At 43.1% G+C, this 101145-nt stretch overlaps 2 protein-coding genes across 9 annotated transcripts; one reads left to right on the forward strand and one right to left on the reverse strand.

Moving 5' to 3' along the window:
• Positions 1-1268: 1268 nt before the first annotated feature.
• BEND7 (BEN domain containing 7) lies at positions 1269-65712 on the reverse strand. Of its 3 annotated transcripts, none has more exons than XM_083399950.1 (9): positions 65397-65712; positions 58657-58740; positions 46842-47141; positions 34119-34241; positions 33272-33537; positions 18104-18329; positions 11349-11468; positions 8793-8843; positions 1269-3832 (listed from the first exon to the last, which is right to left on the reverse strand). In XM_083399950.1, the coding sequence occupies exons 1-9, from the start codon at positions 65455-65457 to the stop codon at positions 3789-3791; spliced, it is 1275 nt and encodes a 424-aa protein (XP_083256076.1). In that variant the 5' UTR covers positions 65458-65712; the 3' UTR covers positions 1269-3788. The 3 variants fall into 3 exon arrangements, with proteins under 3 accessions (XP_083256076.1, XP_083256078.1, XP_083256077.1); XM_083399952.1 differs by lacking the exon at positions 65397-65712 and adding an exon at positions 59183-59205; XM_083399951.1 differs by lacking the exon at positions 58657-58740 and having other exon boundaries at positions 65397-65682.
• Positions 65705-100292, forward strand: PRPF18 (pre-mRNA processing factor 18). 6 transcript variants are annotated; one of them, XM_083400004.1, is made up of 13 exons: positions 65705-65717; positions 79155-79235; positions 79949-80026; positions 80518-80544; positions 83790-83897; positions 85262-85375; positions 90663-90809; positions 93600-93647; positions 94518-94586; positions 94916-95056; positions 97734-97805; positions 98898-99053; positions 99230-100292. In XM_083400004.1, exons 2-13 carry the CDS (start codon positions 79170-79172, stop codon positions 99308-99310), a joined length of 1107 nt encoding a protein of 368 aa, XP_083256130.1. In that variant the 5' UTR covers positions 65705-65717; positions 79155-79169; the 3' UTR covers positions 99311-100292. The 6 variants fall into 6 exon arrangements, with proteins under 6 accessions (XP_083256130.1, XP_083256133.1, XP_083256131.1 ...); XM_083400003.1 differs by lacking the exon at positions 65705-65717 and adding an exon at positions 79097-79108; XM_083400002.1 differs by lacking the exon at positions 65705-65717 and having other exon boundaries at positions 79089-79235.
• Positions 100293-101145: the final 853 nt, after the last annotated feature.

Here is a 101145-nt window from a genome sequence, read left to right on the forward strand (position 1 = left end):
ACTCACAAGTAAGACCTGCTGATTTCAACAGGCCTTGCTTACAAGCAAGTGACAGGATTGAGGCCTCAATCAGTGCAATAGATAGAGGTAATGCAGAGGCTGATGTACTGAAATATACCGTATTTTTCGCTCTATAAGACGCACCAGATCACAAGACGCACCTAGTTTTCGGAGGAGGAAAACAAGAAAAAAAATATTCTGAATCTCAGAAGCCAGAACAGCAAGAGGGATCGCTGCGCAGTGAAAGCAGCAATCCCTCTTGCTGTTCTGGCTTCTGGGATAGCTGCGCAGCCTGCATTTGCTCCATAAGACGCACACACATTTCCCCTTACTTTTTAGGAGGGAAAAAGTGAGTCTTATAGAGCAAAAAATACGGTAGTTGCTTTTCTGCAATGACAATGAAGGCCATTGCAAAGTTTTGTCCAGGAACAGAAATTCAAATGTTCCTTTTGCAGTATGGTCATCAACAGTGATGTAAATAGTCAGAAATATCTTGTCACCCTGCCCCTCTTCTTAGAATCTCACCTATTTATTATTCCCCACTATCCAAAGGTAGTCCAAATTACTATATTTTTATAGTACAGTGGTACTTCTGGTTAAGTACTTAATTTGTTCCGGAGGTCTGTTCTTAACCTGAAACTGTTCTTAACCTGAGGTACCACTTTAGCTAATGGGGCCTCCCACTGCCGCCGCGCGATTTCTGTTCTCATCCTGAAGCAAAGTTCTTAACCCGAGGCACTATTTCTGGGTTAGCGGAGTCTGTAACCTGAAGCCTATGTAACCCGAGGTACCACTGTATGGTGTATGCTGCTACTATACAGCACACAAAAATATTCAGAAACTTTTCGAATGTTTGTCAACGCTGCTCCTGTATAGTTGATGGAAGGCTGAGGAAGAAGAGGACTAAAGCAACCAGAGTCTGTAGCAAGCAAGAGCTGTTTTCCTACTTGCTCTGACCAATAAGTCTGACTCAGATTTTTTAAAACAGAAGTCAAGGGTATCACTTGCAGCCTCAAGTCCTTGTGCTTCTGGAGATACTCTTGCAATCTCCTCTATTCCTACTGACTACAGTTAAATGTAATGGGCTGGGCCACAACTTTCTCCACGGGTTACCACTGGAAGGAAACAGAACTGTCATGGTTTGGTGGCTGCTAGAGTATTGCTCAAATGTAGTTCAGGCTTTTCGGACAAATAAGTTTGTACTGCAATCTTTTCTGAACTACGGTATGTCTGAAAAGCACATGTGGATACACACACACCAGAGACACTTGTTGAATCAGAGTAATTTATTGTGTGTTTTTTTCTGAACTTGACAGATTCCCAGAGATTGATAACACAACACAATCTTATGCACCAATTCACAACTAGTCCCTTGTTGGTTTTATTAAGAACATAGTAATTTAAAAAATAGCTAAATATGTACATATTAATAAAACTTATATACATAAGATTGAGATACTTTTTTTTACCTAAATATGGAATGATTTCCTAATAAAACCTATAAAAAGACTTCTGAAAAAAATCTGAACAGTAGTCACAGTAAGTAGACATGAATACTATTATTTTTAAGATTTATTAAAAGAATGCTGATTGTTGGTTAACTGTTACTGTATGTATGACTTCTTTGTAGATTTACTGGGGAGACTGAGTAGTTCTGTTCAAGAGGGAACAGTCTCTAAATCCTTTCCATCTCTAAGGAGAAAATGTACTTTTTAAAGACTGCAGTGCAAGTCAGGTTTATCTTGTCATCAAGAGAACACAGCCACATTTCAATAATTATATGTGTAATAATGATTACACATTATGTGTAAAATTCCATAAAAGTGTTAAACTGCAGTAGAAGTAGTTATTCAGCCTGAGTTGAACAAACACAAAAGATTCTGTATAAATATCTACAGCAGTGTCTTCTGGTGTGCTTAAGATGACTATGAAATTTCCATTATATAACATTCATTAATCCTTCATTGGAAGTATGACTAGTACCTTTTCACACACAGACTAGGACAGAAGCCTGATTCTTCAAATGGTAACAAGAATACATAAACCATAACTTCAGATATTATTTGTGGGCTTTTGTGGTTAATAACCTTAAAGACCAGTGTATAAATTTATGAACACCCATGTCAAAGTTTCCTTTCAAAAGCAGAAATATAAAATAAGCCAAAAATATTTGACAGGGGGCAGAACACTTGCTTTAGTTTTAACTCTGAGGAATGAGATAAGGAGATCAGTACACAATGGTGATAAATATATACGTTTTGGAAGGAATTTAATATAAATATTAGTTAACTGGCAAGTGATAAGGTGGGATTATATATATATTAATATAATTTAGGGTTCAGATTTTGTACACTGGCCTCTCTTTCCCAGCACCACCCATGATCCAGGGGATAACAAATATTCCTATATCTGATGACAATGGAGTGTGTGGAGCTTGACCCACAGGATGTTTGGTCATCTATCTGAAATTTCAAAGAACAAATCTTTCGTGGAAATTAAGGGGGGCGGTAATTTGCAGATTCTGGGCTAATTTCCTTCATCCTTGGCCTACAATGGGTATGCTCTTTACATATAAGTAATTGTGTGAGCATTTTCACTTCACAAATAGGGCTGAAGATGTGGAGACCCAATATAAGCTATCATTTCCTCTCACTGAAGGGATGAAGATTTATGGAAATCAAGCCTATGGGTAACTATGGAACACCTAGTTTCCATAGTGTAAGTGCAAGAAGATTATATACACTCACGACAGAATTATCCTTAGTTGAGGAAATGTGTGAACTCCTCGTGGCCAGGAGGAAGGTGTGATACTATGCTCCTTTGAGTTGAACAAAGGAAACCAGGATACATGTTCCTATATGCACTTCCTTATCACTCATTTCCCCCACTGCTGGACAGATCCTTGAAGAGGCAGGAGGAAAGGCATGAGCATTTGTGAAAATCAACACACCCCAAATGTAATGGTATTTCCCCTACATCTCATGCAAATATGACAGAAAAGCCAGAGTGTTGGGGAGGCTATTGGCAGCAATAATTATTGAAATAACTTCTTGGGAACTACAAGATGGTGCTGGCACTCAAAAGCCAGGGAGAGAGAGAGAGATGAGGGGGGTTGTTATACCAAATGGTCTGCAAAATAAAATGTCTGAGTAATCTCAATATTAAGAACAGTTCATTCCACGTTCATCAATACTTGTTCTGGACAAAACACCAGCATCAATATTACCATCAATTATTGGGACTCTTATGGTCAAATACCATATTGCAACTTATTCAGAGAAGAATACTTGGCAATTTACTATCTTTACCCAAGAAGGAAAATCAAAAGCTAAGGAGAGAGAGAGGGAGAAAGGGTCTTCAGAACAGATGACTAATGATTCATTAACTTTGAGGTTTTTTGGTCCTTTGATTTCTGCACAAGAATCCAATATGAAATGGGGTCCTTCAGAACACCTTTCTAAGGGAGGCCCTTAACTTTGTTAATGTTTCGATGTTTATTCAAAGATGGAACAAACAGCCAGCCAACATGCATATACTTATGTGGGGAAATGCAATCATAAAGACAAAATTTGTTCTATTTCAGTGGTTATCAGATTAATTGCACTATATCCTTGCTGAACAAGTCTATTCTGATTAAAATAAGAAACAAGTAATTTTGTGGCTTTGTTACCCAATGTTACAAAAGCATGAACAAACTTAAGATTGAGGCCATGATAGAGAACACAGATATTGAAGTAGTCTGAAAATAGCGCTGGTGTCCTGCTCAAAAGTAAAGACGTCTGGATCTGCTAGTGAAACACTGGTGCAGAATGTGTGGTTTCAAAGAGGTTACCTGAAAAAGAAGAGCTGGGCTTAGGATCTGAAAGGTTGGCTGTATAAAACTGACACACAAGTATTGAAAGTAACCTATGGATTTCAACATTAAGGTAATAAAAGGTGTTGTCTGCAATAGAATTAGAACACTAACAGGCTCTCCATAATTTATTTCTTGGTATGTATCTTTATTACAACCCCTGGGAATCACTTATGGAAAGGTATTAATTACTGTGAGAGAAATCTAGTACATAGCATTGGAGAATACTAGGATACTCAAGCATACTAGGACTCAATTTCTTGACTTTAAGAAAGCCGACTTCATAAAACTTAGGGAAGTGCTGGGTGAGATCCCATGGACAGTAATACTAAAAGGAAAGGGAGTTCATGATGGCTGGGAGTTTGTTAAGAGGGAGATAGTAAAAGCACAACTTCAGGCAATACCAGTGAGACGGAAACATGGAAGGTGCCTAAAGAAGCCAGGGTGGCTATCTAAAGAACTTTTAACTGAGTTAAGATTAAAAAAGGATGTGTACAAAAAATGGAAAAGGGGGGAAACCACCAAAGAGGAATTCAAACAAATAGCCAGCACGTGTAGACACAAAGTCAGAAAAGCTAAAGCACAGAATGAACTCAGGCTTGCTAGAGAGGTTAAAAGCAACAAAAAAGGCTTCTATGGGTATGTTCGTAGCAAAAGGAAGAACAAAGAAACAGTGGGGTCACTCAGAGGAGAAGATGGTGAAATGCAAACAGGGGACACAGAAAGGGCTGAACTCCTCAATGCCTTCTTTGCCTCAGTCTTCTCCGATAAAGAAAACAATGCCCGACCTGAAGAATTTGGAGGAAATGATTCAGCAGAGGAAACACAGCCCAGAATAACTAAGGAGATAGTTCAAGAATACTTGGCTAGTTTAGATGTATTCAAGTCTCCAGGGCCAGATGAACTGCATCCAAGAGTATTAAAAGAACTGGCAGATGTGATCTCAGAACCACTGGCAGTCATCTTTGAGAATTCCTGGAGAACAGGCGAAGTCCCGGCAGACTGGAGGAGGGCAAATGTTGTCCCTATTTTCAAAAAGGGGAAAAGAGAGGACCCAAATAATTACCGCCCAGTCAGTCTAACATCAATACCAGGGAAGATTCTGGAGCAGATCATTAAGCAAACAATCTGTGAGCACCTAGAAAGGAATGCTGTGATCACCAATAGTCAGCATGGATTTCTGAAAAATAAATCATGTCAGACTAACCTGATCTCATTTTTTGACAGAATTACAAGCCTGGTAGATGAAGGGAACGCAGTGGATGTAGTCTACCTTGATTTCAGCAAGGCATTTGACAAGGTGCCCCATGATATTCTTGTAAAGAAGCTGGTAAAATGCGGTCTTGACTATGCTACCACCCAGTGGATTTGTAACTGGCTGACTGACCGGACCCAAAGGGTGCTCATCAATGGTTCCTCTTCATCCTGGAGAAGAGTGACTAGTGGGGTGCCACAGGGTTCTGTCTTGGGCCCGGTCTTATTCAACATCTTTATCAACGACTTGGATGATGGACTCAAGGGCATCCTGATCAAATTTGCAGATGACACCAAACTGGGAGGGGTGGCTAACACCCCAGAAGACAGGATCACACTTCAAAACGACCTTGACAGATTAGAGAACTGGGCCAAAACAAACAAGATGAATTTTAACAGGGAGAAATGTAAAGTATTGCACTTGGGCAAAAAAAATGAGAGGCACAAATACAAGATGGGTGACACCTGGCTTGAGAGCAGTACATGTGAAAAGGATCTAGGAGTCTTGGTTGACCACAAACTTAACATGAGCCAACAGTGTGACGCGGCAGCTAAAAAAGCCAATGCAATTCTGGGCTGCATCAATAGGAGTATAGCATCTAGATCAAGGGAAGTTATAGTGCCACTGTATTCTGCTCTGGTCAGACCTCACCTGGAGTACTGTGTCCAGTACTGGGCACCACAGTTCAAGAAGGACACTGACAAACTAGAACGTGTCCAGAGGAGGGCAACCAAAATGGTCAAAGGCCTGGAAACAATGCCTTATGAGGATCGGCTAAGGGAGCTGGGCATGTTTAGCCTGGAGAAGAGGAGGTTAAGGGGTGATATGATAGCCATGTTCAAATATATAAAAGGATGTCACATAGAGGAGGGAGAAAGGTTGTTTTCTGCTGCTCCAGAGAAGCGGACACGGAGCAATGGATCCAAACTACAAGAAAGAAGATTCCACCTAAACATTAGGAAGAACTTCCTGACAGTAAGAGCTGTTCGACAGTGGAATTTGCTGCCAAGGAGTGTGGTGGAGTCTCCTTCTTTGGAGGTCTTTAAGCAGAGGCTTGACAACCATATGTCAGGAGTGCTCTGATGGTGTTTCCTGCTTGGCAGGGGGTTGGACTCGATGACCCTTGTGGTCTCTTCCAACTCTATGATTCTATGATTCTATGAAGAATAAGGGAGAGAACACACGCAAAGGTGTGTATTAAGAGCAACAAGGAATTCATCTAAAAATATTACACACATGGATGGAGAACAAAGCACTTACATAACAATGCAAGGGAGGGTCTATCAAATATCTGAAATTAATCTGCAAAGTGGAAAGAACAGCACCGCTCTATTGAGGGGGTTTTTCAAAACAATACAGAAAGCACGTAAACAGAACTCTCCCACCCCACCCTCCCTACAAATATATATAATTACAATGATCTCCCCTCCCCTGATTGCTCACTTTTATTTAGGGTCACTTAATAATAATGTTATTATTTATATCCCACCCATCTGGCTGGGTTTCCCTAGCCACTCTTTGCGGCTTACAGGATATAGCACAAATGATAAACACCCCCCCCCCCATCCTGGAGAGTCATGTCCAGATAACAATATTGGGAGATTGCATGGCACAATGTTGTCCCCAATGCTCTTCAACTCTGAAATGAAGCCACTGAGTGTGGCCATTCGGCGTTTGGGGGCAGTGTGTCGTCTGTGCGCTGGGAGTGGTAGTCAATGTTGCTGAAGCCAGAACTGGGATTCAAGATGACTAAGAGATTGAGGAACAGGGTCAAATGAACAAAACAAATTTCAGTAGGGACAAATAGGTTGAGAGAACTGGGTCAGTTTAGTTTGGAAAAGGGGAGACTGAGAGGAGATATGATAGCCATCTTCAAATGTCTCGAGGGCTGTCACATACATGGAAGAGGGAACAAGCTTGTTTTCTCCTGTTCTGGAGGGTAAGGACTCAAACCAATGGCTTCAGGTTACAAGGTAGGAGATTCCAACTCAACATTCAGAAAAACTATCTGACAGTAAGAGCTTTTTGGCAGTGGAACAAGTCCCACAAGAGGTGGTGGACTCTCCTTCCTTAGGGGTTTTAAAGCAGAAGTTGGATGGTCATCTGTCATGGATGCTTTAGCTGAGATTCCTGCATTGCAGAAGGTTGGACTAGATGCCCCTTAGGGACCCTTCCAATTCTGCCATTCTATGATTGCCATAACATCTGAGTCAGAAGAGGCTATGTATAATCCTAATCACTGTCCTAGTGATGGACTGGAGGAGGGCTAATAACCCAATGTTGAACCCTGGGAAGATGGCAGGTAAGTGGATTGGTCAGTTGCATGTTCTGGATGGGGCTGCACTCCTTCTGAAAGAGCAGGCTCTAGTTTGCGAGTGCTTCTGGATTCATCTTTTTCACTGAAGGCTCAGGAAGAGGGCCCGTGTCCAGCTACAGACATCATGTCAACTATGACTGTTCTTTGACAGGCAAAGCCTGGCCATGGTAATTCCATTATGAACTTCCAGACTCAGTTATTGCAGTGTGCTCCATGTAGGGCTTCCCTGGCCTAGACGCTCCAGCTGGTGTAAATGCTATGGCTACACTGTTGGTAGGAACAGACAGCCACCAGCACAAAGTTTCAGTGCTTAAAAGCTTGCACTGGCTACTCATAGGCTAACAAGCCAAGTTCAAGGTTCTTGTGTTAACTCACAAGATCCTTAACAACTTGGGTTTAGGATACCTAAAGAACCACTGAGGTCTCTAGGGGAGTTGCTGTTAGTAGTCCCCCATGGCTCTGATGTACAGCCCGTATACACCAGAACCCATGCATTTGGTGTTGGGGCCCCTGTTCTGTGGAACACCTTCTTGGAGGTGATCAAACAGGCCCCCTCCCCACTGAACATCAGGTGTGTGGTTTAGATTTAATTTTAGCAGGCATTTTAAGTAAGCTTCTATGTTTTTATGGCTAATATTAACTGATTTTTCTCCTTATGCACATTTTGCAGAAAGGAGACCAAAGAAATAAGATTTCTACTAATGTGACTGCCTCTTTGTGTCTCACTTATGAACTTTTGATAGTAGAAAAATTAGCAGCACTAAGAAATTGCATGAGATGAAATGGGCACCAGTAAAATTACTAAATAAAATTACTAGAGCAATTAAAAGCTGACATATAAAGACTTCGTTAAAGAAATTGATTATCATGTCTTCTTACATAAATTGCCTTGATTGCTTGATTGGGTGTGGGGAGCAAGAGTGAAGAGATCTTTATAATCTCTGTGATCTGAGGACAGATTCATATATTCAGTAGTTACTGAGTACGAAAGCTTTCCCTAGACTTCTGGCTGTTATAAGGTCACATTTTAAATGCTTCTCTGTAATGAAGGACTCCTTGGGCACAGGCACAATGATGTCAGGGAGAAGGGTGTTGTCTGGCCTTCCTGAATTGTAATGTTTTATGTTCAGTTCCCCGCCTCCAGTGGAGGAGCACTTCAACATGGAATAACCTCCACTCCTAGCACTACGGAACAGGCAGTGGAGACAGAGAGTAAGAAAATGTGAGGCATATCTAGTGACAAAGGAAAATGTAAGTTTAGGTAAGAGATGTTATATTGTGCAAGGTTATTCCAGACAGCCCAATTCTAATGAGACTATAAGCAAACAAATGGCCAATTTGTTTTTATTAACCAACAGCTTTTTTACCTGTTTGTAGTAGAGAAAGGTCCAGTTTCTCATCACAGTCGGTTGTCTCTACTAAATAAAGATAATACATAAAATATATTATTTCTCCATAATACATACAATTAGAATTAAGTAAAACAGTAGAAATAAAATTAAATGGGAAAAGTGGTATGGAAAACAGGCAAGTGTACTACACGAACGCATCAAAACCCCTACAAACTGGAAGCATTTTAAGAGCTTAGGGAATTCAAGGGAAGAGCTGCTCCATAAGACAATAACCAGTTCTCTTCAGAAGGTGACTGATGAATATCCAGTTCTCTGAAAAGAAGGTATAAATAATGCCAAATGTGATAGTTTGCTCCAAAGCTCTCACAGGGCCAACTCCATATACTACATGAATAGCTTTGCAAGTCTCATGGTTGATAGTCATATTGCTTCATACACATATAAAGATTTTTGCTGTATTGTCTGCCTTATGCAGGTACGAGTTTCATGATCTAAGCTCTATACCCACAAGGATGAAATTCTGTCTCCACCTAAGCAGCATTTAAACACATCTTGCATTTTTTACATTGGAAGCAATCACATCTTTTTAGGCCGACAGCAATTGTGCCAGAGTTTCACTGAACTTCCCATCAAGCAAAATGAGTGCTCCCAACACTAAACTGACTGAAGGATTACACTCAAGGGCAGAGCCTTGCATGCAGAAGTTCAATCCCTGGTCCCTGGAGTTAAATTGGTTCTGGGGAGCAGACGTTAGAAAGATCTCTCTGCCTGAGCCCTGGGACAGCCACTTTCAGTCACAGAAAACAATACTGGGCTACACAGCCTAATGAACTTACTTTGTATCAGACAATTTCATATGCTCAAAAAGCAGTGTACATTAATGTCCACTTTAGGTTGGGAAAGGGACCATAAATCAATGTTGCTTTATTTTTATGGTTTTAAGTTGTTTCATGGAGAAGTAATATTGGGCAGTGATTTTTATTACATTATTGTACTTAATATAATAATAAAAAAATATTATTTATACCCGGCCCATCTGTTATTGGTACTTTTTAAATATTGTGTGCCTCTTTGGGCATTTTTAAGAATGAAAGCAAAACTTTAAAAAAATTAAAAACCTATACAGTGGTGCCCCGCAAGACGAATGCCTCGCAAGACGGAAAACCCGCTAGACGAAAGGGTTTTCCGTTTTGGAGGTGCTTCGCAGGACGAATTTGCTATGGGCTTGCTTTGCAAGACGAAAATGTCTTGCGATTCCTGGGGTGTTTTTTTCGCTCCTCACCCCCTTTTTCTAAGGCACTAAGCTGCTAATAGCCTTTTAGCAGCTAATCCGCTAATCCCTTAAGGCTTTAATAGCCGCTAAACCGCTAATAGCGCTAATCCGCTAATGGGCTTGCTTTGCAAGACGAAAAAACCGCTAGACGAAGAGACTCACAGAACGGATTCTTTTCGTCTTGCGAGGCACCACTGTATTCTCAGTGAATACCGTGTTATATAAAAATACTTTTTGTGATTCTTACCAAAGGAGTGTTCAGCATACACATTATACTCACTGAGTACCATGGACTTAGGTAATATTCTGATCTGCATATATGTGCAAGAACCATGAGCCCCACTCCCTTGGGATATTAAAGTAGAGGTCTGGTTTTGTTTTTTTAATGGTGCAGCAGTAATGAAAACTTTGACTGTGATGTTTAACACAAAACAGAAGCTATACAGTTGATGTTAAATGTCAAGTTTTACGGCAGATTATTTTCACCTCAAAAAGTCACAAGCTCGTTTGAGTAAATGTTGCAGTTAGAAGTTGATCTGGGGTTCCCTTTCAGACGGCAACATATGGTTGGAGGGTGCAGCTAGCATAGCAATGTTCTGGCTTGAAACCGTGTGTGTTCCAAACACAAGTAATGAACGAATGGGGCTTAAATTCTAACCATATCAACTCACAGATCCATTGAAAGTGATGGAGTAGCTCAAGGAAATATAAAAGCAGTGAAAACGAGGAAGCTGTGCCACCAGTTCTTCACCAACCAGAACAAGTTGGACGATGTCAAGCCCATAAAGCTGACACACAAAAATAAAGCTGAGGAAGAAGAAACACGTGCCTCCCCTATCCTGCCTTACAGTAGCTAGAACATGCTTATAGAAAACCATGGCTCTATTTCAGCTGAACCTTTGGAATAATCACTCTAATGCAACAGTTAAAAAAAGGATACACCAAGACAGGTGAGGAGTAACACCAGTTGTCTCAGTGAATCACCTGAGGTCTGTAACATCAAGCGCTGGCTTGCATGTGTGAAAACAGCCACAGATCAAACTCCACAAACAGCTTTCATGCCATCGTAAGACACAAAACATTTCAATGGAGGTGATTCAGATATTCAACTCTGAGTCATAATGACTAGTTGAGTGACAAGACTAAGAAATGTACATAGGCCTGAATCAGCCCTTAGGAGCAGTGTCCTTCCTCAGTAATTCTTAAAGGCTGGGTTCAGGCTGCTCACTGTCATACTGTTTGTCTTGCCACCTTGCTATCTGCATTCAATCTGCTTTCTACCTCTAACCCTCCCTTACCTGAGCCTCTTTTTAACCGTCTTCTTGCCAGTTTGATTTGATCCTGAAGAATCTGTACCCAGTCTCTTGGGCCAGGTAGTTTATCCACATGGTTTGCAGTGCAGTATTTTTCTGTGAACACTAAAAACAGAAGGTACAAATAATCTCTTTACCAAAAGGTTGAAAAAGATGGAAAACTGCAAGCCAAGGTTTAAGTAACCAGACACAAGAAAAGCAAACTCACAACAACATTCTACATTTTATATAAAATGTGAGAACTGGATGTTTACATTTTTGTAACTTAAAATCTCCATGACTGAGCAAAGTCAGCATGTAAATTCATTCTTCCCAAACAATTTTCCAAGTGCAGGAAGATACTAACATGGGAGACCTTCAAACAAACTAACTTGCAATGTAAGCTTTGACTGTAGCTGTTTGAAAGCACTCAAATAGCCAAGAGATTTTGCATATATTAGAGAAGATCCGGTAAGCTAAGCACTCTGCGAATGTTTACCATGTTGAAAAACATTAGCAGAAGATGGCATTGACATTCCAGAAATATTCACTAGAAAGATCAGTCTCCAGACATTTAAAGAGAACACCACAAAACGTTGCCTTGGAATCTCCTGAACAAAGTGACACACGAAACTATGAAATCTGAAAACACAGTGGCAACATGCACATAAAATGTTACTCAGATGAAGTAGAACAAGCCAAACCAAAGCGTTGGGCTTACACACCTCTCCCCACACTTACTCTCCCCATGCAGTCAGGAAGAAGACTTCTGAAAAAAATTATTTCATTTTTGGATAATTCTGTCGTGAACCAGAGATCATGGTTCATGACAAACATATTATTTAAACAAGCTAGCTTTATAGCCCATGGCTTGAATGTAATGCTAAGCTAGGCTCTCTGGTTCACATGCAATACTAAGCCAGGATTCCATAAAAGTGAAACTAAACCCAGCAAAAGCCCTCTTTCTGGCTGCGGTGAGAAATGGATAGGGCAGCAGGTGAGGCAGATGCTTTTGCCTGGGCTCCTTCCAGCTCAGCCCTGTACCACTAAACCACTGTTCAGCATCACATGCAAATATGACCAACATTTGGCTTTGATTTTATAAAACAGAATTAACAAGGGTAAACACATTTCAAGCTACATTTCATCTACACATCAGTGCTTTTTATGAGCATATATTTGACAACACAGCTTCCTCATGAAACAAAATCTTGACATATCATTTTTTTTAAAGTATTTTTTTTTAATTACAAAAGGGAAAAAGGAGGTATAGATCATCTGTCTTAGTTTTCTGTGAAAGATTCCAAATATATAATCAGGTATCTTTATAATAACATTTTAAATGACTGTCTGAGTTCACTATTTATATGCCTTATTGCTCTCGGGCTGTTTAACCAGAATGGTCAGGAGTGGGAGTATGAGGAAGTAAAGAAAAACAGGAAATATTTCACTGTTGTTGGGGAACTGGTGACCTTTAACCTGAGAGACTGCCTCAGGTGCTCCATCATACAACAGCAGCAGCTTTGAATGGAGGATGAATGTCAGCTATGATATCACCAGGCAAATGACCAATCAGCTCCTTTCGCTGCCCTACTTGCATGTTTCATGCAGCCAACCTCAATTCCTACACTGTACTTCCTGATTAAAGAAATAGAGTATATACAAGAAATATACAAGAAATAGAGCAAAAAATGGAGCCATGAAGGCCTCTGACATGGCCGCAACGATGAGCAGCAGCCAAGGACCGCAGGGTCTTAGAAGGTTCCTTCCCTGCCCTCTCCACCAGACCCCTGGATGCGTTTCAGTGACAGGCAGCAGTGCTGCTTTTGAACAGGAGCAAAGATCAGCTCTGATCTGTGATGGCCAATCTTCATTTAATATTCCCAAAATGTAACACTCTGGCCTGTAGAGCTGTGAAATCTATTGATTTCATAGATCTGTACCTATACTTCAGTTGGGAAATCTATAGCTTTCATTGATAGGCAACATTGCATTTTGGGCAATTTAGGATGGGGGTGGGGGCTACCAGGGATGATAGCTGATATTCGCTTCCATTCAAAAGTGCCACCACACATCCACAACTGAAGTGTGCCTAGGGGCCCAACAATCAGCTGACAGTCAGACCTTGGGGCTTTTGCACTGTGGGCTCCACAAATACCAGGCTACCAAGTCCTGTGGATGAGGGACCTCTGTCCTGAAGACACTGTGCACAACACTTCACAGGTGCCACCAATCAGCTGATTAGTGGTACCTGCAAACCCCCTGTTGGATCAGCCACATGTTTATCCATCCCATTATAGGCCAAGTGGGTGAGGCTTGGCCCAAACTGTCTCATGGGCCAAATGGGCCAAAAAAACACAAAAAACCCACAAACAAATGGGGAGGCCTGGTGGGTCTAAAGAGGCCTGTGGGCTGGAGGTTCGCCACTGCAGTTGTAGCTCAACTGCAGGCAAGTTGGGAAAACTGGGCTAAAGCTTTCCAGGACTGAATAAGCAAAAGACCTGAGAGCCAGGTAAAGCTGAGGCAGTGAACAGAGGCAACAGTCCAGGCAGACAAAGACAGGGGCTATGGGGGGAAATGTATAGCAAAGCCAGCTTGGAAAAGTACCCAAACCACACACTCTGCTACAAGCCCATCTTTAAGGCTTCATTTCTGTAAACATTCTCATCCTTTGATGGCCATCACTCTACTATTAAACATACCAGATGTAAAGGAGGAAAAAATACTCTGAATTTTTCTTTGCTTAACAGTGCACATTTCTAAAGTGCGAGAGAACAACCATCATTGATATAAAACTACCTCAGCAGAGTAAACATTTTTCTTTACACTCTTAACTGATTTATTGAGCAGAGCCAAAACTATTGATTGCAGAACATCTGAAAGGGCTACAGAGGAACCCAGTGGCAATGATGCAAAGAACATCTTTTCATTCTTAGTGCGATCTTACACTGGCTGAGCCACCACAAGGGATAAATGGGCCCACAGTATCCAGCAGAACAGCTCTTGGAAGGCAGAACGTGCAAATGGAGCCAGGCAGAGTTAAGTTCCACAGGGTGCCATCCCTTGTGTTTGCTTCTGGGAGAGGAACCCCCATCCAGCATATCAAAGTCCTCAATGCAGCATCCCTTGTGTGATGCCATAAAGACAATATAAAGAGAGCCCTCTTATTATAAACAGTGCCTAGCACTACCACTCTAGAGACTATCAGCTGCTGGTTGTAACTGAAAATGATCAGTATTTGAGAACTGCCTTAGGTTAGGGCATTGATGGGGAACTTATGGCACTACAGACGCTGCTGAACTCCACCTTTGATCAGTTTCAACCAGTAAGACCAATGATCTGGGAACAATAGAAGTTGTAGTCCAGGAACAACTGGTGAGCCATAGACTTCAGATTTCTGAAGTAGCAGGCTGGTGCTGACAAAGCCCCTGAAGCTAAACGGACCCATATTGATACCACCAGATTAAAATGGCTATGCTTAAGTGTGCAGGATAAAACACAATACAAACAAATGAAGGCAGTTTGCCTGACTGGCAGCATATACGCAAGCTGCCTCCCCATTTTCAGTGCTCATTTCAAGTTCTGTCTTACAAGTCAAAAGCAACAGCTAATGTCAGATTAATAACTAGGCTAAATATGATGTGGAGTGGGACTCCAGTTAGATTTGGACTCACACACAAGTATAGTTGCCGGGAGATTGTGTTCAATCAGCACACATCCTAGTTCCTAATTTTTTTAACCGCCTCTCTGAACAAGGAGAGCAGCAGCCACAACCCCTGCTATACAAACCAAACTGGGCTTGCTTGTCCCACCTGCATGGCAAGGGATGGGTGTCTAACTCCATAGCTGTTTGTAGGAATGGCCCCAGACAGAGGAAGACATACAGGTCAAAGAGATATTTGGCTCCAGAATGTGAACCAGCAAACCTCCCTCTACCTTTCCATTCCATGCAGAGCTATCATAGCCAGCAACGTGTTTGGCTAGGGTATCTTGTTTATTTTTTTATTTATCAAAATGTATGCACCACTCAATCAAAAGAAACATTTTAAGCTGTTAACATAAAATCTTGCAGCAACATCACCACTGCATCCCAATGCACTAAGAATGTTGTAGGTGAAATAATTAATTTGTAGTTGGAAATTTCAAAGAAATGGGGGCCAGAGAATACAACTCTTAAAAATGCATGGCATGCTTCCCAATATCTACATTTAAAACCAATACTTTATTTCATTGACCCTCTTGACCCTCAATAGCATCTTACCATCCCTGTATGATAATTATTATATTTAATAATTTCATTTCTCACAAAAGAAGATCATCATACGCAGTTGCATAATGAGCTTTCTTCAATGCTGATCTGTAAGCACCACATCAAAAAGGTTCAGTTAATTTCAAGTTTCAAACTATATTATGAAGCATCATGTCTTTGTTGGTTGAAAGAGTGGATAAAATTAGAAAACACAGAATTGTTAGATTTGGAAGGGTTCGATAACAGATTTGGATGGCACGCCTATTTATGGTGTGAGAAGAAGAAAAATCATAAAGGTTTTGAGAACCACATCTTCCAGAGATCTTTAATTGAAATATGGGATAGGTATAAAAACCTATTAGAACCAAGAGTCCCACACTGGTTATCTCCGTTAGAGGTTATGAGTGTAAAGAAAATCAATATGAGAGGGAATTGGATTACATATGGTGAGTTGATAGCAAAAGAAGGAGGAAAATGAAATCTTATGAACAAGTAAAAAAGTATGTATATGATTGGTTGCATTATTTTCAAGCAAATGAAATGTTTAAAAAGGATTTTAGAGAGAATGGATATGTTGAAAAAGATTCAAAATTTCAAAAAGAAATAATAAATAATGATTGTAAAATTTTATCAAAAATGTACAAAATGTTGTTGGAATGGCATACGAAGGATGAGGAAGTCAAGTCGGTTATGATACATTGGGCTAGAGACTTTGGATATGATATACAACTAGATGATTGGGCAAAAGTATGGAAGGAAAATATAAAATTTACAGCATGTACTGCGTTAAAGGAAAATGTTATGAAAATGATATATAGATGGTATATTACACCGGTCAAATTAGCGAAAATGTATAAAACTTGTAATAAGTGTTGGAAATGTAAAGAAAAAGAAGGGACATTTTACCATATGTGGTAGGAATGTAAGAAGGTGAAGGGTTTCTGGGAGATGATATATAATGAACTGAAAAAGATGTTGAAATATACATTTGTAAAGAAACAAGAAGCTTTTCTGTTAGGAATAGTAAGAAATGAAATAAATAGAAAAGATTGTAAACTTTTCCAATATGCAGTTACAGCGGCGAGAATATTAATGGCCCAAAGATGGAAACAGGAGGAATTGCCGACCCTGGAAGAATGGAGAATGAAAATGATGGACTATGCAGAATTGGATAAACTAACTGGGAAGATTAGATATCAACGAGACCATAAGTTCATCGAGGACTGGGGAAAATTTGTAGAGTACAGTGGTGCCTCGCAAGACGAAAAGAATCCGTTCCACGAGTCTCTTCGTCTTGCGGTTTTCTCGTCTTGCGAAGCAAGCCCATTAGCAGATTAGCGCTATTAGCAGTTTAAGGGCTATTAACAGCTATTAAAGGCTTAAGGGATTAGCGGATTAGCTGCTAAAAGGCTATTAGCAGCTTAGCGCTTTAGAAAAAGGGGTTGGGGAGCGAAAAAACCCCTCAAGAATCGCAAGACATTTTCGTCTTGCGAAGCAAGCCCATAGAGAAATTCGTCCTGCGAAGCACCTCTAAAAACGGAAAACCCTTTCGTCTTGCGGGTTTTCCGTCTTGCAAGGCATTTGTCTTGCGGGGCACCACTGTATCTGAAAAATATATGTGATGAGCAAACAACGCTCGTGGGATTTCAAGAAGCTCTGTGAAAGTTTGAGGAGTATTGTAAAAAAGAAAATAAGATTGGGAAGGTATATAAAAAGGCTGTATTAAATTTAGGAAATGCGTAACTAAAAATTAATTACGGATGATTGGCAGATAAACTGAAGGAAGTCCATAAGGGATAATTTGTGTTAAACTTTTGATATGGTATTATATGTATATTGTATTGAAAACTAATAAAAATTATTTTTTTAAAAAAAGTTCAGTTAAGACCGAGGCCCAGTGAAAGCAAGCATCTTGTTATGCAGTAAAATATACACTGAACTATTTTAAACTGTAGATTGGAAACACCATGTCTGAATGATTCCATTTCAAAAAAAAGCATCCTGGCATGGGTCGTCACATATTACATTAAATAAGTGTAGAATCTTTGTACTTGTGTAGACCAACAATTGAGCTGTACATTTGTAACATTTTTCACATGTAACATTCAATGAATGTGCAGTCCATGTACTCATGTACACAATAGTTGAGATGTACAAATCAGCAAGTGTACAGTCTTTCACACAAGCCCTTGCACATGCCTTGTACTACCAGTTTGGAGATGTGTTCAGTGTTAACGAGGGAACAAGTCTTAAATGTCAGTAGTGATATGTGTGCAAATCTTTATTCCTCAACCTACAATCTGAAATGATGTAGTCCCGGAACAGTTTGACCATGCAAAAGGTTGTTGATTCAGATCAGATATCAGGAACACATAGCCAAGGCAGGCTTGCAGATGAGCTTGAGAAATTTGTAAAGATCACCAATGTTTTTAGCAACTCCCAAAACGTGACACAGCATAACCAGTAGATTATATTATAAAAGCACATATATTAAAAAGAAAGAGAACAATACCTTTTATTGCACCCACAATATTTTGGTCTAGTCCTTTTCGGTTGTCATTGAGACCTCTTTTCCTCTTGCCATTGGGTAAAGAGTTGGCCAAGGTCTTGTCATCAAAAAATGCACACACCAGCTTTCGAAACAGCAGACTTCCTGAACGAGTGTAATTTGCTAATATAGAGTCCAGTTGTGATTTCGGCATAAAGACGTCAAAGCCTTCAGCAAGTTGCACTTCTGGCTACCAAAAGAATATCAATGCTTTATTAGCACCTCTTTCATAACTATTTTGTCAACAAATGACATCCAAGGAAAACATGTTCACATCAACACACATACTAGACTTTTATGACACCAGAATAGACACTGAAATAAAATAGACATTGAAATCAAAATTTTCAACTGAGTATAACAAAATGCGCATCAAAACCTGCTCTGTCCATTATCTTTATGAAATTATAATTACTAGAACAGGGGGAAATCCCAAGGAGCTAGTTACCTGGATGTTAATTAATTTAATGTTGGCAACTGCAATTATGAAATATTTATTCAGTACAGCAGCAGCTTTGAATAATTGGATACTGCCCATTAGGAATTTGAACTAAAATTACTATGGCTACAATCCTGCACTCACTGTTAAATGTTTAATCCCACCATAATAAACTGTTGTGATCACATTACTTGAAATCTAAGCAAGTAATATAAGGAAACAAAAGTCAGAGTATAAGAACAAAAATATTTATTTGTTGCTCAACACCTATTTCGTCCAAAAGCTGCATGCCACTTGCCTCTGGGAACTTCAAGAGCAGGACATGAAGGCTTCATTTAAATATTATGACTAACAGTCATTGATCAACTTATCCTCCGTTTATTTGGTGAATCCCCCTTCAAAGCTATTTCAGCTTGTGCCTTTCATCACACCTTATGTCATATATTGATGACATGTTGCATGAAAAAGCCCTTCTATTTATCTTTGACTCCCAACTGTAAATTCAGCTTAAGAACTTGCAATAACTGGCACTAGGACAAGGTCTGATTCTGGAATCAGTTTTTATCAGTGAACACAAGTACCGGTAAATTGTTTTACAAAGTGGCATTCTAATTTATTAATTTAGGAATAGCAGTTTTTAAAATTACCCACAGCAGTTTACGAGAACTTCTTGAATTGCCACCTTTCAGAGTAAGACAAAATGATTCTACTTATTCTACTCTGCATTGTACAACTTTACAGTGCAACAATTTGCATCCGCTGCTAGTTAATAGTCAAGCTTTGGTGACCGTATGGAGATTTTCAAAGTGCAGAAAAGGTGGACAAGTTTGAGCAAGCAAGTAGATATTAGCACATACTAATAAGATTGCAAATGGAAGTTCTCAAGGTGAGAATGACAGGTGCTTGGCACCATATATAGAACTTTGATTAGAAACAATGTCCTGTGAGTTACTTGATCTCATCAGCATCCCTTTTGTCAAGGAAATCATAATAGGGCTTTTTCTTTGTTTTATTATCACAATAGTGTTGCTGTTATTGTTTTAAAAAATAAGGTTAGAAAGTGATAACCTAAGTTCTAAAAAAGCCTGTGAATCAGTATGAAGCATGGGCGTGCAAAGTACTGGGGAAATGGTTTTTTAAGAAAAACTGAATAAAAGATGTGAATTGCCTCCAGCCGTGTCCCTTTCTGCTCATGGAAAGGCCTGTGGTCCAGCAGAGGCTTCCGCAAATGGAGGACAAAAGGTTACTTTAGCCGATATTCCCTTCCCTCTGCATCTCTTTGCACATCCCACCCCACAAGACTGCTCCAGAGGCTTAGGGGGACCTGTGGGAACAGCATGAAGTGGCAAGGAGGTTGGTAGGAGAAAGGGGAATTTGCTGGAGCAAAAAGGCTTCCATGAGCAGAGGGACATACTGTAATGGAATACAACCCATGATGTTTATTTCTAGAATCCTCACTATAATACCCAAGTGACATTTCTTTTCCTAAAATTAAGTTTAAAAAGAAACAAATCTAGAAAAGTTAATATACTGAGGCTACAGAAAACCCACACCATATCTTTAAACAAATGAATGACATTTTTCAGATTTTGCTTATTTTTGTAATACAGAACAATGGGCTCAAAATCTATTGGTATATATTAATTCCCATTCTCTCACACAGCTGCAAATCCTGCATTATTAATCAAACTTTTTTCCAACAAAAATGTCTTTACAATTTAGTGTGGTCTGCTCACTATTCCTACTTATAGCCCCAGACCCTACATAATTTATTGGTGTATATCTTAAGTAAAAGCCAAATTCCTGCTCAAACCCACATCAAACCCGACTTTGGAAAGGCAACATAAGGGCTGGGGTGGGTGTGTCAAATGTTGCTGATGACTACCCTGCTTTAAGCCAAGGACATAATTATTCCCATCTTATTTGGATATAACTATAAGAACTGTTCCCTTCAGGGTTCTGCTTCCACTCTTTTTCCACTTGTATTCCTGCTTCTCTGTCTCCAGCCAACCAGTTACTGGACTCCCAGTGCCTTAACTCTCCTAGCAGCAGATGTCTTTCAATAGCCCCCTGGTTCCCTCTGGTTAAACCCGGTCAACTGCATACAATTTCTCCTCGACCAAGGTCTTGCGGGAGCTTTCTGTCCCAGCCATACTGACCTTTCCTTGTCTTCACAGGCAGTCTCCCGCCCTCATTTAGTAGTTAGGGGACTTGCAAGCAACAGACACGAACCAGTTTTTAGCTTATTATGTGCAACCTTTTTAAGGCAATGATTCTGCCGCGCCACAGTGGAGCTCTTCCAGTACGAGCTGTGCTTTCCCCCTTTTATAGCCAGCAATGAAAACATTGCACTTGTGCAGATAAAGCCCCTGTTAGCTCTCACATATTCTCCTGACATAACTCTAAATGATTTCTCCCTGTAAAAGCCAAATATTTCAATAATCTCAGCCCATTTATCAGTAGCCAATTTAACCAACTGAGGGGGAATGATTTTTTTGTACATTTGAGAATTTGGTTGGAAACAAAAGGAGTTATTTCAATATCCATCCTGCCATATTTTTAGACCTTTAAGTGGGCGACAGCAGTTTAACACAAGCAGACTAAAATATAATTTAGTAAGCTGGAATAATCTTGTGTGGTATACTTAGATAATAATAATGTTTTTTAGAAAAGGATGATGCAATTACTAAGATCCAGCATGGGTTTCTCAAAAATAAGTCATGCCAGACAAATCTCATTTTTTGTTGAAATTACAAGCTTGGTGGATCAGAGAAATGCTGTGGAAATATTTTATCTTGATTTCAGTAAGGCTTTTGACAAAGTTCCCCATTATATTCTTGCGAGGAAGCTGGTAAACCGTGGGTTGAATGAGGTAACTGTTAGGTGGATGTGTAGCTGATTGACTGACGGAACCTTGTCATCCTGGCTGGAAAAAAGGGACAAGTAGGGTGCTGCAGGGTTCAACGTCTTTATAAATAACTTGGATGAAGGAATTGAGGGGGTGCTCATCAAATTTGCAGATGACACCAAACTGGGAGGGGTAGCTAATGCTTTTGCAGCTAATGCTGCAAAAGAAAAAAATCAGGATTCAAGATGACCTTAACAGATAGAACTGGTCCCAAGCTAACAAAATGAATTTCAGTAGGGACAAACATACGGTTCTGCACTTAGACAGGTAGAACCAGATGCACAAATATAAGTTGGGGGGCACCTGGCTTAGTAGCAGTACATGTGAAAAGGATCTAGGTGGACCACAAGCTTAACATGAGTTAGTGTGATGCAGCAGCATAAAAAAAGCTAATACTATTCTAGGTTGCATCAACAGAAGTATGGTGTCCAGATCAAGGAAAGTAATAGTACCACTCTATTCTGGCTTGGTCAGACCACACCTGGAATACTGTGTCCAATTCTGAGCACCACAATTTAAGAAAGATGTTGACAAGCTGGAAGGTGCGCAGAGGAGGGAGACCGAGATGATCAAGGGTCTGGAAACGAAGCCTTATGAGGAACAATGGAAGGAAATGGGTATGCTTAGTCTGGAAAGGTAAAGGTAAGGTAAAGGTACCCCTGCCCGTACGGACCAGTCTTGACAGACTCTAGGGTTGTGCGCTCATCTTACTCTATAGGCCGGGAGCCAGCGCTGTCCGCAGACACTTCCGGGTCACGTGGCCAGCGTGATAAAGCCGCATCTGGCGAGCCAGCGCAGCACACGGAACACCATTTACCTTCCCGCTGGTAAGCGGTCCCTATTTATCTACTTGCACCCGGAGGTGCTTTTGAACTGCTAGGTTGGCAGGCGCTGGGACCGAACGACGGGAGCGCACCCCGCCGCGGGGATTCGAACCGCTGACCTTTCGATCGGCAAGTCCTAGGTGCTGAGGCTTTAACCCACAGCGCCACCCACGTCCCTTTTTTAGTCTAGAAAAGAGAACACTAATTGAAATATGATAAAGGAAGGTAAAGGGACACCTGACCATTACATCCAGTCGTGACCGACTCTGGGGTTGCGCGCTCATCTCGCTCTATAGGCCGAGGGAGCTGGCGTTTGTCCGCAGACAGCTTCCGGGTCATGATAGCCACCTTCAAATATTTCAAGGGCTGTCACATGGAAGAGGGAACAAGCTGTTTTTCTCCTGCTCTGGAGGGTAGGACACAAACCAATAGCTTCAAGTTACAAGGAAGGCGATCCTGACTAAACCTCAGGAAGAACTTTCTGGCAGTAAGAGCTGGTCAACAGTGAAACTGTCTCCCTTGGGAGGCTGTGGACTCTCCTTCACTGGAGGCTTTTAAGCAGAGGTTGGATGGCCAGATGTCTTGGGGGCTTTGGCTGAGATTCCTGAATTGCGCAGGGTTACACTAGATGACCCTTGGGGGTCCCTTTCAATTCTACAATTCTATACCTAGGTTATCTATTCCGATTGCATTTCATATCCTCAGATGAACTTCATTTTTCAAAATAAAAAAATCCACAGTAAAAAAACTGCCACAGGGCAGAGTGCCCTTTGTCACACAAAGTTGGAAAAAATATGCTCTTGTCCTCAGAGCAGCTGTCTCCACACATTGTTTCCAGCACTTAATAATAAAGGTAGAGAGGTATCTTGAAATGTGTGCCACATTTTGTTTGGATTACAGCTTCACGGCTGATTTGTATGAGTTCCCTTGAGAAATCTTTCCTTTCAAATTGATTGATATTAGCTGTGCATTAACAACAAGCGATGCTCATTGCAAGTTTCCAGTTACCAGGCTATTACACAAGAACCACAATAATCATGGAAAAGCATGACCCTGGATCTACCTATTAGAAAACCAATATCCCTGTATTGCAAAAGGTAGAAATATGTTTAACAGCGACTCTTCACAGGCAATCCCTGGTCTCAATTAGAGATGAAATTAATGTGTTTTGTACATTTGTGTGTGTGTGTTTTATAAATGAATCAGTCTGTACCCTAGTCACATATTTTGAGGGGGGGGGGAATGCTGATTTATTCCAGATTCCTTCAGTAGCAAATTATCCTTCAATTGCACGCAATCAGTACCCAATTGAGCTTCACATGGACATTTCCAAGTATGATTTATAGCCAATAGAGTTTGTTAACATAAGATAATCAAGGCAATGGTGTACATGATTAAACACAAATGAAAGAATTGCCAAAACTTTTGTTTTGCTAAAATTAGCAAGCAGCAAATTAGATTTAGTCCAAGCATTTCTGAATATTTTAATTGATTAAAACAGAACTCCTTTGCCAAATCTATACAAATTATTTGCTTTGCATGGAAAACAAATAGAACGTTTACTTAGAAGTAGGGCACTCAGTTGCTTTAGTCACAAAGGCAGATAGCATTTTTCGGCAATCCTATGCCCAGTTCCCAGTGACCTGAGAATAATACCCACTGAACATACTGGGGCTTACCAGTGCCATAGTGTAGGTTGCCAGCAACCAGGGCAGGCTAAGTATTGTGCACCCTAAAAAGCAGTGGTGGCGGTGTCAGACACCTGCCAGCCCCGGAGGCAGCTCCTGGGTTTGTCTCATGCCTCTGTCCAAAGACCATACCAGGATGGGCTTCTGAAAGCATGGAGGATGGCCAGAGCCTTGCCCTTCGCTTTGCCCAGAAAAGCAGAGAGATCTCCGGACGAGGGAAAAGGCCGCTGCGCCCTCCACTTTGGAGGTCAAAACTCCCTCCAGCAGTGCTTGTGGGAAGGTGGCCACCAGGTGCCACCGTGTTCCCAAGCTGGGGTGCCTGCCAAGGCCACTTGGCTGAGAGCCCCGGTCTAAGGAGGTCACTCCCCAGAACGGAACAGGCATCCACGGCCCTCCCTGCCGCCACCAGCTCTCCTCTCCCACCTGCCCCCCCCCCCAGGAGCACGTTCACCTGCAGCCTCTTGAAGTTCTTGCTGGCCAGCTCCTTGAGGGCACAGAGCAACGAGGCAGGAGCAAGCATGGTGTTATTATCTCAGTTCGCCAGCCCCTCTGAGCTGCCCCCACCAGCTTTGAGCATGGAAGCTCCTCTCCTCTCCCTGCCCCTCTTGCCCGCTGGATCTGGGCTTAGGAGTAGAGCGCTGCCACATGAGGCGCCTCACGCCCATCCTCCTGCCTGGCTTCGCTCGGCACGACTTAGGGCGGGGTGTTCCGTTGGGTCTTCCTTGCCTCTGGCCACCAGTGAGCCCAGTTCAGTCGTAGCCAAGCCCACCTGGGCACTCCAGCCTTAAAGGAGGGCCATCAATTTCCTGGGAAATTTTTACACACATGCCCAAATGCACCCAGGGCCACCGCCCACTTGCCTCCTCCCTGGGGATTACTTCTGCACAGGTTGTTCCAGTAATTAATTAGAGTAAATCTAACATGTAATTCATGTTGTATAAACCTCCATTGAAAGAATCCAAAACCAGTATTGGGGTAAAATGTACACCAAGACAGCCAAACAACCTAGTTATGGGATATTGTTGTATGGTTAAATTCACAAATATGATGAGAACCAGAGAAGGCAGAGTGTATTTATAAAATGTAAGGTACAAACCTACACAATAACATATTTTGTCTAACCACAGTTTTTTAAAAACAGAAAATATATATATATAGTGCCATTAACAGACAAGTCCCAGGCAAGCTGGCTATACAGACTCAGCCTAGGGTTTGATCAGCTCTAGATTTAGGTATAACAGGAAGTGATGTCTTTTGGAATGTTCATGCCATGGAGGGCTGTTCAGGTTCCCAATAATATAGGCATTTCAGCAGGCAATTCCCACATTCCTTTAATTTAAAAGGAAAGCATTGGCCATCATGTGGAGAGCATGTGGTCATATGCGCCTACACCCAGTGCTATTAGTCTACAAAAAGAGGTGCCTGCCAGAGCTCACCATGGACCTCTCCCATGTTCTGTTAAAAAGGCAATGGTGCCCACCTGAGAGGTGCTGAAGCTGAACTCGGGGAGGGGGGGCAGGTTCCTGCCTGCACCTTCAGTTTTATAATAATAAGGAATGCCCTCAGGCTGGAATTTCTGATCTGTGATTCTTACATGGAAGAAATGAGAATTCTCTTAAACAGAACAAGTGTCTAATCTTTAGAAGCAGCTTAGCACTGACCACTTTTGTTTTTTCATTAAAAGCTGCCAGACAGGTCACAATCTACATTTAACACAATCTAGGTTTAACCCTTACCATCCCCTTTCTTCCTGAAAATCTCTCCAACTGCTTCTATTTTCCCTAAAGGTGCTACTTACTGCATAAAAACAGTTTTGAAGGGCACATGGTAGCTGGGAAGCATTGTCCTGCAAGAAAATGTTGTGAGAAGTAAACTATTAAACCCATGCCCTGAGCACCATGTTCCCAGTCTATCTGGAGCCCTGCATAGCTGCTTTTTCTCGAAAACAAAACATAAAAATAAAGTGCCCAGCACTGACACATTCTTTCCAAAATGCATTAGCATAATATGTTGTCTGCTCCCAAATCAACTTGCCCATTCTTGGACTGGATCTACCCTTATGTTTCTGCCGCTTTAAGTGTAGGCCTCCTGATGGGAAGAAGGGAAGCCCAGCTAAGCAATTCCTGCCATAGGTACAATAGGAAATATTCTCTGAAGGTGGGTAGGTCTACTGCTTTTCTACATAAGGAGCTGAATCCAATCTACCGTATTTTTCGCCCTATAGGAAGCACTTTTTCCCCTCCAAAAATGAAGGGGAAATGTGTGTGCATCCAATGGGGCGAATGCAGGCTTTCGCTGAAGCCTGGAGAGCGAGAGGCGTCAGTGTGCACCGACCCCTCTCGCTCTCCAGGCTTCAGGAAGCTATCCGCAAGGCTTGCGAGCCCAGCAGGAGTTCCAAACTCGCAAGCTCTGCAAGCAAGCTCTGGGAGTGAAGGCAAGGGTGTGCAACCTCGCCATCGCTCCTGGACCCGTTCTGGGGGCTGGAGACGGGGGAAGCTCGGGCTTCCCCCGCCTCCAGCCTCGTAAGCTCCGAGAGCGATGGCGAGGTTGAGCGCAACCTCGCCTTCGCTCCCAGACCCACAGCCCCGAGGCTAAAAACGAAGCCAGGACAGCTAGTGGGATCCATCCCGCTCGCTGTCATGGCTTCTTTGCTCTTTGGGGCTTGGGGGGGGTGTAATTCCCCCCCCTCTTTATCCCCCCCCCACATAAGTGCGCCCTATGGGCCGGTGCACCCTATAGGGCGATAAATACGGTACATAATTCAACTACACCCAAAGAAGAACCATGGTACGGTTGCCTTCTTGCACATAAGTGTGATGGAAGGGAGGATAGACCAGTGCTTCTTCTTTGGCGATCACTCGTGCCAAGTAAGATTATCTTCCAGTAATGTAGTCCTAACAGTGTGTCCGTAAATGACTGGAGGCCAATTCTGGATCCACACATCCTTCCACAGAGGGGACATAGGTTTCTGAGTGGGAGTTGATCATGGTGAGGATTTTGCCAAACGTGCCTTCATCTTAGCTTGTTTCTCCCTTTCGTCCCAACTTCGTGCTTCTTCAAAGTCCGTGGCACCTTTGGTAAAGGCTATTCTCCAACTGGAGTGCTTGCAGGCCAGTGTTCCCCTATTATCCATGCTTATACTGCATTTGTAAAAAATTGCCTTAAGAGCGTCTTTAAGCCTCTTTTGTTGTCCACCAGCATTTCACTTTCCATTTTTAAGTTGGGAATAGAGTAGATGATAATCAGGCATCCGAACAACATACAGTCCAATGAAGTTGATATTGAAGGATTGTTGTTTTGACACTGGTGATCTTTGCTTCTTCCAGTACACTGACATTAGTTTGGCTATCTTCCCAAGTGATATGTAAAATTTTCCGGAGAGGGAATCTTTCAAGGGGTTGGAGATGGTGTTTATAAGTGGTCCATGTTTCACAAGCATATAGTAAAGTTGGTAGTAGTTTTGTAAACAAGCGTTTTGGTTTCCCTGTGAATGTCCTGGTCCTAAAACACTCAACACTTCGATCAGGAAGCTGCACTCACAGAGCGAGCTCAGGCGATGCATCAATGTCAGCTGTTGTGGAAATATAACTGCCTAGAAAAATGATTTACATCATGTGGAGAGGTTGTTTTGTGCTTGTGTTGGAGCAGCTTCTGTCAATATATTTAGGATGGTTTGGAGGTCATCCTGAGTGTGCACACACTACATTGTTATCAGCATATTGAAGCTCTACGATGGAAGTTATGGTAACCTTACTCTTTGCTTCCACCATACTCAAATAGGAGAGCTTTCCATCTGTTCAATGTATTTCTACCCTGGTGGGGAGTTTCCCTTCAACAATGCATAGGATCATGGCAATGAAAGTAATAATAGTTGGGGCAATAACATAACCCTGTTTAACACTTCATCCCACTATGAATGGTTCACTCTGAGAGCCACTGTGATCCGTGATTGTTGCTGTCATATTATCATGGAGGAACCAAAGAATGTTCACAAATTTATTTGGCAGCCGATTTTCAGAAGGACAGTCCACAGGTGGTATGGTTTGGTTTTGCTCTCTGCATTTTTCTTGAAGTGAAAATCATATCCACTTCCCCCCTAGAAGATCGAAAACCATTTTGGGATTCAGGAAGGGTATCCTCGGATATAGTTAGGAGGCAGTTTGCTAAGATCCTTGCAAGAATTTTGCCAGCCACAGCTAATAAACAGATGCCTCAATAGTTTCCGCAATCTGTTCTATCACCTTTTAAAATAAAATATTGATAATTTTGGCATCCCTAAAGTCTGCTGGGATCTCCACTCTCTCCCAGATTTTTTCGATGAGCTTGTGAAGTTGTTGTGTAAGTTCAGTTCCACCCACTTTGAAGACTTTGTCAGGTATCCCACAACTCTCCCAGATTTGGAGATACTGCAAGCTCATCTCTAATTTGTTTTGAGGGACTTGTGAGAGGACCCCAGCAGCTACAGGGGAGTTGCGATTAAGGAGATGCTGGAAATGTTTTTTCTGGGTAACAGGCCAGACACCCACTTCTGCATGGGCATGCTTGGAATTCACAATTTTTATTTAATGAATTTATTTCTTAACAGTAGAAGTTTTCTCAGAGTACACCATTTACTTAGGAATTACTGGTGTAGTCAATAATGTTAATCAAGTATAACATTTCCGTATGGCAATAAGGCATTATAGGAAAGTGTTGGCAAACTTTATCTCACAGATCACTACCAGGGGCATATGCATCTCCCATACTGGTAGTTCAGAAATGACCTTACTTTATTGATTCATTTGAAGGAGGCTACTGAAAGTGTGCCCCAGAAGTGTTGAGGGCTACCCTCAACTACATATTTTGCAAAGATTGTTCTGCGCACAGAGAAAAGAGGTAATCGAAAGGTTGAGGGATTGGGTCCTTGCACTAGCTTGACCATGAAGCTGCCGTTTGTAATAATCAGCAAACAGTTTCAATGGGTGGCCTTAAAGAAAATCACTATGTCACATCCCCAGCCAACTGAGATATGGGGATAATAATATTGATCTGTCTTTCAAGGCTATTCTAAGGCTTGGGATCACTACGGCACTGTATACAAAGGCATTCAATTCTCTAAAAAGCAATTTCTATATGATAATTACTTAATATTTTGCATACATAGGCTTCCCCTTTCATTAAAATTGAAAGGTTTGAAATGGAAAGATTACTTAATTCAGCTTTGACGGTTACCCTATAGACATATCAAGAGTTGTAATTGTGGCTAATTCACATAATGTAGTTAACATGTATTTAATATAAATTGGACAAGTGGAGCCTGCAACAAAATGTTGCAGTGTGGAGTGGTCCAGCCATTCCATTCACCCCAGCTGAAAATTAATGAGAGATGTAAACTCAGGCTTCCAACCTGATCCTATGCATGTTTACTCTTATGTAAATCCCACTGACAGAGGGGATTCATATAAGTGTATAAAGAACTGAAACATGATCCCATACTCAGAAATCCTCCAGAGTTCACCAAGGTCAGTTCCCAAGCTAGTGCCCAAAGGAATGCAAGCTTCATTCACGGTTTTAGTTTTCAGTCCTTTGAATATGTGATAGCGCAAATGCCAAACTTTTCTTCTATGAACATGAGAGCTAGAGACATTTTTTAAAAAGAAAAAGGCTAGTTAGAATCATAGAGACTCCTACAAAGGACTTCATCCCAGTGGAACAATTTGCCAGGCTTGAACAAAATCACAAAGTACAAACACCCTCTAGAAATTATATGTACCTTTCACAAACTGATCATTGTTCTTCCGCAACAACTGTGAAACCCATGCCCTTAATGTGCCTGTCCACATAGATGCAGATAAATAAAAACCTCATTTCCCCCCACCTTTCGTTAAGGGACAATGCAAAATAGTGAATTGCCAAAGACTACAGAATGAGGGTTGTGACGAGGTGAGAATATGAACTCAAATCTCACCAGTCTCTTTCTAAATGGCATTCTCTCCCCCCAGAGATAGAAGATTCACCCAATGCCCTTCAGAGCAACTTCCAAGTTTTGTTGTTGTTTTTTAATTATATTGTGGTTAAAGATGTAAAACATGAACATTTTAAAATAATTAGCCCAAGGCTTGATGAATCATTCTGTAAAAATAAATAAATAAATCCAGCATTAATTACTACTCTGCCTGAATTCACTCACTGAGCAATGAGACACTGCTTAAAAATGTAGCCACTCTAGAAACCCCAAACAAAAAACCAAACCTTGAACCTGTATGTTCAAAACATGGAAAACTGACGGGCAATCTGAAAACAGGTCAAAATAATAAAATCACTTACAAAACTGAAAGAGAAGTTTCCAATCCTTTCCCTGCACAGTCATTTCTGGCTGTAATTATAATTACGTACAAGAACCACAGAAAAGCATTTAACCAGTTGCTATGTATCATTACACAGAGTCTGTCGGATGACACACTAATCTAATTACCGGTGTAGCTCACATCTGTGTAACTGAATTATCATGACTGCTCTTTTTTATTATTAGTTTGCACTTCTAGAAAGGTACAATATTATCTACAAAATTTCTTTCATTTATGATCATTGATACGGAATTTAATTATGTTCTCTGAGCTTGCTGTACTTAGGAAATTGGAAACTGTCTTCTCAAAATTAAAAAGGTACGTTGAATAAATTAATGATCGGGGGCCACTAGGGGGCACATTGGAAGATGGCCGACAATACCATCCCTCCGACCCACACGGGGTAATTAAGAGGCTGTTATGGAAGTAGGCAGCCTCCCTTGTTGCCCCAAGGAAATGGGGAACACTGCCCTTGCCTGCTGTGCCCATAAATCACCCCCTAATTCGAAAGAAGGGGGTGAGGTCCCTTGGTTCTCCTGGACGCTGTCTCTGATCGTGCACTAGTTGCAGCAATTTGGAATAATTAATTACAAAAGAAGCAAATGCACATATTTCAAGTGAAGAAGGGGAGTGAAGTCTGCTAATTTAAGTGACCTCTGCGAAAGAAGACGACGGGTTGGAGAAACAGGAATATTTTACGATGAAGATACACCAAAGGCTGGGTATGTTGACAACGGGGCTGAATGGGGTGGGGGTGGACCTTTTTTACTTTCCTTCTATGTGATTTACAAGAACCCCTCCTCATTAGAATCGTCGGTTGAACTGAACCAAGCAGGATGATTAAGGTCTGTGTGGAGATAAACTTTAACCAAAAGTATGCTTTATGGAGACCGAGAAGCAATAAGAGCTTTTGGGAATGGTGCAGCAATTAATTCGGAGTCGCCATCTTGCCAAAGGATTTATAGCCAGGAGGAAGAACGGACTTGTTTTCAGACTGCATTCCTAGTGAATCTCCTCAGAGGTTTTGAGAAAGGAGGCAGATTAGTGAAGATTAATGACGCTAAGACTGTTTTGATGTATGGAAGTGATGTTATATGGAAAATGTCTGGATATGGCTACTGGATAAAAAAAAAAAAATCCACGCAGGATTACAAACTGTTCTAACCAGCTTGCGGAGAGTATCAGAGGTCACAAAGAGAAAGGAAAAATATATGAAAATAACAACAAGAGATGTGGAAAAATAATAAGAAAGGACTGGATAGTACTGTGAACATCATAAGGTTAGATTTGTGGACATTAAAACAGCAGTAAGAAGCAAGAAGGTGATTGGATCCCTTCGGAACTTGAAATATGGGTACCCCCAACAAAAATTTAAAATTCGGCTCTGTAATTTGGAATTTATGTCATTTGGTTTGATTTGATGTGATTGGTTGGTTAATAAAAAATTATTCTTAAAAAAAAAGAAGAAGAAGAAATTAATGATCAGCTTACTCATCAGTGAACTTTTCAGCCATCATTTGCTTGAAGCTCAAACAAAGCCAACCAGCCACCCTCTTGCTCTCCTGATATTCATTCTACAAACATCTAATTCAAAAGGAGAAAATGCCAAGTGTGCCCTTTTGAAATCCTGGCTCTAGATTTTGACATTTACAATTTCAGCCCCGATACTTCAAGTCTACCTTCACATGTAAGCTTTCTTTGTGCCATGAGAGAGTATAAAATTGGGCAGATCAGTCTTATGGTTAGGATTAACCACCAGTGGCGCAACTAGTGATTTGCACAAGTTCAACTCACAAGTGAATGCACTTCTGGTCAGCAGATAGGAAATCTCTTACTTCTCTTTATTGTTAAAAGGGTTCTGCACAGCCTTGTGACGTTGCTTCCACAGGACAGTTCTTACTAACAGATTATAACCATTAACACGGACAGAAAAAAGTGACATCGCTTTAGCTTTCCACTTGTTCTAGCATTACCTATGGCAGGGGTAGGGCAGAACAAGCTATTCTAGTGCTACAGACTGAGAATGAATACATTTCATACAAAGTCCTCACCCTTGTCATCTTTGTCACAAAGACCCTTGTGAGATACAGCAAATTAACCAACCCATGGGAGGCTTTGATTCTATAACATCATCCCTGGTTTTACCTTGGCAACTGCAATAATGCTAAAAAAACTCATCTTCTGTAGCAATCCTCTTGCTTACTTGTCCCCCCAAACTGAATCCAAGTAAACACCTCTGCATTTGCTCACCATCCTCCCCCCCATCTCATCTCTCCCTTCAGCCCACTGACCTTATGCACATACACTGGTGACACGGCATAAATAACAGCAGCAGCTACTTAACTTGTGCACTTTTTCCTAATGCCAATTGTGCTAATCTGATTAAAGAGGAATGAGAAGTCAGTTTTTAAGATCTGCGGATAACTGAGAAGCCTTTTGTAACTCGTGCATGCCCCTTCCCCCAAACCCTGATTTCTTCACTTTCTTGAGGAGGAGGGGATATCATTATCTTAGTACTTTAGCAGCAACTCTTAGATTCCCTCAGACTCATGTACAGTGCAGCTGCAAAACCAAAAAATAATTCCTTCAATTGTCCCATGGCTAAATGCTTCCCAATATGCTTGTGAACAAATGAACAAGGCCTATTCAATGCTAGGCTCAATAGAAATGTTTTTGGAATGATTCCCTCAGGGGCATACTAGTACAAAACATGAAACAGGAACTGGACAATCATATGGATTTGGTAGGATATAGTGTGTGCATATACTGAAAATATAAAGTATGTGGATGGTCAGCCCTTATGTTGCAACCTGCAGATGTAGAAAAGATCCCACGGGAAACCGACATTGCGGCCTAATTCTAAGACTTACTGCACTACCGACAAGACCTGTGCCATGAGGTTTGCCCTCTTAGCAGGGTCTCTTCTGCCGGCACCTGGGCAACTTACATCTGAAGATGAAGATTCGAGGACAATGCCAAATCCCGAAACCTGGGACTCCAACTTTGAGGAGGATTCAGCAGCTTCCACACTAGAACTTTCAGAGTTTGCTGGTAGCTTTTTTTCATTCTCTGCAGCGCTGGGCTTTTTATTCACAGTAAGAGGTTCAATAGTCTTTGGAGGTATTTTTTTCTTTTTATTTCTCTTTCTTGAAAGTGTTGATTTCTGTGTGCAAACCAGAGGAACTGGGGGCGGTTGTCTGTTCTGAGCAGCAACTGAAGAAAGAAAAACCTGTGAGTGCACTTCCAAATATGTATCAAAGATGGCAGTTCCCACAGCCCAGACTCCTGACCAGTTCCCACCCTCTTATCAGAACCAGCTGTGGGCGGAGCACTCTCTTTGGAGCAGTCAGCTGGGGAAGCTGCTATGGGGAACATGGCATAACGCAAAAATCATGCTGACCAGGGGAAGACAGCTATGTTTTGCTGACACTGAGATCATACCCACACTCAACACCCTGTTGCTGTTGCTGTCTAATAACAACAGGAACATTCCTCAGTACCGTACCAGGAAAAATATACAACTTGGCCACAACACTCTTATTTCATGGAAATTGCTTAGATGTTGCCTGCACATTTTGCCCCATAAGTTTATTTCTAGGAGGGCTAGAGACTCACTTTTTTCAAAAAGGAAAGCTCAGAGTACCTGTGGGCACTGGGTTGGCAACCCCTGATCCATATCATCTGGGCAGCAGTCTTTCTTTAAGACCTATGCTTTCATGAAAAGGCCCTTATAAGGCAGTCTGTCTGCAGACTGAAAATTATACCTTAATAGTTAAAAAGACAGACTATCATACCTGCTTGGATCTGCATGATCTTTCTCATGGTTTTAAGCTCCTGAAGAATGGCTTGCAATGCTGGCTGGCAATTACAAGTACAACAATTTGAGCCAGAGGAAGTATTAGCCACCGGAATTTCTCCTGAAGAAAAAAGGGAAATTAAAACAGTGATGTAGGGCAAGAATGTCTTCACAGGGTTTTAATGCTGTCTGATACATGCTGTTAGGAAATTGAAACCTAAAATTAAAATCTCCACTGTGAGGTGGCGGCGGCAGGGGTGTGCTCTGCCATTCCCCTCCCCACACAAATAACGTTCCATGGTATAGTGAAGTCTGCACAAAACAGCAAACACAATGTAAGCTCACAGCAGGCCTCCTTATTGTCAAACTAGTTCATGGTGGATAACAAGAGCACTGAACCTCATTACAGAAACAGTTGCTCTATCATGCGTGGAACAACCCAGAAAGGCCCTTCCTCCATATGACAATCCCCTTAGAAAGAATGAGATGGCTGTGTAATAAGTTATTTAATAAAGAACTAACAAGTCTAAAATGGATTGAACGCCGCTTGTTGCTTCACTGTATTAAAAATTAAAAGAACAGAGTCTTCCATCATCAATTTCCATGAACAGAGAAGTTCTATGAAGGCAGAAAATATCCACAACTTTCCCTTTCATTGTGATGGTGAACTCCTACATCCCAGTTTCTTTTAAAGTATTGCTGTTGAAGGTTGTCAACTATCTCTGTACTACTGCACTTCATACTGCTAAATTTATATTTGATTTATAACCTGCTTCCCAACTAAAGTCTGAAAGCTTCCTGCACAGGAACACAGAAGGCAGCCTTGTACAGAGTCAGGCCATTGGCCTCCCTAGTTCAGTACTGCCTACACGGACTGGCAGAGGCTTTCCAGGGTTTCAGCCCAAACTGGAGATGCCAAGGATTGAATCTGGAACCTTTAAAACAGAAAGTATGTGCATTCCCATGGCTCCTGGCTGCTGAGAAACGGAGATCTTGCCACCCTGGGCTCAGGTATCAAGTTCTGTATTTAAAAACAAGGGTCTTTTCAGATGTTTCCAGCACAACTAATGTCAGTTGCTACACGAGGTCCAGGTAAAATGACTACGGAGAAAGCGTTTCCATGATGGGGCCAATATAATAGGTCAGTGGCAGGGCCCTACTTAGGTCATGCCAGGCAGGGGCCCTACTTAGGTCTGTGAGGCCGTTTCCCCCCAAACCACACCACTTGCCCCACACCTAACAGCATTATGTGACATCAAGAGTGGGTCAAGTAAAGATGTGTCTGGGATTGGCTACCCTAGAGAGCTGCACATTGGGAACTTCCAACTGCAGTGGACACGTTAAAGCTCTCAGCGTTGAACAGCTGACAGGAAAGAGCAAAAGCCCCTCTGAAGTCTGCTTGCAGGCACAGTGTGGCTCCAAACACCTGCCATGGGCCTTCCATGATCAGCCAGCAGCTGATCGATGCTGAAAGCACACCCCTTGTTATTACATATGAACGGTGGCCCAGGAATATTTTAATAAACAAAGCCCTTTTTCATTAACACAAAGGGTTGCACAATAAAAGAATGGAAAAACCATAAACAGCCTAAATGTATATTTTAGCAGAAAAGAAGCATTTGTCATCCGGCTCTTTCCTATGCCCCCTCTCCCTGAGAGGTTCGGAAGGTGACAACATGAGAACGGGGCTTTTCTGTGGTGGTTCCCCGTCTGTGGAACGCTCTCCCCAGAGAGGCTCGCTGGGCACCATCATTTTATGTCTTTAGGCGGCAGGTGAAAACATTCAGCTTTACCCAAACATTTGGCCATTAAATAATTTATGGCCCGTTAAATTGAGGGACTGTTATTATTATGCTGCATAAATTACGTTTTCAATGTTGTACAGTGTCCTGAGATCTTTGGATAAAGGGTGGTATATAAATCAAATAGATAAATAAATAAAACAAAACTAGTCCCAGATACCTTAGGAAGGATCTTCAGGCAATGGAAAGAAAAGTATGCAGCTAAGCATGCATCTATCTAGCAAGGAGTTCCACAAAACTGAAAAAAAGGCCTTGTTTGAACATGCAGGTTGTCAGAGAGAAAACACCAGGATAACCACAAATCCTCAACAGGTCACTGAACTTGTATGAGCCTGTTTTAGTATATAGCCTCCTGTTCAAGAACTACAATTCCATTGGCTTTGCACGTTACTAGTTCCCAGTTCATTCTGCAGCAGTCTTTATATTTCCTAACTGTCTGTACAGCAAGGTTTAATCAAACAATATAAAACAAATATTATTAGGGCTATGAAACAAAATGCTATAAGAAAAAAAAACCTGTCTTTTTCAGCTATTCTTTTTCAGCTATTAAAAAGAATATTTTAAAATGGAGTCTGTCTGTGAGAACTGAGTCTGTCTTAGAGAACTAAGCTTAGCAAATAAATATTATTTTATCAATTTGTCCCTTTCCTCTTCCAAGTTTTTAATATTCTGGTGAATATCATGATAAAATTTTGACAAAGCAAACCTTGGAATAAATTCATGCTCATCTTTTCTGCTACAAATATAATGCATTACTAATGAGGTCTGCAGGTACTGAAGCCCCATTTGAAAACCAAAAGGTCTGTTTTCCTACTGAGGCATGGGGGATTTACATTATAATTCCCATTAGCATTGATAGAAATTACCCATGTAAATCTACCCTGTGTACAGTAAATGGAAAAAAGAGACCACCAATATTTCAAATCAAAAGCAGGGCTCTGCTAACTTCATGCATATTTATGGAGATTTTTTTAAAAAACCCAAAAAGCATTTCCATCATTTTTCTTCAAATCAACAAGAGTAAAACAGAACACTTTACAGAATGTTCTTATTCAATGTTCAAAGCATCACCTAAAGAATAAAAGCACTTTTGTCTGTTTATTAAATTTAACAATTTTTAAAAAATTCATTTCTCACTTTTTAAGAAGACTACTTGTAGTGACGAATCTTAAGAACCACCTCTTGCTTTGCTCCTCCCTCTATATTAGGGAAGGAAGCAAATGGGAATTATTTTGGCCTGCACAGCAGCCCAACAGCAGGAGCAATAAAAAAGAAAGATCAAAGCTGTTATGTACTGAAGTTCTCACCCTGGGCCAGAAAATAAAGAGCTGCTTTGGAGAAATCGCTGTGTCGTCTGCTATGTCAAACCACAACTTAACACTGGCAACGAAGGTTGGATCGTTGGACATCAGAGCACAGCCAGATGCGGCCAGCCTCTGAACTGAGCTGAATCACTGAGCTGAATCACTGAGCGAAATCACTGAGCGAAATCACTGGACAGAACCAATTCAGAGCTGACTGTTCTGGCTAGAGCACTGTGTTCCATCCATCGCCCTTCATGCCAGCATCGGAATCATGGCTTCACTTGTGCCTCTACCGCCGTTTGCGCCAGCCTCTGAATCATGGGACTCCTACCTTGCTCGGTTCGACTGCTACCTCCAAGCCAATGAGCTGACAGCAGTATCAGAGGAACGGAAGCGGGGCCTATTCCTCAGCCTCTGTGGGCCTGAGGTGTTTGAGAAGGCCCGAGCATTGGTTGCGCCTGAAGCAGTCCGGGCAACACCATGGTCACGATCCAAGAGAAGCTCGGCAACCACTACGCGCCAAAGCCGTCCAAGATTGCTGCCCGCCATGCGTTTTACCACCGGAACCAGGCAGAGGGGGAGTCAATCAACAACTACACCACGGCCCTCAGACAGGCTGCAATGCACTGCGAGTTCCGAGACTTAGACTGATGGATCGAATCGTCTGCGGGGTCCGGGACATCCATCTGCAACGCCATCTACTTGCCAAGCCAGACCTCACGCTACAGAAAGCCATTGAGGAGGCTGTGGCCTCGGAAGCTGCTGAACGCTCCACCCAGGAGATCCGCAAGTCCAGCAGCTCGCGTCTTGCTAGGAAGCCAGTTCCAGTGCATCACAAAGAGGCCAGCAGTGATGAGGCATCCTCCAGTGAAGACGATGACGTGCACCAGACAAAGTGGGAGCGCAGGAAGTTCCAACAGAAGTACAAGGGCCAACCGGAATGTGCCGGCTGCGGAGGTAACTGTTCCCGTGCCAAGTGTCGATTCAGAGACGCCATCTGTCAGAAGTGTTCCAGAAAGGGCCACATCGCTAAGGTCTGCCGATCAGCTCCGTCTGATACCCCCCTTTCACCGACTCGCAAGTCCAAGTCTTTACTCCAATCTGCCAAGGAAAGCTGTTTCGCTCTCACCAACTGCCGCTGCCCGTCTGGAACCACGATTGGCCAAACCGACTCGCCTACGCGACGCAAGCTGAACATCACAGTGCTCATTGAAGGAGCTCCATGTGACATGGAGATCGACACCGGGTCTGCCCTGTCCATCGTGTCTTGGAGCACCATCAAAAGACTGGTACCCAGAGTGTCCAAAAGGCAACTTGACTCTCACCGCGTACACCTGAGAGACTACCAGGGAAACGACATTCCCGTGGTAGGTGTTGGCCGGTTCCGGATCGCCTTCAAGGATTTTTCGGGCCTGCTCCGGCTGGTGGTGGTCGAAGGTCAGCGGCCAGGCCTCCTAGGGCTAGACTGGTTTGATGCCCTTGGCCTGGAAGTCACCGGCATCAACTGCATCTCTAACGCAGAGACTGAGGGTCTGGTCAAAGATTTTGCCGAGGTTTTTGACGGCACTTTGGGGCAATATACAGGTACGCCCATCTCCTTTAGCCTTGATCCACAAGTTTTTTATTCGATTTTACATAAAAAGCAACAAAGAAAAACAAAAGCAACAAACAATACACCAAAAACATACACAATTACACAAACATACAATACTACAAACAACAAAAATAAAAACAATCTTATCTTCATATTGATCTTGCATTAACTTGTTTCTCTGACTTCCCCAAATCTCCCTTCCCTGTATTCCAATTCATGCAATTAAACAACAAATCCCTTCCCTCTGTCATATTTAAACTCTTTTCTTAATTTGAATATCTTAATGTAGCTTGTTCAATGCTTAGAACTTGAGATGTTGAGTCTTCTAATCTTTAAGATTTTACCCCAATAACCTTATACATTCAATCTGATATTGTTTTAACATTCATTAATCTTGCAGTGTTTCTGTAAATATTCTTTAAACTTTCTCCAGTCTTCTTTCACCGTCTCTTCTCCCTGGTCTCTGATTCTGCCAGTCATTTCTGCGGATTCCATATAGTCAATGACTTTCATCTGCCATTCCTCCAGCGTGGGTAATTCTTGTGTCTTCCAATACTTTGCGATGAGTATTCTTGCTGCTGTTGTGGCGTACATAAAGAATATCCTGTGCTTCATACGTACCTCTTGGTTGACCATGCCCAGGAGAAAGGCCTCCGGTTTCTTCGGGAATGTGTATTTAAACACTTTCTTCAGTTCATTATAAATCATCCCCCAAAAGGTCTTAATCCTTGGGCATGTCCACCAAAGGTGAAAAAAGGTGCCTTCAGTTTCTTTACATTTCCAACATTTGTTATCGGGCATATGATAAATTTTTGCTAGTTTGACTGGTGTTATGTACCATCTGTATATCATTTTCATAATATTTTAGCCTTGATCCACAAGTTGCCCCCATCAAGCTAAAGCCACGCCGGGTTCCCTTTGCTCTCAAGGCTAAGGTGGACGAACAACTGGACAAGCTGATCACCCAAGGAGTTTTGGAGCCTGTTGACAACGCCAAGTGGGAAACCCCATCATCATGCCTGTCCAGCCAGACAGGTCGGTGAGAATCTGCGCTGACTACAAGTGCACGATCAACAAGGCACTTCAGCAGCACGCTTATCCGGTTCCTGTTGTCCAACACCTGCTGCATTCCCTGGGGGAGGGTAAGGTCTTCGCTAAGCTGGACCTTGCCCAAGCCTATCAACAACTGCCCGTTGATGATGCCACTGCTGAAGCCCAGACGATCGTCACCCACCGAGGGGCATTCCGTTGCCGCCGGTTGCAGTTCGGGGTGAGTGTGGCTCCTGGCATCTTCCAAAGCCTTATGGAGCGTCTCCTGCAAGGGCTTCCGGGCGTGGTACCATATTTTGATGACGTCTTGGTGTCCGCAGACTCACACTAGCAGCTGTTCGAGCGCCTCCGTGTCATGCTGACCAGATTCCAAGAGGCTGGGCTCAAGGTAAAGAGGGAGAAGTGCCAGATCGCCGTCCCACAGGTAGAGTTCCTGGGCTATCTTATCGATGCCTCCGGCCTTCACCCGACCACATCCAAGATCCGCGCTATGCAGCAGGCCCCCATCCCAAAGAACAAGACGGAGTTGCAGGCGTTCCTGGGGCTGCTGAACTTTTATAACATGTTCCTGCCCCACAAAGCCACGGTGGCTGAGCCTCTTCACTGACTCCTCAGCACAATGATGCCTTGGTCCTGGGGTCATCGGGAGACGGCAGCCTTCAACGCGGTCAAGGTTCTCCATTCATCGGACAGTGTGCTGGTAGAGTACAGTGAATCCAGGCCGCTGGTCCTTGCCTGCGACGCCTCACCTTTTGGCATCGGCGCTGTCCTTAGTCACCGTTTTCCAGACGGAAGAGAAGCACCGCTCGCCTACTTTTCCAGGACGCTATCTCCGACGGAACGGAATTACAGCCAGCTCGACAAGGAGGCACTGGCACTTGTGGCTAGAGTGAAAAGGTTCCATGAATACCTCTATGGCAGGACTTTTGACCTCATCACTGACCACAAGCCACTCCTGGGTCTCCTCGCCTGTGATTGACCAACTCCACCAGTCCTCTCGCCACGCATGCTGCGATGGACTGTTTTCCTGGCTGCCTACCACTACCGGCTCGTCCATCGCCCAGGGAAATCGATGGGCCATGCTGACACCCTCAGCCATTGCCCTCTTCCAGCGTTTGTGGAAGACCCGGCTCCTGCTTCATCGCTCCTCCTGATTGAGGATCTTCCGGCAGCGCCTGTATCGGCTGACACTGTGGCCTCCGCATCTGCCCAGGATCGCACCATCAGCCGTGTGCTCAACTGGGTGTGGAGGGGGTGGCCACAAGGGCCTTTTGCATCGGAGTTCCAGCCCTTCGCAACCAGACAACATGAACTCTCGGCTCATCGCGGCTGTCTGCTGTGGCGAGACCGCGTCATGATTCCCCAAAGACTCCGTCAACGCGTCCTGGAGGCTCTGCACGTTGGCCACCCAGGAATTGTCAAAATGAAGGCGTTGGTTTGGTGTTACGTCTGGTGGCCTAACATGGACGATGCTATCACTGCCTGGGTGTCCGCCTGTCAAGCGTGCCAAGAATCGAGGCCTGCACCACCGGCAGCTAAGGGACACACCTGGGAGACGCCCAAGACACCCTGGTCGAGGGTGCACATCGATCTGGCCGGCCCCTTTCACGGCCGGACCTTTATGGTAGTGGTGGACGCCTATTCCAAATGGCTGGAGGTGGCCCTGATGCCCTCCACCACTACCGAGGCCGTCATCCGGGTGCTGCGAGGCCTCTTTGTGACGCATGGGTGTCCTGATGTCCTTGTCTCTAACAACAGACCGCAGTTCACGTCAGGCACTTTTGAGCGGTATCTTTTGGGACTGGGCATCCACCATGCCCTAACGGCATCATTTCATCCATCCAGCAATGGGCAAGCAGAGAGAATGGTGCGCTCGGCAAAAGAGGCACTGGCGCGCCTGGACCGGGGAGACTGGCACGAGCGGGTTGCCGAATACTTGTTCGTGCAACACATCACCCCTCATGCGGCCACAGGGCTGAGTCCTGCTGAACTGCTTATGGGCCGCCGCCTCAGGTCACCGCGCGACCGGCTGCACCCGGACTTTGCCGTGGCCGAACCCCCAGGCTGTGCCAACGCGCCACAGTCATTTGTTCCAGGAAACCAGGTCTTTGCCTGGAACTATGTAGGGGACATTCCTTGGGTGCTAGCCACAGTAGTGGGAGTCACTGGACCTCGCTCGTACCAGGTGGCACTCGAAGACGGACGCTTGTGGCGCCGGCACATAGACCAGCTTAGGCGCAGGGTTGGGGACTTGGACACTACCGTGGTGCCCCCAACTGCGCTCATGGCTCCGGAAGAGACACTTACAAATGGCGAGGCTCCACCTACACCTCCCTCGCAAACTGCCAGCGTGGAGCTGAACCAAGCCACTTCAGAGGGTCTGCCAGACTTTCCACAGGCTCAGACCACTCCACTTGCGGAGGCTCCACCGACAGCAGCGGATCCAGGAGATTTGGTTTCAACACCACCTAGGGTCGCACCACAGCCTCAGCAAGAATTGTGTGGCCCCCCGGACTTGGCTGCCAGTCCCCGGCGGTCTGGCAGAGTTTCCAAGCGCCCAACTTATTTAAAGGACTATGTTGTTGGACATGTATCACTGTTGGTCTAAGTATGGGAAATGTAACCGATATGCTTTTGTGCCTAATTGAACCATTACGTGTAGTGCTGTATACAAGGAAACCATTACGATTGTAACTAACGCCTTATCTTGGTGGGGAGGGGTGTTATGTACTGAAGTTCTCACCCTGGGCCACCAGGGGGATACTGTAGATAGTTATGCAAATGAAGGATCGAAAAGTGACGTTTAGTGATTGGATAGTTTTGTATGCAAATGAAGGATTGAAAAGTGACGTTCAGTGATTGGATAGTTTTAGAACGCTGCAACAGTTACAATTGTTCTGTAGCTCTATATAAGCAGGCTGACTGAGCTCCTCAGTTTAGTTCTGTTCCAGCTTACAAAATAAAGAGCTGCTTTGGAGAAATCGCTGTGTCGTCTGCTATGTCAACCCCACAACTTAACAAAAGCTATGTTTTTCTCTCTTCACAGATGCCTTTCAGACAGAAAAGTCAATATGTGAGTACCACAACTGTATTCCCAATATTCATATGGAAAATATCATAGCAAGCCTAGTAGCACCTTTAAAAACAAAAGAAGCCAAAAGCAGCTGCCAGTTTCTCTGGCTCAACTAACAAAAGCCGTCTCCATGAAACAGATTGCCCACAGCCTAGAACAGGGCTCCTCAAACTTCTTTGGCCTGCTGCTCCCTTTTAAGAAACAAAATTACTCAGTGCCCTTCTGGAAATCTACCTTCTTTTAAGTGAACAAACAGAAATATGAATTTTTTAATGTATCTATATTTCTACCTATGTCCTACAACATAGTAAAGAAATATGTTGTTGTAAATGAGACACCTTATTCATTCCACAACAAATGAAACACGTACGAACAGTTTTTAAAAACTAAACGAGGAAGTGGACTAGGCCCTGGCATTAAAAACCCATGAGGCAGACCGAGTGAAGCCGGCCGGCTCAGTCCGATCCACCCCAGGGATGGAGCTGGTGCCACAGTCCGCCTGCCATTGGCCAATGGGAAACACTGGCCTAGAAATTACTGGAACAAGGACCGGTCCTATTGTTGGACACCATGAGGCAGGAGATTTTTGGTGCTATTAAGAGTGGTCAAGTTGTCAGTAATAAGCTTATTTTTTATAAAGAAGATGCCATCTGCCTTACATGGAATGGCTTACATAGGTGGTTCTATGTGTTCTGATATCAACAACAGGACCCAGTTGGATGCACCATTCTCAAGATTACAACCACTGGGCACAATCAAAAGCCTTAGTAAAATAAAAATCTGTATGAAGATGAAACATATGCAAAAGCCATATAGTTTTAACTCACGTTTGGTCTTATTTCACACCACTTAGAGACGACTGTGATTAAGTGGTATACAAATTGTTAGAATAAAGTAACCCCAGAGATCTCGGATTGCAGTTGTTTATTACCATGGAATGAGTTGTGTAGGCAATACCTCATTCAAGATTGGCACAGAATCATAGAATTGTAGAGTTGGAAGAGATCCCAAGGTCATCTAGTCCAAGCCCCTGTAATGCAGGAATCTCAGCTAAACCATCCCTCCTAGATGGCCATCCAAGCTCTGCTTAAAATCCTCCAAGGAAGGTTTCACAGCACACTAACCTGTAGTACTCACTAGAACACATATTGGCTCCTGAGGGGAAGTGATATGATTTGCCTTAAGGGACTCTGTCTATGCAAAGGGCCAATTCAGGAATGAATTCAATAACCAAGCAGACTCAGGGAGACACAAGGGGCCTCAACTGGCCTGCTGACCTCACGGACCTTGCGGTCTTGTTGTAAAGCAGCCTTTGCCACCCTGGTGCCTCCAGCTGCTTTGCACTACAACTCCCATCATCCCCAGCCAGGTCTGTGTGCTGGCTGGGGATGATGGGAGTTGTAGTTCAAAACATCTAGAGGGCACATGGTTGGCAAAGGCTGTTGTAATGTGAAAGACTTTGAACAATTCAAAGCTCTATAAATGCTAAATACTGTATTACAGTTCATTGGCTAAATGCTAAATACTGTATTACAGTTCATTGGCTAATTGCTTCTTTCCACATTAACGTGCTATACATTTGATGTTAGCCATGCTGAGCCCGGTTTTGGCCGGGGAGGGTGGGGTATAAATAATAATAATAATAATAATAATAATAATAATAATAATAATAAATTTATTATCTCCCTTCTATTCCTTTATCTTCTCTATCCTGTGAAGACACTTCTGCCCAATAACAGGACTTGCCCAGTCAGTTAAAGCATGACACAAACACATTTAACCCTTTGTACAGACTCTGCCCCTCAGGTCTCAATACAAAGACCATAGCATCTCTCTCTCTCTCTCTCTCTCTCTCTCCAGGAAAGGAGGAATGCTGCAGAATAAGTGGGTTGCTCTTTGCCCCTGTTCCTGGGTACAGTCTGTGTACTCAGGGCTGGAGAGGAGCAGTTCTCTGTCTTCAGAGGAAAAGGCTCATTAAATGGCAAGTCACTGCCACAGCGAGAGAAGATAGCCTTGCTGGTGCTAGCCACTTTTTTGGACTCAAGTCCCAGTATGAGAGCACCAGCTGTCCTGAAGGAATGCATCCGATCCCACACAAAGACAAGAAACAACTGGAAACCTAAACACTTTCAGCACATGGAACTCTTCTCTTGCTCCACCACATTAAGAAAGCAGCCATATGACTGGAAACACAATACAGGCGCCCCCCCCCCCCCACTTACACGTGTTCTGCTTGCATGAAACCGTGTACACAAGCGGTGCTGGGAAACAATTAAACAATTCAATTCAAGCACAGAAATGGTGGGAGACCACGAGGAGACCTTACCTGGAGCCCAAAGAGGATGTCAGTGAGGGCGGAGGAAGCCCCAAAGAGACTGGAGGCACAGCAGGGCTTTGTTTATGCTGCTCAGCTTCCCCGCCTAACAGCTGCTATGTGGGGTAGTGCAGCAGCAGCAGCAGCCTCTTTCCCACGTGTCCTCCAGCCTCCTGCTGGTCCCCGAGGTTCAATTCTAGTTGTGGGTATTTTTGGATACAGCAGTTTTGGTATAGATTGGCAAAGAGGGTGTTTAAAGGGTATCCCCACTTTACTTATGCACGTGAGGCCCCAGGATGTAACCCCTGTGTAAGTGGGGGCTATACCTGTACTGCATTTTCCACATTTCTAAGCAAACAAACATAATACAGTTAAGAAAAAAAAATAGTTGTACTATGCTGTAGTACTATCCTTCCTGTGTTCAATCTGAGCCAATGCACTAACAGAAATGAAACTGAACATAAAAGGGACAGTATTGTTTCCTCTTCTGCACAACTGAAAATTAATACACACACTGATATAATAGATGCAAGTGATGAATGTTTGCATCAATTACAAGTGATGAATACATCAATGTCTTTGTCTATATACATGCAACCAACACTGCAAGCGGAATTATTAATAAGAGAGTCAAAAACAATTAATTTTGTAAGGTGGGTGCACATTCACATTTCCCATCTATAATTGCAATAATCAATACAGACCTCAAAGCCAAGCCAACTTCTTTCTATGATATAAATTAATTTTGACCAAGTAAAAGAAGTCTATATCTATCTATATCTATATATCTATATATGAAATGGAAATATTATTACTAAGTGCCAGAAGCAAACTACACCTTCCAATTAATCAACTAAAACAGTGGTGGTAACCAACAAGCCATACGCCAAGTCCAGCAACGAGAGCATGCCATTCTATGCACATGAAAGCACCTTCTTGTGCCTATCATATTTTCCCCTGTAGTCACACAGGCAGAAGTGTGGCGTGGAGGAGGCAGGCCCCCAATTATGTGCCACAAATGCCTTTACTTGTGCCATAGATTGGCCATTCATGAACTAAAGAAGGGTGGGGTGGGGAACCTGGACTTGATCATTCCAGGCCAGGCTGTCTGGGGCTGATAGGAGTTGGAATTCACCAGCATCTGGAAGGTCACAGATTCCCTACCTATGGAATAATCTATCATTACGATATAGTGTTTGTAGCCTTAATATAAAATGCATTTTCAGTGTACCTAAAAAACCATTTAAAAGAGGTTTAAATGGGCTTTGGGTCCAAACATAAAAACCTTAACTTTTTACAGCTGACAATCGTACAACTTTCTATGAATTTGTATCTGCTTTTTATGCAGAAGGTCCCCGATTCAATCCCTGGAGCCTCTAGCCAGGGCTGGGGCAGAACACTGCCTGGAACCCCAGAGAGTTACTGTCAGTCAGGATAGACAATACCGAGATGAGACAGTATAAGGAAGATTCTTATGTTTCTAACATAATGGCCAAATTATTTTATCCAAGTAACTCAGCACTCATTTTTTAAAGAGAACAAAACAAATAAGAAGTGATTTAAATGTATAAATGTGGATCCTACCATTTGCACCTACGGTTCGTGCTTGGTTTTGGAAGGTTTTGGACCGAGTTCCATATTGCCCTGAATAGTGGCTTATCTGGGGGGATAATTCATTCCAAGTAGCACTCTGAGTTGGATGGAGGTTTGCCTGGGTTTCTGCAGGGGGATTCAGACGCTGAGCCCAGGCCAAATCTAAGTCCTGGGGTTCTTCCTTCAGTTTTTCTCCTTCTTTGCCAACTCGCTGATATATTCTTCCAGTGCTGTCATTCAGTAATCTTCTCATCCCTGTAATTTGTTTTTTAATTTCCCGGCTTTCATCTCCTAGAGAAAACAGAGACACAGTTATCACAGTAAATTAGCAAAAATGGTAATGATACATGATACATATTACTATGTTTCAGAGGACTTTGAGGATGTCTACTTTCTGAAATGCATGCCGATTGGCATTGCACACACACATATGTATGCAGACAACTATTTTGTTGCCATGCATACTATGCAGATGTGATACTAAATACATGATCACCTACAACGTAGAGAGTATGTGTTTGAGTCTGCATAAGAGTTAAAAAATATATGCACAGAACCATTTAAGTTAGTTCAAATTATCAAATACAGTGGTACCTCGGGTTAAGAACTTAATTCGTTCTGGAAGTCTGTGCTTAACCTGAAACTGTTAGAATAGAATCATAGAATCATAGAGTTGGAATAGACCACAAGGGCCATCGAGTCCAACCCCCTGCCAAGCAGGAAACACCATCAGAGCACTCCTGACATATGGTTGTCAAGCCTCTGCTTAAAGACCTCCAAAGAAGGAGACTCCACCACACTCCTTGGCAGCAAATTCCACTGTCGAACAGCTCTTACTGTCAGGAAGTTCTTCCTAATGTTTAGGTGGAATCTTCTTTCTTGTAGTTTGGATCCATTGCTCCGTGTCCGCTTCTCTGGAGCAGCAGAAAACAACCTTTCTCCCTCTATATGACATCCTTTTATTTTTTTAAAAATAATATTTATTAGAAGTTTAAAAGTTACAGGGAAAAAAAGAGCACAAGAAAAAAAGAGAGAAAAAAGTAAAAAATACAAAAAAAAGAGAACAACAAACACAATACATCAAAACACACACAAAAAAACCCAATTAAAAACACATCCAATATTTATCCTTATTTTTCATTATTTCCTCGACCTCCTCACACCTCCCTTTTTTGTATTCCAGTTATTAACTATATCAGCAAATTCTTTCCATCTTTCACTTCTATCATTTAGTTATCTTAATTTATTTTAACCTTATCTTACCATCAAAACCTTAAAATTTATTTATACTTAACTCCTTATAATATTTCTACTAAAGTCATGTAATTTCATTCCAACATTTCCTAACATTCATTAATTTTACAATATTTCTCTAAATAGATTTTTTAATTTTTTTTTCCAATCTTCTTCCACCGTCTCTTCTCCCTGGTCTCGGATTCTGTCAGTCCTTTCTATCAGTTCTATATAGCCCATCAACCTGGTGATCTTCTATCCGAGGCTCTTAACTCTTCTCCATGTCCCTTCTGCAGGTCTTCTTCATATTTATGCGTACATTTTACTTTATCTTCTGCTGAGCTTGTTCTTAGTTTCCTTCCTTTGGTACCGAGGAGTAGGTCCCGGGGGAACTCCATCTTGACAGTTCCTTTATTCCTTCTCGACAGGTCAGCCTGTCGAGAACTCCATGGTCAGAACTAAAGTCCCAAAGATGTTTCAGGACATGTTCCAAAGTCCCTTCAAGGCTAAAGGCCTCCACAACTCCAATCTCCCCCTGGCCCAGATCCGAATCACAAAGTCCAGAGCATCCCTTCATAAGGGAGTCTGTCCAACTTTCCTTCTCCGATCCAAGCAGGACACCATCTCTCCAAATCTGACTTTCAAAATCAATCACACATGGCATCAACTTGTATCCATCAAATTGACTCTGTGAAGATGAGACCTTCACTTGTATTGCTTGGGATTCAGGAGCAGTTTTATCCATCGTCTTCTCCACAGCTTGCCATTTCGAGATGGGTTCCTGAGTCAATGCCCGAGTATTTTCTGTATAAATGTTCACTTTTTGTCCAAAATCAGTTGTTTTTTGTCTCAAATTGTCAATTTTACTAACCGTCACATCCGTCTTCTCATGAAGTTGTTCCAGTAAAGCACTTATCTTGCAAAATGCATTCACTAGGGCTTCTTGTTTTGACATTCTTGTCCAAGGTCACTTTATTTCTCACGGTCCTTGATTCTAACTGGAAAATTCCCCAACTCCACTTCACTCCTGCAACAGTTTCAAAAGCTCCCTCTAGAGGAAACAATTTCTATTTGTATCTGTCCTTTTAGACCCAGATCCAGTAACAAAGTTAATTTTCAATTTTCAGTTACTTTTTCTCCTTTTTAAGTGCAGAGGAAAACAATGGAAACAATGTATATCTCTTATTTAGCTATCTGTCAGCATATGTTCTATTCCCAGTCAATGAGTTTTCCCAAACCGTCAAACTTACTGACAGCCCGGTCCCAGGTTCAAAACGGTGGTAATTTATCTCTCCTCATTCTCTCTCCTGCAGGCTTAAACAGTCCAAAAAGAATTCCCCCCCTTCTCCTGCTTCCAAGGGGGGTTTAATATTTTGAATGATGAAAATTTAGTCCTTTACAAAGGGCTTTTCCCAGACTTTAGCTTGCGACGTCTTTGCTTTGATCTATTTACAAAACGGAAGGTGGACTTCCTGTTTAGAGCCTTCCCGTTTCAGTGCCGAATTACGATGTTTGAAAGTCCAATTTTCCGTTCTACTTACAAGTAGTTGTTTAGAGTCCAATTGTCCACAGGAAAAAGTCAGCGCTCTCCAGCAACAGCAATGCGGCTTCGCTCCACGAAAAAAGCGGTCGATTCAAAGCACCGCGCCGCTTACCCCACGTCGCTCCGGATCCCCGAAACCGGGTTTCCCCGCGAGTAGGGGAGGCGTAAAAGGTGCCAGCTGAATCCCAGGTCCACAGGCTTCTCCCGCCTGTGGTTTTTAGTGGGTCTCCACCTCGCCGTGGCGGTCCAGACCCTGGTTTTCGCAGAGCGGATTCCTCCAGATTAGAGGAAATTATATGACATCCTTTTATATATTTGAACATGGCTATCATATCACCCCTTAACCTCCTCTTCTCCAGGCTAAACATGCCCAGCTCCCTTAGCCGTTCCTCATAAGGCATCGTTTCCAGGCCTTTGACCATTTTGGTTGCCCTCCTCTGGACACGTTCCAGTTTGTCAGTGTCCTTCTTGAACTGTGGTGCCCAGAACTGGACACAGTACTCCGGTTAAGGTCTGACCAGAGCAGAATACAGTGGCATTATTACTTCCCTTGATCTAGATGCTATACTCCTATTGATGCAGCCCAGAATTGCATTGGCTTTTTTAGCTGCCGCGTCACACTGTTGGCTCATGTCAAGTTTGTGGTCAACCAAGACTCCTAGATTCTTTTCACATGTACTGCTCTCAAGCCAGGTGTCACCCATCTTGTATTTGTGCCTCTCATTTTTTTTGCCCAAGTGCAATACTTTCATTTCTCCCTGTTAAAGTTCATCTTGTTTGTTTTGGCCCAGTTCTCTAATCTGTCAAGGTCGTTTTGAAGTGTGATCCTGTCCTCTGTTCTTAACCTGAAGGACTACTTTAGCTAATGGGGCCTCCTGCTGCCGCCGCGCCGCCAGAGCACGATTTCTGTTCTCATCCTGAAGCAAAGTTCTTAACCCGAGGTACTATTTCTGGGTTAGCGGAGTCTGTAACCTGAAGTGTATGTAACCCGAGGTACCACTGTATTGCTTCAATGCCACAGCTGTTGGGATGTACAGTAAGTGATAATAAAACAGTTTAATAAAACCTGCTTAAAATATCATAGTTCATAAAAAGTAGTCTATTATCATTACAAGAAACAAATGTACCGTATTTTTTGCTCTATAGGACGCACTTTTTCCCCTTCAAAAATGAAGGGGAAATGTGTGTGCATCCTATGGAGCGAAGACTCCATAGCCCCTCGCGACCCTCTCCCAGCAGGAGCCTCTTTAGCCGCACGCCACCTCTCCAGCCGGGAGAGTGCCCGCGGGGCTAAAGAAGCCATAGCCCCGCGATCCTCTCCCAGCTGGAGAAGTGACGTGCGACTATGGCAGCAGCCTCTCCGCTGTGCGCCTTTCTGCTGCTCCCCGACCTGCTCTTTGGGGCTGGTGGTGGGCTTCCCCCCGCCAGCCCCAAAGAGCAGGTCGAAAGGAACCTGAAGCCTGGAGAGTGAGAGGGGTCAGTGCGCACCGACCCCTCTCGCTCTCCAGGCTTCCAAGGTAGCCGCCTGAAGGCGACTGAACGCACCTTAAATGGCACCTTGTTTTAGAGGGGGAAAACAAGAGGGGGAAAATTCTCCCCCTCTCTGCGCAGCGCCTCCTGCCGCTTCGCTGAAGGGGCGCTGGGCAGAGAGGGGGAGAATTTTTTTTCTTGTTCTCCCCCCTCTAAAACAAGGTGCGTCCTATTGTCCAGTGCGTCCTATGGTGCGAAAAATACGGTAAATCACCTTTCTGGAGAGTCATTAAGGCTACTGCAAATGTAACAAGGTGGAGTAAGAAGAACAGAGCCACAGGAGCGCACACACTGTCCAAAATTGTGGGGCATTCAAGGGTTTTAATCAGGGTTAGCAAGTCAGATATAACACTGACCCTGGGCACTGGATTTATGAACATGAGGGGAAACAGTAGGCTCGTCCTTTAACACCACTTAATTTTACAACTGTACTGGCCCTTGGAAGTACCAGCAAAACACAGAGGACTAAAACCAATCCCTTCTACTCACCTACTCTGAAATCAAAGAGAGGTTCTTTGCACTGAGCCTGGCCTAGACTCTGAAAGAGTTACTTGTTTGCACAATTAACCGCTTACTGATTTACTGTATCAAGCTTGAGAACTTAGCCCCTTATAGGATCAATCCATAGCAGCGAGTTGTTAGTTCAAAGGAATTTTATAATGATGGAGAAGATGGAATAACAACAAAATTAATAATAAAAGAAAATGTTACATTTTATTTAATACCTGCCTATTTAATATCCACAGACTAACGTATAGCCAGTCTCTGATGCATAGCAATTCAGAATGTGAAAAGGAAAAATATATATGAAAAATGCCACTGTTTCTAATGACAACTCTGCACATTTAAAAACAATTATGTACTCGGCATCATCTGAGTATTAATTTTATTTATGACTGTGCTTATTTCACACTGAATGTGTGCATGTTTGGAGCAAAATGTTGCCATTTTGCCCACTGAGGCATGCAAATACATTTCATTAGCAGTAGGAAAAGTCTGTAGCAAACCTATCAAGCATTTTAAGCATGAGTGGAAATGGATATTGAAAACAGACAGCATTCACATAAGATGAATTTTCTACACTGAAGTCACTTCCTTGCAGGACACATGCATTTTTCGCCACATACTTGGACTAAACAAACAAAATGCCAAAAGTCTAAGCTTCTGCTTTCACAGCTTTTCAGAGTGGCTGGTCAGCCTCCGGAACCTGATAGAAGTGCTGGGGAAGATCTAGGGAGAAAAGAGTCTACTGTGATCTGCAGAAATCCACCATCATAAGCAGCATAAACACTGTTGAAGCAGAAATGAGCAGCCCATCTGAGTCATACCTGGACCCTTTAATATATTGTACTCCCTTTATTAATCTGCCCCCGTTACAATACTCTTTTTGTGGAGAGTACTGAACATGGATGGAGCTCTTAGCTAGATTGGACTCTATGGGGCTTTCCCTGGAAGATTCTGTGTGGGTGACAACAATAATACTCAGAATCTGTATAGCTCTTTCAACTATTCAAAGCACTTCACACACACTGTCTTCTGCAACAACCCTGTAAGGTAGGTCAGTAGTGTTATACCTATATTACCAATGTGCCTGAGGATGAGAGACAATGGCTTGCCTAAGGCCACCTAGGGCGTTCATAGCTGAGGCAAAAACACCAGGGACTTCCTAGATGGTGGCTCAGTTTCTTAGTGACTACGCTACACCGGCATGGGGCTGGAGGAGGTCTGCTCCTGGCAAATGAAACTGTGGCTTTGAGCTACATCCTTGATGGCTCTGCCCTCTATTTGTGGCTGTTATTGATTTGTTGTTTATTGTATTTTAATGTTTGTTGTGAGCTGCCCTAAACATTTTATTGGAAAGGTTATATATTTTTAAACCTGCATCTGGAGGCTGATCTGGTATTAATGAGGGCAAACAAGCTGAATTTTAATGCAGATTAGATGTGGAGGCGCTGTTTGTTGAGATTTCTGCTCATCTGGATGAAGGTATGTATACAACCCATTTTGATTAGACAAATTCGTGGAGCAGAGGGCTGTCAGTAACTACTAGCCACAATGGCTATGCTCTACCTCCAAAGCTGGAGACACAGCAATGCTTCCGAACATCAGTTGTTGGAAACCACAGGAAGGGAGAGTGTTCTTGTGCTCTTATCTGCTCACTGGTTTCCCACAAGCATGTGGTTGGCCACTGTGAGAAGAGGATCCTGGACTAGATGGCCCATTGGCTGGATCCAGCTTGCTATTTTCATGTCCTTATCTGCGTAGGAAGGGCAGAATAGCTATATTATCATAATCAGCATCACCACTGAACTAATGTGTGTTGTTCATAGCCCTTATGCAAACCTATATATGTCTGTCTATAGAGGTTGAATATCATCTCAATGGTCAATTACACTGCCCATCTTAACTGGATTTGGCTTCAGTTTTAGTTGCCTCTAGCACTGTTTAGATTAGAACATTCACAACTTCGCCTGTTGTAAATGAAAAGAAGAAATATGGTTGGGAGTCATCAGCAAACTCTGTATGACCATTTCCAATGCTTGCATGTAGATGTTAAATAGCATGGGAGATAAAAATGAACTCTGTAGAACTGTAAATAAAATGGATGTGAAAGTGTTGGGCAAAAATCCCCCCACCTTTGCCCTCTGCAACTAACCCATGAGAGAGGAGTGGCAACCAGAGCACAGTATCTCCAACTCCCATCCATGCCAGGCTATCCAGAAGGATAACACAGTCCATGGTACTGAAAGCTGTTGAGAGCTCAAAGATAATAAAAAGGGTCACAATCCCTCTATCTTTCTGGCAAATGTCATCAACCAGTACAACCAAGGAAGTCTCAGTCCTAAAAACATTGTTATCTAGGAATGTCCTGAAATGTGATGCCTCTGCACTCTTTTTGATGCTTTGGCCAAGATTACCAATGTCCAATAATCTGAAAGGTCGTAGGAAGAGTTGTCCAACAATTTCCTTCAAGGCAGCATGGGCCATCCCCTCTCACAAGGTGGCATTAACCTCCCCTTTAGCTAGATGTTATCAGCCAAGGTGGCCAAGGGTCAAGCACACTAAAGGTAGGTCAAACCTTTCCAAGCACTATGTCACCCTCAGGCTGCAATAATTAAAAATGAGCTAAGCAATTGCAGCAAAATGGTGCTAAAAGAACTTCTATTATTTGTACTGTTGTCAACCAGAAGTACAAGTCAAAGCAGAAGACAATGATTTTTACCTGGAAAATGCTTGGCAAATAATTAACAGTGGGCTGTACCAGGAGTTCCAATTCATCTCCCAGTTATCCAAATGTGTGAGCCTACTCAGTTATCTAGGAAAAGGCTCAACTGGATGACACTGAGCAGACACTGTGTCAGAGAAGACTTCTATTCTCCATCAGCCTTCAAATGGGTCTAGTCAGATTCATTCTGCATCTTCTTCCAGTTGCATTCAAGTTCTCTTTGCAACTGTTTCATCACCACAAGCTCCCCAGAATGCCAAGGGTCAGATCAATACAATATTATGTATAGTAGCAATTGTGTCTGTTAACAGAGCCACTTCAGCATTCCACAGATCAAAGAGAGCACAGCAAAACTGCCAGCCCTTTTGGCTGGAAAGTATAGTGGTGGAACTATAAGGAAACCACCTTGCTCCATCAGTTTCCAAAGGCAAACCAATCTAAATGGGCTCCTATCCCTACAAGGAATCAGAAGCACCAACAGCTTAAGCCCCCTGCGGGTATAGGGCAGTATGCAAATTGAATAAATAAATAAAAATAAATTAAATAAACAGCTTAAACTCAGTGGCCTATGCTGGTAAAATCTTTCTTACAGAGCTCCATAGGAGAGCTGGTGAAATAGACCAAACTAATGTACAAACTAATGTACAGAACATGTTTTAACACTGTGAAGTAGTGCCTAGTATCGTAAGGTAGTTCCCAACACATCTGGTAACGCCTTTGTCAGGGAACCCTCCCATGCACAGGTAAATGCTTCCTTGTATCTATCATCCAGCAAGAAGAGCCTTATTTCCAAAATGTCACCTTAAGCAGAACAGAACTACAATACAATTCAGTGCCAGAACAACAGTTTCACATGCACCAGGCCCCAGGTTTAATCTCCAGCATCTCCAGAGTCGGCTGGGGAAGACTTCTGCCTGAAGACCTGGAAAGCCACTGCCAGGCAGTGTAGGCAATACTGAGCTAAATGGACCAATGACTTGACTCAGTCTAATGGACCAATGGGATGACTCCTACGTTCCTTCCAATGAGTGTTCTGTGTAGTTAGAATCATTGCTCTATTTATTTCTCATTAGAGGAATTGAACATGGTTACTCTGACCCTGATTAATTTTGTTGATCTTTCCCTATTTTGGAGAAGTGTACTGTATAATTGGATACCAGTGTTGTCTTCTCTTCCACCAAGGATATCAGAACATTGCTGATCTCCTCGAATAATATTTGCAGGCCAGTTCATAGCATTTCAAGGCCTGAAGATGTTCAACATGCACATAAGCCTCAATACAGGCTTCCTTCCACAAGTAGGAAATTCAGCAATAAAAAACACAATATTCATCTTTTTCATAGTATCATTGACACAGCAATTTACCAATAATTAAATCAAAATAAATAAATAAAAATTAAAAAATTGTCCCGTAGCACCTTAGAGTGTCCCATAGCACCTTAGAGTGAAGAATATGAAAGCTTATACCCACAACAAACTTAGTTGGTCTCTAAGGTGCTACGGGACAATTTATTGATTTTGATTTATTTATTTCGACTGCGTCTGACCAACATGGCTACCTACCTGAACCAATAATTAAGGACAGTGAACTTTTTTACATTGGGGTCCGCATGATATGCCTACTACATACAGTGGTACCTCGGGTTAAGTACTTAATTCGTTCCGGAGGTCCGTTCTTAACCTGAAACTGTTCTTAACCTGAAGCACCACTTTAGCTAATGTGGCCTCCTGCTGCAGCCACGCCGCCGGAGCATGATTTCTGTTCTCATCCTGAAGCAAAGTTATTAACCTGAAGCACTATTTCTGGGTTAGCGGAGTCTGTAACCTGAAGCGTATGTAACCTGAGGTACCACTGTAATTTGGACCCAAGATTTCAGAAAATATCGCTAGTGTGTTTGACCCAACATAAGCAATTGTAGCTATTAAAAGAGAAGATGAAAGTAAATTTAATAATATGGACTGCTATTTTTTTTCTGATTGACTATGGTTAAAAATATTGTTTTGAGGACAATGTGCTTTGAGGGTACACATCCTATACTCATTTACTTGGGAGTAAACCTCACTGTATGAGGGACGCAGGTGGTGCTGTGGTCTAAACCACTGAGCCTCTTGGGCTTGCCGATCAGAAGGTCGGCGGTTCGAATCCCCATGATGGCGTGAGCTCCCTTTGCTTGGTCCCAGCTCCTGCCAACCTAGCAGTTCGAAAGCACGCCAAAACAAAGTGCAAGTAGATAAATAGGTACCACTCCAGCGGGAAGGTAAATGGCGTTTCCGTGCGCTGCTCTGGTTTCAGTGTTCTGTTGCGCCAGAAGCGGCTTAGTCATACTGGCCACATGACCTGAAAAACTGTCTGCGGACAACGCTGGCTCCCTCGGCCTGTAAAGTGAGATGAGCGCCGCAACGCCAGAGTCATTCGTGACTGGACTTAACTGTCAGGGGTCCTTTACCTTTTTAAACCTCATTGTACTTTATAGGATTTACTTCCAAATAAACATGTATAGAATTTCACGATCATTTACACTATATAGCCCTTCCCTACTGCAAGCCCACTTCACTCATTTTATTCTGGCAAAATGAAGTTATTGGTCTACCAAAATCTAATTCATCAAAACAAAAATGTAGTAAAACACACAGACACCTGCTCTACAGCATATTTCAGTCCCACTTTATATCAGCCATAAACATCTCTGCTTTCTGCACCTCTTCAAAATAAATTCACACTGAAGACTGCACACAGTGTAGCATTCAATTTTATGAAACTATAAAGTTCTTCATTGTTAATTACACAGATAAATGTCTCATCACACATTTGGTTACCAGGATTGCATAATTAGTTTTCTACATTAACCTTTCAAAAGCAGAATCTCAATTGCAAGTTTAAAACCATTGTAAAAATTGTTTACAACAGACCTATGTTTCCCTGTGCTTCTGGAAAGCAATGCATTCCACAGAAGGCAGAGGAAAGCAATATAAGCATGATGACTCTTAAGAACTTTTAGCAATGGAGGGAGGTTGATAGCTCTATGGAGTCTTTTTTGGGAGACAAAAATCTGAAACCCATCAAATAAAGTAAAATAAATTCACACCTTGCTATGCTATGCCAAAATAACCCTTAACACTATGGACAAAGCCAAAGGCCTACCACAAGCGATGTAAAAAAAGATGCTTCAAATGTTAAAACCACAGAGAACAGAACCAATGCACCTTTGTGGGTTTGCATAACAGATTCAGAAATGTTTATCTACCCCCATATCTTACCATGCCACTGATGTCACAGTACGTGAGTCTCTGGTGACAGTCACACTTTCTCCAACACAGCCATTTTACCAGGCCCAGCAGGGGACTTTGTGAGACCACTGCACCGCACAACATTGGAGGGAAGTAGCTCATGTGTAATAAGAGTAGCTGTTGCCCCACTTGAAGGATCCGTGTGGCAGCAATGAATGAAATTAAAGAATTCTGTTTACAGCAGTGAGGCACTGAATTCTGCAGTGTCTGATTCTTCTCCATAGGAGAACTTAAGCACTTTTATGGTTAAGTGTTTAAAATCTTTGGCATTAAGCAATAAAATATGTTTTATAAGTTGGATCAAGAGCAGCTAGGATTCTTCTGCATTACAGCAGGTATGAGCAGTTGAACTATAGGGGGTCAGAATCATAGTAGGGGCAATCATGACAGTTATGAGCAATTCACTGATAAAGTCCTATCAAGCTTCAGTTAGGAAGACAATAATATTTCATTATTTTCTTTACACATTTTGGACAGCTGATTTAATTTAATTTGGCTGTGGTTAAGATAAGTGCCATGTTTGCAGAGGTGAAGGGACATTATATTAAGACAACACATTAATCCCACCCATGTCCAAAGCAAAACCAAACAAATAGTGGCTTTCTGGAAATTGAATTTCTGTTATCCAGATGTCAAAGATGTAATGCCCCAATTACACAAACTATTGCCAGTGAAGCATGCCAGCAAATATGCAATGTAAATGGGTTGAGCACAGAGCTGCAAACTACATAGTCAGCATCTTGTTCTCTGGGTGAGTGATAATTAGCATTGTGGGTAGACACTAATAAACATTTATGTCTCAAATTACAGCATTTTTAGCAAATGTTAATAAAAGATATGCTGGCAATTGGCAAAACAGAAAGACATTTGAAAAGAACATCCTATAAAACAGTGGCAAGTACTTCCTATAGGCATGCAGTAATTCTCACCCACATGCTTGCTGCCACAAATGTGCTATTTAGAAATTAATCAACGTGAGAACATACCTAAATAAAATTGTTGCGTTTCTTTGGCCTCCCCATTAACATCATTACTATAGTCAGGGATCTTGTATGCCTCATGGTGATAATCTGGAATTAAAAATAGGGAGATGAATTAGAATTCAAGTGATCTGGAAAAAAATGAACACTGAATACGATGTTACAATTTTATCTCATAATCTCCCAATGTATCTGCTTTTTATTCAATGCACATCTGATCAGTCAATGAAAACGTGCTCTGTGTCAGCCCTCCCTAAAAACAAATAAAGCCCTCTGCTTTTGCTGAAGGCACTTAACCAAAATATTTTCCATATTTCAGCAAACAGCTATGTCTGGGGGTTCACTTGTGGTGTTCATTTTCACAATAAATTAATATAGCAGACACCAACTATCTGGAGTGTTGTCTTTTGCTGTGTCTTTCAGAATGCATGGGAGATTTTGACAGAAATGCAAAGTGTGCCATCCTTACAGACAAATAGAAATTTGTAAGTCTTGCCTGATGACAAAATTAGTGGGAAGCTCAATGAATAACCTTTTAGCTCTTTGGCCTTTTATCTGGGAAGGTTGCCAATGAATTCTAACGGGAACAGATCAGGCTCTACGAATGGAAATTAATAAAAAATTTCAAATAAAACTGAATACATACAATGAATGTAGACGCTCCCTTTTTATCACAACTATATAGTGAATAAGTAATAATACCTATGCAGGCACAAACAGGCAGGTATATGCAAGCAGAAAAAAGGAATTATGGCAGGCATTTATAGGAAGACTATATTCCTGGCTTTTGTTTCTGACCCTACTGCTAGCACACTCTGTCCTTAGGCTTGCAGTTGACAGATTAAATATTCAGAAATAAGGAATCTTCAGTAACAGTGGAGTCTGGTATAAGGAATATCCATTACATCCAATGGAAGTGTGATCAAATGTCAGAACAAAACTAGTTTATTGACAATCTATCTCCTCTATGCAAAAATATCAGAGAAATCAAATGATGGGTCCCTAATCCCTGCTCTCATCAGCAAAGGTTAGTGGTGACTGGGATAATTCAGACAGTAGAGCATGAGACTCTTTAATCTCAGGGTCATGGGTTCAAGCCCTCCCCCCCCCCATTGAGACTAATGACCTGACCCTTGTGGTCCCTTTCAACCCTACAATTCTATCATTCCATGACTGAGTTTGCCTTGAGTGACTACTCAAGATGTTTACTTATGGAGGAGACACCACGTTTTGCATGTTTGTTCTTCTCACTGCTATAGAGCAGGAGGTTCACAAACTTCATTGCACTGAGTCTCTTCAAAGTAAGAAAACAACTAGACAGATGGTTCTTCTAGCAGGGCTCACACTTGTCCTCAGTTCAGAGGCCAGCAATCAAAAAATGATTGAGGGTGTTAGTCTGCATGAACTCACAGAATGCTTTGAAGTCTCTGCGAGACAGACCCTAGGGAATAAAAAGGTTACACAAAAGAGCTATCGTCCTCATAGGAGTGATCACAAACACAAGGGATAAGGCATTACAAATCTAGCACATTACATTAAATTATTGGCACTTAGCCTACTGGCCCAACTAGTGAACACCCTAAGATAAAAAAGGCCACAGCAGAAATAGAGAATATGAGCAACATAAGGGTAAGACAAAGAGTGGTATACCCTGAGTTCAAATCCTACTTCAGCAATCTATTCACCTGGGGGGGGGGTGCTTTAGGCAAGACACTACCTGCCAACCTCAGCCTTTCATCCATGGCAATAAGAATATTGCCTGCCTTGCAGGGATGTTGTAAGAGTCTAGGAGAAAGACTACATAAACTCCAGCTCTTATTAAGTTCTAGGAATAAGAAAGTGTAAAATTAATTCTGAAGACGTTTACTGAGAAGTCAGTCCCACTGCCTTCAAAGGAAATGATTTCCAAGTGAGAATGCAAAAACTGACAGCCCAACTCATTTTTACAGCCTAATCCTAAGCACATTTTTGCAACAGGATTTATGTGGTCTTAGGGAAGTGTTATGCACAAAAGGAGATGTATATATTTAAAGATCCCAGGGTTCCTGGAATTGATGGTTTCTTCTGTTCCTTGCCTGAAATAACCACGCTGTTATTCTTTAGTATCAAAATGCCCATCATTAGGGTGCCACGGGCATACACAGAGGTGGGGAGCTGCACTGCAAGGGCCACTAAGGGATGAGTACCTGCTTATGCTATTCCCACCACTGAGGGCTGAGTCACCAGTGTCAGCATCCCCAAAGCCAGGATTTTACATTCCCTTATTACAAACTTATGCAAACCACTCAGCTTATGTGAAAGAAATCAACAGATGCACTTGAGGACACCACCGTGGTAGTGGTAAACCTGCCCTTCGCTGATGGGAGTTCCCGCCTGTGCAAGCCCTGCCTGTATAGTCCATAGAGCTGCTCCTTCATCTACATCGTCTCATCGTTTATTCATCACACGAGCGTGTACCACAGGGGTCACCAACCCAATGCCTGCAGATACCACGGCACCTACAAGGTTTTAACTGGTGAGCTCTTTTTAAAAAAGAAGTAAGTCTCTTTCTTCCCTAGAAAGTAAGTTATGGGACAAAATGTGAAGGTACCTTCTAAACTATTTCTGTGAAATGGCAGTGAGTGTGGTGTGGCCACTTTGTACATTTTTCCTGGTACTAAGAAATGTTCTCTGTTGTTAGACAGAAACAGCATCACTTGGGGGGGGGGGGAGAGAGAGGGAGGGGGGTTCTACACAATGAAGGGCAGTAGGACAGAGCCAGGCCTGTGCAGAGCTTGTCTGAGGCCTGGGGCAGGAGTCTTGTCCATGAGATGCTCTACGCTAGTACACAGTAATGCAGGTCCATATTTTAGTATTGAGGGCCTGCAGTGAATACAGTTACACCCATTGTCTCTGGGCAGCTGGGAAGCCCAGGGCATTCTTGGCAATGCATCATAAGCCCATTAGGCCCCTGGCAGGACCCCCTGGTATACTTAGCTCTTTGAGGTCCAGGGCAGGAGTACCCAGTTGCCCCCCAACCCTCTGTACGGGCCTGGAAAAAGCTAGTTTTCCATAGTAAGTGGAATGTCTCCAAGGGTAGCTGTCCCCCTTATTTTGTGTTGTGCCATGCTCCCCATGGCAGCCATTTTGTGTTATGCCTTCCCCCACCCCAGCAGTTATTCTGTGGCTGGCATCCCAGAACTCTCTCAAAATTCAAAAATTGTGTCCACCAGTCCAAAGAGGCTGGCTATCCCTGGTGCAACAGAACGTTGGGAACTGGGTTTTAGACAAGAGAAACAGAGCCACCAGATCCATTACTTGAATCATGCTAGACAGGAGCACACGATCCATTCAGACATTTGCACTGGGGAGAAAGGAATGGAACTAAGAGTCTGCACTATGTTCACAATTTTTAGCTTTCACCAAGGCAATATGGATTGCTAAACTCTAAATGCAATTTTGAAATAAAGATTTAATATTACAATAAGTGAGCACACAGCCCCTGAGCCAAATGCAATACACAATATAGTCTTCCTTGGCTAGGAAACATGCCTGAACTGACAAAAATATAACAAGTAACTACAGTTTGTCCTCCAAAGGTTCAGAACAGACTCTTCTGTTTTTTAGATTTTAAAATAAATTAATGCTTCTACTTGAAATTATTATTAGATTTAGGGCCTGGTTCAAGATTCTAAGTATCTGGGCATGCGGACACCACTGGTCTCTCTAGATGAATGTAATACAGGAGTATCCTAATGTATCAAAATCACAATGCACTAGGCACTGACTGCACAACCTCCATTCATTCCAACTGGGCTCATGTAGCATCCAGTGCTCCCACTGAAACTAATGCTATGCTAACCTGATATTGGCGAGAGTCACAATCATATACAATTAATTGAAGCAGGAGTTCCAGGATGGCAGAATACTACAGATACTATAAACTTGGTTTAATTCCAGATAATCTTCTAGCATTTATATCATTTTGTCCCTAATCAGATACAATAAATAAAATGTGAGCCTCCTGAACATCACCAATTTGTAAAATGGCTTGTTGCTTACACTGTTACTTAGAGACCACATTCTCCAGGTTTATGAAGTTTAACCTCCAAGTTCATCTGGGTGTCAGAGACATTCTCAATGATTTTCCCCACACCTGGGGAACTCATGTCCTCTGCATTAATTATGAGTCTGAGAAGACTTGCAATACCTTCTCTTCGCTGGGACAAGTGCTAATCCTTTACTCTATCCCTTGGGCTGGGTTTCAATAATAAAAAAGATTCATATTATAATACTTAAGAAGGTTCACTAGACTTTATGCTTCAAACAATGCAACAGAAGACAATAAGGGTGTATGATTTATGACTCAACCAATGAGACTGACAGGCAATACCAACAGACAAGACTCAACACACAGTCATTTGGGGGGAAGTTTCAGCAAAGATTTATGCCACCCTTTTGGCATAATGATGACATTGAGCCACCATACGCCGTTCTTTCGGTGTGGCAACCATTCATGTGATTTTTTTGCTCGTTTCCAACCTGTGCTGGTACTGCAGTTTAACATGTCCTCAGAACCTTTATCTTAAGCCCAGACTCCATGAGCAGTAATCACATTGAATGTTTAAAATAGCTGTTTTTAACTGTTTTTACCTATAATTTAATTGTTTTATTCTTTTTGTAAACTGCTCTGAATTTTTTTTACAATCAAGCAGTGTATAAATGTTATGAAAATAAATACAAACATATAAAATTGTCAAAGTATCAAGGAGGACAATGCATAACATTCAATTAAGTTTTACTCAGAGGAGATATATTGAAATTAATGGACCTAACGTAGCCACAGTCATTAATTTAAATAGATCTACTCTAAGTAAAACTTAGGTGAATACTACCCTACCCAACTACTGTGTCAAAATAGGAAATCAGTACTATACCCAATACAAATAAATCATGAACAGTTTGAGTCACATGTGTGTTAAGTTTAAAAGCTGTAATATATAGTAAACTTCACATAATATAATAATTAGCAGTATCCTGTCTGTCATACTCTCCTTTCCCTGGGATATTATAGTCCAGGGCCTATCAGATCCATGACAGCAAACAAGACTTCTCTGTATTCGTGATGTTATGATTCGAGCAGAAGGAACAGGCCTATTGCTAAGGAAACACCAACTAGGGAAACATCAACTACAGTGGAAACAAATCCTCATATCAGTCAAATAAAAACAACAGCTCAGAAGTGTCAGATGAACCACACACTTTCTAAAATTGTAAATTTTAAAACTGCTTTGTGCACCATCTACTTATTTTTTTTAAAATCAAAACATACACGCTTCAATAGGGAAAAGAAACCATTTGTAGAACTGGAGGTCAGATAAAATGCTATGTTGAATATTTTAACCCCTGAGCACTGAACGTAATTTGCATTTACTTCTTATTGCTGAGGACTTATTTGATTGAATCTTATCTTATGAAAACGTATGCGTTCAGCTACTTTTATATACTATAACTTAAGTATAGTTGAAAGGCAAGAAGTTCTGAAACAAATCAGTCCAATTTTCACTGTGTGACAGTTCCCTTATATTAGTCTTTGCTTGTTACTGTCCAACAGTACAGCAATCACGCTATAAGCACAACCCTTTGGTTAAAAAAGTAAACTTCAAGAACGTGTTGCCATAGGCTTAAAAAAAAGAGAAAACCAACATTTACGTTATCTATTCCTTCTCAGTTCTTTATTTCAGAAATCTTATACTGTATCCAATTTCCACCAGAAATGACAAGTTAAAGAAGAGTGTCTGAATTATTTAATGATGAACGATCAAATAAGAAGAAGAGTAACAGCAGCACTACCCTCTAAATTACCTGCCCTCAACTTATCATGCAGGGCACATACGCAGTTCATGGAGATATTTGCGTTCAGTGCTAAGGACCTTCTCCAGCCATGTTTTAAAGTCAAATGAAATAAGAGTACAAACCTCCCAAGGAGAACACCTGTTATACAACACCAAGGACCGATCCATCTATCTATCTATCTATCTATCTATCTATCTATCTAGCCACACACACCCCTTAGACGAAAGTGAAAGGGCACATTTTTACACGTTTCCTGCCATTATTCTGCTTAGAGATCCGCATTCCTCTTCCGAGGAGCTCAAACGGGAAGGACAAGTTGCCTGCTCCCCCCCCCCGCCCGCCCCGCGCCCGATCCTGTGTGATTTCATGGGCTGCCTTGTGGACGCGTGTGCTGAAGGCAACGTCCGCCAAGCTCCTCGTCTCAATGCGTGTCTGGGCACAATCGGTCCATAAGGAAAGACAAAGCTGAAGACAGCAAGCGCACCGAGAGGAATTCAGTACTTAAAGAAGAAAGAAACAGGTCCCCCTCTCCCCAAGTACGAATGTTTCGTTATGTCCCTGATTTGAGCCTTTATTTTTCTTTTAAAAAGGCATTCACCGCGAAACAAGACCTAACTTTATCATTATGCGTCTCATCCGACCGAGGAAAAAAGTGTCCATTTTATTAAAACGGAGAAGGAGAAGACTCCCCCCCCCCCGCCATACACAACACACACGCAGTGCTTCCAGCGTTGTTAATACAATTAGGGAGTTTAAATATTGAGAGGCGGACAGGAGGGAATGGCACATATTTCATAACATCCTGCTCTTCCTCTAGATTTGCACATGAAGTCTCCTTCTTCTTCTTCTCCCCAGAGACGAGCACAAATCCCACACCAACAACAGCACACCAACACACTCGCACACCGTACCTTGATTGATCAGTTTAAAGCTTTGGGATTTCCTGCTTCTCTTCCTCTCCGTAAACTCCATGGTGTGGGAGCAAAGGCGAGCGAGGGGAGGAGGCGGGCAGGCCGGCGGCGGCGGCGGCTAGGAAGGAGGGCTGCGAGGCGGAGGGAGAGCGCGGCGCGCAGCAGCCGCCCCACAAGACGACCAAGGGCCGCCTCTCCAGGCAGCCCGAGACGAGCGGGAGACGCCGGAGAAAGAGGAGCAGTTCGGGGCGCGGGGCAACTCGGCTCCGGACTCCCCGCCGCCGCCGCCCAGCCCTTTCCAAACTTTGGCGAGGGGCTGCTGGCCGGCCGTCCCTCCTCTCCTGGCGAGGAGGGCAGAGGCGCGCCGGGCCGGCTTCGGCGGGGGCCTCGGGCCAAGCGGCGGAGGCGGAAGCGGCGGCGGCGGCGGCGCCTGGGATCCCGCTGCCACCTGCTGGGGAAAGCCCAGGCCAGGCGCGCCCCGCGGCGGATGTGACAGGCGGGCCGGCGGGCCGCCACCCCGAGGCCGGCTCGCGAGCGCGCGCCACGCCGAGGACCGGGCGGGGAGGCGGGGGGAGAGGCGGGCAGAGCCGCGTCCTGCTTGCTAATGGAGGAGGAGGCGGCGCCGCCGCGGTGGCGGGTCTCTCGCCGGCGCTGCCTGCCCTCCTCCCGCGCGGGGCGCCCGGCAAGGGGGCGTGGGGCTGTCGCGGCGGCCAGCCGAGAAGCGCCATTTTGTGCCCTCCCCCCTCGGCCTCTCGCTCCTCCGACAGGCCGCCGCCGCCGCCGCTCGCTCGATCGCTCCCTGGGCGCCCAAGCTCCTTCCCGGTGGCGGCGGCGGCGCGTGAGGAGACCGTCGCGGGGCGAAGAAGACGCGCGCGTCTCTCCATAAGCAAATGGCCTCCTCGTCCCTCACAACGCGCCGCCGAGAACTCTTGGCCAGGCCTGCCGGGCGAAGGGGCGCGGGAGAAGCCGCGGCCGCCGGGGCAGCTGACGGGAGGACGGGACCGGGGCTCCGCGGGGAAAGCGCGCCTTGGCATCGCAAACACCCCCAAAAAGAAAGAGAGCCCCCCCCCGAGGGCACCGCGGTGAAAGCAAAGGAGGAGAAACGCGCAGGGGGGGGGGTTAATCGGCGGGGGGAAATGCTCGTCGCAAAATAGAGGCGCACACATAACTTCCTACAGCAAGCACGACTCATTCTCCACGAGTATAATTAGAGCAAAATCTGATTTAAAAGATAAAGAGCGCTAATTCGGGAGGATCCCGGCCCGGGAGGATCTCGTGCCGGGCGGCAGAGGCCCCAAGGCGGGCCGGTCTCCGCTCCAGAGCTCCTTGCTCGGCTTTTGTGTGTCAGGTGGATTTTGCAACCGCTGGGCTGGTCAGAAGATAGGTTTAGACAACATGACTAAGAAATGCCGAATGCATTTATTCCTAAATTGCTCGTCAAAAATAGCTATTATTTCTACCAAGCATGTTCTTCAAGTGCTGCAGATTACTTCGAAGCAAGCAAAAACAAGGTCTGTGGCGCCTTAAAGACTTACAAATTCAACAGCAAGTCAAGTAGATTATTCTATTAAAAAATGAACAGAAAACTTCACTATTTGGCCCAAGATTTACATTTCTGTGTATAAGACAATGTTTTTTGCCCATTCTTTTTGACCCAAATTGGGTGTTGTCTTATACACGAATGGGGAATGCACAAGGGTAAAACACACAGACACACACACACACACACAGGACCTGTCTGTGACTGCCATGAAGAAGCTGCCAGAACCACAAATTATTTCACCTGGCGCTGTTTTGGGGGATGCTGGCCCTCGCCTGCTGCTGCTGCCTCCTCCTCAACAACTTTGGCCAACTTCCCCCAAGAAAGCTCAACAAGGCAGGTCGGATCTCCACTGCTGTTTCTGCCAACCGTTACAGGCTGTTTAAAGTATTGATTTATTAATTTTGGGTTCAAAAAAATAGGGGTCTTATACATGGAAAAATACTGTAAATCAACCTATGACAAATCCGTAACAATGTTCATTTCATATTTTATAAACTCAAGTAGGACACATGCCAAGTAGTTACATTTTGGTTGGAGGCTTCATATGTATTGTTCTTTAGCTATGTATTTTCAATATTGCAACCACTGAAATACACTTGATTGGAATATCTCTTTATTTTTTGCATTGAACATTTATATTGGATTGGTGAATTTTAAAATGAAAGAATAAACAGTTGCTGCTATGCTAATTTTTTTGGACTGGACTTTAGACACCAATCAAGAAGGGTTAAGAAATGTAGTTGCGGCTGTTGTTATTAATAGACATTTTACAAGTTTTAGTAAACAAAGAAAGGAAATGACTGCATCAATGAAGGGACAGTTTTAAACATTCTTAATGCAACAAGTACAGTGTTACACTGCACAGTTAATAAGCAGCATAAATTATGTTAGAATCATAGAATCATAGAGTTGGAAGAGACCACAAGGGCCATCGAGTCCAACCCCCTGCCAAGCAGGAAACACCATCAGAGCACTCCTGACATATGGTTGTCAAGCCTCTGCTTAAAGACCTCCAAAGAAGGAGACTCCACCACACTCCTTGGCAGCAAATTCCACTGTCGAACAGCTCTTACTGTCAGGAAGTTCTTCCTAATGTTTAGGTGGAATCTTCTTTCTTGTAGTTTGGATCCATTGCTCCGTGTCCGCTTCTCTGGAGCAGCAGAAAACAACCTTTCTCCCTCCTCTATGTGACATCCTTTTATATATTTGAACATGGCTATCATATCACCCCTTAACCTCCTCTTCTCCAGGCTAAACATGCCCAGCGCCCTTAGCCGTTCCTCATAAGGCATCGTTTCCAGGCCTTTGACCATTTTGGTTGCCCTCCTCTGGACACGTTCCAGTTTGTCAGTGTCCTTCTTGAAATGTTGTTAATTTGTGATACAGCATCCAGGTTTTCCTCCTTCACAGTTCTTACCATCTTGCTTTTCTTTAAAAGGGGGCAGGGAGGGAAAGTTTTAAATCAGTGTTTGCTCTTATCTTTCCTTTGCAATCCAAGGGCTGGATACCCTTTTGAGTGAGGGAGGCGGGTGGCGCTGTGGTCTAAACCACTGAGCCTCTTGGGCTTGATGGTTTGAATCCACACAGTGGGGTGAGCCTCTGCTGTTTTGTTGTCAAAAAATTATTAATTTTCCACATTTATAACAAACATAACATATAAAACACACAAAACACATCACAATACTAAAGAAAAAAACCAAAACAAAAATATAAACACATTACTTCTAAAACCCCATTTAACTTTCATTGTTAGCTGACTTCCTCAAATCCCCCCTTACTGAATGTCATTGTACCACCTTGTAACAGTTCTCCAAAATCATATTTCTAATAAAATTAACTCCTTCAATTTACTATCTTCTTCTCTTTTCTTAATGATCTAAATCCATAATGTTTTACAGTTCATTCTTATTCTAATCCTAAGCCTGTTTGATACTTTCAAGTGACTTCTAATTATCTTATGTTACAATATTTGGCTAAATAGTCTTTGAATTTCTTCCATTCTTCTTGATACTCCTCTTCTTTCTGATCACGGATTCTTCCAATCAGGTCGGCCATCTCCAAAAAGTCCAACATCTTCATCTGCCATTCTGGAGCCTCTGTTGTTTTGTCCCAGCTCCTGCCAACATTCGGAAGCATACGAGTGCCGGTAGATAGATACTACTGTGGCGGGAAAGTAAACAGTGTTTCCTTGTGCATGGACTCTGGCACTTGTCAGTGTCCTGTTGCATCCGGTTGCACCAGAAGCAGTTTAGTCATGCTGGCCACATGACCTGGAAAAGCTTTGTGCAGACACCACCGGCTCCCTCGGCCTGAAAAGCGAGATGAGCGCGGCACCCCATAGTCGCCTTTGACTGGACTTAACCATCCAGGGGTCCTCTACCTTACCTTTCCCTTTGGGGCAGCTTTCTGGAAGCAACAGGCAAGTGATGGATGAGGTGAGAGGCAAAAGTGTGAAGCCCCATGAATGTGAATTACCCCATTGCACTTTATTAGGTATATATTTGCTAACATTTCTGTGCCACTAACATTGAGGAGGAAGATATGGCAGTAAACAGTCGTGCCCATCTTAAGCCCTCAGAGCTGGCCACAGGGGGTTGACTGGGTGGATCCAGGAAGTGAGCAATACTTCAAAGGGAAGCACCACTTGTATTGAAGGAGTAGAACATCCCCCTTTGAGGTGCTTCACCTTCAGGCATGCTTGGAGAAAACGAATTACTTGGATCCATTCCAGTCTGGCTTCACCTTGCCTTGGTCACCCTGACTGACATTCGTTGGGAGAGAAATGGGGGAGTGTGACTCTACTTGTCCTTGATCTCTCTGTTCGGCTTTTGATATTGTCAGGGAGGTTGGAGCATTGTTCTTCAGCTCCTATCTTTAGCGCTGTTTCCAGAAAGTCGTCATGGGACACCACTGTTCAGCAACTTTCTTCTTGGAATAACAGGTTTGGAATTTTTGTATGCCACAACTGCTGCTCGAACTTTACTAGCTAAAAAGTGGAAAACGCAAGAACTACCAACGGTGGAAGAATGGCAGATGAAGATAACGGATTTTTCAGAGCTAGCCGACCTAACCGGAAGAGTCCGCGACCAGGAGGAGGAGGAGTATCAGGAAGAATGGACTAAATTTAATGATTACTTAGTTAAATATGTCAAGTTAAATTAATTGGAAACAGCTTGCAGCTACTCAATGGGCTTAGGATTTTATATAAGTTAAGTGATGAATTAATGTGTTTAATTTCAAAACGAAAAGATCTAAGGATGTTAATGTTCAAGTTAAACTTTATAAGAACTGTGAATTGGAAAACCGTTAAAAGGATATGCATTGAAATTCCACCAAGGGGAAGCGAGGAAGTCACTTAAGAATGTTAATAAGTGCAATTTTTAATAAGTTTATGATTTATGTTTGTTTTATGTGTTTGTTTGTTTGTTTATAATTCTGTGAAAACCAATAAAAAAATTTTTTTGGGGGGGGGAAAGGGAATTTGGAGTAAAGTGTCATCAATACATGGATGACACGCTGTAGGCCGGCTCTCTCTGTTCTGTCTGAATTGGGAGTGACTTTTGGTGGTGAAGAGACAATAAATTGATGGTGGATCCTGAAAAGACAAAGTGTTATGATCCAGGAGGTGGGCAGACAGCATGTCCTGAGTGATGTTACAATGCCCTGGGAGGAATAGGTCTACTAGGCAACCTAAGGCCCGGGCGCCGGCTGTGGCCCAATTGCCTTCTCAATGTCTCAATCGCCTTCTCTCATGGACGGTCTGGGAATCGGCGTGTTTTTACATGAGTAGAATATGCCCTTTTATTTAAAATGCATCGCTGGGTTATTTGTAGGGCATAGGAATTTGTTCATTCCACCCCCCGCCAAAAAAACCATATAGTCCGGCCCACCACATGGTCTGAGGGATGGTGGACCGGCCCATGGCTGAAAAAGGTTGCTGACTCCTGGTCTACAGCTCGATTCAACACTCCTGGATTCAACACTCATTTGGAAGCTCAAGTGCCCTAGGTAGTTTCCAAGTTCCATTTTCTAGCTCCAGTTGGTTCTCCAGCTACCTTTTGGATACAAATAACTTGATCATAAAAACTTCCAGATTGGATTACTGCAATGTGCTATATGTAGGGCTGCCCTTGAAGATGACTTGGAAACTTCAGTTGGGCCAAGTGCAGTGGTGAGATTACTGGCTGGAGTTCCACTGAGATCACATACAACCTTTCTTGCAGAACAGCTGCATTGGTTGCCAGTTGGTTTCTGGTGCTCATGTTAGTGCAAAAAGCCCAAAATGACTCAGACCTGGGGAAAGTCCTAAACACCAGAGGCATTTGATCCTTGGGTGTGTGGTTCGCCATCCATGCTTGACTGTAACATTTCCAATAGGGAATAGCTTAAAATTAATCTAGTATCAATTTGCTCTTAACTTCTTTTTTACATTTATATAGTTGGTTTCTTAAAGAAAACTTACCTTGAAAGTTGGAACAGCCCATCTCTCCCAAAAAAAGACCCACGCTTCAATTCTATGTTCATCCGGCAGTAAGCCCCATTCAACTCAATGGGACTTACTTATGACTAGATAAGCACAGGCCTTTTCCATCACTTAAAGGGACCCCTGACTGTTAGGTCCAGTTGTGGACGACTCTGGGGTTGCAGCGCTCATCTCGCTTTATTGGCTGAGGGAGCCGGCGTACAGCTTCCAGGACGTGGCCAGCATGACGTAGGCTGCTTCTGGCAAACCAGAGCAGCGCATGGAAACGCTGTTTACCTTCCCGCCGGAGGGGTACCCATCTACTTGCATTTTGTGCTTTTGAACTGCTAGGTTGGCAGGAGCAGGGACCAAGCAATGGGAGCTCACCCCGTTGCGGGGATTTGAACCGCTGACCTGATCGGCAGGCCCTAGGCTCTGTGGTTTAACCCACAGCGCCACCTGAAGTCACTTAAACCCTAGCTAAAAATATTCTGCTCTTTCGAAACAGAAACAACAGAGATGGATTGTATCACCAAGCATAGGCATCAACTGTGATTACAGTTTTTCCTTGACCTTAACTTTTCAGTCCTATAGTGACTTACCTTGCAATAAGTGCCATTGAGTATAAGATGTATAAGATTGTACAGTTCATTGTTCAAGCCACCAGAGAACACACATGCTGTGTATATCAATCCATTGTTGCCACAGTTGGGAAGAACATAGAAGTAGCCTTTGGTGCCCATGAGTCGGCAAGTGACTCACAAGAGCTGCAGGAGACACTATCAGAACTGCCAGCAAATGAAAGCAGCTCTACTTGTAAATCCTGATTGAGACTAACAAATGGAGACATCACATTGCACCACACACTCCTCAGCCAAACTCCTGACATGCCTAACAACTTGCTTTTTGATTCCCCTTTTATCCTCCCTCCCCTTTCTCCATAAGTAAACACTTACACAAAAATCAACGGGAGGTTAAAAACTAGAAGTAATGTGTGTTCTGGTATGTGACTAATCCACTTATTTGGATCTTCTTACTTATTTGGTCTGCCCTGATCCTCTCTATCAGCACACCCAGCTGCTGGGATCAGCTTTCCCAAACTTTCACTGTTGCTATATTCAAATTTCTGTCAACTCACAAATGCTGCTGTCTCAAGCCCTCCAATCCCTTCTGCAAAGGAGATTCTTGGCTGAATTAGGATTTGTGTATCACAGAGTGCAGATATCTGCTGCAATAAATGTATGAAAGATACTAACAATGTGAGATCGGTTGGGTGTGGTAGATTGCTGTCCATGGACTCTTGAGACCTGGGTCCAAATTCTCACTCAACTGGATCAGTCTCACACTAATTTACCTCACATAGTTATGGACAGGAGGGAGGGATAAGACATGAAAGTTGTGTGTGCATCTGAATACGTGCACTAGCAGATCTGGTAAGAAAGGAGGCATAAGCAAACAAGGTCAGTGGAGTGGCCTTTTCTATAACAGCTTATTTTCAATTTGCAAAAGGGGATTTCAATCTTTGACAGTTTTCCAAATTTCTACATCTCAAATTCTATGTTGTTGTTTTGCATGAGCTTTGGCTTTTGTGTCATAAAAAAAGGGTTTACATTATTCAGAAAACTTGCTAGATTAATTTCCCCACCAAATAAATATTTCCCTTTTATTTCCATACTTGTGAGAACATGTCTTATGTACTCTCCAAGAAAACAAACATATTCCTGCCAATTTTTTTGTGAAAAAAACATTCTAAGATGAGAGCAGACTGTCATTGACAATGTGTGAAGATCTTTAAGTCTTGGTTGCTTGTTGTAACTGGTGTCAGGAGGACTTTCAAAAACCAGTGATATTGCGCCCATATCAGGCCATTGGGCAGAGGAATCCTATATGGCAAGGGGAAAAATACACCATCACTATTCTGGCACAACTTCTACCATGTGCTACACTCACCCAGAAAATGAGAGGAAAATCACTGAGCAGCTCAAAATGGAGCAATGGCTACACTTCTAGCATCTATCAAAATGTGCCCTGCACCCAGGTTGACCAACTAGAGCAGAGCTTTCCAAACTTTTCATGTTGGTGACACACCTTTTAGGCATGCATCATTTAATGACACAGTAATTCAGTTTTGCATAATTTTGCACCTCAGTAATTAAATTTTACTAGCAAACCAGAGGTTAAACTAACTCCTTTCCAGCCCTGGGACGAGTGTGGGGAGAGTTTGCACAACACACTGTAGCCAACACACTAATGTGTTATGACAGAGTTTGGAAAGCTCTGAACTAGAGCCATGGAGATGAGGTGATAACCTTCTGGAGAAGATATGGAGATACCTGTACGTCAAACAACATGGAAGTAAGGGGCCCCAACTCTTTTGCCCCCCCCTTCATATCAGGGAGCTGAGCATGGCAGGGCTTCAGTGGCTGGCTCTTTCTTCTCCGGCTGCTGTGGAGGGAAAGGAGTGGGGAAGCAGCCACCAGCCACTCCTCCCAACATCCTGATACAACATCTGAATATCATGCATGCGGCAATGTCCCCCATTTCCCTCACAAGATGGCGCCTCTGATTGAAGGAGACAATCCTCTCATGGGGGCAGGGTAATACCCTCAATTTAATGTTGCATTTTAAATTGTTGTGACCCACCTTGGGACCTTAAGAGTGAAGGGTAAGCAATAAATCAAAGCAACCAGGACCTTCTCCCAATGAATAACTCATGCCTGCTGTGCTCCTCCCTGGGGGTTTTAGTTCAGCAAAGTGTGGCAGCTAACCCAATATTGGGATTGGTCATGGCTATGGAAGACCTTCACCACGATCCTGAGTTTGGAGGACTGGCCAAGCCAAACTTTGGCTTATCTGCCATCCTGTACTAAGTTGGAAAGCTTCAGTACATTCTAACACTTGAGGGTCTGAAGTACAGTTTTAACACACAAGCTCTAATTAAATTCTAACATTTATTGAACTAATGAATTTAGCACCCCACAAACTCATATCAATATGGTCCCACTCACTGTCTGAATAGCAACAGTTGTTCCAGAGGCAAAAGAGACAGTGCTCTCTGGACACAAGCCCATAGTGCAGATCCCACAGAGCTTTTTGGCAATTCCCCACACATTAAATCACAGCATCAGACTGGAACCAGTCACATCATGAGGCCTCTACCTCCTCTCTCAATCCCCACCCATGGACGCCACAAGCAAATGGGCAGAAAAGGTGTGCCCTAGCTTGCTGGAAGAGAGCCAGTGTGGTGTTGTGGTTAGAGTGTTTAACTAAGACCTAGAAGACCAGGGTTCAAATCCTCAATCAGCTCTGAAACTCAGTGGGTGACTTTGGGCCAGGTACTCACCCTCAGCTCAACCTACCTCAAAGGGTTGTTGCGAAGATAACATGCGGAGGCAGAGCTCCTAGGAAAAACGGTGGGAATAATTGTATGTATGTATGTATGTATGTATGTATGAAATGAGTACTTCAGCAGGCAGCAGGTGCAGTGCCCCTTAAAGTTCCACCTCCATCTTGGGCACTCCCTCCTCACCTCCTCATGTTAAGAGATCTATCAAAGTATGTGTGGTATGGAGCAAGTGGATCACGATACGTTTTTCCTTCCCTCTCATAATACTAGATCTGAGGACATCCAGTGAAGATGGTTAGAAAATTCAGGAGAGAAAACCCCCACAAAGCTCTTAGTTAAATTACTTTTACAGTGGTACCTCTAGATACGAACGGGATCCGTTTCATCTAGAAGCAAACGTAACTAGTGACAGCACGTCTGCGGATGCACGCATCACTTTTTGCCGCTTCTGTGCATGCGTGGTGTCATTTTGAGCGTCTGCGCATGCGCAAGCAGCGAAACCCGGAAGTAACGCGCTCTGTTACTTCTGGGTTGCCGCGTAGCGCAACTCGAACGCGCTCAACTTGAAGCGTATTCAACTCGAGGTATGACTGTACTCACACAAAAGGTGGCAATGGTCACCAACTTGGATGTCCTTAAAAGAGGAATAGACAAATTCATAGAGGATAAGGCCAGGCATAGGCAAACTCGGCCCTCCAGATGTTTTGGGACTACAACTCCCATCATCCCTAGCTAACAGAACCAGTGGTCAGGGATGGCGGGGGTTGTAGCCCCAAAACATCTGGAGAGCCAAGTTTGCCTATGCCTGGATAAGGCTATCAATTGCTGCTAGCCACTACCAGATGCAGTATTGGGACCCAAACTCTTTTCTTGCTAGAAATTGCTTCTGGCAGATGTTACCAGAATAACTTCAGTTGTAACTGAAGTTATTCAATCTCTATTGCAAATCAAACCAATGCAACTGAAATAGCTTGACACAAGGGATGCTCCAAGTGGTTTCTCCAAATTCAGCTGAGACTGCAACTTATGCTGGCTTCTCCAGTCTCGCTATTATTCAATCCCCTGAATAGTGGCCAAAATTGTGGAAACCTTTTGGAAAAAAGTGTATTTCCAAGGTCTGATGGCTCATAACATCATTTTTTTGCAGTAATACCATAAAATTATATACTAATGGAAAGATAATGAAGAATGTAATGCAACAAAGTTTGTTCAATTATTTGTATTCTATCAAAAGTTATAGCCAAATAACCAGAAAAAGGAAGCACAACTTGCTTAGGTTGATATGCAGTACCTTTCCTTCATTTGACTGTAGCCTATGAGCATGAGGGTTTAGAGAGCCAATCAGGTGTCATCTTGTTTTGGCAGTGATTCAGTCAGGTCACTGTAGGATTCAGCTACTGATGTTATGTACTGGAGCTGAGAGGGGGACATTTGTCAGTGTGTTATGTGATAGCCATCAAGTTGGTTGGGGTTTTTGTGTTCTTTCATTTAGTGAGCTTGTAAAATGTAATAAAATTAAAGAAATGGTGCAAAGAGTTGACTGGTCACCCAGAAAGTGATGTAAAATAGTACTATTAAGTGAACAAGGCTACAGTTATGAAGAAAGTAGAAGAAAAATTGGTGGAAACTTAACCAAAGGTGGCATTTCTAAATTTATGAAGAGGTACAGACTTCCTGTTGTTTTTGTCCATGGAGTTTTCTCGGCAGGGATACTGGAGAGGCTTGCTGGTTGCTGCTCCAGGTGGATCACGTTTAGTTAAAACTCTAAGGTGCTACACTCAATATGCCAGCAACTTTGGAAAACTCAACAGTGGCCAGAGGATTGGAGAAGATCAGTCTACATCCCAATCCCAAAGAAGGGCAGTGCCAAAGAATGCTCCAACTACCACACAATTGCACTCATTTCACACGCTAACAAGGTTATGCTTAAAATTCTACAAGGCAGGCTTAAGCAGTATGTGGACCGAGAACTCCCAGAAGTGCAAACTGGATTTCGAAGGAGCAGAGGAACCAGGGACCAAATTGCAAACATGCGCTGGATTATGGAGAAAGCTAGAGAGTTCCAGAAAGACATCTACTTCTGCTTCATTGAATATGCAAAAGCCTTTGACTGTGTCGACCACAGCAAACTATGGCAAGTTCTTAAAGAAATGGGAGTGCCTGATCACCTCATCTGTCTCCTGAGAAATCTCTATGTGGGACATGAAGCTACAGTTAGAACTGGATATGGAACAACTGATTGGTTCAAAATTGGGAAAGGAGTACGACAAGGCTGTATATTGTCTCCCTGCTTATTTAACTCAGATATGCAGAATTCATCATGTGAAAGGCTGGACTGGATGAATCCCAAGCCGGAATTAAGATTGCTGGAAGAAATATCAACAACCTTAGATATGCAGATGACAAAACTTTGATGGCAGAAAGTGAGGAGGAATTAAAGAACCTCTTAATGAGGGTGAAAGAGGAGAGCACAAAATATGGTCTGAAGCTCAACATCAAAAAACTAAGATCATGGCCACTGGGCCCGTCACCTCCTGGCAAATAGTAGGGGAAGAAATGGAAGCAGTGAGAGATTTTACTTCCTTGGGCTCCATGATCATTGCAGATGGTGACAGCAGTCACGAAATTAAAAGACGCCTGCTTCTTGGGAGAAAAGTAATGACAAACTTAGGCAGCATCTTAAAAAGCAGACATTACCTTGCCAACAAAGGACCGTATAGTTAAAGCCATGGTTTTCCCAGTAGTGATGTATGGAAGTGAAAGCTGGACCATAAAGAAGGCTGATCACCGAAGAATGGATGCTTTTGAATTATGGTGCTGGAGGAGACTCTTGAGAGTCCCATGGACTGCAAGAAGATCAAACCTATCCATTCTTAAGGAAATCAGCCCTGAGTGCTCACTGTGAAGCTGAGGCTCCAATACTTTGGCCACCTCATGAGAAGAGAAGACTCCCTGGAAAAGACCCTGATGCTGGGAGAGATGGAGGGCACAAGGAGAAGGGGACGACAGAGGACGAGATGGTTGGACAGTGTTCTCAAAGCAACTAACATGAGTTTGACCAAACTGCGGGAGGCAGTGGAAGACAGGAGTGCCTGGTGTGCTCTGGTCCATGGGGTCACAAAGAGTTGGACACAACTAAACAACATAAAGAGACTTCAGTCACTACAAAATCAGACTGGTAAAGGCAGGAAAAGATGCACAACAGCAACTGACAATAGAAGTATTGAGAGATGTGCCTACGTGACAGAAGAAAATCATCCGAGAATGCAAGATGACATGGCGCAATGTAATGTGAAGTTGAGTGCAAGACTGTTCGGCCGCAGACTGCAGGAATATGGTCTAAATGCTAGAATTCCAAGGAAAAAGTCATTGCTATCTTTCAAACAAAGGTTTAAAAGATTAAACTGGGCTAAAACCCATGTTAACTGGACAGCGGAACAATGTGACAGTGTTATTTGCAATGATGAGACCCAAATCTCCTTGTTTGGTAGTGATGGCATGAAATAAGTGAAAAGGAATCAGAGATTTACATCCTACTTGCATTACACCTACTGTGAAACACCCAATTAGTGTTATGATCTGGGGATGTATGACAGCAAAGGTGTGGCCAGGATTTGTGTCATTAATGGGAATGTAAATGCCGTAAATGCCCAAAATGCCGATGAAGCGTCGGACACAACTAAACAACAACAACAAATGCCCAAAAATACATAGCCCAGACCTTAACCCAATTGAAAATCTATGGAGCCGACCAAAGAAACTTGTTAGTCAGAAGCAACCCAGCAATAAAACCCAATTAATAGAGGCAATAATTCAATCTTAGTTTCACATGATCACAGCTGAACTGAAAAACTTGGTTCACTCCATGGGAAGGTGCTGTAAAGCCGTAATTAAAGCTAAAGGTTACCCAACTATTAAGTGACATGGTGAGAACTTTTGTATATCTAATTTCTTCTATGTGTTTCACATTTCTTCTTCTATGACTGCTGTTGTAATAAATAATCCTTCATAAAAGTTACTGCATTACATTCTTCATTAAAATATCCTTCCATTGATATATAATTTTATGGTACTACTCCCCAAAAAAGTCATGTTATGAGGCATCAAACCTCGGAAATACACTTTCCCCAAAAGGTTCCCACCATTTTGGCCCCTTGTGTGGAATCCTAGCCCCCCCCCCTCCCGCAAATGGGCGCCCGCTTCTCTTCCGGCCACCGGCTCCAACCCCGCCCCCCGCCCCCCCCCCGGAAAATCCCGGGATCCTCGCTGCTGCCGCGGGGCCGCCCTCTTCCCCGCCGGAAACGGCGTCTGCGGCGGGCGCCAGTGCGGCTGCGCGGCCGGGCTGCTTGGGCTGCGGGGCTTCCGTAGGGGCGGCGGCGAGGGGCTGCTTCGCTTCCGGCCGGCGTCTGAGGCGAAGGCGCCATGGACGTCGTCAAGGCCGAGATCGAGCGGAAGCGGAAGCTGCTGGAGGAGAAGGAGCTGCTCGGGGTAAGCGGGAGAGAGGCGCCGCGGGGCCCGGGTGGGGTGGCGGGGCGGACCCTCCGCGCCGTGTCTCCGGGGCCCCAGAGGGCGGCGGGGGAGCCTCGGCCTCGCGGCGGCCTTTGCCAGAGAGCGCTGCTTTTGCCTGGCGAGTCGGGCTCTGCGGGGGAGTCTCTTGCTCGGTCTCGCCGGTGTTTCTGGGCGGGGGGGGGGGGGACACAAAGGCCAGACGTGAAAGGCCGGCGAGTGGGATGAGCTTCCCCGAAAGACAGCTGGTCCCCCGCCGCCCGCCGCTCCCATCATCTGCCACAGCAAGAGAATGTTATTCAGGCATGGAAGACGTTTCCCTCCTGGCTCAAGTCGGGGCAGCCTGTTCCTTCCTTCCAGCCTCCAAGCAGCGGCCCCCGGGGCCCCCAGGAGCAAAGCTCTGCCCGCACCAGCCTGGCTACGGGGCTGCCAGGGCTTTTCAGCAGTTGTCTCTGGATATGCCCTGGGACCATATGGGAAGAATGTGCTGGTGGCCTTTTTATATTCACGTCACTGTATATTAGATGAGAACCCCTTTCCCCCCTTAGTGTGCTAGTTGGTACTGGTTCCTGTTAACCATCATTGAGCTGTTATGAATCTGACAGCCCATCCCATTGTGCTTCACATTACTGAAAGAAGAATGGTTAGTTGTTTATGAAACATCACAATGTAGTAACTACTTTCCTTTCTTTCAGGGAAATAAAAAATACTTTAAGCGTAGTGAGTTGGCCAAGAAGGAAGAAGAGGCATATTTTGAAAGATGTGGTTGCAAGGTAATGTGAAAGCAGTAATGGTAGTGATTCTGGTTAGCTGAGCAGTGTCTGCTTAATCATAGTTTAAAATGTATTAATAGATTAGTAGGAAATACACTGATTGCAGCATGGTTATTAGTGACTAAAAATGGGAAGAATCAAGAACCCCTACTCAAAGAGGCAGGGAAAAGAAATATATGGTGTCAGATCTTAATACGTTAAATAAAATAACTTATAAAGGGCATGCAACTAAGAGATTTTTGGAATGTTGTCATAAATTTCTACAGTTCTAGAATCTGGATAAAGAAAGTATCAAAACATTTGTGTGAGAGAGAGATTAGAGTTACTTTAAACAATTACAATATGATGGCTAGGAAAAATTACGAATAGGTGTGTTAAAAATAATCAAATGAATGGTGAATGCTGTGTTTATATTTCCTCTATCCTTTTTATTATTTAATTTAATAAAAAATGAATAATTCTTTGTTCACTCTATCACTGTTGCACTTTAGCCTGTAAACGAGAAGCCACCAGGAGAGGTATGAGTTTCCAAGAAAAGTTTGCAATGCAGGAAGAGGCATGCATGAGTATGCAGCTACTTGAATTTGTGTTTATAGTTTGGCTTCTGTGGAGGGCATGAGGCTGCTTGAGAATAAAGCTTTTCTTTTTAAGTTGTGCTCCAGCAGGCATGTACCCTGGATCTGATATAACCAACCCTTTTGTAAAGCAAAGTAGAGGCTGCTAATTTCTAGATGCTGGCTCCATTGTGGGGTGAGAGTGGGGGGGGGGGGTGGCCTGAATGCGTAAAAGATGTATACCTTCCTTTCTTAGGCTGTAATCCTAATCCTGTTTACCTAGGAATAAATCCCATTGAATTTAATAGATTTTAACTTCTGAGTTGACATGGTTAGCCTCGACCTGTTAGCCAAGAATGTCCACTTCTTGAAAGGCTATGAAATGCAGCTTGCATTTCTTGTTGGTTAGTTGGGGTGAAATAATAACTAAACTCATACGTAAGACACATCATGACAAATAAGTCACCTGGAAGGCCTTTGCTCTTCTTTCCACCTCACTTTGATTGTATCAAAGCAGTTTGGATGTGAGGATTGTAGTGTGGAAATTTAGTAATGGGAAGTAATAGAACTAAATAATTGCCAATTTGCTGTCTTTCTTTTGGGACCCCAAAATCTGCTGCCTAAAGCAGGCCCAGTTTATCCGGTCTCATTATGGTTGGTCATAATCTGATATATCCCATAGTATCCTGTAGTGTCAGGCCTATATATATATATTTCGCAAGTCATTAAGCCTATTAAAATCAAGTTTCTTTTAGACAGAATTATAAGCAGTATTCAATTTAACATATTTCAAATATGCTGTGGAACTTAGCTTTTATGAAGTAGGATTGCTGGGATAGCTCAGTCCAGTAGAGCATGAGACTCTTAATCTCAGAGTTGTGGGTTCAAGCCCCTTGTTGGGCAAAATATTCCTGCATTGCACTAAATGACTGTTAGGATCCCTTCCAACTCTATGATTCTATGGTATGTTATGTTGTTATTTTTATTTCCTTTGCAACATTTATGAAAAGATAGGGTTTATAACTTCTGTTAGAAGGAGGAATGTTATGACTTATATCATCCATCATCATTGGACTTATGATGAAAGCTGGTGGGGCCAGGACTTAATGAGATACCGTATTGTGCACAAGCCTATAGCTGCAGGGGTGAAATGGAGTGCCGTGGCGGAATAACTTTGGAGTGAGGAAGGAGGCAGAATGTGTGGAGGGAGCCTGCCAGAGAGGGTGCTTTTCTTTTATAATAGAAAAAGCTGCTGGTACTCACCATGAAGTTGTTACAGTAATTGCCACACTTTTAACATTTGGAAAAAAAGGTGCCAGTACTGCATTCCCTGGAGTATTCCCAGAAAAGAGCACTGGCTTGTGTATAACTATGAAGGAAAGCGTTTCTGTTATTTTCTGGCTGTCACTACAGTTTTACTAACTTACATGGCAATAATATCAAGTAGCTGTGTAATTTCTCGTTTGACCTGGTTGCTTATGTCCCACTTAGAGAAACTTGGTTAAAATATTAGGAGTGTGGATGGAGCCAGTTGCTTTTCAAATAAACAAAACTAGGAGACATTTTAGCTCACCAAGAGCCTCCCAGATCTCTGCATTTCATTGAAATGTTGTTAGTGTGTTTAAAACAAAGCAAAAAACTCTGACATTTTGCAAATGAAGGTGCATTTGCTAAAGTCCTGAAAGTACTTTTATCTTATTTTACTTGGTGCAGACATTGCTTGTAACAATCCCACTGGTAAAATGGCTTAAATCTTTTTTTCCCCTGTCTGGGTCTTAACTCCTTTATTATCATAACCAACTTCTTTTTCACAGCTATTTGGGTGTATGATAATGCATTTTAAAATACTCTTTTATACAATGAACATAGGGCTGCTCTTCTGTAAAAATCACTGTAATTTTTGCTTACTACTTAAATGGTCCCAGATGTGCACTGTGGAGCTTTCCCCAAGGAATGGAGATATGCTTGAATGGCATTCTGCATTGATAGGTGAAATTGTCACCTGTGTCTATGGTAGAGAACGGCTGATAACACACTTCTTGAAAGTATGAGACATTTCAACCAGGGTATAATAGTTTGCACAGAAAAATATTGTTATTGTTATTACCCACCATTCACCCTCATGTCATAGGCCAGGTTAAAAAGGTAAAGGGACCCCTGACCATTAGGTCCAGTCGTGGCCGACTCAGGGATTGCGGCTCTCATCTCGCTTTATCGGCCGAGGGAGCTGGCGTACAGCTTCCGCATGACTAAGCCGCTTCTGGCGAACCAGAGCAGCGCATGGAAACACCGTTTACCTTCCTGCCGGAGCGGTACCTATTTATCTACTTGCACTTTGACGTGCTTTCGAACTGCTAGGTTGGCAGGAGCAGGGACTGAGCAACAGGAGCTCACCCTGTTGCGGGGATTCGAACCGCCGACCTTCTGATCGGCAAGTCCTAGGCTCTGTGGTTTAACCCACAGTGCCACCCGCATCCCCATAGGCCAGGTTACAATGTAAAAAGCAGTTTAAAAATACAAAAAATACAACCACGATAAATAGGGTGGGTCCTGACAACATACATTTCAGGTAATAGCTGATATTTTCTCAAGCCTCAGTTCACATGTAATGGCAGACTGTGGTTTGGCTTCTTCCTCCTTGTATGTGCTCTGTTTTCCTGGTTTGCCCATTGTTTTCCAGTCTAGCTGGATTGGGCAAACTGGTTTGTGCAAGCCATAGTGTGCCTCCAAATCACAATTGGAAACCATAGTTTTCAGTTACTGTATATAGTTGTCTAGTTGTTATATGTAGTAAACATAGCTCTCCTTTTGCCCATTTTCTGAGTGGCTCATGAGTTATGCATATCACCGTGATAGTTTCAATGTACTGAATACCATATTGACTATATGTAGCAGGTTTCTCTTCACAAAAACGCTAGCTTTGTTTTGTCTGAAATTATAATTATTTCCATACTTTGTGGAGTGGAGAACTGAGGAATGCTTGCAGCCTATAGTTTATCTATATGAAACTTCCGTAGACAGGGCAAAGCGAATTCTAAATTATTTTATATTTCTGGCACGTCTTAGAGTTACGGTCAGGTTTTTGCATGTCGGCTGTGCTGTGTAGTGCTAATAGCTGCTCTTAGAAGCAATCAGTGTTCCTGGAAGTTTAGACTTTTTCTGTGCCCATATTTAAAACTGGTTATGTTATGTTCCTTGTCTCTACCTAGGTTCAGCAGGAAGAGGAAGAGGAGGAGAAGACAGTAACTGCATCAAATCCAGTATTAGAACTAGAGTTGGCAGAGGAGAAGTTGCCTATGACTCTTTCTAGACAAGAGGTAAAGACAAATATATGGAGCTGGCAATATGCAGATAATTGTTTTGCCTTTACCAGATTAACAAATCTGCAGAGTATTTATATTGTACTGTGTGAAATTATAGTTATCATGAATTAACTATATGCCCATGAAGTTGTACAAGAGACCAGGGAATCAGCTAGCTAAATATATGAGGATATTCATCAGACTAGCTTTTCAGGCAGCAAAAATTTCGCATCAGTAACTTGTACTTTACTGATTTACCTGTAGCCAGTGCAGACATAATGATGGCTTACTCTTAACTGCAGGTAGGTAAGAGATCAGGAGTTCTCCCTCGCTCTCTTCCTACCCTTTTGAGAGTGATTTTCCTATTACCATAACTGCATTTACAAGGATATCACTGTTTGATGCCTAATGTTAGAGATGCTTAGAGCAGACCCATTGAAATAAATGTTCTTAACACATTGATTTCAGTGGGTCTGCTAAGAGTGAAGTTTGGATCCCTTTCGGAGCTTGAAGTATGGGTACCCCCAACAAAATTGTAAAAATCTGGCTGTATAATTTGGAACTAATGTGATTTGGAATTAATGTGATTTGATAGGCCTGTTAATAAAAATTATATTTAAAAAAAAAAGATTTCAGTGGGTCTGCTGAGTATGTCAGACATTTGTTAATCATGATTAAGTCTCAACAGGCTTCCTGTTGAATTAGGATTTTAAGACAATATTAAACTGTTTTCAAATCCTGATTTAAATAAATATTCCAAGCTATAGACATATTCCTCAGTTGTTGTAAAATTGGAAAGCTCAATCTAGAAAGAGGATGGAAGTTGTGTTACATCTGTCCCAACCCTTCAAGCGTTCCTGGGCTACAACTAGCATGATTCCTGACTGCTGGTTATGCTGGTTGGGGCAGACGTAGCCCAACAGTATACGGAGGGCACCACATGGGTAACCCCCGACCTAGTTCATTGGAGATAATGTATTAATTTCCATCCACATTTCAGACATATATCTGTATGTATTGCCCCAAAATGTAGCCTAAATGTCCCCAACTTAACGTGGCTTAGGAACTCCTGTTATTCATCACAGAATTCTACTCACGTATGCTCCATAGATCAGAGGTGCAATTTTTGTAATTATATTTAACTAAAGCGAGAGTCGGCCATGACTGGACCTAATGGTCACGGGTCCCTTTACCCTTAAACAGCTGCCACTAGTCATCATTAGGTATGTTGCTGCCCATTCTGTGCTCTTTAGCAAGGAACGATAAATTTCGTGAAAATAAGCAAGCACAGTGCTTGAGTTGTAATACCCTGTGGGGATGTGAATGGGTTGTTTGTTCTATTTTCTTCATTTGTTTAAAAGAAACACTTGACTTTCCAGGTCATGAGGAGATTGAGAGAAAGGGGTGAACCTATCAGACTTTTTGGAGAAACAGATTATGATGCCTTTCAGAGGCTGCGAAAGATAGAAATTCTAGCGCCAGAAGTCAACAAGGTAAATCTGTGCATAAGCATAAGAGAGATCATTTAAAGGGCTATCCCTGTGCAAAATTGGTGCACCTGTAACATTATAGCCATGGATATCCTGCTTCTTGTGCCCCTACCTGTGTATATACTTCATAGTTTGTTTTGGGCCCCACTCATCAAGCAGGCCACACACTGGATCTGATCTTTGGGGCTGGCATAGATGTGATCATGCTCCCCGCTGTGGAAGTGCCATGGTCTGATCACTACGCTCTGAAAGCCAAGATTGACTTCCCGCTCCTCCCTGGCTCGGGTGGCGAACCTATTTGGGCTCATCCGTGAAAACTGATGGATCCTGATAGATTCCGACAAGCCTTGCAGAACCCTGCTCCTCCTGGCGACTCATTAGATGAGCTTGTTGAGGACTGGAATAACCGGCTCTTGGCAGCCATTGATGAGATCACGCCTAAGCGCCCTCTGCGACCCCGTCAAAACCGGGCCCCTTGGTTTACTGAGGAGCTCCAGAAAATGAAGTGGGATCTCAGACGGATAGAGCGAGTATGGCAACGGACTCGTGATGGAGCCTCAAGAACATCTTATAGGACGCTTATGAAAGCCTATGAGATGGCTATGAAAGCTGCTAAGAAATCTTACTTTGCAGCTTCCATTGCATCGGCTAGCTCTCGCCCGGCACAACTTTTTAGAATAATTAGGTCAATAACGTCCTTAGGAGGACAACCAAATTTAAGCACAAATTCGACCCACAGCTGTGAGGCATTCGCGAGCTTTTTTGTGGAAAAAGTCCTGTTGCTCCGCCGTGACCTCCCTGCCAATTTAGATACAGTGACTGAACTGGAGGCCCCTCGACTGACTTCAGGTCCAGTGTTGGACCATTTCAATCGGATACTCCCTACTGATGTGGATAGATTCCTCCAAGTTGGTAGGCCCACCACCTGCCTCCTTGATCTGTGCCCGTCTTGGCTGATTAGGGAGTGTCCAGATGTTGCGCGGACCCCCCTGGTTGAAATTATCAATTTGTCCCTTGACACGGGGATATTCCCAGGGGAACTGAAGGAAGCAGTGGTGTGTCCACTCTTAAAGAAAACTTCATTAGATCCCTTAGACCTATCTAATTACCTCCCGGTTTCAAATCTTCCATACCTGGGTAAGGTAATTGAGAGAGCGGTTGCTGAACAGCTTGGTAGGTTTCTGGAGGAAACATCAGCATTAGATCCATTTCAGTCCGGTTTCCTCCTGGTTTTGGGACGGAGACGGCTCTGATCGCCCTAACAGATGATCTCCGTAGACAACTGGATTGAGGCGGGTCAGGACTGCTGATCCTTTTAGATTTGTCAGCAGCCTTTGACATGGTCGATCATGATCTTCTGGACCACCGCCTCGCAGACGTGGGGATACAGGGCATAGCCCGTAACTGGTTGTGCTCTTTTATCTCTGGTCGGGGACAGAGGGTGGCACTAGGGAGGGAAATGTCATTAGTGCCATTGCCTTCCGTTAAGAGTTTGGGTGTAATCCTTGACGCCTCCCTTTCCATGGAGGCACAAGTTACAGCAACAGCCAAGGCGACATTTTTCCACCATCGCCGCATCAAGCAGTTGGTCCCTTACCTTTCCCGCCCCGACCTGGCCACAGTGATCCATGTGACGGTCATCTCCAGGCTTGACTACTGTAATTCGCTCTACGCAGGGCTGCCCTTGAAGCTGTCCCAGAAACTCCAGCGGGTACAGAATGCTGCAGTGAAGCTCCTCATGGGGTCTCTGCCATGGGAGCATATTCACCCAGTGCTTTTCAAGCTGCACTGGCTCCCGGTGGAGTACAGGGTCAGATTTAAGGTGCTGCTTTTGACCTTTAAAGCCCTTCACGGCCTAGGACCCTCGTACCTACGGGACCGCCTCTCCTGGTATGCCCCACGGAGAGCCTCAAGGTCCATAAATAACAACACCCTAGTGGTCCCAGGCCCTAAGGAAGTTAGATTGGCTTCAACCAGAGCCAGGGCCTTCTCAACACTGGCTCCGGCCTGGTGGAACGCTCTGCCTCATGAGACCAGGGCCCTGCAGGATCTGATTTCTTTCCGCAAGGCCTGTAAGACAGAGGTGTTCCGCCTGGCCTTTGGCTTGGAGCCAATTTGATTCCCTCCCTCCCTCTCTTTTTTCTTTTCCTTCTCCTCCTGTGATGAGGCTACATTTTAATATTTTAATGTTCCATTATTTTAATGTTGTATTTTATTTTTGTTTTTAAGTTGTAATCATTCATCTTGTTTTTATTATTGCTTGTAAGCCGCTCTGAGCCCGGCCTTGGCTGGGGAGGGCGGGGTATAAATAAAAATTATTATTATTAATAATAATAATAATAATAATAATAATAATAATAATAATAATATATAATGTTATAATCCCGCATAGAGGGACACAGAAAGTGCCTTCTGTCATCTTGACTTCTGTCAAGTGCCTTCTCTCAACTTATTACTACACTTTAGTGTTGTAAGTAATGGTTTGGATTTACAGATAACCTCAGTTGTAAGCTTTTTGTTGTTTTTTTTTTTTTAAATAATATTTATTGGATTTTCCACAAATACAAAGACAAAGTTGCAAAAACAAAAAAAACCAAATACCACAAAATAGAAAAGGGGAAAAGGGGAAAAAAGCAAAAACCCAAAAATACATAAAACCACCCTCCCTCCACCCCACCAACACAAGAAGGGAACAAAAAACCCCCAAAAACATTCAAAGAGAAAAAAATTCAATTTTTCAAATTCCATTTTTCAATAACTTATTTCCTCGGCCTCCTCCCACCTCCCTTTTTGTATTCCAGTTATTAATCAGATCAGCAAATTCTTTCCATCTTTCACTGCTTACTGCTTACTGCTTATTCACTTATGTACCTTAATCCATTTAAACTTTATTCTCCTATCAGCATCTAAAAAAAGCAAAGAAAAAATTGTCCCAACTCCAATCTGCTCAATGGAGAAAAAAAGAAAAGAAAAAACCTTAAATCTTATACCCTTAAATCCTAATATCATATACCCTTAAATCCTAGTATCTCAAATCTTTATCTTATTTTCACTAAAGCCAGATAGAATCATTCCACCATCTCCAAAAGTTCTTAATCATACAGTATTATGCTAAATACTATTTTTAAAAGTTCCCAATTTTTCCCACCATCTCTTCCCCCTGGTTTCGGATTCTGCCAGTCCTTTTTACAAATTTTATCAGTCTTTCTTGTCAGCGATTGATTCCCTCAACCCGGTTCCCTTATGTCCGAGGCTCTTAAATCATCTCCCTGGACTGCCTGCAAGTTTCTTTCCAAGCCTAAAATTGAGTCCCAAAGAACTTCTTTCCCGATGTCTCCTTTAATCCTCTTCAGCACGTTTGCCCAAACTCCATATTTCAACTTGTAGACCAAGAAATATTCCAAAGCGTACTCCACAGTCTCTTTGGGGTTGCGGAAATCCATTTTTCCAAACTTTCCCGCAGTGCTGCCCTCCAACATATAGACCATCCATCCTGCTTTACTCAGTCCAAGTGGGGCACTGCCTCTCCAAGTCAGTCCTTCAACCTCCATAACCTCAGACTTAAGTTTATATCCATCAATTTGAGGCCCTATTACTGGGGCTTCCACATGAAATTTCTCTTGCAGAAATAGAACCGGTTTTGATTGTCCCATCCTCTTCTCCAATGCTCGTCCTTGCGAAGTTGGTTCCACTTCCCGAACCGCACCTGTTGAATTACTCCCTTTCTGTGCCAAAATAGATACATTTTGTTTCAGACCAGAGATGCCCTGTTCAAGAATGCCCACTTTCTTTATAGCTTGCTCCAACAGAGCTGTTATTCTATCAGCCATGTTCCCAGGCTTTTCTTGTTTTTCCCAGTGTTATCTACTGCTCTTCAAGGTCACTTGTCTGCAGCCTCCATGGAATTTTCCATGCAGAAATGTAACAGTCACAATTTCTAAACACCCTCTGTCTGCAACAGTTTCCTTTGGTTATTTTCCATTCGCGTTTCAGTTACAAAATTACAGTTCAGCTCCTTTTCCTTCCAAATACCACGAATCAGTACCTAAAAATAAATATCTCTGATCATCCTTCCATAAAGGTATAGTCCATTCCTCCGTTGTTGTTATTTTTAGATTATAAAAACTTTTTGACAGCCCGATCCCGGGCTTGAGACGGTAGTAAATTATGTCGTCTTTTTACTGTCCTGCAGGTCTCAATAGTCCATCAAAAGAATCTCCCCCTCTTCCCCTGCTTCCGAGGGGGGGGGGTTTCAGAAAACTTAAATGATGAAAATTTATACTTTGCAGAGTACTTTTCAAAAGCTCCAGCTTACAGCGGCTTTGCTTTGATCTTTCTACAAAACGGAAGGTGGGCTTCCTGTTTAAACCTTCACGTTCAAGTGCCAAATTCAAATATTTTTGTAATCCAATTCCGTTTACTTACGAAGTTTATTTAAGTCCGAATGTCCACAGGTAACAGCTGTGCTGCTTCACTCCCTGAAAACAGCGATCGATTCGATGTGCCGCGCCACTCACCCCACGTCGCTCCGGAGCCCCGAAACCGGGTCTCCCCGCGAGTAGGGGAGGCACAAAAGGCACGTGCCGAATTCCAAGCCCACGGTCTTCCTCCGACCGTGGTTTTTTGCGGGTCTCTGCCTCGCCGTGGCAGTCAGACCCTTCTTTCCAGAGAGCGGTCTCCTCCGAGACGGAGGAAATCCGCCATTATCCAGACGCGCCAACCCGGAAGCTCGTAAGCTTTTTGTTGTTTAGAGGACAAATTTAGAAGTCACAACTTATGTATATTGCTGTAGTGAGACTTGGGATCAGTTCCTGCATTTATCAGCTTCAGAGAAAGAGAACTGCCCCCCCTCAAATTGTGGCTGCTTGTGTGAATGGCGCTTCTTTTACTATTAGGCCCCCCAGTATGCCCTTAGAGATGTCTGTGTAGGATTCTCCACTGATATGAACTCTCTCTTAATGCTAAATTATGATTATACAATTTTTATTATTTATTATTTATTAAATTTCTATTCTGCCTTTCATCCAAGGATCACAAGGTGGTTTACAACATTAAAACACAAAAATACATATAGTAACAAATAAAAGCAATGCTCCCACAGTATTGTTATTTATGATATTATTTATTAATGTTTAAAACAACTCATAGGGTTATGTGGTATGATGCCATGATACTCAAAGTCTGTATATAAAAAATTGTAAGATACTTAAACATATTTTTTCAGGGCTTCAATTATGACAGTTCCTAGGATAACTCTGCATACTCTCAACTGTTGTTTTCATTTCCATAGGGATTAAGGAATGACCTGAAGGCTGCTTTGGATAAGATTGACCAGCAGTATCTGAATGAAATTGTGGGTGGGCAGGAACAGGGAGAGGATGATACACAGAATGATCTCAAAGTCCATGAAGAGAACACAACAATTGAAGAATTGGAGGTATTATATTATTTTTTACTGTTTTCAAATTGTGACCAAGGCACTATGCTGGTAAATAAATTCTGCACCAAGAGAAGATGGATTCTGCTACTTGCAAAAAGAATGCAGATTGAGAAAATGTGCATAATTCTCATTTGTATAATTTTACAAGTTTTATAATTTCCTACTAATTTATTTAGACAAGAGACAATTGGGCTGCAGAAATTTCTGCAAGAGTTGTCCATAGTGGTTAAATTTCATGGAGGTTGGCAGAAACCTGCACCCCCTCCATTGCCTTTTTAATGACTCCCTTACTTGCTCTTTTTAAGAAGCCTATTGTGAAGGGGACTGTCATGGAGAGGCTTTTGAATTTTATTATGGGTTCCCCCATATGCTTGCTGCTATGATGGCTTGAAATGTGCTCTCTACCTGAGACAGTCTCTTCCTAAGGAAGCCGGAACTTGGAGACTTCTATCACATCTCCCCTTAATTTCCTTTTCTCTACGCTAAACAAACTGCTCCTTCAGTTGCTTCTCATAGGACGTGTTTTCCTCACCCATCAACATCTTGGCCACCCTCCTCTGGCTACCCTCTAGTTTATCAGTGTATTTTAGCATGGCACCAATAACTGGGTGCACTCCTCTTCAGCTGCATAGACTAGAGTGGAACTCTATTCCTTGTGATCCGAACACTCATGCTTCTGTTAACGCCACTTAAAAATTACATTAACTTCTTATAAAGAGCCACACCACACTGCCCTGTTCATGTTCAGATTGCAATCAACTTGGACACCTGTATGTTTTTAATGCTAAGCCAGGTCTTCCCCATCTTAAACTTCTGTCCTTTTTGTACCTGTTTACAGGACTTAACATTTATCTGTACTTTCATCATGTTGGCCCAGTGTTGCAACCTGTCAAGGTCATTCTGAATCTTGATTCTCTGTTCTTTGATATTAGATCTACTCAGCTTCATGTGATCTGCAGTTTTTATAAGGATACCAACTATGCCAGGCATCCCCAAACTCTGCCCTCCAGCTGTTTTGGGACTACCAACTCCCATCATCCCTAGCTAACAGGACCAGTGGTCAGGCATAATGGGAGTTGTAGTCCCAAAACAGCTGGAGGGCCGAGTTTGGGAATGCCTGCACTATGCCCTCAGCCTAGTCATTTATAAAAAATGTTTGAATAGCACAGGAACCAAGGCTAGGGCCTTGTAGCAATCCTCTTGAGACTTCTTGCCATTAAAGGAGCACCTGCTGATTATGGTTGCTCACTGAACAGTAGAATTGACCAGCCCATATTTATCATTTTGTGAATAAGAATATCATGGGAGACTTGATCAGAGGCTTTGCTGAAATCAAGATACACTATGTCCATGGCATTGCCATGAACTACCAAAAAGGGTAAGGCTTATGTGGATGATTTATTCTAGATTAAACACATGATGAATGATAATCAGTGCATTGTTTTCAAATGTTTATGGACACTTAATAATCTGTTGGGTATCAGTGTTAAGTTGAGTGGCCGGATCCAACTCCCCCCCTGCCCCATTTTGGAAGATAGGGGCAATATTTACTCAACTCCAGTCTTACAGAACCTCATCTGTTTCCCAGTAATTCACAAAGATTACAGGAACTGTCTCTGAAATAAAGTTTCAGAGTTTACAAGTTTACAAAGTTACAAGTTTTTTCAACAGCTTGCAGTATAATTTATCTGGCCCATGGGACTTGAACTCACATATTAGCAGTGTCCCTGGGCTGCCTCACCTCATACCATTTGTTCTACTTTCCCCAGTTTGAATACAATTCCACTTAGGGGCCACTGAAACAAAATTGGAATTGAGTGGTTCTGTCTTCTGTCCATCACCTGTCATTAATTTCTTCATCTTCTCCAAGCAGCGGACCTACCCCTTTCCTGTTCTTCTGGCTCTGAACATATCCAGTGAATCCCTATATTTTTGTTTTTAGCATCCCTTGCAAGCTTTTGCTTCTTCCAGGCTTCAGCTTTGCTGAAACCATCTTTACAGGTTTGGGATCCTCCATCAAACTTGTCCTTCCTCATATGTGCCTCCCTCTGTCTCCTGGATGTGCCTTTTTAAAGTCTCTGCTCATTGGAGAGCTCTTTGTGCATTCACACTGGCCTCCTTGGATGTCTCCTGTTTTCTCACTGGAATGGTTTGCGACTGTTTTTTCACTATTTCCACATTTGAAAATCTCCCATTCCACTTGTGCTCTTTTTTTCTTATTGGCTTCCTAAAGCTGTTTTTCCTTAAAGCCCAAAGTACAAATCCAACTTGACTTTGTTTGTATTTCCCTTGCTATCACATAGGAATCTGCCTTAGACCAACGCAGACCAGTGATCGGTGAGACTCAGCACTGGCTGGTAGCAGTTCTCCAGGGTTTCAGGCAGGATTCAGTGATGGTCCTACTGGGAGACACCAGGGATTGAACCTAAGACCTGTTGCATGCAGACTTATGCTGGGCCACAATATATATATCACACGTTCCAAGATGATACAGTTCCCCCAAGGCTCACACCACTTTCACTTCATCAAGCAGGTCTTTATTAAGTCCAAGATCTCAGCTCCTTCCTTGTTCCTTTGGCAGGTTGATCAGGAAGGCAAAAATTTATTAGACGTTTGATTGTTAGCAGATGCCAGGGCAGTTGAAGTCCTCCATTACAACCATCATATTCTCTTTTTGTAATCTGTTGTAGAAAATCATCACCCACATTTTCCACTTGGCTGGGTAATTTGTAGTATGCTGCCACAATGATGCCACTTTTGTTTTTCTCTCCTTTTATCCTTACCCAGATGCTTTCAACAGAGCTTCCACTCTCAGATTCATGGATTTCTGTGCAGGTGTGTGTGCTTGTGTCTGTGTCCCTTTCCCGTTCTGGACTCTATTCCTTTAGAACAAGATACTGCCATCACTTCTAACATCCATTCACAAGCCTCGTCCCATCAAGTGTCAATGAGACCTATTGGGTCAACTTACCTGCCTGTATTAGGGTATTAAAATCATCCTGTTAGCTTCCCATACTGCTGTGTGCTAGTTAGTACATAGACTTTGAAATCTATGGGTGCTGCACCCTCTCAGTTTTCGTGCTGTATTTACTGGAAAGTTGCTAGGCATCGCCTTCATTGTCCTGTGTTTTCCTTTCTTGTCTCTCCTACATGGCTCAGTTCTTATCTCTGGGCTTTGGGTTCCCTTCCCTGCAGGGTTAGTTTAAAGTCCACATGATGAGGCCTGTGGGGCTCCTGCCAAACACATCTCCCCCATCCTCATGAGTTGTACCCCATCTCTTACCAGAAATTCATCATTTGGGTAGCACTGGCTGTGTGGCCCAAGGAACCAGACCTTTCCTGATGATCAGCAGGAATGGAAGACAACTGTTGAATTTGATGAGTCTCTGCATCCTCTCTGTTGTGTCTTGGAGGGCCTCACCACTCTTGAGATAACATGTCATATCTGCACTCAGCTGTGTCTGTCTCTGGGGAATCTCTTGTTCAGAGGAACAAACTGAAAAATTCCATAGAATATATGAGTAAACACTGGGGTGTGACTTCGTTAGCATTCTCAACCCTGACTTACGAAATTTAAAGGGAGAGCCTTTCAAGAACACTGTGAAGTACTTCCTAATTTTATCTGTAATATTATGTTCTTTATGTAAACTTGCATCAGTTATTTTTGTTTTTGGAAGACATCTCAATGGAAAATCTCTTTTGCAGGCTTTGGGAGAATCTTTAGGACAAGGGGATGACCATAAAGACATGGATATCATAACCAAATTCTTGAAGGTAAGTAGCCTAACAAGCAAGAACCTCTGGCCTGTAAGCAATCATGGCTGGGGCATCATCATTTTCTAGGACTATTCTATTACATGGAAAATGTTGATTCGTTTATAGTATGATATAATAATAATAATTAATAATTTATTTTAAACCCCACCCATCTGGCTGGGAAATAATTACAACCCAATCAGATACATATCTATCCAGAATTAACTAACATTGCAAGTACTATTTCTTTGTAAGTAAATGAATGGGGTTGCAGCTTTAGTTTATGGACACTGTTCATATTTAGCCACTGTGTGGCAGTGTGGCTTAAATTTGTTTGTCATCTTCAGTTTCTTCTTGGAGTCTGGGCTAAGGAGTTGAACGCCAGAGAAGATTATGTAAAACGTGGTGTACAAGGCAAACTAAACAGCGCCACTCAGAAGCAGACAGAATCATACCTGAGACCTCTGTTCAGAAAACTTCGGAAAAGGGTAACTTCAGCAACACACTATCTTAAGTCTTCTACTAAATTTAGGCATGAATGTTTTACCAGCAGACAATTCTTACCCTCCGTTCCACACTTTGTCTACAATCTAGCTTGATGATGAGAACTCAGAATCTCACAGTGTTTTGTGATGTTTTGATTGACCTAATAAAGGTTTTGCCGTATTAGGGATTCTGGAATTAAGCAAGACTGCTTTTTTCAGTCACCCTTTTCTAACTATGTAGCACAGTGGAGGGGAATTTCCAGCCTGTGAGCCAAAGTTGGCCTATAAGCCTCACCATTGGGCTTCCAGGCTGTTTTGGCTAAGCCATGCTCAACTGCCCTACATCTGATGCTATGTGTGATGTCAGGTATGAGGCAGGAAAGGTTGGGACTTGGCCTAAAAGGGCTTTACTCAGTGTGTTCCAAATGGGGAACAACCAGCTGATTTTCGGGCACTTTGTAAGCACTGTGCTCAACCCTAGTGAAGTGCTGAGTGCAGGGATTGCAAAGGGCCCAACAACCAGCTGATTGCTGTGCTTCTGGGGTGTCACTGTGACATCAGGTGCTCCCACACACCTGTCACAGTTGGCCGGTGGAGTGGGGAGGGGATAAAGATCTGACCCCTGGGGCCAAAATGCTTCCCCACCCCTCATGGAGTGTGTGCAGTGACATTTTCCTTTTCACAGACGGAGGAAGTGAAACAGACTGCAAATCTGTACAATACCAGGGGATGAGATAAATACCTTTCTGGATCTTCTACTTCAGATCCACTGACATGGCCATTTTTTAATTTGCCAGTTTTCTTTCTAGTCTTAGTTAACATTCACTTTTACAACATGTCTGCCTGTGCACAAGATCAAGACAATAATTCCTTTTTTATAGATAGAAATTAAGGCTGATGTGCAGTAACCCACAGGAAGTCACATAGAAATCCATGGAAGAGGAGTAGAGATGAGAAACCTTTCTTCGAGCCAAACTCAGCTCTCTTGTTAGTCACACTTGTGTTGAACTCACCACACTGTGGAAAACAGGATATGGAAGCTTTGTGGAGCAGCACAGTTGGCAATGGCAGGGGAGAAGGCAGGAAGACTAACAGTAGGTGGAGCCAGTCAGTGACAGGCAGATCCACCCTGTGACTGGCGGCATGGAAGAAGGCGGGCACAGGCAAGGGATTGGCGGAGGGAAGACAGATGGGTGAGGCTGTTGTCGTTTAGTCATGTCCGACTCTTTGTGACCCCCTGGACCAGAGCACGCCAGGCACTCCTGTCTTCCACTGCCTCCTGCAGTTTGGTCAAACTCATGTTGGTAGCTTTGAGAACACTGTCCAACCATCTCATCCTCTGTCGTCCGCTTCTCCTTGTGCCCTCCATCTTTCCCAACATCAGGGCCTTTTCAAGGGAGTTTTCTCTTCTCTTCTCTTCCAGTGAGCACTCAGGGCTGATTTCCTTAAGAATGCATAGGTTTGATCTTCTTGCAGTCCATGGGACTCTCCAGAGTCTCCTCCAGCACCATAATTCAAAAGCATTAATTCTTCGGCGATCAGCCTTCTTTATGGTCCAGCTCTCACTTCCATACATCACTACTGGGAAAACCATAACTTTAATTATATGGACCTTTGTCGGCAAGGTGATGTCTCTGCTTTTTAAGATGCTTTCTAGGTTTGTCATTGCTTTTCTCCCAAGGGGCAGGCGTCTTTTAATTTCGTGGCTGCTGTCACCATCTGCAGTGATCATGGAGCCCAAGAAAGTAAAATCTCTCACTGCCTCCATTTCTTCCCCTACTATTTGCCAGGAGGTGATGGGACCAGTGGCCATGATCTTCTTTTTTTGATGTTGAGCTTCAGACCATATTTTGTGCTCTCCTCTTTCAGCCTCATTAAAAGGTTCTTTAATTCCTCCTCACTTTCTGCCATCAAGTTTGTGTCATTTGCATATCTGAAGTTGTTGCTATTTCTTCTGGCAATCTTAATTCCGGCTAGGGATTCATCCCGCCCAGCCTTTCACATGATGAATTCTGCATATAAGTTAAATAAGCAGGGAGACCCCTCATTTATCCTAGTGCATTAGCTTCCAGTGCTCATGTTTTTCTCTCCAAGGATAGTGAAGCAGAGCCATGAGGACACTCAGCGCATGGCAACAGTGAGCTGCCTGCCTCTGCCACTCAGATTCTCTTAGCCTGGAGCAGATGGGAGTGGTGGCTGAGTTGGTGGGGTGGCTGGGAAAAGCTAGGAGAAACAGTACTCTAGACAAAGCAAATTAGTGGGGTTGGCTGCTTGCCTGCAGATTTGCAAATATATAAAAGCTCCTGTAAGTCTGAACCCTCCACTCATACGCAAAGGTGTGTTCTTTGTCGCAGCATAATTACCCACTTGAGGTCAAGCGTCTCTAATTCTGGTCTGTCTCTGTATCAGGTGTGATTGGCTTTTGCAGCCACTCTCAGTGCAGCAGAACTGCTCGCTTTCAAAGGAACTAACATGCTGCTATGGAAGTGTGCCTGCTTCAGTCACTCAGGCACAAACAAAGGAGCTGGGTTTCTCTCAGGCTGGCTAGTTCTTACTGTCTCCAAAAGTAAGCGTTTTTGGCTGTGAGGGTTGATCATGTCTGTGGTCTTATTTAAGCTATAGTGTGCTATGAGAATCACGAGTTTCGTTGCCTACTTGATATTTGCTGTTTTGTCTTTAGAATATCCCTGCTGACATCAAGGAATCAATAACGGACATTATCAAGTTCATGCTGCAAAGGGAGTATGTGAAGGTACTGAACTTTTACAGAGTCAATGATATTTGTGTTTTGTGGCTTAATTGGCTTGAGGCAGCTGCAGGCCAGATCTTCATCTTCCATCACTCCCTCGAGCAAAAAATAAATAAATTGATGGGGGGTGGCGCATCTACCTCTCGATCACCTGGTGTCACAGTGATGCGAAGTGACATTTGAAGCCCCAACAATTAGGTGACTGTTGGGACTTCAAAGCACCATTGATCAGTGGGGCTTCAAAGTCCAGCCCAGGACTCCTTGCAAAGAACCCTTCACTGTGCTTTGTAGCCCCCACAATCAGCTGATCGTCAGCACTTCAAATCACTGTGCAGGGCTCTTTGGAAGCTGATTGTCAGTGCTTCTGAAGCCCCTTTTGGCCTAGCCCAGCTATATTTTTAACCACTTGCATCTGATGTCATATGGGACTTTGGACGATTGGCGACTAAGTGTGACTTTGCCAAATGGCCCGGGGGGCCTAATTAGGTCTCGTGTTGGAGGTTCCCCACCCCTGCATTAAGGGATGTGAAAGTGTCTCTAGCTTAACCCTTCAGAGAAATATTATTAGCTCTAATAAGCATAGAAATGCAGGTTCAAACATGTATAAGTTGTTGTTTAGACCTTCAGGTGCAGGGATGGGAGAACATATTGCATTGTATGATTCTTTGAGACTTGGACCGGCTAACATTCAGGTTTGCATGTGGACATTGTCAGACACTGACTGGGCAGGGTGGGTTAATCACATAACGCTGCCCAAGCTTCTGAAAAGTTCTGTTCTGTGTTGATTAATGAGATCTGGGGAATGCTGTATTTTATAGTGGTTTTTTGTGTTTTGTTTTAAACTGATCTAGTAAGATTTTTACTGTTTCAAGAAATGCTAATTTTGGTGCCTTGTCAGTAATTATTGTGAAGCTATTTTGCATAAAGCTTGTAAGCATGAGGACTGCAGGTGTGCTCTGGCCTGTGGCTCTAGAACTATTAGCCACAAAATCTGAAGATGGGGCTCTTGGCTTTCTTTTAGCTATCCCTGCAGGCTCTGTGCCTCCCCTGGTGCCTTTTGCCTTGTCCGTCAGTTGCCTGCCTTTATTTCTGCAGGCTAACGATGCCTATCTGCAGATGGCCATTGGGAACGCTCCCTGGCCTATCGGCGTCACTATGGTGGGCATCCATGCGCGAACTGGTCGAGAGAAGATTTTCTCAAAGCACGTGGCTCACGTTCTGAATGATGAAACTCAGAGGAAATACATCCAGGTGAGATAAAGAGTGGTGGATCCATTGTCCGGAGAGTCACTTTCTTTAGTCTTAAGCATTCAGCATTTGTAAGCACAAACGGGAGGCTTAAACCTGCCCCGTTCGGCCCCGGGGCTGCAACTCTCTCGCGTCTGGTCTTGGTTACCAGCATGCCATTCTTGTATTTATCTCTGCAGGGCTTGAAGAGGCTGATGACCATTTGCCAGAAACATTTCCCTACCGACCCATCCAAATGTGTGGAGTACAATGCGCTGTGACAATGTGGCTACGCAGGTTATGAGAGAAGAAAGCAGTCTCTATGAAATGCTCTCAGTTTGGGAACTGGAGTGAGCTGGGGTGGGAGAAGAAAGGCATGCGGCTTTACTGAGGCTCAGTCGCACAGATCACATTCATTTTGTCTTTTGATGAACCTTTATGTCTTCTTCAAGTCCTGGGCTGGAACATGTTGCCGGCTTGTCTCGCTAGCTTGAGGACAAGTTTGTATATGTGTGTGTTTCCTTTAATTTTTATCAGAGCAAAAGTTCAGTTCTACCTTGCCTTTTAGATTTTGAGCCTCTTTGCTTTATAAGGACTGATTTCATCACAGTTTTGAAACATGAGTTGTATTTATCATTGTACATAGGACCATTTAATTTCTTGTTACTTCATTTATAGGAAAAATATATTTCTAAGAAATGCACCCAAGCTTTTGATTGATTCATTGATTTTTGTATCAGAAATTATTTTTCATGATTGTCACCAGGACACTTAACTCCACACTGTGGTGTGAGAACTTTAGGGTGAACAGAACTGGTCCAGCTAAACTGGTATCCTGCTACCTCTGTCTTTGTGCATTATGACTTCGTTATCTTATAAAATGCTATCTTGTCTTTTGGGGGGGAGTCTGGAGGAATTTTCTGGCACCAAAATTTGAACAATAATTTGTAGGATCATGATAATTACACTGTTAAGGTAAAAGGAAAAGATCTTTCAGAGAACCCTTCTCCGCCTTTCCCCAGGAGCAGGGCCAGCGGTGCGCTCTCTTCCTGGCGCCCGTGTGCCAGCCCTGTTTCCCTTTCCCTCGGGTGAAATCCCCAATGGAGAATGAATCACGAGGGACAGCGGGTTTTTCTTTTGGGAAAACAGGTTGCAAACAGACTTTATTGTAACAGATCTGAAGAAGGAGTTTTGGTTCTTCCTCTTCCACAGAAATGTAACAAACAGTGCTGTTGCTTTTTATTAAAACGTAAACTGTCTCAAGTTATAGGCTGTATGCTGTTTGGGCTTAAGGTTACTTTCTTCTACGCATTTTCCATAGATCAGACTTCTCCACTCCCACTTCAGGAACGTCGGCTTTTAACTGGACTGTTTCCCTGCAGACCCCCAAGTCCTCCTCCTTGGCCTCAGAACCCTGTTGCCCTTTCCTGTCAGAGGACCCATTTCCCCGCAAAACACCCTGTGGGACTGGGCCTTGCCTACCGGGGTCTGCATCTTCGCTCTCCTCACCCCCCCACAGACCCCAGGAATCTCCCTCCACTCCGCCTCCCTTGCAGCTCTGGTCAGTTAACTCTTGGCTGGCGGGGGAGAAACACTCGGTGACTCAACCTGCTCAGTAAACAAACTTTTCCGTCACACAGGGATAAGTTGTAAAAATTTCTTTGTTACCACTAAATAATGGAAGTTTGAATACTCCTGAAGTAGTTTATCATTCTTTTTAATGCCATCATACATGTGAATAGCACTTTATAGAACTGCAGTAAAATGACAGTTCTCTGCTCCTACCATCTGACATTTGACCCGAGGAGAGGTGAAAGAGAGACTGGGAGGGAAGGTGGAGGGGACTGTCAAGATGGTGAAGAATGCATTCCCTTTGGTTGCACGCTCTTAAGCTGACAGATTTAGAAACAAAAGCAAAATATTTGTACCACGAATAAAGCATCAACTAACTATACTTTCCAGACACAGTTTTCAGCAAGAAACTAATCCATTTTAAGTGAAAATGTTCATTTTAACTAGAGATATGGATTGGAACATGATTATCTTTGGGATTACATGTTTCTCTGAACTTTGTGGTACCCGGATGGATTCACCAACTCGGTGTGTTAGTGGAAGC

The sequence above is a fragment of the Podarcis tiliguerta genome (genome assembly GCF_965153285.1).
Source record: "Podarcis tiliguerta genome assembly, chromosome: 10".
In the NCBI taxonomy this organism is placed as follows: Eukaryota; Metazoa; Chordata; class Lepidosauria; order Squamata; family Lacertidae; genus Podarcis; species Podarcis tiliguerta.

Bases quoted from the DNA above. Each gene is read 5' to 3' on its own strand.
- PRPF18 (XM_083400004.1), top strand. From the start codon at position 79,170: ATGGACGTCGTCAAGGCCGAGATCGAGCGGAAGCGGAAGCTGCTGGAG. The intron at 90,810-93,599 runs GTATTATATTAT...ATCCTTACCCAG, and splicing joins CAACAATTGAAGAATTGGAG to ATGCTTTCAACAGAGCTTCC. The intron at 97,806-98,897 runs GTACTGAACTTT...TTATTTCTGCAG, and splicing joins TGCAAAGGGAGTATGTGAAG to GCTAACGATGCCTATCTGCA.
- BEND7 (XM_083399950.1), bottom strand. From the start codon at position 65,457: ATGGAGTTTACGGAGAGGAAGAGAAGCAGGAAATCCCAAAGCTTTAAA. The intron at 11,469-18,103 runs GTATTGTTCTCT...TTCTGTTTTTAG, and splicing joins TATTGTGGGTGCAATAAAAG to TGTTCACAGAAAAATACTGC. The intron at 3,833-8,792 runs GTAAAAAAGCTG...CTTCTTTTTCAG, and splicing joins CCTTTCTCTACTACAAACAG to GTAACCTCTTTGAAACCACA.